The 123,696-nt window shown below is 42.6% G+C and overlaps 1 protein-coding gene and 1 non-coding gene across 2 annotated transcripts; both read right to left on the bottom strand.

The window, feature by feature from the left end:
- Nucleotides 1-5,534: 5,534 nt before the first annotated feature.
- SPRED2 (sprouty-related, EVH1 domain containing 2) lies at nucleotides 5,535-69,541 on the bottom strand. Its single transcript, XM_006862950.1, has 6 exons — nucleotides 69,481-69,541; nucleotides 39,482-39,659; nucleotides 34,577-34,745; nucleotides 32,395-32,459; nucleotides 9,784-9,918; nucleotides 5,535-6,718 (listed from the first exon to the last, which is right to left on the bottom strand). The coding sequence occupies exons 1-6, from the start codon at nucleotides 69,495-69,497 to the stop codon at nucleotides 6,053-6,055; spliced, it is 1,230 nt and encodes a 409-aa protein (XP_006863012.1). The 5' UTR covers nucleotides 69,498-69,541; the 3' UTR covers nucleotides 5,535-6,052.
- Nucleotides 69,542-100,370: 30,829 nt separating this feature from the next.
- TRNAG-UCC lies at nucleotides 100,371-100,441 on the bottom strand. The gene has a single exon. It is a non-coding gene; the product is annotated as a tRNA-Gly (tRNA).
- Between the last annotated feature and the right edge of the window lie 23,255 nt (nucleotides 100,442-123,696).

The raw sequence follows: 123,696 nt of genomic DNA, 5'->3' as shown, positions 1-123,696 counted from the left end.
AAAAAAAAAAAAAAAAAAAAAAGCTGTTACCCAGGGTCATCTGTGGTTCACATTCCACACATCTGGTTCAGACCTAAACAAGCAAACAAGAAGTGGTATTTATTTCTACCCTGCTGGCCACACAACATCTCACCCCACAAATCAGAAAGCCCTACAGGCCAGCAATAAGAACACCTGTTAAGTGGCAGGCCCCTTTCTTTACAAGCTCTGACCTGAATTTACATTGAAGACCCTGCAATTGATTGCCTGCTCTGATGGCAGGTTGTTGAAATAACAAATAGCCTTGTGAGTTCCTGTAAAACAGAACTCTTCTAGAAAACTTCTTCCCCTGGGAAGATGTTTTTTGATTTTCTAGGGAGTGTTCATCTTTGGGGAGACTGCTGGCAGCCAGCAGTGGGGAAGCAGAGGGCAGTGACTTGCAAGGGGTGCCCTCAAGGCCCCAGATGGGGCCCCCTGAAGTCTCCAAGCCTCTAGCTTGCATTTCTTGGCTCCAAAGAACCCAGCCAGCCTAATTCACTTCTGAAGCTGCCACTTGGGCTGCTAACATGAGGGGACTTCAGAAAGTTCATGGGAAAATTTCATTGTCTTTTAATTCCAGTTTTCCATGAATTTTTTGAAGCTTCCTTGTCTAATCTGGGAGGTCCAGAAAGGAATCAAAGCGAAATTTAGAATTGCTGAGAGGTGTGGTGTTGTAGGATAAGCACTAGACTGCGAATCACAAAGTCAGTGGTTTTAATCGACCAGCTGTTCCTCGGAAATCCTGTACAGGATCACTATAGGCTGGAATAGACTTGACAGCACTTAACAATAGGCGTAGAAAACAAAACTCAACATACAGGTTGTAGGTCTGAATACTTACAAAACACCCCCAATGTGCTTCAGCCTTCTATGCTTCGAAAAAGGTTGTCCTCTCCAGTTCTTGATGTTTGCTGTGAGTCCGGGATAAAGGAGGAAATGAGCAAGAAACGAGCATTTATGGAGCGCCTGTTTACTGCACCTTAATGACAGCACATCCCTTCCCTTCCCAATAGGGTGAAAGTAGGTATTATTCCAGAGGCTCACTTGCCACAGATGGTAGCCATGGGCATGTTCCAGTGACCACAGTTTGTTTTCTGTAAAGTGGAAATGTACCAACTCTGCAGAGGATGACACCTCATGGTACAGTGGTTTAAGTGCTCTCCTATTAACTGAAACGTCGGCAGTTCAAGCTCACCCGCTGCTCCGAGGGAGAAAGATTTAGTGCCTCAGAAATCCTTATGGTGCAGGAGTATTTTCCCCAATAGGCCAGGTAAGCATGAGTGAACTTGTGCTTACTTCTATGTGGTGAAAAACATGAAACTGTTCACTACAGATGAATGAGTACATATAAACCCTTGCTTAATGGGTCTGCCATTCCACGTCAGGGATCATACATTTATTTACAGAGGCTTTGATTCTGTAGGAAGGTGCTGTGGAAACAGATACCAGTCACACATAGAATCTATGATGTGATGAAAAACATGAAATTGTTCACTACAGATTAGTAAGCAAGCTAAAGTAAGCCCACGTTGACCTTGTTTATTGGGTAATCCGACAGTGCCTATGGGGAAGTTCTACTCTATGCTGTAGTCACTGTGAGTTGGGATTTTCACTCTAAAGGAGAGGAAGTATGTGGTGTTCCCAGCTTCTGACCTGGCACACAGCCATTCCTGAGGTGGCCTGAGTGGGGCAGACATGATGATGGTGGAGGCAGGCAGGGTCTTGACTGGCCCTCACACCCCTCAGGTGCTTGGCAGTTTCAGCCGCAACAGGAGGCAGGAGAGCAGAGCAGTCCTGGTCTGGCCTTGCAGGTGGTGGCTGCAGGTCACGCTGGTGTCCGGAGCTTTCTAAGCGTTAGTTGCTGTTGTTGTTACGTGCTGTCGTCCTGACTCATAGCAACCCTGTACAGAGTTTCCGAGAAGCAGCTGGTGAGCTTGAGCCACCAACCTTGTGGTTCACACTGACCTTGCAGTCTTGTGCATTAAGCCACAGTGCCTTGTTTAACTGTAAATCAGGGACAATGGTTGTGAGGTCGTGTTAAAAGTGAGATCTTGGGTCTCCTTATGGGTTAATGCGCTGGACTGCAGAGTTGGTTTGAACTACAAGGTCAGCAGTTCAAGCTCACCAGCCGCTCCTTAAAAACCCTATACAAGATTGCTATGAGTCAGAACCGACTTGACAACACTTAACCACCACTACAACCTGGCCCCAAGCTTGAGTTGCTCTCCAAGCTCGCCTCATACTTCCTAGCTTCTGGCTTCTCTCCTTGCTTTTCACCTTTGCCAGAGGCATGGAAAAGTCATCCTTTTCAAAGAGTCCTAATCTAAAATAATGGGACTCCTCTATACATCTCTTTAAAGGACTCTCATCAGGTCTTGAGAGTCTCTGTGCAGTGCAGCTGGCTAACCCTGTTGACTACAAGATAAGGTGATGGTTCGATTCCATGCAGAGGCATGTCTTGAAAGAAAGCTTTGGCAATTTAGTTCCAAAAACATCAGCTATTGACACACATTGGGTTACCTTGAGTCCAGCTACTTGGCAAACAGTTGATTTACTTGGTTCTCAAATGAAGGAGTTGAAATTTTTAATCTCTGTGGCCCTTAAAAAGTCCCACATTTTATTTCCTCTAAGAGACTGTGACTACAACTCTTAAGTGTCCACAGAACCCATTGGAAGAGGAAGTGGGTCAAATTTCTCTGAAACAGAGATGCTTTTAGAAGACCTTTTAGAAGACCAACGGTCTTTTAATTTAACAATTGTTTCTTGCAAGAAATCTTCCAAATGCAATACCCACCCACCCACTCCTGAGGGTCAACAGGAATCCATGGAAAACAACTCAGAGGAAGTACAGCTGTTCCCTCTGAGGAGCACACGTGGGGGAAGCCAGGCTTAGGAAGAGGGGGTGTTCCCGGAGCTTTGACATAGAGCATTCCTTTCGCTTGAAGCATCCTAGACCAAGGAGCTGCAGTGTCTCCTTGGGAATATGACCTAACCAGAGGCAGGAGGGGCCTCCTCACAAAAACAGCCCCGTGTGTACATGTCGCTTTCCAAAGGAAAGCCCTCTTCCCATTCTGTGTGCAAGAAGCAAGAACGCCCGTATCTACGAGAATCAATGCCTACCCTGTGTCCAACCTGACAAACAAAACAGCCCAAAGACAGCAATCTGGTAGGATGTGTTTATATTTACATGGTACATTTTAAAGCAATGGCTACATTGGTCATACATATTAGAAACCATAAAAAAAAGTTAAGAACTAAAATGTACATCATACACTGTATATATATTTTTTACACAGAGGTAAAAAGGCTCATTATAAAAAAATCAATACAACAGGGTTTTTTTTTTTTTTTTTTCTTTCCATTTTTCCTTTTTAGTATACAGGTAAAGAATGAATTATGCTTCAGGCACTTTAATTTGTTAATGTGAGCAAATAGCTTGGGGGTCAGGGGGAGCTTCCAAACAGAAAATCTTTTGGTTAATGTTTTGTTACCACAGATACAAAAATAAAATCTGAATAATTTCTCTCAAATGATTGACGTCAGTATGGCAAAGCTGACTGGGAAAATACTACACACTGTTCAGCTGCAGTGTGGTGATTGGAGAGACTTATTTACATAAATGTCCCCATGTCTGTCCTTTGTGCCCTTAACCGCTGCCTTCACAAAGCAAAAAAGTGTATGCAGAGTAAGATTCACTAGCATAACTCTTAAGAGGGGTGGAAAAGGACAAGGAGGAAAAGAAGAGAGACATAACAATGACAAACAGTAAGCGGCTAGGTATGTGTACTGGATTCTTACTGAAATAAATAGGGGCACTTGAACTGAGATCTAACAAAACATACATTAGTGTTGTGCTTTGTAAAGAGGAGACCTTAGAGAATACCTCAAGGGGGAAAGCTGGTCTCTCAACAACTTCTGGAGGCTGGATGAAGGTTTTCTAGATGTTCTCCAGGCATGGAAGATGTTCTCTTTTGTTCCATCAATCCAGATCGACAGCTTTCTGTACCTTTTTTTCTAAACTGAAAGACCCAAACCAGTAACTCCAACCAATGAAAACATCTACCAACTTAACTCATAAGCACATTGGGTGTATACACCGTTGAATGACTAAGGAGCTGGAATGGGCTCTCAGGTGAGCTGAAAACATTCCCATGAAACCAAGGATGGCTCGCACTTTCCCAATACAATCGGCAGACTGGAAAAAGTCCCTTTCCTTGAAGACTGATGGATGACCTGTGTGCAATGAAGAAGGGGCAGGGGAAGGGGAGAGAGGGCGGGCAGGCCATGCCCTCATCTGGCATTGAATCACCACAGGAAGATCATGGTGGGAAGAACAGCCAGCCTCGGCAAGCCTGTCCCCGTGGTCTCCACAAGATTCTGATTGTACTATGCTACGTATAGGTAACCACGTTTCATTTTTTGTCTTTCTTCGATAAGAAGGTTTGGCTTTTCCTTGCAATATATTAGAAAAATACTCTTTCCAGTTAATTAGAAGCCTCCTACACGGCAAGGCCACAGGTAGAGCCAGTCTGCTGACCTGACCATCTGTGCACCCAACTGTGGCAAGTCTGGGTCTGGAGCTGCAGGAGAAAGACACTTAGGTATTGGAAGGGTTTTTACATATGGCCTTGTTTTTTCCCAAGTATAAATGAAGAATTTGGTGACATGAAATTGAGTCCAAAACAAAAACCCACAAACAAAATGCAACTCACTACTCTTCAAATTTATGACATTTAAAAATCTTACCATTAATAGTATAAAATAGCCATGGTGGGGGAGGGGGGGAGCGCCTTATAATTTTATTCACCACAAACTTAGTGTTTCTTAACTGGAACTTTTTTGGGGTACGGTACACTGATTGGCTTGTGTGTGAGTTGAGTAGTGATTTGGCTTGCGAAACAATATGCAACATTTCTCATATCATTAGTGTTTTATTTGAATATTGCTGCATTTTTAGAAGTGGTAGCAACACGATTTTAAAAAGTTGTATTTTAGAGATAACTAGGGAGGCTCATAAATGTCTCTGGTGGCACAGTGGTTAAGCACTTGGCTGATGTGGTTTTGAACCCACCAGTGGCTCTGCAGGAGAAAGACCTAGTAATCTGCTCCCATAGAGAATAAAGCCCAGGAACAGGGACATTTTATTGTTGTTGATTTTTAAGGGAGGCTCATAGAAACCTTAGATCCCTTTCTAGCCCTGGTCCAAGAGGATGCAATGCAGTTAAAAGTTATTTTCCTGATTCTCACAAGTTAATCCGAAGTTAAGGCTCAATTCTCAGTCATTTTACGGGCTAATGTTTTGCATTAGTGAATCATTTCAACAGAGTTCTATTTTGTTTCTGTTTTTTGTTTTTGAGATGTGGGCAGAAGATGACGATGGACTAAAGACAGAAACTGTAGCTTACGTGGGAAATTTGGCTTTAGAACGGTTTAAAGCGCTATTCTTTTGTGGTACAAAATTGTTAACTAGCTCACCTCCTATACATGATAACTGACTGCAGGTTAAAATACTTCTGGTAGGTTTTCATCATTCTGACATCACATTTCCGCAGGAAAGGATGCTTGCTAGGAACAGGTAAGCTGAACAAAGAGAAAGAGAGTCTTGTGATGCTCTTTGAAAACTCAACTACAAAAACTCACCCCAAATCAGCAGTTCAGACTGCAGGCTGTTTTGAACTGGAAGAGGTGGGTAGAAAACACAGGAAATAAACACATGTAGAACACACGTAGCTTGATTACAGATCGTTAATAATACATGAGAGTCTATGCCAAAGGTTCCTTTCCTTAGAACACTATGTGTGTGTGTGTGCATGGGTGTGTGACTGATGCAGTGTGGATGGCTGGGGACGAGTGGAGGAAAGTCTACCAGGCAGGTTCCCCAGGCTGGAATGGAGACTCGAGGGACCAGGGAGCTGGGAGGCCTTTTGTTCTCTCTGCTCCTTTGGGTGGAAAGGAGCAGGGGAAAGGTGAGCGTACAGAAGAGACAAATTCTCTTGTGGTTGTGGATGGAGGAGCGGGGAGGAAGGAAACGCAGTCATACGGCCGCTTTGTGCTTCCCTCCGCAGCACCTGCACATCACGCCACAGCGGTAGCAGGCCCGGAGGGGCAGGTAACAGCACATACAGGGGGCCAAGAAAGACAAGGCAATAAGAGCCATCCACCGGAGGCAAAACTTCTCGTCGCTAGTATCGCACGAGCAAGGGTCTGTATAGTCTCCCTCGGGGTCCGACATACAGTGATAGAGCATGCTGTCCGCACACCACATACAGCTCACCCGGCGGATGCAAGTTCTCACAGAGTCGGGCGCATCCTGACAGCGGCCCCTCCGGTTCTCCTCGTGGTTGAACATGTCCCTGCAGTACACGCACCGGGACCGCTCGCCGTCCTCCTTCCGCCGACGGGACTTGCCCCGGGAAGGTTGTGTCTTGATCACACTGCCCCCGCGGCCCTTGGGGTCCTCACCGAGGCCATAGTCCGAGGAGTCCACATAGGGGTAGTTGTAGTCGTGTCTGGGCACCTCGCCCTTGGCGAAGCGCACATAGGAGTCCGCGTCCTCAGAGGGGTCGAGGTACTTGGACCTGACAGGAGCGTGCCGGTAATCCTCATATCCCGTCATCCAGATCTTCTCCCTGGGGTTGATGCGCACAATCTCCTCATCATCGTCTGGGAAGCTCACCTGGCGGTAGGACCTTTGCATTGGCTGCCCCATCCAGGAAAAAAAGGAGACAGTATTTTACAGCCGTGACCAAAAGCACATCCTGGCCACCAGTAAAGGTGTACCTTTACCCCTGACCAAGGCATTTCTAGGATAAGTCCATTTCTTATATTTAAGGGCAAAGATGTATTTCACATTGAGTCTCAATCCACGATTGCTTTAAGAAATTAATTTAATGGTTTGAGACCAACGTTTTCCTGCAAAGCAGGTACAGAGGAAAGTACATGAATACAGCTTGATGAATTTCTACAAGCTGAATACGAACAGCTGATTAGTTCTGTCTGTTTTTATATCTGGTATGTTCTGTTTTGTAAGACTGGCCTGTTTTAGAAAACTGAAATAGAGTAGTAAAATGTATTGACTGCATATGAAAAGGATAAGTATTGTTTCATGAAACTTATCAATGTGTGCACACTATGTGGGAGTCCTGATGTGGCACTGTAGGATCAATACTGGACTGTTAACAGCAGGGTCAGCGGTTCAAACCCACCAGCTGCTCCTTGGAAATCTTATGCCTATTTGCTCTGAGTTGGAACCGACTCGACAGCACATAACAACAGGAAACACCCTGTTTATATATAAAAGGTATTTCTTACTGTGGGTCATGTTTGAAAAAGCAGTAAGGTATCCTGGGAAATAAATTCCACAGGTTCCTTGGAATCTGTTTTGGAAGACAGGATGCATGGATACGAAAAGGATAAAAATGCAGGCTCTGGAGGCGAACTGCCAAAGTGCAAATCCTACCAGGATCTCATAGGCAGTGGGTGGTGGAGCTGCAAACTGAGCACTGCAAGCCAGATCCAGTGCCACACCCTCTAGCTTTCAAAGCCAAACTGCATTTGCCCTTGTTGTTGTAAACATGTTGTCGAGTTGGTTCTGAATCCTAGTGACCCTGTATAGGGTTTCCAAGGGTGGGCTGGTAAGTTTGAACCGCTGATCTTTCGGTCCACTGCTTTATACTACAGTGCCATTCTCCCTTAGGATGAAGGAAGACTCTTCACTGTAGTGACTTCCGTCACAGTGGCAACAATGCCTTGTCCAGAGAAGCAAGTGCTGAATTGATAGTCATTGAAAAAACTGTGGATGCCTATTCTACAGAGGACATTTTACTTGTGGCAGGAGAGTGTATCTTCCACCTTTGAAGTCCTTTAGATTTTTATGGGGTGAGGAGCATGATTCTGGTGTGAACCCAAATCCTGATAAAAAAACTCTACTAGCAAGTTGCTAAGACCCAAGTTTCTCTGCCGACAAAACTGCACATGACTGTTGTGAGAATCAACAGAAATCTAGGTGGAGTGTTGGGAATCCTTGGGTGGGTGGCATAAATAGTCAAGTGCTAGGCAACTAGCTGAATGATGAAACTAGTTGGCAGTTCAAACCCACTCAGAGGCACCTTGGAAGACGCAGCTGGCACAGCCTCGAAAGCCCTATGGAGCAGCTGTAGTCTGTACATACGGGGCCTGCAAGTGCTTGACACCTGTTTCTGTGACAGTCACTATACAGCTATGAACTTTTACTCACTGCTTCCTGCCAGTATGTGAGCTCTTTGAGCGTGGGGACCATGTCTGACTCGCTTTGCTCCATTTCCTACTCAGATTCTTGACATCAGAGTTACCTGGACTTTGAAAAAATTAAAATCCAGTAGGCTTTCAAAACGCACATCAAGGGAGCATATATGTATGGGTTTTGCTAACATTCTACTTTTTAAAGCAAAGAGTCAGAAAATGATTACCCATCTGCTGCATGCCGTTGAGTCAGTTCCAACTCACAGTGACCCTGTATAGGTTTTTTTTTTTGAGGCTGCAGATCTTTGTTGTTGTTGTTGTTATGTGCTGTCGAGTCGGTTCTGACCCATAGCGACCCTGTACAGGGTTTCCGAGGGTGTAAATCTTTACGGTAGTAGAAAGCCTCATCTTTCTCCCGCGGAGCAGCTGGTAGTTTCGAACCGCTGACCTTAAGGTTCGCAGCCCGATTCGTAACCACTACGCTACCAGATCTTTATGGGAACAGAAAAAGCCTCATTTTTCTCCCACAGAGCGGCTGGTGGATTTGAACTACTGACATTTCTGTTAGCAGCCCAACATATAACCCACTACTCTACCAGGGCTTCATAATTCCCATCTGTTGTTGGTTAAATGTCGTCGAGTCGGTCCTGACTCATAGCAACCCTATGTGAGGTTTTCAAGGAGCGGCTAGTGGGTTTGAACTGTGGACCTGTGGTTAACAGTCCAGAGATTATTCTACAGTGCCATACCAAGACTCTAGACCATAATATTATTTTAACAAAAGACACTGTAATATCAAAATACTAGGAAGCACACACACACACACACACACACACACACACACACACACACACAAAGTATGTAACAGAACCAGATCAATCTAGCTTACGTTAAAAACCTCACTGCCCTGAGTTCCTCTGCTCTCACTTCAAAGCAAACTGGTGGGCAATGCCCCCGTTCCCTGTCACGGCTCCATCCCTGTTGGTTTGGGGACTTGCTCCAGAGAGCAGCCGCTTGGTCGATATTTGTCGAACCAGGGAATTTCAGACTCTGACTACATACATACCTCTAAGCAAAACTGGGCCTGCGTCCCTCCATCAGGGGGATTGAGTTAAGGGTGTGGAGCTGTGAGCTTGTGCTTCCATGCAAAAGCAGGGGGCCCTGAAGAGGTCCTCTTCTGGGATACAGTCAGCAGTACAACACCCGGGCTGAGGACAAACTTGCACTTGAGCCTTGCTCTACCTCTTTAAGCCTCAGTTTCCTCATCTATAAGCTGAAAATGCTAAGCACAAGCCTTGAGGGGGAATTTGTGTGGGTGAAACAAGATAAAGACTATAAAGGGCTTAGTGAGGCACCTGGCACACAGAAAACTGAGTAAGGGGAGTTGCCACCACCCCACCCCTTCAATATGGGGTGGAGGGACAAAGTAGACAAGTGGAAGAGGCCTGGGTGGGGGATGTGAAGTTGAGCAGGAGAGAAAGGAGGTCGGTTCAGTCTGGGAGCCGTCCATTCTCATGACCTCAGAGGAAGGAGAGGGCTGCTCACCTGTTCGAGGTGATAGTGGTCATGGAAATGGTCCACGGTATAAATTCTCCGGTGCTCACAGGATGTAGGTGAGGAGATGGTCCGAGTAGGCTGTTCCCTCTTCTGAGAGGAATTAGAAGAACTGTCTGTAGCTGTCTATTTGGAGGAAGGACACTAACAGTTAATAAAAATAAACCCCCCACTCATCAAACCTTAACATGTACTATTCAAATACCATCTATTCCCCAGTTCGTGACATCTTGCTACACTTCCCAAAATCTTAAGTTTATCCTGGCTTCAGTAGGCAAGAGGATCCCTGAAGGGCCAGATTGTCAACAAATGATATGGCTGGCCAGAGGGCTGGAGAAAGGTCCTTGGGAAGTCAGGTATGTGTTCTTAAACGTGGAAGCAGCAACCAGGCTTGGGGAAGGGCGCTCTACACCAGGGCTCCCGCTCCAGTTCATCAAAAATGGGAACCTCACCTATGGCCCTGCAAAGTTAAGCCCTGACGTTTCTATGTGGGGTAATCCCAGACTAGGAAGAGCGCAGCGCTCAGAACGCCTTTGGGGGCAGTATGGCACTGGCTTTCCAGGAAGAAATGCTGTCATCCTGGGGTTGGAAGCCAGCCTAGGAGGTCATTTAAGTCAGATCCAGGTGCACAGAGGAAAAAGGCACTGTCTGGAGAGGGTGAATGTGGAGCTGCTTTCCCTGTAGAGGCAACAGATGAAGACTGGTACCTCTGTGCCTGTGGATTAGGAAGACGACCAGATAATGGCAGGGATGGTGGTTCTGGGCATAGATGCCTTACCCTCATCTATAAACAACCCACAGCGTCTCCTCCTCCCACCTGAGGCCTGGTGACGCAGGCCAATCGCAAACCACACACGCCAGGGCCATGCACTCATAAAGGGCTCGATGAAATGCAGCTACCCCTCCACCCCCGTTGCTAAGTGTCGTGGAGTTGATTCTGACTCAGCAACCCTGTATAGGATTTCCAAGGAGCAGCAGGTGAACTTGGACCGCAGACCTTGTGGCTCAAACCAACTTTGCAGTCCATCGCATGTTAACCTGTAATGCCACACCAGCACTCCTTAGAGGGATGGATATTTTTGTCTCCAAACAGATGAAAAGAAAAGGTTTCTCTTGACATTACTTCTACCAAGTACAAGGGACTTTCAAAATGTTTGTGGAAAAATTCCATTCTCTTTTCATTCTACTTTCCACGTATTTGTGAAGCCCCCTCATATAAGCCAGCTACTGTCAAGATTTCAACTCATGTGTGTCAGAGTCGAACTGCGCTCCAGAGGGCTTTCAATGGCTAACCTTTTTCCAGAAGCACATCGCCAGGCCTTGTTTTGGAGGTGCTTCTGGGTAGAGTCACACCTCCAACCTTTTTGTTAGCCGTCTAGTGCTTCGCCATTCTCAACACTCGGACTCCTCTAGCAAGTACAGAGGTAGTCACTCCTGCCTCTTACTCTTAATGTTCCTTCTCTTTCATTTGTTGATCTATATGCATTTTTGTTAACTGCCTTAAATCATTGTGGTCAAGGCAGGGTTAAAACCAGTTACAAAAAATTCCTTGTAACTTCCTCTCCCCATCCCACATTTATAAAGTTAACAAATGCTCAGAAACTTGGAATTTCAAGAAATCAAGGTATAGAAAAAAGACCCATATTTTCAGTGTTGTTTTTAAGTACTGGTGAGTTGGTTCCAACGTCTAGCAACCCTGTATAGGGTTTCCGAAGAGCAGCTGGTTGAGTTTGAATTGCCAACCCTGTGGTTAGCAGTCTAGTGCTTATCCTACAGCGTCATACCAGGACTTCATATTTCTATTACACAACTTTTAAAACTTGGTGTGTGATGGGGTGTAGGGCAGCAGCATCCCCACCCCTTTATCTTCCCTGATTCTGTTTGTTCCATGTGATTGTGAGGCTGTTTTCAATCTCTCAATGAGTACACAGAGACTGATTCAAACACAGTCACACAGTCCTCTGAGCTAACACAGAGATTCTTTTTCCTGTGTTTTAATATTTCCATTTACTTTCGGTGGCAGCAGACACATCCAAGCAAATATCCATTCACCATCTCTACCTGTGCATTTCGATGGCATTGTGACATCAGTCTCTCTCTACCCATTTTGTTACGCCACCATCCATTTAAAGGGCTCATCTGAACAGAGCTTGTTGTCAGAAAGGGCAGAAGACGCGCTGCCTCTGTGTCTGGAATCTAGACCTAAGGGCCCCGTGAGCCTGCCCAAGAATAAAGTGAAGCAGATGGGAGTGAGACAGGGCCTCACAGATACTACCACCTAACCTGTCCCAATGGTGTCAGCCCATTCCCTTCTGTAACCTGAGCTAAGGTGACCTGGGTTTGTCACTTGGGTACACTTTTCCTGAGTCCTTCTCTGTGGCCACAGTCCTGTCTGAGTAATACTGGCCTCTCTTCCTTTGCTCATTCCTCTCCATGGATAGTGGCGTGGGAATGGGTCTTCTTCCTTTGGGAGCCACCCCTGGCTGGAAGACAGACAGACAGCCATTCTTCAAACCATGTGGTCCAACTGGAGGTGGAAGCTGCTTAGTGTGGGAAGGCTGTGGGTGGGCAGGTCTGTCTCATTCTGGGGTTCAGTCTGGGTTCTCCACTCGCCCACAGATATTAAGTCAGTAACAGGGTACCTCCCATCTCTGCCTTACTGTTTCTTCTTAATTGGTTCAGAACTTAGATACGAAAGATGGCTATTCACTGGGTCCCCTCGAACCCTAGGAACTGAAAGAGCTCCAGCTGATACATAAGAATATTAACTTTCTTTCAAATTCCTGCCTCCCTACCAACTTTCATCCCATTCTTTATATTCAGAAGAAATTGCACTCCCTCTTTTAATACATAATGGTTGGTGATCCGACAAAACCATGGCTCCTAATAATATCACATGGCACGAGTGCTTACTACATGCCAGGCCACAATTCCTCACCATGATATCATAGGGATTGCTGTGACTCTAAATAGATTCAATGGCCATGGATTTGGCTTTGGTTTCTAGAAGGAGCCTTGGTGGGGCAATGGTTAAGCATTTGGTTGCTACCTGAAAGGTCAGTGGTTGAAACCAATCAGCCACTCCTTGGGAGAGAGATATGAAACTCTGCTTCTATAAAGATGACAATTATGGAAACCTTATGAGACTACTCTGACAGGGTCACTATGAATCAGAATCAACTTAATGACAATGAAATTTTTGTTTGATCATACATAGGAAACCAAGACTCAGTTACAGGCAGCATCTGACTCCTATTATATACATTGTCACTGGCAGAACTGGGAATGAAATGCTGGCTCCCCAACCACAGAGAATGATGCCATTTCCAATACACCACGTGTCTACTTCCAAATCCCACTCTGAAAGGAAGTTTGTTGAGATGATCACAACTTCTCTAAGTAAGAGGAAAGTGTATTACGTTAATACACATTTAGGAGGTAAAGGGGTTAACATCTCACAATACAAAACTTTTAGTAAATGCCTTCTACGTGACTGGATAAGCGTCCTTCAGTGTGATTCGAACCTCGAGAGTTCAATTTTTACTCAACATTCACATTATAGTCATCTATGAGGTTACGAGTCACTCCTGGACGGAACTTGGTAAAATGCTGTCAGCTACTTCGTTCTCAGAAAGCCAGTTAACACATCAGTTACCTCTGAGTTAGTCATTGATTTCCCTAGTCCACCCTGTTTTCTGTGACCCATGTCCAGGTTAACAGTGTGTGGAAAGTCATTCTGAGAAATGAGGCACACCCATTTTTCCTGGTATTAATGAGCCAATCAGAAACGTCACCTTCTCATGCGGCCATCCAACTCCCTTGTTGCCCAATGGCCTCTTCTCCCCAAGAGTTAAGCGCAAAGACCTCTGGACACTTATCAGAGGATGTCAGACCCAGAAAGGGCTTCCAGTATCTCCCAAATGAACAATTACTTTGTACAAAGGAACAAGAAAGTCCAGAAAACTTTTAAAGGAGTGTCCATAGCTCACCCCCATCCCCGAGAGCTAAGCTCTGAATGTCAGCTCCCTTCTCACACAGTGATTTGGGGAGGCCTGAGACTTGGTTTCTGTTCATCCTATCAGGCATATCTTGCAAATGGTGAGGATGACTTACTAAGTAAAGGAATGAATATATAGGCAGCATCTCTCACCTCTGCACACAGCCCACCCAGACACACTGGATTCCAATTTCTGAGCTGGCACTAACCCATTATGCTACAAGGGCCCCTTTCTATGTAAACTGCACTTTTTTTCTCTGATACTTTCGATGGTGGTTGGTTGAATCGAACGGCTGGAGATACAGTATGTCCTTTTTCTCATCATGTTACATTTTTTGCAATGGCCTCTGGCAAGACATAGAGTAAAAGGTAAGAACAGTCTTGTTTGTCTTGAACCCGACATTAATGGGACAACATCAGTGATTAAATATGATGCTTCAAGGTAACTGGAATGAAGTTGTGAAGTTCCTTCTATTCTAGTTTGCTAAATTTCCATCAGGAAATGTTGTACGTCCCCAGATGCTCTCCCGGCATCTACTGAGATGATTAGGAGTCATGGGCTACAAATGGTTAAACTGTTTGGCTACTAATGGCTACTAATGGAAAGGAAGAGGTTTGAGCCCACCTAGAAGAGGGCATGCTGATCTCTTCAGAGAAACCAGCCATTGAAAACCTTGTGGAGGATATTCTACTTTGCCATATGTGGAGTTACTGTGTTGTTGTGTGCTGTCGAATTGGTTCTGACTCTTTAATGACCCAGTGAAGGGTTTCTGAGAGTGGCTGGTTTTCAACTGCCAACCTTGCAGTTAGCAGTCCAGAGCTTATCATACAGCGCTACACCTGTATGATAGGGGTCATCATAAATTGGGGTCAACTTGCTGGCAAGTGGTCTTATTGACATGATTAAACAACTTTTCATCCTAGTTTATTAATGAATGAACAGCATTTTGAATCTAAACCAGCTTTGTATCTCTAGGATCTACTCTACCGGGCTTTCCCTAGATTTGTTTTACTAAAGGCCATCTTCTTGGACTATGGCTAGAGCTCAGGAATGGGGGAAAAGTGCCCAACCAAGAGACCACATCAGATGAGAAGACATTTGTTAAAATTACACATTTTAGGATTGAATCCTGGCTGTTAACCAAAGGCTTTTGGGTCATTCAGGGTGGATCTGCCTGAATTTCAAAGTTAACAAGTATTTTTACAAATAGTTGTAACCCTTCACTCCCTTCAGTTTGAGTGTGGACTCCCAGGGTTCTCCAGCTAAATGTGTTTCTTCAAAAGGGGGTGGGTGTAGAGAACAAAGGTGTCATCAGCTGGCAAACAGTGCTTGCCTGAAGCTGTTTGTTCAAGGACACTTGGAACTATTAAGGGCTCCTGGTTTACAGCTTCCAGGGGTAGATACCTCTATTGAACATACTAGTGAGATCACAAGAAGGTTGGTTACTGGCAATTTTCTTCTCCCTCTGGGTACAGAAACAAATGAGACAGTCCCCATCTCCAGAAGGGCGAGCATCATGCCAGTGTCCCCAGGAACATGAAGGCTGGTAGAAGACAGCACACAGTGCAAGGAGGCAAGCTCTCTGAGCAGCCATTTCCAGCACTCAACAGGTCTGTTATCTTTTGACTATGGTACAGAAAATGAAGTTACAAAGTTGCTAAAGGAGCCAGACCACATCACCCAGGTGTTACACAGCACTACACTAAGCAAAAATGCCACAGAGAAAACCAGAAAGTCTCCGTGCTGTTTAACTTGTTTGGGTCTCTGTTTCCTTATGAGTAATACAATGGGGTTGTACTGCTGTTTGAACTCTAACAATTTTAAGTCTTACCCTCCCTCCCCTTCCCCACCAAGAATATTACAAGCCAGAGGGGTTGGACTAAGAAGAGCGAGCCACGGGATTAATTCGGTTTGATTAAGTCGTATTTTTGCCCTGTCTGCAGACACTGTTGACACTTTGTCATGAGTTAAAACGGATTCCACGACAACTGCTTTGTTTTCTAAGTGGTAGTTACGAAGGCAATCTAAATTATGTTTGCTGCAGTCCACCAAAATAAATCTTAACAACAGATGCAAGCAAAGCAGCAGTCTTCTTATGACAAGAATCTTGTGTTATCAAAATAAAAAGTACAAATGTATATATAGACACATAATTATGAAAGGGTTTCAAAAAGTTTGTGGGAAAATAGAATGAGCAGTTAATGGATTCTTTTCCAGGAACCAGGCTCAGGCTCTGCAGCTGATGACCAGGGAACAGTCCCCCTATTGCTGGCTGAGACCCAGCGCTATGGAGAGCCAGGTAAGGTCTCAGAGGATGGATAGAGATGCCACCATCTTAGAAATGACAGCAATTATTAGGCATCTGTTACGAAGTAAGAGGAGGATCTTATTATTTTTAAAACATGTAATACTTACAGTAGCCAAATTAAAGCAATTACATTTCAGGAATTTCAGGAAGCCCTAAGGCATTTTGCTAAGCCCTCCCACTTATATCTCTCATTTACACGCCTCTCTCTCATCTTTTTCAGCTGTGGGTAGTAAGATGCTGTCTTTCCATTTTACTAATCTACATAGAGTACAGACCTTAACTAGCAGGGTTACCTGAAGCCCAGCCTTCCTGCTCCCAATCTATTGCAGTTCAAACTGACCTTGTGGTCTGTCCAGTGCATTATCCCGCAATGCCACAAGGGACTCCTCACAGACCCAAACTACCTTCTTGCTGGGGTCAAAACACAGCGTGGGGCTGGCCTTTCCAGCTTTGCTTGCTTCTCTGAAAGAGACGGTTGGAACCAGGACAACTGAACTAGAGCTACCTGTTCACAAAGTCCTGCTGACAGAATGCCTGACAACTTCTAGTTTACCGTTTAAGAAAGGGCTGGCGATGGTCAGGCAGTCCTGGTTGCTACTGAGAGGACAGACTTGCTTTGCTTTGCCTAGGAGTTTGAACCAATAGCTCATCCAAACACTCTTGAGCCAGGGGCCTTCTGCGGCTCAATCCCATAGATTTAATATCTTCTGAGAAGTCAGTGGTGGTCTTGTACTTGTGGCTTTTGACTATCTCTCTGGTACAAGGGAGATAATTCCATTATTTTTAATTCCATTTCCCCATGAACTTTTTAAGTCCCTTCATATATACAATCAGATGGGTTCCAAATATCTGACTTATGGTCATTAGTCCTTGCTGTGTAGTGTTATGTAAATTTGTCCTAATTTTTGAACAGCTGAACCAACCACGAGTAATAAAATATTGTCCATTGCAATCACTTTTACTTGCTCCACGTTCAGCTTTTAAATCATGGAAAAGGTTTCTAGTATTTTCTTGCATTAAAACTAACACCAAACCCACTGCCACTGCATCGGTTCTGACTCACAGTGACCCTGTATATGGTTTCCGAGGCTGTACATCATTGTTCTCCTGAGGAGCTGTGGATGGATTTGAGCTACCAACCTTGAGGTTAGCAGTCCACTGCTTATCCTACAGTGCCACTAGCGTTTCTTATACTAAAGTAACGTTAAATAAGAACTGCAGACATTGGTTTTGACTTACCTATAATTTCAACTAAAAGACACAGTCAGGAAATGATTTTGTTTGTAACTCAGGGAACTATCTGTATATATGAGGAGGCTTCAAAAAGTTAGTGGAAAATTTCCATAATCTTTTATCTCCATTTTTCCATGAACTTTCTGAAGCCCTCTCTTTCTGAAATACCTACCATTTGTTCCTCAGAACTGACTCAACAGCACTTAACACCAACTATATACCAAAAAGACCCAAACCCATTGTTGTTAATTTGATGCCAACCCATAGTGACAGAGGAGAACTACCCCAGAGGATTTCCAAGGCTGTAATCTCCTGGTGTGGCACTGTGGGATAAAGCCTGGATCACAAGGCCCGTTTGAATCACAAGGTTGACAACTTACTCACCAGTCGCTCCTTGGGAACCCTATACAGAGTCAGTATGAGTCAGAACTGACCCAACAACAATCTCTACAGAAGCAGACTATCACATTTTTCCAACTCACAGCGACCCTCTACAGGGTTTCCGAAGCTGTAAATCTTTACAGGAGCAGAAAGCCTCATCTTTCTCCCGCGGAACAGCTGGTAGTTTCCAACTGCTGACCTTAAGGTTCGCAGCCCAATTCATAACCACTCACTACCAGAGCTTCATATATATATATTTAGGTAAGCCTCAGGTCTCCACTACAGAGATGGCTGAGGCTTTAGCTCCATCACACTAGCTGAAAAGACTAACATTTAGAAGCCTCTTTTCCAAGGAGAAGAATCTGGCATATTTAACATGTTAAAATTTACTGAATAAATATATCTGGTTTTAAAACCTTCTCTGAAAGGTAGCAAACCAATTTGGTGTTTGCTTTCTGCGTGGCTAAGTGAGGAGCCTACCACAAGTTGCTCTATTTCTCTGAGACCTGGGGGCTTTATCGGCACCATGAACTCTCAAATCTGTACCCCACATGTTGTTTATGAGGACAAGTATAGTTACATATTAGACAAGAGATTCAAAGGAAATAGGTTCACCTTGAAAAGGTTTTGAGTCCAAAGACCAGAGTTAAGTGAAAGCAGAGCCAAGTTCAGAATCTAGGCCTCTCTCTAGACACCAAACTTCTTAAACACAGGGTTCACACATCATTTCATCATAAAACAACCACAACAAAAAACCCCTCTCATTTAGAAAATCAGTCAATTAACCCCATTTCTTACAAAACTGGTAAATTCATCTACAGCTTTGGTTTTTGTGGGGGAGGGAAAACCCCTCAAGGATAGGGGGAAAAAAATGTGTTGTCCTATATACTCTTCCGCTTCCATAAAAGAAACTTTGACAATTATAAAAAATTCAGTGAACTAATTTTTTCCCATTTAACTGGGGGGGGGGGAGAGAGGGGGGATTGCAAATATTCAAAAACCAACAGGACATAACAAATTGCTCTTCATACTTCGGTATGAATTCCTTGATCTTAGCCAGGCTTTAAAAAAAATACCTGGGAAGGATCAGGGGTGTGTGTGGTGTCATCAGGGACAATGGCTCTGAATAGCCAGAAAGCAGTAAAATGCAGCTTGCCATAAACAGGATGTCAAGGTTTCAAGCATAGGGCATGAGGAAAGACCAAGTTTTTCAGTCTGGGTGAAACATGGCTAGAAGTTGTTGTTGTTGCTGCAAATGACATGGAATTTTTCTTGCCTGAAGGAACAAGGTGCGATGATAGCACACCAAAACAGAAGTCAAATACCAGTCCTTTGAAACTGGGTCCCATCAGAGAACTAAGCCCCTCACAAAATGAAGTAAAAGGCTCTTTTCTCAATTCTCCAAAGGATGGTACACAGTGCTATTCCAGATAGACACATACGAGAGGAGCTAATTCATTATATAAACAGTCTATGTCTTAGGATTTAGGGCTTAGTTCTCTTGAGGAATTCCAGTTGAGAAGAGCTACCCAAATCTAAAACAAATCAAAATATCTGGGGATAGTTAAAAACATTAGGCGCCCTGGTGGCACAATGGCTAAGTACTCAGCTGCTAACCAGAAAAGACCTGGTGATGTGCTCTTATACTTATTGTTGTTGTTGTTAAGTGCCGTTGAGTCGATTCCGACCCATAGTGACCCTGTATAGGGTGGGTTTCCAAGGAGCAGCTGGTGAGCTTGAACCACCGAGTTTGCAGTTCAACCGACTTTGCAGTCTGATGCATTAGCCCACAGCGCCACACCAGGACTCCTTATACAAATTACAGCCTAGGAAACCCTATGGGCCAGTCGTATAGGGTCGCTCTGAGTCGGAATCAACTCTGCAGTCAATGACAACAACAAAGTTTAAACCTAGATGGGAGGAAAAAACATTCATGTGCTAGAGGGAAAAAAAATTCATGTGCTTAGAAAAACAAACTAATCTTATATGGGCCATCCCTTCCTATGATCAAGTTGCTTTTCAAGGGGCAATTTTGGTACATTGTTCACATATTTATACTTAGATTTCTCACTTTTCTAACCTGGATCCAGGAGAACCCTAAAAGTCACTCTTGTATTTTGACATTTATTTTAATAAACAGAATAGCTGGAATATAAAATGTAATTATTCAACAGAGGAAGGAAAAACCAGTAATGGCAAATGGGAAAGTTTGGAAGACAGTGTTTATAGCTCTTCAACCATGAGCCAAGTGCATGATCTTATCCAAGTCACCCATCTGACTCTATAGGCTGCTTCTACACCTGCGTCTACAGAACGAGGCAAATTCTACTTTATTTGCTAGAAGGAAATAGAGGCCACTAGAGCAGATGAACTCAAAATCCCTACAACTCTTAAGTATTTGGCATGTAGGCCTACATCTATCCTTGTCTCTCTGGTAAGCCAAATATTTCCAGTTAACGTCTGTCAGTCATTCCAAGTCCATATAAACTAGTGTTATTTACATGATAGACACGTTGTTGTGATTTGCTGTCATCGAGTAGGCTTGTAACCCCATGTACACTGGAACTAAACACTGCATGGTCCTTCTATACAAGCTCCGTAAGATTTTCATTGGACCAGTCTCGGAAGTAGATCCTGAGGTCTTTTTTTTTGCATAGCTCATCTTACTCTGCAAAGTTCTGCTGAAACGTGTTCATCATCGTAGCAACATACAAGCTTCCATGGGTGGCAGCTGTGTGTAGTGTACACTGGTTGGGAACTGAACCAGGATCTCCCACAGGGAAGGCAAGAATTTTACTTCCTAACGCCATGCGGAGAAAACAGTGGGCCACTACTGAGTGCCCAGCTATAGACAGAACGCACCCTACATTCACCTCTTTAAAGCTCCAGATGGGGGAGAGGTTCTCAACATTGCCACAGGCAAAGTGTGTCTCTGGAGCCCTCCTCAAGCTTCCCTTCTCAGAACCCCTCCTTCCCCTCATCATTCTTTCTTTTTTTAAAAATCAAAGCAAAACACATATAAAGTTCGAAATACCAAATGGCCGCCCATTTCAGCTTCTCATTGCCTTTAGAAATTCACTTTAAATTCTTGTGATTCTTTCTTCTGGTATTTGTCTCCATTTAAAAAATGATATGATTTGTCAGACCATATACAGATAACAGAAATACCATACATAAGTGGGTGGCTGCAACACACAGAAATTTTATTTTTTCAGTTTAGGAGACCAGAGGTCCAAGTTTGGGACGCCAGCTCAAGGCTTTATCTGGAGGACGGTTCTGGTCTCTTTGAGTTTCTGTTCCTGGATCTTCATGTGTCTTGTCATCTCTCTTTCCCCATCTCTGCTTCTCTCACGTGCTTATTTAATCTCTTTGTGGTGCTGCAGGATAACACATTAGACTGAAAGGTTGGTTTGAACTACAAGGTCGGTGGGTCACACTCACCAGTCACTCCTCAGAAACCCCATACAGGGTCACTATGAGTTAAACCCACTGGGGTTCACTTAACAACAACACTATGATTGACTCAAGCCACACCCTACTTGAATCCCTTTTGTTAAGGTAACACAGACAACCCATTTACAAATGGAATTATAATCCCAGGCACAGAAATTTGGATTTACAACATATACTTTTAGGGAACACAATTCAATCTACAACATGGTTATAGTACTATTTCTTGGTTTTCAGAATTAGGAGCTTTTTAAGGAGCTCTGGTAGCGTAGTGGTTATGAATCGGGCTGCTAACCTCAAGGTCGGCAGTTCGAAATTACCAGCTGTTCCATGGGAGAAAGATGAGGCTTTGTGCTCCCGTAAAGATTTACATCCTTGGAAACCACGCCGTACAGGGTCACTATGAGTCGGAATCAACTCCATGGCAGCACAAAACCAAACAACCAAGGGTTTATTACGGAAAACTTAGTGAGTTTATACCACCCACCTAGCATCCCCCACAAGAGTTTGGTCAGCAGTTTGAACCCACCAGAGAGAAAGAGGAGGCAGTCTACTCCCATAAAGATTCATAGCCTTGGAAACCCTATGGAGCAATTCTACTGTGTCCTAACGCGTTGCTATGAGGCGGAATTAGCTTGATGGCAATGGGGTGGTGGGCCCAAGTATCTTTCTATGTTGTTGTCGCTAAGTAATGTTGAGTCAGTTCCGAATCATAGCAACTCTACATAGGGTTTCCAAAGAGCAGCTGGTGAGCTTGAACTGCCGACCCTGCCATTCAAACCAGCCTTGCAGTCCAGCACATTAACCCAAGTATTGCCCTAATCCCTCAGCTTTAGAGCCAGAATCCAGCCACCCATCAAAACGAAGTACAGAGAACAAACACGATGGCAGAGAGGGTGGATGTGCAGTGAGGAGCTCTGTCAGCAACAACACAGAATACCGGACCAAGCAGGCTCAGGGGATGGTGCCAGGACTCTGAACCACATATAAAGGAATATTTAGAAGATTGGAGGGTTTACAGCTAGAGGATGTTGTAGCAAAAGCAAGAAATCCATTGCTTTCTAATCCAAGATGCTCAGCTGCTCCCAAACCACCATCTTGTGCAAGACCAAGTGGGGGAAGGAAAAGAACAGCTACGGATACTCGACAGAACCATGGATATAAAGGTGTGGACACTCTTTTTTCTGTATCTGTTCATTGGTCTCTTGCTTGCTGGCTGTGCACCTCCATTTTGGTGACTAGAGGCGGTGCCTGAGTGAGTGGACACCACACCCACAAGCCCGGAGGACTCTACTATGCATGCGCACAGTTCTCCTTGAAATTTAAAGTGAAAGTTTCCACTTCAAACCAAACTGCAGTGAAAAACGATCATAGCCGGCCCTGAACTGTTTATGACTAGGAAAAATGCCTGAACCAGAATTGTGGAGCAGGACAGGCAAACTAAAAAGGATATAGACCAAAAATTAAATCCTGAGTTACGTCACATGGACCAACAGTGGCATCTTGAAATTTCTCAGGAAGAAGAGTGAAAAGGGAAGCCCATCTCCTGATCACATTTACCTGGAAGCAATCAGAAAGCAAAAAAAAAAAAAAAAACCCAAAATTCACACACATCTAAATATTAAGGCCACAGATAACTTCTGACTATGCCAAAAAAAAAAAAAACCCCAGAAACAAATGACCATATCAGCAAAGGTCCAGACATGAGATAAAGTGACTGAGGCAAATGAGCTGGAAGTAGACCTACACTCCATACTGGAAGATGGGCAGGCTTTGGAAATGCCTGAGAAGGAATTCACACACAAAAAATAATGTATCAAAACACTGTACAATGGAGTTGAGAAAAATAAGGAAGAACTCAGGAAAGCGCTACAAGAACAATCAAATAAGATAGATACAGCATTGAAAACAATTCAAAACCCACAGAAAGAGGGCCAAACGATTAATAATAGAATATCAGAAATGGACAATACACTGAAAGGGCAAAGGAGTAGAACTGAAGAGACAGAAGCCAGAACTAGTGAGCTAGAAGATAAATCTCTCAACACTACTAAGAAAGAAGAGAAAGCACAAGAAAGGATTTAAAAAAATCTGAAGAAGGTCTAAGATTCATGTTGGACAACATGAAGAGGAATAAATTAAGTATTATTGGCATACCAGAAGAGGAAGAATCACACAAGTCTCCAGAGGAGATAGTTGAAGAAGTTCTGGAAGAAAATTTCCCTAAACATCCTGACAAGTAAAAAGAAAAGCATTCAAGAAGCTCAACAAACCCCAGGAAAGAGAGCCCCTAAGAGACAATCACCAAGACAAATAATAATCAAGCTCTCCAAATTCAAAGACAAGGACAGAATCTTGAAAGCGCTAGGGAAAAGAGAAGTGTAACATACAAAAAGGCAAGCAAATCAGATTAAGCTCAGATTTCTTAACAGAAACCATGCAGGCAAGAAGGCAATGGGGAGACATATATAAAACCCTGAAAGGAAAAAAAACCGTCACCCAAGATTCCTCTACGCAACAAAGCTGTCAATCAAATATGATGGTGTAATCAAAACTTTCCAGGATAAACAGAAGCTAAGGGATTCTGCCAAAGCCAACCCTGCTATGAAAAACATCCTAAAGGAAGTTCTGTGGACTGAGAACCAAAAAGAACAGACAACAACCCGAGAATGACGTACGTGGCAGCATCACCCTGAACCCAATTGACAAATGAAGAGTCAACAACAGAATAAAATTAGAACAGAGGATCTGGAGGTCAATGATCAAACAAATTACAATGTGAAAGAAGGTAAACAAAGAACAACAGATATCCAGGTGGTGAGAAGGTCAGGTAGATTACAGGATAAAATAGACTGCCTTAAAAGGTGGGAAAAGTTAATGGAGTATAAGGTAACCACAACAGTGGGGGTTGGGGGTTTAGTTTGGGTGTTGGGGAGGGCAATACAAGAAGGTGGAGGAGGTAGAAGAACAAGATAGATAGGGGAACACTGACACAGGCTCGTATAGCCTAAGTGGGACAGAGGTAAATTGTGATGCATACTCAACCTTGGAACAACAGGGCTCTGGGATACAGGGATCTAGGCATAGTTTGAAGAGGGGAAATAATACTAAAATTCTTTACTGTCTTATGAATATTGGTTTCCCTTACCTACTACTGGAAAGTAGATACTTGAGTGGGATAGAAAGGAATGTTGGGAAGCATGATTACAAAAAACTTGTAAGCCTGTCTTCAGCTTATAACTGACTGGAGAACCTAAAAGGGGTTCTAGAACCTGCCTAGTGAAACAGGCCTCGTGCAAAGCCTTTAAAGAGTATAGGACCTTAGGTGGAATCTTGAGTACCATCCAGAACCTTCAGAGGTAGGACATTCTCACTAGCAAGGACAAGCAGACCAGCCTGGAACAGCTAGAGCAACAGAAGATACATCTTCAAAGAAAGATCATCAGGAAAAACCCAAAACACAAATGTCAGCATGACTGGCTACTACAAGAATAAGAAAGACATTTGTTGGGAAGCCATCAAGGCAAGCAATCAAGTTCCTTCAAGACAAACTCCTCTCCAAGACTGAAACTCAAAGGGAACACATGAACAGGCATGTAAGCTTGCTGGTGACTACATTGGTCTACTGGTAAGTGGAAGAGATAGCACGAAGAAATGGGCTGAGTTCAACCACAGTCCATTGACTCCGTTGACCTGGAGATGAGAGAGACAAGAGGAAGGGCTGATTGGTCTAAAGTGTGGTGAGACCTGGGGACACTTGAGCTCATGGACAAGGACAAAGCCACAGAGGGCTAGAACTGAGAGCGAAGCATCCAGCTGATATGAAGTGAAGGGAGATGCAGAAAACCCAAATTTGCAGACAATACCCATTTGACCTAGCCTCGATGGCTTGATAATCAGAACTGGACTAGAGGAAGATAACAAACAAACAAAATTTTTTTTCATAAAGGAAACACGGGAAATTGCTACAATTTGATGAACCTGACCTATACTCAGAGCAGTAGTTACTCTAAATATCAACAGGGAGGGAAGGAGTCTTCATATCAAGTGCCATTGCTATCCCCTCTGTACACAGGGTAGATAGGGACGGAAACTTAGACACTGGATACCTAAAATAAGGGGGCTATAAAGGCATGAAGTGACTGGCTTACAAGGTTTCAACAGCGAGTTTAGTTTAAGAGTATGTGGGAGAGGGGGAAGAGAAAGAGTCCCACTGAATAGTTTTCATCTTGTCTAGATGGGTCTGGTGAAAAGAGATAGGGATAAGAGTCATATGATTCAATAGTGAATAATTGTTATTGTGACTAATTGCGACTGTTACAACTGTAAAGGTAGAAGTTTTATAATAAAAACAGGGGCGTGGTTAATGTTACAGTCCAGAAACAGAGGACCTAGGTCCATTAAAGGAGAAGTGCACAAGCAGAATGTGGGATCTTACCCAGAGAACAGCGATGCCAGAGATGGAGGCTGAGATGGGGACATGGAGAGAGGGAGTAGCTGAGGACTCTAGATTCATGGGAACAGAGGGACTAAGAGATAGAGGCCAGGAGGCAGACTTGCAGAATGTGCCTTTTGGAGATGTGAATTATTATATATGCCTGAGTGTTGTTTTTTTTTTTTTTTAAAAAAAGCTAAAGTGAATTGAGAGATGGTACATGGAGGGGATTATAATCATTGTAATGAAACAAGGTGTATGATTTGTTTAATGTAAAACTGATGATCTGCCCTGTAAACTTTCACTAATCCACAATGAAAACCTTAAAAAGAGAAAATAAAAGAAGTACAGATGGATGGCAGCCAGACTCTAGAGCGGAGTGCTCTAGAAGTATGGACATACTCTAGACCATTATTGTCTCTCTACGAAGATGCCAATAACATGTTAAAAGATACTAGAATGCTGCAGCAGTAAACAAACGGCCAGGTCCTCAAGGGTTAAATTCCACAAAACAAGAATTTGGAAATTGTTCATCGAATGACCATAAAACCTGGAGCAGCTCCATTTTCTCCACTCCCACCCCACACTGACAGTCATGTCCTTCCTTAAAGGCTCCAAACCCGCACCTCAAAGCTCTGGACTGCAGGAATCTCGGAAGACGTCAGTGTGAAGCTGGGGAGCAAACCAGCCCCTCATCCAGAGAGTCAGACACTTTGTAGCTCAAATTCATCAAAAGGAAAAGATCTGAGGCTCTTTCAACTCTGGCTCGCTCAAGTCTTCCTAGTTCTGAGGTAAAGAAATGGGAAGCTACCCGCTGGAGGCACCATCAATAGTGTGCTTACAGCCATGTTAAAACCTCCCCTGTTACCAAATGCTAACCTTTTTTTGTTGTTTTATGTTCTTTGCATTATTCAGCTTACAGATTTATACTGTATGGTTCAGGCATTGGCAATTCCTCCTGCAATGCTATTTAATAGTGGCTACATCGTGGTGCTTTAGGATAAGCACTGGACTGCTCATCTCAGGGTTGGCAGTTCAAACCCTTTGAAAGATTATTATGAGCCAGAACCAACTCAACAGCACTTAACAACAACATCCTTACCACCTGGTACTGCTGCTCAACTGATTTAATCAGTATAAATGAAGTCCGCTGTGGAGTAGAAGGAGCTTCCAGGCGGGACGCTGAAGAGAGGGCCAGAAAAAGTGTACGTAGTCAAAAGCTGATAGTAGAGCACACTGCTGGGATTGAGTGCCACTGAGTGGAAAACACAGCTTGAAAAATGTTTCCTGAACCTACTGTGAATCTCTCAAAAGTCACTTACTTAAAGGTATTTAAATGGTTCCTCCAGCATAAGCAACAATGCACATGGATAAGCTGTGAAGCTCCATGATTGTCACACACTTGCTCTGGGGTTCAGATCACACATTCACTGAAAAGCAGGTAACACTAGTATAACTGTATCATTTAAAAAATGGTGAGAAATATGGGGTGGAGGGGGAGGGGGCAAAAGAGTCACAAGAACTTCAAGTGAGCACCTAAAAAGCACACATAGAGTTGTAGGGAATACACTGATGAATAACTTGCCTGTGAATTTAACTAGGTGAGGATTCATCCATCCATTCCTTCATTCATTCGGCAAATAAAATATGAAAAGAAAAGGGCAGGCTTTTAAGTGACAAGAGAGAAATAAAGAAGAAAGTGCTATGGAATTTATCAAGGAGAGAGACAGAGAACAACCCATTTGGTCGAAGGAGAAATATTCGGAAACATGAAAGGAATAAACAGCTGAAAACTCAGAAAAGCAGAGTAGTCACTTGTCAGGAGTGTCTGGCAATGGCTTTGGCAGGAAGGATGTGGACACAACACCAGGCTGGAGGCAGGGAAATGGGGAGGAGAGGCCTCGGAAGACTGCAGGGGAGTGTGCGTGTTTGTGTGCGTGTGTGTGTGCAGTATGGTGGGTGGGGTAAACAGGAGGACAAGCTGACTTGGGGAATCAAACTGAGAACTGACGCAATGTACAGCAGACACCTTGTGAACACTCAAGTCCAATTACTCCAGTGGGTGCTACAGATCCCACCTGCCTTTGAGCTCTTGTTCCCAACTTGTTGTTGTTGTTGTTGTTGTTATGTGCTGTGGAGTCGGTTCCGACTCATAGCGACCCTGTACAGGGTTTCCGAGGCTGTAAATCTTTACGGGAGCAGAAAGCCTCATCTTTCTCCTGCGGAGCAGCTGGTAGTTTCAAACTGCTGACCTTGCGGTTCGCAGCCCGATTCGTAATCACTACACTACCTTGTTCTCAACTTAGAGCACCTAAACTATGCATATGCTCTTGTGCACCAAGATACTGGCCACACTGTTCTAAGCATTCTCCTCCTACCTCCAAGATATCTCCAGAAACACAGGGAAATACGAGGGGGCTTCAAAGAAGTTCTCAGAAATTTGTCTTACTATCTTTAAATTCCATTTCCCCATGAACTTTCTGAAGCCCCTTCCTGCAGGCCTCTTACTTCTCACATCAGGACTTTGAAGGTTTTTCCAAGAGGATCTTGTCATCATTTATAGTCTGCTTATGACACATGAAGTCCAGGTTCTAAACAACTGTCTCACCAACAGAAGTCTGGGTCACTGCAGACTACAGCAGAGTGAAAGCAGTTGCTCGCCTCCTTGGCTCTAGGTTTCGGACACCTCATTTACTGTCTCTAGGATGGAAAGTGTAAGGGCCGGGAGCTTGAGAGTGGATGAGAACCAAACGACCTTCGTCTCATATTTCATCACAGGCCCTTGTTTGTAAACAAATGGAACGAAGGTGACCAATCATAGATATACACATATATACACTGGGGCCTACAGAGACTCCAAGGAATTAAGCAGAGCTCCTCCTCTAATGAGTTTCTGAGGGTTTGGAAGAAGCAGCAGGACTGTTATTGAATTTCCGGTTAGTTCCATGCATTCAGCCTTCCCCTGGAACAGCATGCCGATCCCCTGCAGGTCTGAGGACAAACCCAGGCAGGATTCTGGCTCCTATCACCCCTTTCCTGCTCTCCCTCTCCCGATTCAATAAATCACTCCTGGCAGGTAGCTGGGAAGCAAGCAGCTGCGAGTGACAGTTTTGCTCTGGAGCACAGGAAGCCACCTTTTAACCCGCCTGCTGTTGTTTGTCTCTTGAAACGTGACAAAGGGACAGATGTAAGCAACATGCCAACTGTTGAGAGGATCTGCCTGGAGCACCAGAGGAAGCCTGTGCGGAGCTGCATCACACCAGCCACTCCATGGAGGAACGAGTGAGTTCATTTCCTGACACTCCTACGCACGCTCTGCTCAGGCCAGGGTGAGCTCCTCCACACCCAAGTGTCTTGCCACACACTGGAAGCCCCTTCCTCAACCCTGCTCAAGGGCCACTGAGCTTCAGGCCAGTTTCACCTCCTTGTGAGAACGTTTTTGACCCCCATATCTCTACCTCCCCTCTGGATCAGACTACTTTACACAGCTGGTGCTAACCTCCAAGCCTGTCATAGGCCAACCCCATCTCTGTCCAAACCATCCTGTCATCTCCTGGCGGGTTGGAGCCCTTGTTGGCTTACACATCTTTGTAAACCTAGAGTAGTGGTTTTCAAACCAGTGCTTACAAACCATCAGTGGACTGGCAAACAAATTAATTTAGGTTACAACGGGCATTTGTTAGGAGTCCTTGTGATACAATGGTTAAGTACCTGGCTGCTAACCAAAGGATTGGCAGTTCAAACTCACCAGCTGCCCCATGGGAGAAACGGTGGCAGTGGGTTTCTGTAAAGATTACAACCTTGGAAACTACAGGGCAGCTTCTACTCTGTCATATCAGGACTTGGAGGCAACAGGTTTGATTTTCAGTTGAACCGATATTTAAAATATGAACTAAAAACCAGCTTACAAAAGTCATTCCTATGTACAATTAGAGAAATATGATTGGATTTCAGATGATACGATAAAATTTGTATTAATTTTCCTAGATATGATGATGGTATTGTGGCTACGTTAAAGGATGCCACTTTCTTTCTAAAAGATTCATGTGGAAGTACTTAGAGATGATTATTCTTAATGGATAGGAGCCCTAGTAGCACGTCCAAACCTACAGGGTGCTCTGAAGGAGACATATGAGGCTTTCCGTTTCCTGAAAGATACGCTGTTGTTGTTAGGTGTTGTTGAGTTGGTTCTGACTCACAGGGACCCTGTATGGGTTTCTGAGGCTGTATACCACCTTTGTGAGAGCGGAAAGCCTCATCTTTCTCCTGTGGAGAGGATAATTGGCTCGAACCACTGACCATGTACTTCACAGGATCCCTTGTGATGCACCAGACTAAGTGTTGGGTGCTAACCACAAGGTCAGTGGTTCAAATCCACCAGATGCTCTACGTGAGAAAGATGAAGCTGTCTTCTTCCGTAAGATTGACAGTTTTAGAAACCCTAAGGTAGCATTAGTGGTTATGAATCGGGCTGCAAACCTTAAGGTCAGCAGTTCAAAACTACCAGCAGTTCCATGGGAGAAAGATGAGGCTTTCTGCTCCTGTAAAGATTTACAGCCTCGGAAACCCTGTGCAGGGTCACTATGGGTCAGAACTGACTCCACAGCACATAACCACCACCATCACCAAGGAGCAGATGTACTCTACCCAACAGGGTCACTATGGTTGGAATGCACTCAACAGTAATGACTTGGTTTTGTCCTTTCAGGATGGAATTCCTGGGTTGTGAAAACAGTTAACGTGCTTGGCTGCTAAACTGAAAGGCTGAAGGTTTGGGTCCACTTGGAAGTATTTTGGAAGAAGGGGCCTGGTAATCTCCTTCTGAAAAATCAGTCACTGAAAACCAAAAGAGCCCAGTTCTAGTCTGACACACAGGTCTAGTCTGACTCAAATGGCAATTGGTGGTATTTTCAAATGGCTTAGCAAAAGTCAAAAACGACGACAGACACAACGACTGTGTGTATATGAGTGTGCACAAACATGTATGTACATTCGGGCTGCGAACCGTGAGGTCAGCAGTTCGAAACTACCAGCTGCTCCGCGGGAGAAAGATGAGGCTTTCCACTCCCGTAAAGATTTACAGCCTCGGAAACCCTGTTCAGGATCGCTATGGGTCGGAACCGACTCGATGGCACTTAACAACAACAACATATAAAGCAAATGTGGCAAAATGTTACAACTGTTGAGTGTAGGTGGAGGGCATACCATTAGTTTAATTTTACGGTTTGAAGTTTTTCATAAGAAAAAGGAAAAAAATGAAACAGAAGAGAAAAACAACAGAATGCAGAACACCATGTCTTGCTTGGTTTCTCTCTCTCTCTCTATATATATGTATACACACACACACACACACATATACATACATACATGTATGTGTCAGGCTGGGTGTCCGGGTTTCAGTATATATGTTGTTGTTGTTATTGTGCCGTGGAGTCAGTTCTGACTCATAGTGACCATACAGCGTTTTTGAGGCTGTAAATGTTTACGGGAGTATAAAGCCTCATCTTTCTCCCACGAACAGCTGGTAGTTTTGAACTGCTGACCTTGAGGTCCGCAGCCCGATTTGTAACCACTATGCTACCAGAGCTCCATATATATATATATATATACACACACACACACACACACACACATACATATACACACACATATATATATATACATACACACACGTATGTGTGTGCCAGGCTAGGTGTCTGGGTCACCAGTAAGTTTGTGAGTCTGGAGTCCTGGTGTGGAGCTATATGATCAACATTGGACTGCTAAACCAAAAGGTCAGCAGTTCAAGCCCACCAGCCACTCTGTGGGAGAAACAAGGTTTTCTGCTCCTATGATTTAAAGTCTTGGAAACACTATGCAGGGTCGCTATGAGTTGGAACCGACTTAACTGTTCCTTGCTGCTCCATGCACACAGCAGGCATGTGATGAACTATTTGTTAATTAACATCTAGAAACACAGGAATTAAATGAAGAAACATGCTGAGAAATCATTTGGTCTCCAGTAACATGCCATTAACTCAAACTGTGTCAAAACAGCCCATTCCTTTTCTGCCATAGCGTACTTGGGCCTAACCTCAAGTCAGTGTATAAGCCTTGCTTAGCAGGTGTCTTAATTACTTAGCATGAAAGGTTACACTTTTACTGTTTTTTTTGTGTGTGTTTTTTTCCCCCGAAGGCCAGAGAGAGACATGCATTAACAGGAAACTCCAATACGGTGGGGTCAACTGTCCAGGATGGGATCTGTCACTGCTAAAAAAAAAAACCCCAAACAGTTCTAGGCAAACCAGAGTGGTTGGTCAGTCTCAAGTTAGAAGAAAGACTCAGAGAACCTAGATGGACCCAGGAGAACAGACCCTGTGGGCTCGGTGGCAGACAGTACTATGCAGCATCAGTACTATGGCCAAACCCTAAAACCACAAAACCCACTGCTGCTGAGTTGATTCTGATCCACAACAGCCCTACAGCACATAGGAGAACTGTTCCTTAAGTGTTTCTGACGCTGTAAATCTTTACGGGAGCAAATAGCCTCTTCTTTCGCTTGTGGAGCAGTTGGTAGTTTTGAACCACTGACCTTGTGGTTAATCCACTTCCAGACTCAAACCTACAACCCAGGCCAATGCTTAACCCACTATATGCCACCAGGGGAAGGAAAACTGCAAAAAAGACAGAATCTCTCTGGTGGCAGCAAATAGCACCAGCAAATGTCAAATGGCAAAGTGTCTCTCATGGCCTTAAATAGAACCACTCTCTGACTGCCCATCAGGTCATCTGGAAAGCAAAGCATAAAGGAAACTTACTGTAAAAACGTCGTCATCACCAAGCTCAGCTTCATTATGGATGGTGGAAGATGATGTGGTTGAGCCTAAAACAGACAAAAACGTAACAAAAAACTGTTTCCAAAGAGGATACATCAAATCCAATCATTTGAAGAATATGTTTTAATAAAACCTCATTCCATTCCTTGCGAATGTGATTCACCAGCAGTATGTTACCTGGGAATTAAATGCTTTTAAATGACTTCTTTAATTGATTCTTACCAAGATGCTCTCTAAATTAACTTGGCTTACTGTTGTTCCCAGTTAATCATTCAGACGTCTATGCTGTCTACTAAGGAAAAAGCTAATAGACGTCACCAAAGAGCAGTCTTGCATGAGAGCCTTCCTGGTACTCTGTCAGGACACACTGCAAGATCAGACTTCAGCTGGAGACCCCAAGGCCCCCATGGTGTCCGGAGTAAAGCACTGGGCTGAAAAACCCCAAGTCACATGTGCCACCTTATTGGGTAAACATGACTTTGCTTCTCTCTGGTCTTTTCATCTACCAATGAAGGTGGTCTGATTAAATAGCTTGAATTCAAATATTAGAGTCTAAAAGCCAGACTGTCTGTGGGAGTCGCTTTCTAAGTGGAGCCAGGGCAAAGAGATTTCCTTCAGTAATACTAGGGCATCAGTGAATTTATTCTGCTTTTCCAGGTCAAGATTTAGGCTCATGTTAGAAAACCCAGCTAATTGCATTATGCAACAAATTGGTTGTTTAGAATTCAATTTATTTACTTTTTCACATCTTTCCCCATCTTGTTATGCAAGAGCCCAAACAAACATTTGTATTTATATGCAATCACTGCCGGCCCTACTTTCCCCCTTCTAACATCACCCAAATGTGCATATCGAGCTAATTGACACTGTTTAATGATCTAAAGGCAAAAAAACAAACACACAATTTGCCTATGTAACAAATATACCAAAAGGGAAATTTATTGTCTATCTTCTCCTTTTCTTGGCTAGATCTTTTTTAAAAAGATTTTGCTATCAGAAAGGGATAAGAAATAACTCATAGTTAACAAGGAAGGATTGATGAAGAAAAAAAAAAAAAAAGAATAAGACAGTTCTAAAATTCCTCTGTGGAATTTCCTGTTAGAATTACTCCAACTGATCAATGTTTAAGGCAAGTTTGACAGAAATCAGCTAGGGTGAGTTGTACATATAGGAAAGATTTTTAGAGAATCAAATTTTGGTGTGGCTTCACTGATTACATATTATTACATATCACAAGATGCAAATTTGTACAAATAATGTAGGAACTATTTTCTCTCTGGAATGTAAAAAGGTATGTTTAATAACACCTTTGAAAGATTTGTGACTTATGTCAAATCTATGATGTGAACACAAACTGAATTTTAAGTTCTCTTTTTGGCTATCGCATGTTTGCAGTTAATGGATTCAACGTTCCAGTTAGAATTCCTATTGATTGTAATGTTAAGGGTTTCTTTTAAGACTTACCCCGGAATCACAATAAAGAAAATTACTTCAATAAATGAAACACACATCCTTTTAGGATTCATTTCCCTAAATTCTGAATTTAATATTAATGTGCCTTGCTTGATATTTCTTACTCCAGGGAACCTTGGTTATGGAGAAACTCTGATTTGGTAACTGGATGGGTTGAAGTGGAGACTGTTCCAGGCCAATGTAACACAGTACCTACCTCTAATTCATCTATAGGTTTCGAGGCTCCAGGAGTCATGGCTCCCTTTTCCTTCTCAGTATAGGTGGCAGAGCGCCCTGACATCTGATAATGGGACAGTGCGGAGGCCTGGAGGCTCCAGGGCCCACCAGAATTCACTGTCCATTTCAGAGCCAAGTCAAGCTAAACCCCAACAGTTTCAAAAGTTAGGGTCAAGTGAAATCAGTAAACATTCATACACAGAGAAGTCCAGAAAATGATCTGCTTTTTTTTTTTTTTTCAGAGTTGAGCCAAAAAACCAGCTGAGACCACTCCTTATTCTAACATCCACTTCCCTCCTCCTAGACAAAGGCACTTTTAATTGTTTTCCTTGGATCCTCCCAAAGATTTGGCATCTACTGACCTGACCTCCAAACCTACTGCAAATAAACCACAAATATATGATAGCATAATATTGGGATTTAGAAGAACTTGGGAAGTGGCCATGGTCCCATACAGATGGGATAACTGTAATACCTTCGATAAGGTCCTCGATTGCTTTCCTTACTCCCCTGTCAAAGGCTCGAGCATCAGCAGGGCTTTGGAAAGTCAGTCCAAACTTCCTATTATCGACCTTCCAATGATGAAATGTTGGGTTGGCTTTGGTGTAGACCAAGTCCTTTCTTACATAGCATTCCAATACCACCTGAAGGATTGAAACACACACACTGGTTACTTGTGGTATCGCCATGATGAAGTCTGGGAACAGGAGTCTACTTAGGAACCATCACTGGTGGACTAAGGAAAGCCCTCTAACTGCTGCTTTTCCCTTATCTCAGAAGAAACCTTTGCTTGCCTCTGCTTACCATCCTTTTTTTTTTTTTTCCTTTCTAAGGTTTTTATTGTGTATTCAGTGCAACTTTACAGGGCAGATCATCAGTTTTACATTCAACAAATCACAGAACTTGTTTCATTACAATGATTATAATCCCCTCCATGTACCATCAGTTAACAGTATTTCTCTCTATTCACTTTAGCTTTTAAAAAAACACAACAAAACAACAAAAAAACCACTCAGGCATACATAATAATTTACACCTCCAAAGGGCACATTCTGCAAGTCTGCCTCCTGGCCACCAGCTCTTAGTCCCTCTCTTTCCATGAATCTAGAGTTCTCAGCCGCTCCCCCTCTCCATGTCCCCATCTCTGCCTCGGTCTCTGGTATCACTGCTTCTCTGGGTAAGGTCCCTCATTCTGCTTGTGTTCTTCTCCCTTGATGGTCCTAGGTCCTCTGTTTCTGGACTGTAAGATTAACCACTCCCTTGTTTTTTTGTTATAAAACTGTTACCTTTATAATTGTAACAGTTGTAATTAGTCATGATAACAATTATTCACTATTGAATTATAAGAATCTTATCCCTATCTGTTTTCACTAGACCCATCTAGACAAGATGAAAACTATTCAGTGGGGACTTTTTCTTCCCCCTGCACACTCTAAAACTAAACTCCCCCTTGAAACCTTGTAACCCAGTCATTTTGTGATTTTATTGCCCCCTCATTTGAGGTAGCCAGTGTCTAAGTTGCCTGTCCCTATCTACCCTGTGTACAGAGGGGACAGCATTGATACTCCTTCCCTCTCTGTTGGTATTTAGAGTTACTACCTCCATGAGTGTAAGTCAGGTTTACCACCCAATTTTGATCCCCTCCCCTGTGTCTCTAGTGGCCCCTCACTGCACTGATCCTTCACCATGCTTTTCCTCACTTCAACCATTCCTTTTCCTCCTACCTCTGACTGTGGTTGACTGTGGTACACTAAACTTGGGGCCCTGGTCATGGGTCCTTGCTCTGTTCCAGGTTTGTCAGTTTGCTGTATTGATGACCTCCGACCTCTCCCGTGTCCTCACTAATGGTGTATGCTTGTGAGCCCAAATCCAACAAGTTGAAAATGCATCTATTTGGAAATTTTGGCTGCTAGCTTCTTCTTTTACATTCCCCATCACTAGCAGCATCAACTTCTCTCTGCTTATTCTCTTGGGCTCAAAATTCTCTCGGTTTCCTCTGCTTTCTCTAGCCCCATTTTTCCTTCAGCATCTTCTTTTTTTTTTTACAATCTCAATTCCATTTTGGGCCTCTAAGAACCTTATATGAGTATCTTGATTATCACAACAATCTGTTTTTAGCAATCTAGTCTCAGACCTGACTTATTAAGCTGTAACTCTGTGTAGCCTGTCTCCGACAAAATCATTTTATCTCTAGAATGGAAAAACCACCAAAGTTATCAATGAGAACGTATATATGAACAGGTTCTAAAACCACTGAATAAATTAGAAGCTTACCCCCTAAATACCCCCTTCAAAATACTGACAATATTTATTCCTATGGCTTCATGATGCATATTCTAATGGTTGTGCTGTATTTCAACAGCCTTGATTTTGTTCTGGCAAAGTTTTGCGTTTAACACAATGAGCTCTTATTAGTTAAGATTAATTGAAGAGAAGGAGTGAAGGCCTGCTTAAATAAGTAAGAAATTTAAATTACAGGATATGTTTAAATTAGTATAAATTTCAAGACTACATCTAGCAAGCAGAAATTAAGTGCTACCTAATAATGTTCCCTAACTTAATTAAACAGATGAGAATAATCTAATTGGCATATCAAATAGCAGTCTCAAGCAGTTAACTTTATTACACTGCATCAAAAGAGGACAACAGTAACCTCACACATTCTATTTATAATCAAATTCCTTATTATGGCCATTTTCCCCTAAGAATAGTGCAGTGATTAACTGCCAGCCCAGCCCCATTCCAAATTGGGGAAATACAAATAACAAGGCTCTAACTAACAAATGCTATCTATTTTAGAATTTATTAGTCTCACAATTCAGAGTCTCAAAATAAACATTTGATAAAAACGAAGACTTTGAATTTCTCCACATATTAAGGATGGAAAAAAAGTAAGTCTTTGATGGACATTTTCCAAGTATAAGATTATTTCAAAGGAATATTTTTTAAGGAAATTTTAAGCTAAAATAACTTCAGTCACCTAAAATTTGTGAAGAAGGAAATTTGGATACTACCTCTTAAGCAGGAGTCTTGGTATGGCACTATAGGATAAGAACTGGACTGCCAACCTCAAGGTCAGTAACGCACCAGCCACTCCTTGGAAACCCTATACAGGGTTGCTATGACTCGGCACCGATTTGATGGCACATAACAAGAAGTAGCTCTCAAACAAAACAACAGCATTATATATCTAAGTTTAATGACAAAATGAAAAAAAAAAAGTGTTTTTAAGCTTCACAGCAGGTATAAAGCTTGCAGTGAAGTTCTGGAACACATGTAATTTAGGCATTGACTTAAAACTTGAGAGAAAATTCTTAAAAAAGTGTATTTTTAAGACGAAATGGACAGGAAGGAAATAAACAAAAAAACCCCAAACACTCCAGGTGATTATATTAGTTTTGGAGGCTTAACAATTTCTAAACAAGAAATATGTACTATGTAAGATTTAAGTAGTTTAGATGAATATTTTAAAGACCCCATTCTTACTCATGCCTCCAAACCCTGAGTTTCTTTTCATTTCCAGAGTTATCAATTGTTAGAGTGGGGAACACAGTTCAAGTTCCTTCTCTGTGTTGTTGTTGTGGTTGAGTATGGTTGAGTTAGTTCTGACTCAGTCACCTTGTATAGGGTTTCTGAGGAGTGGCTGGGTTTGAACTGCCGACCTTGTGGTTATCCTATAGCACCACACCAGGACTCTTCTTCGGTGACTTCTTTATATATAATCACATGAGAGAGCTTCAAAAGTTCAAGAAAAAATTCCATTATCTTTTCATCCCATTTTTCCATGAACTTTTTTAAGTCCCCTAAAGCGTGGTGCACCAGACTACAAAGCCATTTGAACTGAAAGGTCGGCAGTTCAAGCTCAGTGGCAGCTTCTCCTCGGAAACTCTATACAGGGTTGCTATGGGTCGAAATAGACTCAACAGCACTTAACAACAACAACAAAGTACAAATTATTTCACTAAATCTTGACTTTTAAGTGTATGTGTTTTATTTTGTGTGGGAAAGTGGGAAACACATACTTGGCTTCTCCTATCTACTCCTGCATTCAACCCTAGTAATATGTTGCTTTGGTTGACATCTATGAAGAATAATTATAATAGAAGAAATGGTAGTTATTTTATATCTCATGGGTAGTATGGTTGCACTACCTTTCACTGTGAATTTTATACACAAAAACGATTTAATCATAAAACTATCTGTAGGAAATTTCCAGAATAGACTCAACATCAGCATTGTATGCTGCGCTTTATATTTCCAGAAATTAATCAAATGTAAAAACAGCATTTCTGCCAACCCATATATAATAACAGTTAAAAATGGTTCTCGTCGATTCTGTAAAATGTTTAAACTATAAAAAAGTGGTTTTAAAAAGACAATCTGCACATTTAACACAGAAAACCACTGCTAAGGTTCTCACAGATAGGACAAGCCTATTGCTGTGCCGTGTTTGCATTTTCTTAGTGAGATTCTACACTGTCCTACACACACTGAGCTAATATACTGCCTTTTGAGCAGACACACCATGATCAAGTCAGCTCTTTCAGATAATAGTCTTTCAGGTTTATGGTCACTAATTTAAAACAGAATTTAGGGCATTCAATTTTCCTTCCTATCATGAATTCCTTTACAACAAAAAACTAGACACCCAAATTCCCTTTATAAGGTAATATATTAGGAACTATCAGCCTCTACTACCACTCATGTGGAGTAATGATTACTCTTCAAAATACTGATTCATGGGCATGTACGACCACTACTTTTTGTTGATTACCTTTTTTCAAAACTATTTTATTCTCTAGCTTAAGAGATAAAAGCTTAAGGGTCTTTTAGACAAACAGTTATTTAGAAGGAATCTAGTGTCAGATGACACATTCTTTGCATTTTACCTTTCCCCAGCCCAACCCTCCCTAGCATGCTCTGTGAGCCAACAGCACATTTGAAAAACACTGACTTCATAGCTCAGTACAATGAGATTTGGAATACAGAACACACTTATGTTGAGTACCCTGTGCATCTTAATTAATCAAAGCAGCAAACAAGACAGTCACATATACTACTTCTGAGCTTCTGAGTCATATAACGGGGCTTCAAAAATTTTGTGGAAAAACTACTGAATGAAAAGACATTGGGTTTTTTTAGACAAACTAATCGAACACCCCTTGTATGATGTGTGGTAAAAAAAAGACTTCATTGCAAAGCAGGGATTGTGTTTTGGTATTTGACACTAACTCCAGCTGGCTAACTTTTGAAGCTTTTCAAAGAGTTTGAAAGGCAAAGAAAGAGGGAAAAACAAACACACAAAACCTCAGGGATGAAAACGTACAAAAATCAGCTGTTGCTATTCTGTTCTATCATATGTACGGTGTTGGGCCATTACCAGTTTGTCTTTCTGTCGTTCGCCATGGATGAGAAAGCCGCTTCGTCCATTGCCTTCGGGGTGCAAGACCTTACAGACCCCAACTCGACTGATCCCGCCTCCTTCTTGTGGGAACCATCCCCCGCTGGAGTCATCTCTGGTCATAACCACAGCCTTGACACGCACAATATAGCTGTCACTAAAACGACAAGAAGAAGAACTGGGCATGACAATGGTCTGGGAGCTGCAAAACGTTTTTCACAGTGCAAGGTGACAACTAGCCAGCACTCTTCTGGATTCAGCAAAAGAAACTCTGTGCCTGGCAGTAACCTTAAAAGGAAGACCCACCACTTCTTTGTGGGGGAGGGGGAATCCCAATTTAAAATCAATATAACCTATACTATTTTGTGAATCTTTGAAGATGGAGGCAAATTTTCCTTGTTGATACCCATATCTGCAGGCATAATGTTTTTCAGTTTCTAGGCATGTTGTTGTTGTTAGGTGCCATCGAGTCAGTACCAACTCAATAGCGACCTTACGCACAGCAGAACGAAACACTGCCCAATCCTGGGCCAACCTCACTACTGTTGCCACACTTGAGCCCACGGATGCTGCCACTTTGCTAATCCATCTCTCTAGGGGTCTTCTTCTTTTTCTCTGCCCCTCCACCCTACCAAACATGATATCCCTCTCCAGCAATATCATAAATATTATACATATATATGTAAATATTAATAATAAATTAGCTGATCTCTGACATCTATAATTTAGGAAAGACAAATCTATTAAGTGGGTATTATGACTTCAAACCCTTCATTCACAATGAATGACCAAGGCTTAACATTTTATAGGGTAGTAATCTTTTCATTTAGCAAAAGAATATGATAATCCATTTCCAAATTACAAATTGATCGTGCAGTTGTTTATACAAGTTGGAACTTATACTTATTTCAATTCAAATATCCTTTGCACACTGTGCCCCTTTATTTATGATTTTATTTTGTCTAGTCCAAACTTCAATTTCACAAGTTCTTTCCCACATTTGCCAAAATTTGTTTTCTCCTCCAGAGACCAACTTAAGCCTTTTTTCAATGTTCATCACATTTCAGGAAACTTATTTAGATTTTTAGCAAGGTCATTATACTCTCTCTTGATGCTTTCTTTCTTTGGATTCAATTCATGTTTTTTCTCATTCAAACATAAGCTAGGCATTGTGCTAGATTCTAGGGAAATACAGATGTAGACAGGCAACCCCAGTGCTCAGAGCCTGATCACATGGCACCACACCCCTCCTCACCTCACTCCTCACAAGAAGCCACACAGAATATCCATTCCCCTGACAGTTCACCACCCACTCAGCTCAAGGGGCTACAGCACCCTCCCGAACTTCCTCCTCCTCTCTGAAAACCATGCCTTTCACTTTCTTAGTCTAAATGACGACTCGCTCTTCCTGAGCCTCTGTAGGCCAGTCACATGGGACTGATTTCCTTCTCCCCTATTCTTTCCATGGAGCCTTGATGTGGGATACGGTACTCACCTTGCTACAGTCCTACAGTGCACCCTCCCTCCACGTCCCCTGATGCTTACACACCCAACATGCCACCTACTACCCCATTTTGTGCTTTGTCCTTCCTACAGACTTCATTCTGTGAAGAAGTTATCAGGTCGTCTCTCCAGGCATACTGTCTTTCCAGCTCTCCACCATTAGCCCATCAGTCAAGATTCTTGGTAATTTCACTCTTCACATAAAGGACCATTCCTTGGCCTCTCAGTTCATAGAACTCCTCTACTTCCACATGACCTTAGCCACACAAGCCCAGTCACACACTTAAAATTGTCAATAACAACATCTACACCACCTCTTTAAAATGCTAAAAGATGTCACTTTGAGAGCAAAGGTGCAACTGACACAAGCCATGGTCTTTTCAATCATCTCATATGCATTTGAAAGTTGAACCATTAATAAAGACTGAAGAAGAATTAATGCATTTGAATTATGGTATTGGCAACAAATACTGAATCTGTTGCCAGTACCATGAACTGCCAGAATGAACCAATCTGTCTTGGAAGAAGTACAGTCAGAATGCTCTAGAGAAAACGCAAAGACTCATCATGTACTTTGGACAAGTTATTAGGAGGGACCAGTCCCCGGTCCATGTTTCAGAGTGAAAAAGTAGAAGACCCTCATTGAGATGGGTTGACATAGTGGCTGCAACAATGGGCTTAAACCTAGCAAGGACTGTAAAGATGGCTTAGACCTAGGCAACAGTTCATTCTGTTACACATGTGTTGCTATGAGTCAGAAGTGACTCAACGGCACCTAACAACCACCACCACCACCCCTACAACCTCAATTTTAAGCATGCTCGTCTCTAACCTCCACCTCCAAACTTCTGCAGCTCACTCCCTCCAAACCCCAATAGATTTCAACTAACTTTTTCCCCATTCCCCACCCCCTTTATGTTCTCACTTGATCTGCTCATCTTAAAACCATGGTCTGCTGCAACATTCCTTTGCATACAACCTCAATTTCTTTGCTCTCTGCTTGGCAAAACCTCAGTCCCAGTTAAATCCAAACACTGGCCCACTCTGTCCCTACCCAGGTAGTTGGACATGGTTGAGAGCAGGTCCCCAATACTCTGAGAATAGGTCTCACTCCAGAGTCACAACCACTAACCTGGAGTGTCACCTGGAAGCCTGTTCTATTTCCCTGATCCATCCCCAAGAGGATGATGTCACATGTCCTCCTCCATCCTCCCTCTCAAGATGATGGGTAAGTATACCTTAGTTTCCCTGAGAAAAATAGACAAAATCAGAAAAGAACTTGCACCATCTCTCCTCACCACACCCACTAATATGTACTTTGCCATTCCTCCTGTAACTGGAGCGAAACAATTCATAATCCAAATGAGACTCAACTCCTCCACGTAAACATCTATGTGCTAACAGACTCCTAATTTACATTCCAACCCAGACTTCTTTCCTAAGTTTCAGATCAGTAAAACCATCTGCTGATGTGATTTTTTTTGCTTAGGTGTCTATTATGCACTTCAGTCAACATGTTCCAGATACAGCTCTTAATTTTGATCCCTTCCCATCCTATTGGTTCTCCCTTTGAAATAAATAATCCAGGATTCATTTTTCACGCCCTCCACGGACACTGCCCTAATCCCCAGCTGCTATCATTCTCATTTATATAATTCCAACAGCCTCCTAATTGGCTTCATTCTTTCCATGCTTGCCCTACTTTTCAAGAAAGCAGAGAGGTAGGTCAGACCATGACTCGCTACTCAAACCAACCCTTCAATAAGGGTTGTAAATGCAAAGTCTGGCAGAGCTAGTATTTTTCTCCTCACTTGTTCCACTTCAGTTCCATCAAAGCTCCTTGATGATCTTCTGTTCTAAGCTCACTCCTACCACAGACCTTTCCACTTGCTATTTCTTCTACTTAGAATGCCATTCCCTGGTCATCTCCCATACCCATTAGGCCCATTCTCTGATTTCATTTAGGTCCCTGTCTATATAAAACAACACCCTCCACTTGCTAGTATAGTGCTGTAGGATAAGCACTGGCCCACAAGGTCGGTTTGAAAGGCAAGGTTGGCAGTTCAAATCCACCAGCTGCTCCTCAGAAACCCTATAAAGGGTCGCTATGAGTGGTAATTTAAGTTGCGGCACTAAACAACAACAAAAATCCACAGTTCTTAAATGTTTCTCCTCCATTGGTAATGCGCCAGACTGCAAAGCCATTTGAACTGCAAGGTTGGCGGTTCCTGCTCACCAGCTGCTCCTCAGAAACCCTATACAGGGTTGCTATAGGTCAAACCGATTCAACGGCACTTAATAACTTAACAACAACAACATGCTATTAAATCAACACCTGTCTGTTTGTTTGCCTACTGTCCCCAACTGGAATGCAAACTCCACTAAGTGATTTGGACTTTTTTGTTCACTGTTGCATCTTTAGAGTCTTTTATGTTGTGGAATGAGTGAGTTAGATAAACAATGTGAAGAGGTTTACAAAATGATATGTAGTTAACAGAATCCCTGAGAAAATATAGTATTCAATAGTCATTTGCTTATGAACCACAATAGTTTAACTGGGGTAAAGGCAAAGACCTTTTCATTAATGAAAATTGAATAAAATTACAGGCTGCCAGTGTAGATGGTTTCTATTGCTAATCATCTCAGGATTCATACATGCATATTCCTTCAGATCTTAGAGATTAATTAAAAATATTTGATAATATTTGTTTAGATTAGTTGCAAACAGGCAATTCTGAAGACTATTCATGCTTTTTTTTTTACTGTTGTTATTGCTATCATGTGCCATCAAATCAATTTTGACACAGAGCGACCCTATATGACAGAAGAGAATGGCCTCATATTCTAGGTTCTAATCTTCTGGGAGCAAATTGTCAGGTCTGTTATCTGGTGGAGTGGCTAGTGGTTTTGAACTGTTGACCTTTTGGTTAGCAGAGTGCTTAGATAATATGTGACCAGTGCTCCTACATTTTCTAGAAAAGTTCAGAGTCGTTAGGATATGTAGTTCCCCCCAGTGTGAAACCCAGCTTTCCCAAATCTTCCACGAGCGTACTCTGGGTTCATCCCAACAGGAAAACATCAAGATACAGCGCTGCAATGCTACACACCTCCTGTGAAAACAGGATTTTACTTTTTGTGTGTTGCAGCTGTGTGCTGTTTTCCCTTCCTTTGAGACAGTTAAGTAAACACAAAATAGAGAAGTGTACATTACTTATGCTAGTGCTGTAGACTTATTTCCAAAAATTACTTATTGACTAAAGATTGGGAACAAAAAAACAAAAACAAAATCCTACCGCCTGGCCTTCAGATTACAAGTGCTGTTTTAACTCTGTCCTTTGCTTGTGGTCTGCAGCCCACTTCTTCCTGCCTTGGGTCCTCCTCCAACCCTTTTCAGAGAGCACATACTTGTCTGTGATGGGGTGTGTATGTGTTTCTGTGTGTGTGTGTGTGTGTATTGGGCAGAAACTCCCTCCCTCTCCTCTGGCAACAACCCCACCAGGCAGCACTAACCCAGGCATCTGGCTATTTAAAACCAGGCAGGCGGATAAAGTGTTGCACTAAAAGTTGAGAAGGCTGTCTGGATAATCCAGCTGCAATGGCCGGGTGCCAACTGCTTCCTATCTGTAGTGTATTTACATTACTCGGCATTTAACCCCACCCAGAAGACAAATGACAATGAACTCGACCTCTAAATAGGTATAAAGGAGGAATCTCCCTTCTCACCTTCCCTCCCCCACTTTCTGGAAAGAATTAAACAACATCTGTTTAACACAGATGTGAGGCTTGTTTTTTTTTTTTTTTTTTTTTTTTGTAGTGGGGATAGGGAGTAGGGGAGACGGACGGGCAAGGCAGATTAGTTTTTTTTTTAATTTGCACAAGGAAAATGCTGCTGGTATGCTTCAAAAACATTAAAAAAAAAAAAAAAATCACTGTTAAAAAACACAACACAACAAAATGCTTCTGAAAGTGACAACTGCTGTACCACTGTTAACAGATCATCAAAACAACAATCTAACCCGTCACCATCAGGTAGGTTCTGACTCATAGTGCTGCACTGAGTGTTGTTAAGTTTATTGCTGTTAAGTGCCGTTGAGTTGGTTCCAACCCATAGCGACCCTGTATAGGGTTTCCAAGGAGCAGCTGGTGGGCTTCAACTGTAGACGTTGCAGCTCAGACTACTTTGCAGTCTGATGCATTAACCCACAGCACCACACCAGGACTCCGCGAGTGTAGCTGATTAAGGCCAGGTAAAATTCCAGCCCTGGATCCAAACAAATGGCGCTTTCAGCATCTGAATTTGAGCTAAACTGCCCTGAAGAATCAATGTCAGTACTATTGGTGTTCGACTACCCCAATACTGTATTCTTAAAGAGCTTTATGAATTAAATATAGGCTTTTGTGAATTTCACTGGGGACCTGTCCTTTAAATGAACTTTCTTTAGGAAAACACTGTAAAAGCAGGGCTCATTCAGTGATCACTGAACATGCAAACAACATAGGGACCCCCTTCCATAGGACCCAACAACAAACAACATACTACCATCCAGTCATTTCTGGCTTGTTTCCCAGACTTTAAATCTTTCTTTAGTCATCAGCCAGTCTCATCTTTCTCCCAAAGAGCAAATGGTGAGTTCGAACCATCAATCTTGCCGCCAGCGGCCCAGTGCCTAACCGCTGTGCCACCATGCCTCCTTGATCTAAGCCAGTGGGGGTAGTGAGTCCCAGAGGACATAGCAAGAGTTAGGGCTCAGACATTTATGTCCTCTCCACTTTTACACAAGTAAGCAGAGGACTTGTATGAAGCGATGGGAGCAAGCATCATGACGTGTAAACAATGTGTGTCTCAGAGCCACCCAGGTCAGAAAAGTCCTGAGCTGTTCAGTAGCTGAAGAGATCTTCCTGAGTTGCAGTTTCCTTGTTTACGAAAAAACAAAACAAAACAAAAAACCTGACATGTCTTGATCTACCTTGATGGGCTGTTCTGAGGGTTAAAAGCTTGTCTTGAGGGTTAAGAGGTCAAGTGCCTGGTAGACACAGAGAAGTCTGAGAAACTGCAGCTATCATTTTATTTTTGCTGGCCATTCAAAAGTGGATTTCCAGAGTGCCCGCCCTTCTTTGTGGTCAGAGCATGGAACTGTCAGACCCCTGCCAAGAGGGGAAAATCCCAGACGGACCTCCGGCAATTATCAATAGAAGTCAGATTTTTAAAGGCCAGGTTTGGATTGCTACATTTCAGGCACACCTGTAGGAAAAAGAATTCCATCTGTCATCTGAGAACTGGTCCTCCTCGGCCGGAAATTCCTGCCTCTCCCACCTCATTTTCTTTCAAGGATGTAGCCTGGGACCCTTACATCCCCCATTAAAACATCCTCATTCCCTTCTTGGACAGCCCTTATCTGATTACAGGACTCTTTTATCTCTCCAGTATCCTAAGCATTAGATCCCCTTCCTCCCAGTCCTCTTATCCACCCTTCTCCCCTTCACCAGACCTTGAGCGGGATTAGCCAAGAGTCCAGCGTCTCCTGCTCCCCCTTCCATCCAGCACATCGTCCAGACGCCAGCTGAGCCAAATATAACAACACCAAGTCCTCTAGGGGAGCCAGGCACAGGCACTTTATTTTAATCAACTCCCCCGGAAAATCTTCCTTGCGCCTATAGACTTTTTATAAAAGGCTCTTTGATTTCATCAACTTTTTATTTATGTATAAAATATCATGTGTGTGTTATGTCTAAGTCATCTTTCAAAACAGAATCAACGACATATCTCAGCAGAATCAAATGTGTTGAGAACCAAAAGTATTTACTGGTCACGTTCTGTTATGTTGGGTGGTGTTTTCTGTGAGCGTTCATTCACTTTATTACGTAGCAAAACTTGAGAAGTTTTTCAAAAAGTGTACTGCCCTGCCCTGGTTTTAGAAATGTACAGATACCGAACTTTATGAGCAAGCAAAGTCACACATAAAGTAGTTTTATGCATGGTGGTAAAAGTGAATTTTGCTCTTTATGTATCAATAAAGGTGGAACACATGCTCTCACTGCTTAATGTCACAGGAAAAAAGGCCTCTATATAAACTATCAAAATGTGCACTATTTGTACCATGATGCTACTATAGAAAACAGTGGTGAGACAAATCTAATTCCTACTGTAGAAAGATTTGATTGCACAGATACAAGATCTGGAGATAGCAAATTTAGTCTAAGGCCCTAACTCTCCCCTCAATGAATGAAGTCTCAATTGATGATCTTGCACTGTGCACCAGAGAAGAAAGAAGTTTTCAGAACATTCAACATTTGCTCCATACAGAGGACTGGGTTTGGGCATCAGATCTGGGAAAGCTGGGAAGTAAGCACAAATCATGTAAGAAAAGGTTTCCCTACACTTATTTAAGGAGTTCTGGTGTATGGAGCTGTAGGATAAGCACAAGGTTGGTTTGAACCTCAAGGTCGGAAGTTCAAATTCACCATCTGCTCCTCGGAAACCCCATACAGGGTTGCTATGAGTCGGAACAACGCCACAGCACTTAACAACAACACTTAATTAAGGAGTCCTGGTATGGTGCTGTGGGTTAATGCGCTGGACGGCAAAGTCGGTTTGAACCAGTGTCGGTGGTTCAAGCTTAACCAGTCTCTCCTCGGAAACCCTATACAGGGTCACTATTAATCAGAACCAGCTCGACAGTACTTAACATCAACACGAATCGAAAAGCTTCCGTACACTGATCAGTGAAATCAGTTATAAAGTATGCGTGAAGTAACCTTCAAAACAGCCTTATCCCAATACTGGCAAAATAACTGATAAACTGTAAGAGGTGGCTAGTAACTAGAAGCCATTCAGTTGCTTTTTGACTCTTGGAGACCCCACTGTGCTCCACAGGGTTTTCAGTGGCTGACTTTTTTAGAAGTAGATTGTAAGGAGCTTCTGGGCGGACTCAAATGTCAACCTTTTGGTTATCAATCAAGTGTGTTACCAGTTTACACCATTCAGGGACTTCAAGAGCACCATGTTAGTGACTACATTTACCAAGAGAGATCCGTCAGCAGACTATTCACTCCAATCTTTTTGTTTCGGTTCTATTTATTTAATATCAAAAGATATATTTATATATAAATATACATTGTTAAGTGCTGTTAAGTCAGTTCTGACTCACAGTGACCCTGTACAGGACTGTACAGGATTTCCAAGGAGTGGCTGGTGAGTTTGAACCGCTAACCTTGTGGTTCAAACCGACCTTGCGGAGTCCAGTGCTGTATTATCCTATAGTGTCAGAACTCCTAAATGTACATTATATACTTATTTACTTGTGTTTTATTGACTATAGCAAAGGCATTTTGACTACATGAATTATAACAAACTGTGGATACTACTGCAAAGAATGGAATGTCCCGAACACTAAACTGTGTACATGCACAACCTGAATTTAGACCAAGCAGCACTCACTAAACAGAACAAGGGGATACTGCATGGTTCAGAATCAGGATAGGGGTATGTCAGGGGTGCAACCTTTCACCATACTTATTCAATCTGTACGCTGAGCAAATCATCTGAGAAACTGGATGATTGTTAGGACTGGAGGAAAGCTCACTAACAATCTACGATATGCAGATGACACAACCATGTTTGCTGAATGTGAAGAGGATTTGAAGCATTTACTGATGAAGACAAAAGAATATAGCCTTCAGTATGGATAACACTTTAATATAAAGAAAACAAAAATCCACAAAACCAATTCAATAAGTAATATCATGATGAGAGCAGATAATACTGAAGTTGTCAAAGGATTTCTTTTTACTTGGGTCTACAATCAACGCTGATGGAAGCAGGAGTCAAGAAATCAAACCACATATTGCACTGGACAAATACACTGAAAAATATCTCTTTAAAGTGTTTTTTTTTTTTTTTAAAAAGGCAAATATATCACTTTGAGGATTCAGGTGCACCTGACTCAAGCCATGATATTTTCGACTGCCTCATATGCATTTGAAAACTGGACAATGAATAAAGAAGACTGAATTGGTACAGATGTCTCTGAATTATAGTGGTAGTGAAGGGTATTAAATATAGGATGGGCTGCCAGAGAATGAATCAACTTGGTAGCACCTAACAACCAAATACTCATATGCAAATGAGGGCAAGTCAAAAAGTACTGCCACAAAATAAGACCAGTCTTTATTAGACAAAACTATCAAAATAGGAAGCTATAATTTTATTTTTCAAAATACCTTCCATCTTTTGAAGGCGGTGCTTCACACCTCTCTAACCCATCCCTCCATGTGATGCTGTAGGATACGCACCAGATTGCTAACTACAAGTTTGATGGTACTTAACAACAACAGTCTATCCCAAAGAATTCTGTACTGAATTACACCATGTCACATCCTCAGGAGTCTCAAATCATGCTCCTGTTTAATGCTCTTTGAGTTTTGGAAACCAAAACAAATCTGATGGTGCAAGATCAGTGCTGCAGGTTAAACAGGGTAAGCGTTCCCAATGAAATTCCTATAGAATAATCCTTGCTACCTTCAAAGAATGCCAGGTACCTTGTCATGATGGGGGAGGAATTCCTCAGTGCAACTTTTCTGGCTTTTTTCTCACCAATGAAGTTTCCATTTTTCTTGAAAAATTTTCTTAATAAGCCCCTGCAATCATTCTTTGTTCCAAAGAAAAATCTACCAAGATTTTCCCTTTAGAATCCAGACAAACAGTGTCTATAACCTTGTGAGCTGACCTCTCTGCATGGAGTTTAACTAGTCCAGCAGATTCCCTGAGAAGCCACTTTTGTGAATGGATCTTTCTTTTGGAGGCCCCCAAACTACATTACTGAGAGCACTTGGCTACGGCCATCCACAGACTGTAGAGACATATTAAATCTGCACGTTCATGAATTGGGACCCTAGTAGCAATAATTTTTGACTCACGTGTGTGTATACATTATATGAGGGGACTTCAAAAAGTTTGTGGAAAAATTCCATTTGCCCACAAGCTTTCTGAAACCCCTTTATATATATATATATATATATATATATATACGTAAAATATACATAAAAAATAGACCTATTTAACAATTTTCACATGGACAATTCAATGACAATGGTTTCATACCTTATATTGTGTCACCTTTTTCCCTGGCACATTTTTCCTCTTTTTGATCAAGATCTACTAACTGGGTGTTTGATCAGCAATGGTAACGGTAGCCAGGTACCATCCATTTCCTCTGGTCTCACAGTAAAGGAAGCAGTAGTTTATGGCGGCAATTAAACCTACAGATCATTTCCTTCTCTGGCTCCTGGGCTTCCTTCTGTTGCTCCAGGTGAAGAGACCTATTGTTGAACCTTGTGTGACTGTTGGTAAGCTTTTTTTTTAAGTTTTTATTGTGAATTATGTGTTAGTTTAAATGGGTGATTTTTTTCTTTACATTCATCCTATCGTATTTTGTTTCATTGCAATGATCACAATCCCCTGCATGCATCATCAAACACCCAAAGGGTACACATCACATGCCTGCCCTCAGGCTGCCAGCATACAGCCCCTCTTCATCCCTGAGTCCAGAGTCCCCAGCCGCTCCTTTTGTCCACATCATCGTCTCTGTCTCCATCCCTAGTGTCACTGCCTCTCCGGACAAGGGTCTCCCACTTTGCTTTTATCCCTTGATGGTTCCAGGGATCTCTGCTCCTGGACTGCAAAATCAGCCACTCCCCTCTTTTGTTACCAAACATTTACATTTACCTTTCCAACACTCACTGTCAGATCTGGCAGCAATCATTCCCTATTGAACCACAGGAGTCATTTTCCCCTCACCTTTTATCAACCCCATCCAGACAGGTTGGAAACAATTCAGTGGAGATTCTACCTTTCCCTGTATTCTCTGGAGCTAGGTTCCCTACTGAAAGCTTGTAAGCCAGTCACTTCTTGCCTTTGTAGTCCCCCCATTTTGGGTAGCCAATGTCTAAGTTCCTTCCCCCTCACTGTCAACCCTGTGTACCAAGGGGGTGGGAATGATCCTCACTGTAGAGATTTGTCCCCTCCTTTGTCATACTGCATCCACAAGCATAGGTCAAGTTCACCCACTTATAGTGGGTTACTTTCTTTTTTTTTCCTTCTTCTTTCTTCCTCTAGTCATGTTCTGATCATCCAGCCATTGATGCCAGGTCAAATGGGTACAATCTGCAAGTGTGGGTGTTCCTGTGCATCTCCTCTCACTTCATAACTGTTGGTAAGCTTTTAAAACCACAAGCACTACACATCTACAGTCCAATCTTCGCGGTGTCAATTGCTTTCCTGAGATGACTAAGCTAATCTTTCCATGCAGAAAAAAATTGCCACCAGAGCATTACAACATAGCTTCCACTATTAAGTGTACCTTTTTCTAACATACTGAGTTAAGCGTTTGGTAAAGGTATGTATTTTAATTTATTTATTTTAGGTAGATACTTTTAATGATATGCAATGAGTTTCCAGGAATGGAGCCCCATTTTTAAACAGAATACTTAAAGGGGGGGATGGGAGTGCTTGCCTTGCAATGATTAGAAATGTGACCTTCATCTAAGAGCCAGTGACACACTTAACATGGTGGTGGTGGTGGTGGTGGTGGTACTGTGGAACCTATTCTGACTCAGAGTGACACTGTGTAGGGCTTCCAAGGAGCAGATGGTGAGTATGAACCCCTGGCCTTGTGGTTCAAACAGACCTTGTAGTCCATTGCTTTATTCTATATATAGTGCCATACCAAGACTCCTACAACATTGTGATTTTTAGGGGATGTAATATTTGTTGGGCTCAGAATCTGTGAATGAAGCCACTAGAAAATGTTGTAGGAATCCCCACCTTAATTTTAACTTTTACCACAATTCTGTTGTGCTACATACAAAGGCCACGAGAGCCCTCTGTGTCCAAGTTCCACCCTCGCCCTAGAAGAGGTAGCACGGAGCATGCCCATTCTCATCCTCACATGCCACCGCATCTTTGTTGATGCCGCCCAGCTTCGCTGAAGTATGTAAATCTCCTCACCCATACACCTTTCCTTCATACTTACCACAAAAGGGGTGGGACCATGTTCTCAGTATCATGAAAGACACTGCTTAGGAATGATTTGATATTTGAAATATGATTATTGAATTTGATAATTTGTAAGCCATTCTTCAAAACCAATCCTAGCAAGTAAAAGTTTATTAGAGATGGGCTTCTAGTTTATGTTGTGTGTGGTTTTTTTTTTTAATTTCCCTACTGACATTTTAATATTAAAATATTTCTTTAGTGTAACTACTGCAGACTCCTATTTTTATAAAGTTAATGAGTCTATCATTCAACATATAAGCCGATACGTTGTTCAAATACGGCGCTGACTTAGCAAGCTAGATGCTTCTAAAATGTTGTCAATGTTGTTGTTAAGTACCGATCCTGTGTAGGGTTTCTGAAGAGCAGCTGGTGAGTCTGAACCACCAGTCTTGGCAGTTCAAACTAATTTTGCAGTACAGGACATGAACCCACAGCGCCACACCAGGATTCCGTACTTCTAAAATATTGGCCTTTAAATTATTATGCACTATAAATATACATTATATATACACACATACATATATGGGGTCCTGGTGTGGCGCTGTGGGTTAATGCACCACACTGCAAAGCCATTTGAACTGCAAGGTCAGCGGTTCAAGCTCACCAGCTGCTCCTCGGAAACCCTACACAGGGTTGCTATGGGTGGGAATCGACTTGCTGGCACTTGACAACAACATAAATATACTTATTTTTCAATTTCCTAAGAGCTACTTTATACACTTTCAGGCAACAAGGCAATGTGCCCTGCACATTCTTGCCAGCCGCTCTACAAAGATCCTTGGGAATAGTTACTCTGTTGGGCGGTCCCAAGTCCTGGTGTTGGGCAGTGTGTTGTTCACCACACTCTGAACTCTTCCTCTTTCTTTGTTTCATAACCCATAATAGTCAACAAAGGGAAATGTACCAAAGACACAAAGGAACAAAGATGAAGGCTGGAAGGTGACACATATGTTTCACAGAGGCTTATGAGGTCTCTAAGGAAATATTAAGTGCTGCCGAGTTGGTCCTAACTCATAGTTACCCTGTATAGGATCCAATGAGTGGCTGGTATGTTTTGAACCACCGATCGGCTGTTAGCCATCCAGTACCGGTCCTACAGTGCCATACCAAAACTCTGAGGGAATAGCTGAGGAAATATCAACAGGCAACTAAGGATCCTGTACCATTCCTGTTACTTGGGAGGAGAGACAGTTCTAGTTAGCTAGAAAAACCTCGGTTAGTGGTGGTGTTGCTAAGTGCCCTCGAGTCGGTTCCAACTCATAGTGACCCTAAACTACTGACCTTGTGGTTCAAACTGACCTTTTGGTCCAGTGCTTATCCTACAGCAAGCCACATGAGGACTCCAAAAATACCTAGGGCAGCAGCAAATCAGAGCTTCTGGTAGTCTCCCCTCCCATCCAGTCCCCATCTGCCCCCCTCACCAGTGAAAACCCCAATTCTTCACTCTCCACATACTGTGACCAGCCCCTGGGTGAGGTCCATCACAATACCTGGCCAAGCTGGAAATTACTTTATCAACAAGTGGTTTTCTGGTTTCCTTTTCAGTGAGGTTTACCAATTTGTGTGAGATTCATTCCATTGTGCTGTGCTTAAAATGCAATTTTTAATTTAGCCTCTAAGTTTTTATCTCCTGTAGTTTCAACAAGAATAAATCCTTCCTGGGAGATGAGTGTTTAATTGGATTCTACTTATACTGTGCTCTTTTTTTTTTTTACCCCCCTTGGGTAAAAAAAGGGCGTTTGTTTCGTTTTACTTGTTTAATAGCTGTCTTAAAGACTGAGTTATACTTACATTAAAAACAAAAAACTCTTATCAGCATTTTCCAGAAACCACCAAGAACATATAATATTTACGATGCTGATGACAGATCGCTCATAATTAGGGCAAAATCAAGACAAAGGCATTAGGGCTGCACTGTTAATGCATACCCTAAAACCAGAACATGGGGTAGTTTTCAACCCAGACAGTGAAGTGCCCACTGAAGTAAATTTTAACTTCAGCACCTGAAAAGGCAATTTTAGAAGTTGTGTCTAAAGCAGGTTTTTAAAAATGCTCCTTGGCAACTCTCCACTTGCCAATACAACTTTCCTGAGCAAGTGTCTCATGAAGTGAGTAATGTACCCAGCCAGGGGAAGAAGAGTCCAACTGAGGGCTGAGGTCAAGCCTGAAGAGGCCTAACAGAGCAGGCCCGACCACTTGTTTATGGTGTGAAGTGTAAAATTAACAAGAAAGTTAACTATCTTTTCTTGAAAATTGAAAACAATTTGCTCTAATCTCTACTGATCTCAGAAATAATCATTTTCCCTCCTTGGCACCCAGAGAACTGGAGGTCTCTAGACAGTTACGTCTTAAGTCCTGGGTGAGTTAGCTGATCAATCACTTTGTGGTTGTTAGTTGCCAGTAGGTCTGCTCTACCTTGTGGTGGGAGTACTGACTGCTGTGGTACTGTAGGATAAGCACTGAACTGCAGCAGTTCAAACCCACCAGCTGTTCCTTTAAAACCCTTATACAGGGTTGCTGAGTCAGAACTGACGTGACAGTACTTAACAACTTGTGGCAATGCTATATACAACGTAACAAGTTGACTGCAGCCAACTGTGTATTTTTAGTGGCTTCCAACCTAGGATCTCACCTTCCAGTACTATATTGGACAGTATTCTGTGGTGATCCACAAGGTTTTCATTGGCTGATTTTCAGAAGCAGATCCATCAGACACTCATTTCTTGTCTGGAAGAATTTCTGAAACCTACCTATTATGGACAGCCCTGTTGATATTTAGAATACTGGCAGTGTAGCTTCCAGTATTATAGTAACAAATTGACAGATGAATGGTGGGCAATCACTCAGGACCCCAGTATCTTTGGTAAAACATTTGATACACATTGTTTCATCTCATTGACTACAATCCATTCAAAGAAACATTACTTATCCCCTTGTGCTTCTTTCCCTATTTCCATTTGCCCTGTCTTTTCTAAACTCTCTGAACTTGTTCTTGAGTGAATGCTGCTCTTTTGATTTCAAATGGCTGATTATTCTAAAGTGTGCAGATCTCCCTACTGTTACTGTTTTATTTATGTTGTTGTTGTTAAGTGCTGTCAAATCGGTTCCGACTCATAGTGACCCTGCATAGGGTTTCCTAGGATCAGCTGGCAAGCTTCAACTGCCAACCTTGCCGTTCAAACTGACTTTGTAGTCCAGGGTATTAACGCACAGCACCACACCAGACACTTATCGACCTAGCTATTGACTGCTTGACTGAAAACTGAGTCACACAGGTGAATTCAGTTCCAGAAAAGAAGCGTGGCTAAGGGTTATAGTTCCAGGAGTTCTATTAGTCTCTGTCTGACCACTAAACCTAGTGTCCTTATGATTTTGAGTTTTACTCCAAAATTTCTCCCACTCTATCCAGGACCTTCTACTGTGATCCCTTTCAGAGGTAGTGGTAGCTAGTTTTTCTGGTCTCAGGGTCATGGAGACTGAAGCTCAATCTCAAGTGGTCCAACTACACCATTACAAGGAATATTTTTCAGACATAGGCTCTCCCTTCCAAGGCAAATAAATACCCTTACACCTGACAATGTTTCCAAGCCCAGCTGGCCGTGTCTCCAGTACAAGTGTGCCTACTCTCCTCTTCCATTTTACCTATAACATCCAGGAATCATATAGATGAGCCATTGAAGTAGCGTGATACATTTGTATGTGTGTTCAGGGAGCATGGTAGCTCTGTAGGATAAATACTAACTGGACTGTGAACCACATGGACAGTGTTTCTAGCTCACCAGCTGCTCTGCAAGATAAAGATGAGGCTTTCTGCTCCCACAAAGATTTACAGCCGCAGAAACCCCATTCAGGGTCACTATGAGTTGGAATTGACCAGCTGGCACTTAACAACACTGCGTTTTGTTTTAACGTTAAATCTGTTGCAGGAGTATACAGAGCTTCTCGGAGCACTAACATGGATATTTTAAGATCAGTTCAATTGTTCTAGGAAACGAAGGTAAGATTTTTATTCCAACAGTTCATTAAGCATTCAGGGAATCTACTGGAGATTTCTGAGTTTTTGTCAAAAATTGACAAAACTTAGATACAAACAAATGATTTTTTAAAATGATGACTTATCAAATCAAAGTAGAATAAATTTATACCTAAAATACAATTGTTGTTCTTGTTAAGTACTGCGGAGTTGGTTCCGACTCACAGTGACCCTCCAAAGGGTTTCCGAGGCTGTAAATCTTTACGGGAGGAGAAAGCCTCATCTTTCTCCTGCAGAGCCGCTGGTAGTTTTGAACTGCCAACCTTGAGGTTAGCAGCCCGATTCGTAACCACTACGCTACCAGAGAAAGAGAAGGCAAGAAAAAAAAAAGAAAAAGAAAAAGAATCTACTTCATACAGAGTGAAGAGTTCTACTCTAAAGGGGTGGAGTTGCCGAGTGATTAGACAGTCTGATGTGGGGATGAGAGAGAAGTCCTGAGAGGCAGGAGGCCAAAGTCTGAATGGAGGGATAGAAGACTTTGCTTTTATTGTCTGCTTTACCGCTTATGTGATGCAGCCTGAGTTCAGTGGAGTTCATAATTAATCAGGATCAAAGGATTAGCAACTGAAAACAAAATAACCCACCCCTGAGGAACCCTTTCTTCTTTTGTACCTTTTATTCCCAAAGCAATAATTTTCTTTGACTTTCTCTGTTTTATACACCCTTCCAAAAATGGCATTTACAATCCATATTTAAACCCCAAAGGCCAGTGAATGGAAACGTTGCATTACTACACAAAATTAACTCAACCACATTAAAGTGTACATGTAATAGAAAAATTGGTACTTCAGAACACAAATGCCAAAAGAGTTGTTCAAAGTTAAAAATCTCCAATTTAGGTTTTTAAATGGTAGTCCTTGAACTTCTGTGTCTGACTTTTTCAAAAAGTCTTTTCTTTCTCATTAAATTGGAGGAAATAAGGAAGAGGGTGCTTAATGATCTACATACTGAAATGTTTAGGAGGAAGCACACAGATAATCTGTAACTTACTTTGCAATGTATGAAAAAATGGTTATGTATATGATAAAATAATTACTTTTGTTAACTCTTATTGACTTAGTCCTGACTCATAGTCCTGTAGTGTTTCTCTGCTATTCATAAGGTTTTCAGTGACTAAATCTGTTCGTCACTCCTTCTTCCTAGTCTGTCTTCATCTGTTTTCTTATGTGAAACCTGTCCACCATGGGTGACCCTATTGGTATTTAAAATACCAGTGGCATAAACTTCCAGAATGACAGATACAAAGGCACCACACACAATACGACAAACTGACATGGCCAAACTTCATCTCTCACACTTCAGACATATTATTAGGAGAGACTAGTCGCTGGAGAAGGATATCATGTTTGGTAAGGTGGAGGGTCAGAGAAAAGAGGAAAACCCCCAGCAAGATGGATTCACAAAGTGGCAGTATCAATGGACTCAAGCGTGGCAACAATTGTGAGGTTGGCCCAGGACTGGGCAGTGTTTTGTTCTGTTGTACATAAGGTTGCTATGAGTCGGTACCGACTTGATGAAACCTAACAGCAGCAACATGGAGTCCTGGTGTGGCACTGTAGGTAAGCACTGGACTGCCAACCACAAGGCTGGCAGATCAAACCCATCAGTCACTCCCTGGAAACCCCATACAGAGCCATCATGAATATGAACTGACTCAACAGCACTTAACTAATGTGGCGGCCTTATGTATAACGGTTGTTGGAATGTGCTATTGTGCCAATCAATCACACTGAGGGTTTCCCATGTTTTTCCTGACCTTCCATTTTGTCAAAAAGATGTCCTTTTCTAGCGGCGGGTTTTTCCTGAGGATGAGTTCAACGCAAGCAAGTCCAAGTATCACCATCCTTATATGTCTAAGCAACATTCTGGCGGTATTATAGCAAAATGGTAATTTCAAACTCCAGGTGCAGGTGATGTGGGTGTGGACTATGCAATCTTTCAACTTTCTGAATGTTTGAAAAATTTCAACAATGTTGGAGGAGAAAATTTGTAGTGTTAGATTCATAATTGAGATCAACACTAAACCCCGAAGATGCTGACAGTGTTTCTGGAAAGTCTAGCTGCTTTATCACAGGATCCACAGGATACAGTTCTCATTTTTTAACTTGCCACTTGTCCCCTAAAAGCAAATCATGGTCAAAGGCAGGTCATTACTTCATCAAACTATGTTCATACCAAATTCTATGCCTATAAAATCCTTTCAAACAAAACCAAACCAAGTCCACTGTTACTAAGTCGACTTTGACTCACAGTAACCCTAAAGGACACAGAAGAACTGCTTCTTACAGTTTCCCAGGCTGCAAATCGTTCTCCCTCAGAGTGGCTAGTGGGTTTGGACACTAACCTTGAGGTAAGCAGCCCCACGCTTAATCTGTTTCACCACCAGTGTACTTTTCAAATAAAAGGAGGTGACAACTTGGCTCACAGTGAGGAGGAAAATTCAGCCTGTCATGTTAGCAGTAGGTTAACAGGATTCAAAAAGTCTTGTTGCTTATATTCCAGACAAAGTCATGGATCCCCTTTTAGGTGGCAAGAATTATTGATTCAATGAATTCTTCCTTTTCTAGGTTTCGGTCAACCTCCCCCCCCCCCCCCCCCCCCCACCCCCTCCCCCCCCCCCCCCCCATTAGAGATGGAAAACTAAACACACACATAAGAGCATATTCAGGAGTTTGTTCTCCCTGCAGAAATCTGGATTGCTTCATTATTTTCCAAGGAGAGACACTAATGGAGGTGAGCTTGCAAGTAGGGTTTGTTGTTGTTAAGTGCCATCGAGTTGGCACCTTGTATAGGGGTTCCAAGGAGAGGTTGACGAGCTTGAACCACTGACCTTAAGGATCAACCCGATTTTGCAGTTCAGGTCATTAGTCCACCAGCGCCACACCAGGATTCATTAAAAAAAAAAAAAAAATAGTGTGGAGGCCACATCTTGCCTTCTCCACTTCACAAGGGGAAGGAAGAGAATCACCTGCATCAGCCCAGGGCTGATTCTTACAAGGTGGAGGTCAGATAGGACCCTCTGACTGTTGTTATCCTATTCTGGCACTAACCATCCCTTCCCATGGCACTGTACACCTCTCTACTGGATTCAATGACCCATCAATGCAATGGCTACACAAAACTCAGACTGTACTCTCATGACCATGAGGTTTACTAGGAAAGTTCACAGGATACCATTCAGGCTCAGAAACAACTCTGGTCAGGAGTGCCTCTCCTCAGCATCACTGGACACATGCCGCTCTAGTTTTTGGCCTCGCAGCCACATGGTGCCTTGGCCTCTGCCCAGCTTGGGCGAGTGTTACAAGCACCTTTAGCACTGTCAATAAATGCCCAAAGAGCACACGACTGCAAGTCAACCTGCTGCCCTAAAACACTCAGCTTCACTTGCTCCACAGACCAGGAAGTCCCCCAATCTGTTTCTCTCTGTGGCCACCTCGGTGTTCTGCTTATGTCTCTTCTTCCTTGATGTTGTGAGAGGCCCCACCACTGCTGAATCTGAGATGGCTTATTTTAAACCCAGCTGAATGGCAAAACCAACCAATCTCTGCATTCAAGTTCCAAACAACCTATTTGTATGGTCCCACCAATAACTGGAGTCCTAGTGTGGCGCTACTGTGGGATAAACACAAGGCTGGTGGTTCAAACCCACAAACTGCTACTTGGAAACCCTATACAGGGTCGAAATAGACTCAACGGCACTTAACAACAACAATGAAGACTGTGGAGGATATAAGTGACTTGCAAGTAAATTCACTGTGCCAGTCTTCTATTATGACTACTGAAGAGCCATATAAACAAGTGAGCTATGCACTTCTCAAGCTTGAAAGAATCAGAGAAAACATCTACTCGAGACCCTTTATTCATACAGAAATTTAGAATCCAGATTGGAGAAGGGATTTGTTCAAGGTCACTGGCACTAGGGGAGAACTAAGAGTCAGTGTCTGCTCTGCCCCCGTTTCTTTTCCCACCTGTGCCATACTTTAGAAACATTTCTCATTGTTTACTGAAATGTTTCACAACACCTTTCTAAAGTGAGAGTGTGTTCAAATTTTACGTACATATACTTTTTTTTAGAAGTTTGGTGATTTTTTTGTGTGTTTGTGTGTACGAGATAGTGACTCTCCATAGGGTTTCTAGGCTGTGGTCTTTATAGAAACAGATGGCCAGCTCCTTCTGGGAGCCAACCTTGCAGGTAGCAGGTGAGTGAGTGACCGCTGTGTTGCCAGGACTCTTGTGCTGTTTCATGGTGCTTAACAAGCTTAAACCACCAAAATGTTCTACAAAAGCACATCAGAAAACTTTCAGATGTAAAATGCAACCGAAAACATCTTTCGACTGGGGAAAAAAACCCTTGAAACCACAAAGACCTGAAACCACGACAAACCAGTTTGTCTCTCAGTGCAACAGTCATTATGAAATTATACAGTTCCCAGGAGTGGAACTGGCTTATCAATATATTTTGAAAAAGCAAAAATATGATTGTTGTTGTTGTTGTTCAGTGCCGCCGAGCTGGTTGTAACCCATAGTGATGCTGTATAGGGTAAATGTGAAGATTCTCTTTGGCCACATGAAAGGAAATAAATCCAGTCATATTAATGGAACAATTAACCAAACGAAACCAAACCCAACCCACTGCGTACAGTCGATTCTGACTCACGGGGACCCTATAGGCTATAGTACAGCTGCTCCATAGGATTTCGAGACTAGATCTTTACAATTACACACTTTTCACCAGTGGAGTGGATGGTGGGTTTGAACCACCGACCTTGCAGTTAGCAGCCCAATACTTAGCCCACAGTGCTACTAGGGCTCCAAAGAAAAAGGGATGAGAGATCTGCTCCTTGTCTTCCAAACAGTTCATCCTACATCTTTATCAACAGATTCAGACATCAAGATGGACTCTCTAATATAATACTCACTACATTCTAGCTATGGACAACATTGCGAAGTATGAGTATTCCTGAACACCTAATTGTGCTCATGAGGAATCTATACATGGACCAAGAGGCAGTTGTTCCAACAGAACATGGGAACACTGAATGGTTGAAAATTAAGAAAGGTGTGCGACAGGGTTTTAATCTTTTACCATACTTAATCAACCTGTATGCTGAGCAAATAATGAGAGAAGCTGGGTTATGTGAAGAAAATGTGGCATCAGGATTGGAGGAAGACTCATTAACAACCTGCGATATGCCTACAATACAATTTTGCTGGCTGAAAGTGAAGAGGACTTAAAATATGTACTGGTTAAAGACCACAGCCTTCGGTATGGATTGCATCTCAAGGTAAAGAAAACAAAAATCCTCATCACTGGACCAATAAACAACATTCTTATCAATGGAGAAAAGATTGAAGTTGTCAAGGACTTCATTCTTCTTGGACCAACTATCAACACTCATGGAAGCATCAGTCAAGAAATCAAACTATGTATTGCATTAGGCGAATCTTCTGCACAAGACCACTTTAAGATGTTGAAGAGCAAAGATGTCAGCTTGAGGACTAAGGTGCTCCTGACCCAAGCCATGGTATTTTCAATAACCTCATCATATGCATGTGAGAGCTGGACAGTGAATAAGGAAGACTGTAGAAGAATTGATGCTTTTGAGTTAATGGTGTTGGAGAAGAATATTGAAAGTACCATGGGATGCCAAAAGAGCTAACAGATCTGTGTTGGAAGAAGTGCAGCCAGAGTGCTCCTTGGAGGCCAGGATGGCCAAACTTCGTCTCTCATACTTTGGGGACAGTATTGTCAGGAGGGACCGGTCGCTGGAGAAAGATATCATGTTTGGTAAGGTGGAGGATCAGAGAAAAAGAGGAAGACCCCAACGAGATGGTTTGGTCAAGTGGCGGGATCAATGGGCTCAAGTGTGGCAACACTTGTGAGGTTGGCCCATGACCGTTCTGTTGTGCATAGGGTTTCGTTCTGTTGTGCACAGGGTCGCTATGAGTCGGTACTGACTCAATGGCACCTAACAACAACAAGAACACATTCTAGGAAAAAGAATGTCAGACAGGGAAAGAAGCAACTGCTAAACTTAAAAATGGGGAGAAGTGTTTATTGTAGACCTTTGAAAAAGTAACTTGATGTACTATAAGTTGTATGTTAGGTTTAGGGGTCCCAGATGCCTCAATGAGACAAATGAGTCCTGGTCCAAAAGTTCTCTTGTAAAACCAATTGCCTGAAAGTAGAATGTATCTTCCCTGCAGACAAATTAAAATGGTGAGTCAGCAGGGCTCCAAATCGCTCCTATGAAAAGCTTAATCTATCCTTAAAATACTTAAATTAGTTATCTTCCCAATTGTTTTCATGGCTTTTCACAGTCTCTTCAACAAAAGCCTCTTTCCCTGCCTTCCAGGGAGAACCCTCAGTTCTAGGCAGCTGTTGTTGGGTTTTCACCTAGAGTTTCCTATCTGGGTGTGGGGTCAAGGAGAAAAAGTAAGCAAGGAAGAATTTTCCAAATCACAATTTGGCTTCATCTTGGAGTGTCTGGAATTTGGCACTACTGGATCTTGACTGGAGTCTCTGGATGGTGCAAATGGTTAAGCATATAGCTACTAACCAAAAGGCTGGCTCTAATCCACCCAGAAGCATCTCAGACAAGACTTCTATGGAGCACAGTCGTCCTCTGATACAGACAGAATTGCCATGATCAGAATCAATGTGATTGCAACTGGTTTGGTTTGGGGTCTAGGTTTTGAATAGCTCCCAAAAGCCAATCTAATGATTTGGTAATAAGAATGAGAAATCTTTACCCCTGATCCTAATTACAAAGACAATCTGAGAAATACAGAGGTGCTACTGGTATGGCACTATAGAGTTAGGACTGGACTACAAACCACAAGGTTGGCAGTTCAAGCCCACCAACGGCTCCTCGGAAAAACCCTATACAGGCTTACTGAGAGTCAAAACTGACTTGTTGGCACTTAACAACAACACCTGGAACAGCTATCCACTCTCACCCCCAACCCCCAAAACTAAAACAAAAGCCCACCGCCATCCAAGAGATTCGGATTCATAGTAAACCTACACTGGGTTTACAAGACTGTAAATCTTTACAGGGGCAGACAGCCTTGTCTTTCTTCAGAGAAGTGGATGGTGGGAGTTTTGAACCACTGACTTTGCAGTTAGCAGTCCAATGCTTAGCCTACAGCACCACTAAGTTTCCTTAGGTGTACCCCTGACAACTTGAAATTCAGAAATTTGAGCTTTGACAAAGGAACATTTCTGGAGTCCTTATGAAGGAAACAGCCCTGTTATTACTTGTAAATTCTCATCTAATTATAAAGGTAACATATGCCTATTGTACAAACTACATAAGTAAATCACAACCATCTGTTAATCTAAGAAATATTCTACACTATGAGAAACAACAAATTTGCAAAGCCTTATCAAGGTATTAAAAGAAAGACTTGTCATTAGAACATAAATGTATGTGTTGCAGAAACTCTGGTCCTTGACGTATAAGGAAAATCACATAAGTGAAAAGCACAAACATTTCTTTGGTAATGTTTATTCTACTACCAAAACAGCTGTTTCTTTAAAAATTATCTTGTTGTTAAGTGCTGTCAAGATGGTTCTGACTCACAGCAACCCTTTATAAGGTTTCCAAGGAGCACCTGGTGGGTTTGAACTGCCAATCTTGTGGTTGTCAAGTCTAGTGCTGATCCTACAGCACCACACTGGGAGTCTTAAAGAACAGAAAAAATCACAACAGATTTCCCCTAATTGTTAGCTCCAACCTCTTAGCCAATTATATTTTGAGAGATTATCCTATTTATGACACAAGTTACAGAATCCCTAAAAATATTTTCGATGATTGTTCCTATGGTTGTGCGCCAGTAAACTGATTTTGACTTGGAGTGACGCCATGTGACATAGTAGAACTGCCCTAAGGGGTTCCTAGACTGAAATCTTTATGGAAGCAGATTATCAAGTCTTTTCTCCTGCTGAGTCACTGATGGGTTCAAACTCTAACCTTTTGGTTAGCAGCTCAGTGTTTTAACCAGTGAGCACACAGGGCTCCTTTTTATGACTGCATTGTTAAGTGCCATTGAGTTGGTTCCGACTCACAGCAACCCTGTATAGGGTTTTCGAGGAATGGCTAGTGAGTTTGAACCGCTGACCTTGTGGTTCAAACTGACATTGCAGTCTAGTGCATTAACCCAAAGCCCCTTTTTATTTCTGTCTTTCTGTCTTCAGGATTGGAGGAAGACTCATCATCAACCTGTAGCTGACACAAAATTGTGTGTACTTGCTGATTATGAATTACACTTCAATGTTAAGAAATAAAATTCCCCACAACTGGACCAATAAGCAACATCATGATAAATGGGGAAAAGATTGAAGTTGTCAAGGATTTCATCTTACTTGGATCCACAACTGATGAGCATGGACGCAGCAATCAGGAAACCAAAGGACAGACTGCATTGAGCAAATCTGCTGCCAAAAATGACTTCCTTAAAGTGCTAAAAAGCAAAGATGTCACTCTGAGAGCTAAGGTGTGCCTGACCCAAGCCATGGTATTTTCAATCACCCCTTATGCATGTGAAAGCTAGACTATGAATAAGGAAGACTGAAGAAGAACTGATGTATTTAAATTGTAGTGTTGGCAAGAAATACTGAATATACCATGGACTGAAGAACAATTTTTTTTTCTAACAGTTCCAATTCTTCTGGGGGGTAGGGGAGCAGCAGAGGTGTGGTTAATAATGATTTTTTTAATTACTCAAAGCAGAAAAGGGACTGCTTGATTTTCTCTGGAACATGTTCCTGCCAGATTATGCACACTGCAGTTCTTTGGCGATGTGATGAGAACACATACCCACCCACAGACACGAATTTTGCTCTTCAGCCTTCCTAAGCAGCCTTCATGACACATGCTGTCTGCACACCACTGAATGGAATTCAAGAGGCCCAGTCAAGCAGTGGGGGTCCCAGAGGCCAGAGCAAAGGCAGGTGGGGACAAGGCATATCTGCTTAAAAGAAAACCACAAAAAACCAAACACAGCCTGGACATCTCCAATCTGGAAATCTTCATCCCTGCATGAGTTGCCACAGGGTGAAACCTGGGAAGGGGTGATATCTTGCGTGGTTTCTAGCAAGCTGACTTCTGTGAAGATGATGCCGCCCCCACTTGCTGCATTGCTCTTAGAACGTGCAACAAACAAGCAAGGTGCCAAGAAGCCAAGAGCTCTTTCGAAGAGGGCTCAAGCACCAGCCAGTTCTGAAGCAGTTGCTTTTTCTCCAATGATCGTTAGTCATGAAGAAGCAGTCCCAAGACTCCAACTGGGAATGCACATGGCGTCCACCATACTGTCCAGCACAAGATCTATCTAGGTACAAATGTCAACACAAACTAGCTGCCAGCCAACATATATGAGCAAGAGCCCATGTTGGCAAAAAAAAAGACCAGACTTGCTGGTCAGAAAGAGGCTGGAGGAACCCCAGACTACAGGCCTTGGCCTTTCTTCTCGTCTGGAATGGAACTCACCCTCGTGGCTCAATTTTCAGTTAGGCAATAGACAGGCATATGAGGGGGTAGGGGGACCAACATCACTAGAGAGATATGTATACCATAGAATGGTCAACCATTCAAGAACAAAAGGGCAGCATTTACTTGAAGGCAAAACTCAGAAGCGTTGGAAAATAAGTAGGAAGGGGAATGAGAAACACAGGGAGGAAGTAGGATAAATGATGTTATAAAGATAGGATTGCAATCACTGAGGTGAAATGAAGTGTATGATTTGCTGAATGTAAAACTGATGATCTGCTCTGTAAACCTACACTCTTAGTCACAATAAAATATAAAAATGTACATACATGTACTATGTATGTATATACACACACACACATATATACAAGTCCATGTTGATTTGATAAGAGAGTTGAATCCACCCCTCCCTTCAAAGTGAGATTTGTGCCCTATAAAGACTTTCATGTACCTCTCTCTGGCTTTTCTAAGCTACACAGGAAAGTAACTATTTCCAGACAATGATGTAAGATTTATCTGCAAGTGTTATCAATCCCGTCCACTATGTAGGCAGAGTGATCCCAAACTTCAAATGTGGGGAGGACAATCAAATAGCAGAACAGTGGGCAATGGACAACAGGCAATAGACAGCTCCAGCCCGCCTTCTATAATTATTCCAACTAAGTGACCCATAAATCATCTCTGTGCACACTAAGCACAGACGGTACACTCAATAAACAGGTTTCTCTAAATACATGTATTTTAAAATGTTGATAGATGACCTGTACTGGTTTTAAATAACCTGTTTTTATTAAATGGTAATAAAATTAATAATAACCAGTAATAACTGGAGGCCTGGTGGTGCCGAGTTTAAGTGCCCAGCTGCTAACCTAAAGGTCGCTGGTTCAAACCTGCTAGGCACTCCATGGGAGAAGATAAGGTAGTCTGCTTTGGTAAAGATGTGCAGCCTTGGAAACCCCATGGGGCAGTTCTACACTACAGTACAGGGTTGCTACGGGTTGGAGCGGACTTGGTGACAATGTGTTTGGTGCGTCATTTGAAATTCTTGGTGTGGTGCTGTCGGACAAGTATTGAACTGCTAACTACATACAAGGTCAGTGGCTCAAACCCACCAGTCACTCCTTGGAAACCCTGTACAGGGTCATGATGAGTTGGAACCAACTAGACGGCACTAAACAACAACAACAAAAGGGTAGATGGCACTAAACAACCACAAAAGGGGGGATTTTCACATGAGCAAAGATGGTGAAAAGTAAGCCTTCAACGTCACCATTCTGTTCCTGGTGTCTCTAACCTCCCTCTTCCTGATTGTCACTCCCCCAAGAAGAGGAGAATAAAATGCTTTACCCAAAGCTGTGCCAATCTTCTTGGCTTAGATAACACGGCCACCAAACTAATCAAATGAATTTTGGAGTAGGGCAGCTATTTCTTGATTTCCATCTAAGAAGGTGACAGACCCTGAAGAACTAAAAGGGGAAGAGCTAAAAGTTGCTTATACACATAGCAATTACTGGCTCTGGATTAGAGACTTCAGTAAATCTATGGATAAGAGAAAACCCAGAAAAAAAATCTATTGCCAATAACCATGAATCCCCAACTAGAGAGGGAATTAGTGGAGGACAGGGTTGAGCTGCTATCACAAGACTTTTTAAATTTAACAGAACGCAGCACATTGCTCTGAACATAGGTAGTATCTCACTCAGTATCGATCAATCACTTGCAGGTTGAATGGTAAGAGACCTTTGGCCATGGTTCTGTATTCTTTTTTCCTTCAAAACAGAAAAGAGCAACCATGCAGTTGCTCTAGACTGGTAGCTCACAGTACTAAACAGCAAAAGGCCTCCAAGTGTCTGCCACAACCTTAGCAATGACTATCATTGATGAATCTGGACGATCAATAAGCCCGACGTGTGTAACACAACTAAAGCTAAAAGAAATCTATGCTGCCCTGAATTAATGTGAATGGGGTCTGAGTTCATCTCAACCACACTAATCATCGGAAAACAAGACAGTTTCACTGAAAACACCAATAAATCAAGATTTTTTTTTTTCCTTAAAATTTTATACCTCCCTGTAATCTTTTTCTGTAGGCAAGGAAAAATTATAAAATTGAACCTAATGTTTCAGTGAAATCAGCGAAAATGAGCTATTCTGCTTTCAAGATAAAACAAATTACTTCACAATATTTCTCTGATGAGTCTTGACAAAATGAACCCTAAACTGAGTGCTTTGTGAGAGACTCATACTCGCTGTAAGATCACCAAATAGGGGGCTTTAGTTAAGCTAACAGTTCTATTAGCTTTTCCCCCATAACTCGTTACAAAACAACAACAAACTGCTAATGAGAGGAATAGAAAGGGCCCTCACTTAGAATCTGAACTATTTTTTAATATCACCAAATGCTATTATTAAATGTGCAGTATAAAATATTAAATATACACACACACGAAAATAAGCACTACAGATGTGGGCAGGAAAATTCTTAGCAAAACCCCCACATATTTCAAATACTGTTCTTCCTCATTACTGTCCTCTACCATAATTAGCATGTTACAGCATAACAGGTGGCTTTCATTTATAGAATGCAAAATTAATGAAATTTGGAGATGGTCCTGTCTCCAGAAACTAACTGGCCATCCTAAAGAAAAGTGAACCCCATGATCTATGAAGCAAACATAAACACCTGACATAAACTCCCTTCATGCTGGTTTTCTACACTATTTGAATTTCTAAATGCATTTAGATAAATAAATTGAACGCATTTACTGACAGTTTAAAATTCATATACCTCAAGGAAATCAAGACGAAGGCGAGAAGGAAAACAAAGCCTGCCAATTTTTTCATCTTGGTAATCCCAGATCTGTTTCATGTTCTCTGAGTAATATTGGATTTACCACCCTAGATGGGGCTGCTCCACAAATGCTCAATCTTAGGGAAATTCGTGGGCAGTTGTGTTATAGGTCCTGACCCAGCCATTCTGTACAGACCAGAAAAGCATAAATAGTACTGCTATAAACTAACTATAGCATCTGTCCCTAACAACTAAGACTCAAAAAGATATTTTTTAAAAATATGAGGAGACACTGAATAGACTGTCAACACACACATAGGAATGTTTAATATACTCAAATAAACAAGCTATGTGCCTTAAACCAGTCAGTCAGGCATTGCTTAAATATAGTGAGTGAAGAGAGAGGGTCAGACAGGCAGACACAACCTTCCAATTATGCAGAACAATCCTTCAGATCATGTGATAGTTAAGAATTAAATGTTGCTTCCAAATCCCCACTGCACTTTCGCCCACCAAGAAAAAGTGAATGCATGAATTCGGTAAAGGCAAGTTGTAATTTGCAAAAGTAACTAGATTCTTTCAATAAGGAGAATAAAGGCTTCTTGTATTAAGACATGCATCTTGAGGGTAAGAAAACAGCACAATATTAAAAAATTAATAAAATACAATCCAGTAGTTATCATTAGACCACCTCCTCTTCAGCTCACCTCTGCTTATTCATTTTTTAAAAAAATCTACCCACCCAAAAGGTATACCACCTCTGCAAGCTGTTTCCTAGGCAGCATATCTTTTTAAATCAAGACATAATCAGAGGGATTTAAAAACCCATTTATATCTGTATATCGCAAGACAAACATGTTTTCAGAAAAGAGGATGGATGGACAAGAGTTTTGTGTTTGTCCATCTAAAGACCAGTAAGGAACCCATCTGTCCTTGCACGTGGACACACACACATTTACATACAACACATTTCAGTTCTTTATAATCACAACATTTTCCCTCCCGTTTAAAAAAAAAAAAAAAAAACTGGTAAAAGGAAACACTGGAAAGGTTAGGTAGAAAAGAATAAGGAAAAAAATCAAGTTCATATAAACAGCAAGCACATACCTGCCAGGAGATGCCATTTCCTCTACATTGTAGAGCCCAAGTGCTGGGTATTAGCATTATTGCTACTATACAGCTTCGGGTAAAAATGGAGCGTCTCTTGCTGACCTGAGAACCAGCTGGCTGCTTGAAAAGTGGTTTCCCCCATATATGATTCAGTCTCCTTGACAAATATACTGCATTGTACTGGATGAGTCATCCGAGGGTTAGTCCGCATTTTATAGGCCTGTTGTGTCATTACTCACATTCAACATCCTGCTTCTCAAAAGTGGAAGCTGGAAGCCTGGCAGCTGACGGATGCTTTTTCCAATTAAAATATTGTTTTAAAAAATTCCTGTAAGTTATGGTTATCAATCATTGATGATATTCTGAATTGCTCAGGGAGCCAATGGCACCGGTCAATACCTGAGATTGCAGGCTGTGAACTGTCCAGTCGCTCCCACCCATAAGCCAAGTCATTCTGCCCACAGTTGAAGCAAAAATCCCCTTTTTTGAGGTCTCAGGTGAATTAGTGTCACCAGAAACCTTGTTGATTCTTATGGTTACCTAGTTACAGTGCTATGTAAAACCTACACACCAAAATTTTGGTCCCTGAGTATCAGAAGACACTAAGGAACATTTTCCTTATTATGTGTTAATAATTAATTTTGATACGTGGGATAACAGCACTGTGCATATAAAATATCTACTCCGTAGAGAGACATACCGAAGGAAGCATGGCATTTCACCTCTAACATACTAAAGTTTACTTTAGTATGTTAGAGGTGAAATGATACGGTATCTGGGATTGGTTGTAAAATCTTTCAGCCCAAAGAAAAAAAGGAGCAAACTGTGGTCAAATATCACTAACTGTTGCATTTGTGTGGCGAGTGTACACGGGACTTACAGTGCCCACTCTCTTTTCTTTATAATTTTTCAAAATAAATCATTTTTAAAAATTAAAAAAAAATTTTTTTCCCTCTTCTTCCTATGACCTAATTTATACTCAAGCAAGCCACTTTTTAAGTTAGGCATGAACCTCCCTGAAAATAGATGGATGGGGGACACAGGGCTTTTATACCACACAGCTGAGGGGGCTTGTCAAAGTGGCCCAGTGGGCGTGGTAGCTGGACCTGCGGTTGTTTCTGCCATGGGGTAAGACACCACTGTGGGGGCTCTGTCAACCCCCTGAACAAATACCTGGGTCCCTTGCTCCTAGACAGTCGGGTAGTTGTTTCCTATGCTTTCTTTGAAAACACAAACCCTGCCTAATTCATGAGCTCAGTGTTGACATTATGAAGGAGAGGTGAGTATTTCCAGTTTCCTTATATGGTTTTGGAAACACTCCATGAGAGGTTATGTAAGTCACCACCCAGAGTCCCCTTACACCAGTCTCTTTGTAAGGTGGCCCAGTGTTTACTTGACTCAATGCTTAAATACGGCTACTTAAATCATCAAGAGCTCTGGTAGTGTAGTGGTTACGAGTCCGGGTGCTAACCTCAAGGTCAGCAGTATGAAACTACCAGCTGTTCCGCGGGAGAAAGATGAGGCTTTCTGCTCCTATAAAGATTTACAGCCTCGGAAACCCTGCACAGGGTCGCTATGAGTCGAAACAGACTCCATGGCACACAGCCACCACCACCAAACCATCAGAAGAGGGAAGAGGGTTTTGATTTCAGGCCTAAAAAAGACATTCAGATAAGGAAACTCCAATATATGTTAAATGAAATCACTGTTTAAGCTAGATGCAATTTTAACTACCATCCCCACCTGACACACTATGAAAGCGTGATGGTCACCACAGGAATGAGAAAATACAGAGGTCCTACTAAAGCCAAGACCTGCTGTATTGCTCCCTTCACTCTGAAACTAAAGGACGCATATGTGTCAGGCTGAGGGACCCACCTCAACCAGCACCTATTTCCAGAGGACACCATCCAACATGACTGACATCCAGCTTCAAATGGTTGCAAGTCTCCACGTAACATAAATTACACCTCACCAATCCAAACTCATTTGGATTATGTGTGCGTGTGAACTGAAACCTTCTTGGCTCTGACAAATTCTTTCCTCATAAGGATTGCAAGCTACAGACGTATCAAAACATTCCCCCTCAAGTTAATGATAACCTTTTACATACTTTCAAAGCATAATTTTCCTTAATGTAACAGAAATGGGGAAGTTAATACACTTGTAAGTCCTGATAAGGCGCTGTAGGATAAGCACTAGACTAGTGGTTCAAACCCACCAGTCGGTCCTAGGAAACCCTTAAGAGGATCGCTATTAGTCAAACCCAACTTTATGGCACTTAACAACAAAGGCTAATTTGACTTTCCATAACTATTTTCGAGAAATGAATTCATAGTTCCTTAAAAAATTTTTAAATTGAAACCTCATTAAGTAGAAACACAAAAAATAATACTTCCATCTACATGCAGAGGAGAACTGATGATGCTGTAAGGGTAAGCACTGTACAGGTAATCACAAGGTCAGCAGTTCAAACCTACCAGCCACTCCACAGGATAAAGACGAGGCTGCTCTTGCAAGGATTTACAGTCTCGGAAACCCTACACAGAGTTGCTAAGTTGGACAGATCTGACTCAATGGCACCTAACAACAACTATATACAGAAAGAAAGAGTGACAATGAGACCATATATGTAATCAAATGACAGCAACTAATAACTGCATAAGCTAGGTGAACAAAATAGAGTCCTATGTACTATTATTGCCATGTTTCTGTAAGTATGAAACATTTCAAGGTAAGTATAAACACGTCCACACACATCTGAAAGAAAATAGGTATCATCAATGCTACTTTAAATAATTTTTATGGATTTAATTAAAATTTAATAAAAAGCCACAGGGTGCTCTGGTGGCATAGTAGGCAGCTGTGAGTTGGGTTGCTAACCACAAGGTCAGCAGTTCGAAACCACCAGCTCTGCAGGAGAAAGATGAGACTTTCTGCTCCTGTAAAGATTCATAGCCTTGGAGACCCTACACAGGGTTGTTATGAGTCAGAACCTACTCCATGGCACATAACTACCACCACCACCACAAAAAGCCCTGATAGCGAGCGTAGTGGATTATGAGCTGGGTGGGTAACTGCAAGCAAGGTCAGTAGTTCGATTCTACCAGTCGTTCCACGGGACATAGATACGGCTTTCTGCTCCCGTAAAGACAACAGCCTATGCTGTTGTTAAGTGCCGTCGAGTTGGTTCCAACTCGTAGCAACCCTTTATAAGGTTTCCAATGTTGTTATGAGTCAGAACCAACTCAACAGTATAGAAGAACAAAAACAACCATCTATATGGAAGCAAACTGCTCTTTCTCCCACAGAACAGCTGGTATGTTCAAACCTCTGACCTTTCTATAAGCAGCAGAGCACTTAACCACTGTGCCACCAGGGTTCCTTACATCAACTATGCTGCTACTGTGTATGCTGCAACTAAGCCAGTTCTGACTCACAGGGACGCTGTATAGGGTTTCCAAGGCTGTAAAGATTTACAGGAGCAGAAAGCCTTATTTTTCTCCCCTGGAGAACCTGGTAGATTCAAACTACTGACCCTGAGGTTAGCAGCCCACCATCTAACTAATCACACACCAGGGCTCGGAAACCCCACGGGGAAGTTTTACTCTGTTCTATGGGTTGGCTACGAACCGGAACCAACTTCACGGCAACAGGGATATTTTGTTTATGTGAGTGGTCAGTTGCTGTTAGAGGCCTGGTGGATCCAAATGTCAAAATGTTTAGTTGCTAATCAAAAGGTCAGCAGTTCAAACCCACGAGTTGCTCTATGGTCCGTGAAGATTGGCAGCCTGGGAAAACTTTAGGGGCAGTTGTACTCCATCCTACAGGATCAGTCTGAGTCAGACCCCATATCCAAAAATCTGTGACCACAAAGTTGTTCACTAAAATGGTTTAACATTAGGAAATGCCTCTGGGTTACGATTTCTCAGAGGGTATTCCTTACAAACAATCTTAGAAGAGGCTCCACAAAGAAGTGAAAGAAGCATTTTGGGGAAATGACATACGATATCCGCAAGACTAGAGTTATCTAGTCTTGCATTCCTCACATGTACTGACCATACAACGCCCCTCTCCCCAATGACCTATTACTATTTACCATCCTGAGAGCCCAAAGAAAGCACTTTGGGAAACATTGCTGTAGTTAATGGAACATGGAACCATTTTTTCCTGAATTCGTACTGCAAGTTTTCTTCACAACACTTAATATGATGATGATATAGGCAAATTTGGTTTCTGTTGTGATTTCTATTTGGTAGAGCTGTATGTTTTTTGGATCTGTGGATCTTCAGAAAAGGCTCTGATATGGGATTATCCTGTCTCTGACTCCTGACCACACTGGAGTGGCCGACATCACCATCAATGGCAGCTAAGGAGCCTATGGAACAACAACAGTAGCCAAACAAAGGTTAATAAGGGGGACAGAAACACTAGGGAGATATGGTCACCTTAGAGTAATTAATCATATGCAATGAAAAGGGCAGCATTTACTCAAGGACAAAGTTCAGAAGGGTTAGGCAAAGAGGACGGGGAACAGGAGGAAACACAGGGAGAAGTGGGATACATGATGTTATATTGAGGGGATTGTAACCAGTGACACCAAAGAAAATGTGTAGGAGTTGTTGAATGGAAAATTGATCTACTCTGTAAACCTTTACCCAATTCACAATAAAAAGTTAAAAGCAAACAAACCAAAGACTAAACAGGTGCTGTTGAGTAGATTCTGACTCAGGACAACTCTGTGTGTCAGAGGAGAACTGCTCCACAGAGTTTGCAAGGGTTGATTTTTCTAAGGAGATGACCAGGTCTTTTTCCGTGACACCACTGGGTGGGTTTGAACTGCCAATCTTTTGATTGGCAGTTGAGCACCAACTGCTTGCAGGGACCTTTACCTATGTACATAATGGGATTGGCAGTTTATATCATTGCTCCCAGTCCTTGGTAAGCACCAATTTGTTCTGGGTAGTACCTTACTGCAGGCGTTCACCTGACCATTTTCAGAGCAAATATTGTGGGTCTTGGAACCTGGAAACCAGCTGGAGTCTTCAGTCTCTGAGCTCCGCACTTAGCATACTAATCTCCAAGCACTGCTTCTGGGATAGTAAGACGCAAACAAGGCTGAGAAGCATGGTTTCTGATTCCAATAAACTTGGAACTTACAAATAGACTCTTGATTTAAAAATCCTTGCCATGTATTCATTTGTTGAAGGGTTTTAGAAATGATTTGTTTGTATAGATGCTTCTTGGCTAAAGTCTAAATCCTGGCTAGAGTCGAGACCTAAAAAGCAAATATGGATTATTAATGATGCACTGCAGGCGTAGCGTAGTGTAGTGGTGAAAGGCAGGAGACTGCTGCACTCAAGCTGTCTTGGCTCAAAAAATCAAGCTTTGTCTTTACTTAAACTATGTATCACCTCTAAACCTCTGTTTCCTCACCTGTAAAATGGGTATAACCACTATTAACCTCACAGAGTTGTTTTGAATACGGTATGATCACAAGTATGCAGCATAAGGCCTGGGCTCCGGCACAGCATTCATTAATCTACACAAACAACATGGATAAGGATGTTTGTAAATCTTATGAATGACGACTCTTAAGAGGTAGGCAAACTGTGGCCAACCACAAGCACCCATCAGTTTACGTACTACCTATGGCTGTTTTAAGGAAATCTGGTGGAGCAATGCTTATAGCACACGGCTGCTAAAAGAAATGTGGGTGGTCTGAACCTACTAGTCACTCTTCGGGAACAAGAGTGTTGTTGTTAAATGCTGTTGAGTTGGTTCTGACTCGTTGTGACCCTCTATAGGGTTTCTGAGGAGTGGCTGGTGAGTTTGAACCGCTAACCTTTCGGTTCAAACCAATTTTGCAACTGAGTGCTTATCCTACAGCGCCCAACAACACTAACAATGGCTGATGTAGAGCTACAACGGCAACACTGATGTTTTAATAGAAACTAGAAAAAGTGAGCCATAAAGAATCAGGTTTTTCCTCTACGTAAGCTCTTTGGTCCTTGATCCCTTGTTCTACTTAAGGTCCCAATTCGATGCTGGCAAGTTTTGTTGTTGGTGTTAAGTGCTGTTGAGTCAGTTCTGACTCATAGCGATCCCGTACTGGATCTCCAAGGAGAGGCTGGTGAGTTTGAATTATCGACCCTGCAGTCCAGTGCTTTATCCTACAGCAGCATACCAGGACTTAGAACCAGGCAAATATGGGCAACTGTTCACACGTGGGGAATCTGAATGAATGGCATAGAGGAGTCCTTGTACTCTTCCTGCAACTTTTCTGTAGGTCTGAAATATTTCAGAGCAAAGTTATGCACACACCAGACACATAAGAAAGAAAACACATACTGCTGCTACTTCAAATGATTGTAGTAACCACCACAGTGGATATACAAGTGTTAGTTAGGGTTGATTTGGTCCACTTGAGCTGTAGTTCATGCTTTCTTTACAATGTAAAACGCAGTCCCAGTTCTTCCTCTTGAGAATTGGGAAAATTTACAGAGTCTGAAGTGGTTGTTAAGGTGTTGGTCTTTCCGTCTCCCTTCCTTCCTGACTTCTCTCTCAAAGAGGACCTCCCCTATTTCAGAGTTCAGTGACTCCAGCTGATGTGTGTTCATCCACAGTCTTTCCTCCCCTTCCCTAGGTCACATCTGTGCGTTATGGAGAAACCACATGCGTCCTGAGTTTGAAGCATGGGGTGAAAGACAATCTGGAAGAGACATTCAGGAAACTGAGCAAACAGAAGTGAAGGGAGCTTCCAAAAGGGTTGGACAGTCACATGCAGGATTAATAAAGCAGTGAAACTTGCAGAAACTTGGGCTGCAGCAACATCATCACTGCCGACCAGAGCCCAGGAAGGAAACCGAGGGCCAACCCCAAAAATGAAGAACCCATTGCCAAAGCAGGTCCCAAGACACCCTCACTTCCAATTGTACCGCACAGTTTCTTTGGCAGGAAAGCTTGTTTATTTGGAGAAAATGAATCCACAGCATTAATGGATAATACAGGTGAAAGGACTCACGGGACTGGTCTTTGGGAGAGGAAATGTGAACAAAAGAAACCATTCTAACTGCCTTCAGTTAGGTTCTCTTAAAAAAAAAAAAGCCTCAGCCAGCTGTTCAGACAGAGATGAAATCTGGGGTATGCTTAGATACACACAGTGTCTTTCTGGTCTTCGCTTGTTGCCTTGCTGGCAGCATCATTGAGAAGTCAATCCTATAGAGAAATGCATGAGTTGAATACTGAAGTGAATGGTGAAGAATGGTAAAGGAAGGGCTGCAGGAAAGCAGATGATTTCCATTGTTACCTACCGTAGGAGCAGGATTTCAAAGATAGTAGGCAGAATGACAAATCTCACTTGAAGCCAAGTCCATTTTCAGCCGTTTCTTGAAGTGTAACTGGCTGGCACAAGTGGTTAAGTAAGGCTCTCTCCAAGATTCATGGTTAATTTGGGGGGTGGTTCAGTTTGGCCAAAGCCTGGAGGTTTGCACTGATTAAATGCAGAAGGAATATTATTCTAAGCAGAGTTTTAAAAATAAAGAAAGCCCATGCAGTAAAGTCTTCTCAGGGCTGGGATTGTGGATTCAACACAGATTGCGCTTTAAGGGAGAGAGAAGGGAGCTCACACACTGTGCAGGGTGCTCAGGATGGTTATAGCACCTACAAATGCTGTTTCTGGCCAAGGCTGCACTCACTAGTAGGTTTAGTCTAGACAGTTTGTGTTTCTGCAGCATGGGATGGATGAGTAGGGATAGATGGAGAATAACCATCACAGAATACCACACAAACCGGGCAGGACTGAGAAGAAAGAAAGAATGAACCTGGAACAGATCAGAAATATAGAAAAGTCATTCTGGGAAATTATGGGAGGTAGAGGCTACACCATTTGAGGTGCTAGGTAGATGACCAAAAATAGAGGACAGATGGCTTTTAGACCAGTTTCTTGCTCAAGTCTAGAAAAGAGGTGTTGAAGACCAGATAGGACAAGTTGTGACTTCTCAAGAAACCTTGGCTGCAGAGAGAAAACCAAACTGGATATAGGAGTGGAAGACCTGGAAAAGGGTATGGGGGTGTCTGGTGCGTGAGCATTTAATGTATTTAACATCTGAACACTGTGGCTCGTGCTTGAAATCTGTTCAAGGTGAGACGGCGTATTCCTCCCTCGTAAGCTCATAGGACAATGACCACTGCAGAGTGCATCGTTCCACCTTGCTCACCTGCTACTCTGTCTCCCTAATTACAAGCTAGAATCAGAGTTGTCTCTGCACAAAGGCTGTATAATTCCAGGAGCACTCTTTAGAAGAGCAATCTATCACCTTGTTGCTGGCCACCAAAAGCTTATCAAGACAACAGTTGCTTCTCAGCTAAGATAATCTTCCACGGGATGTCATCTTTGTGGAAATGGATGATGTCTTCTGAGAACTCTCAATCACACTCTTGAATCATTCACCTATGTAAATACCACACATTAAGAGTTATGAAACCCTGCAAATTCATTCTACTGAAAGACAGTAGCATGAAAGGCAGAGCCACTTAATTTCTTTGTGCCTCAATTTCCTTGTCTAGAATATGTAGTGCTTAAAAAACGAGCTCAAGTTTTAAAGCTCCAATATTTCACAAGGAAAGGATTGGTAATGACTCAATACAAAACCTATTTAATAATACAAATCATCAGAGAAGAAGATGTTGGAAAAGGAACCAAACTACTCAGTGGTATTTACAATGACAAGAGAGGTATGGAGACCACACACTCCTGATGAGAATTCTAAACTCATCAACTCATCTCCCCAATCAACCAGATTCCAAGGAGGGAGAGCAAGAAGAAAGGAGTGGACAGAAAGCTGGCAGCACTGGTGGCCCAAGACCAAAGTATAAGCAGGGAAAGCTATATACCTGACTTTGGGTCTAAGAGACCAGCGTAAACACACCAGTCTACAATATGTTACTCGATGCGGATCTCATCCCAAAGCTAGAACTGATTTTTCCTTACAAATAAATATTAGTCAACAACAATCAAGTAATGTCAACATTAGCTAAGGTTGTATGTCATGCAAACACCACGTCTTAAAGAGTTTCGTAGGGCTTTTAATCCCGAAAGAGCTGGACTGGGGAAATGGATCTTAGCATATCCTCTATTTCCTCATGGCAATTAGTACCACGATTGTGGCATTCTGTAAGGATTTGCATGTCATCTTTGCCAATGGACTGGCAAAGTTTTTATTTACTTTACAGCTTAACATCTAGCACAGCAAACCCTTGGTAGACAGACCAGGTTTCTTCCTTTCATTCAACAAACATTGATTAACCTTTATTGATTTAAACAGGGGGTAGAGATAAATATTATCTGTAGGAAGAAATGACAGGTGTTTTATGTTGTTTTTTTCCCCCTCCCTTCATTACAAAAAGTAGTAAATTCATGGCAGAAAACTAAGAAATGCAAAGAAAAGCATACGCCTGAAATGACAGCTAAGTAGTAGAATTTAAGAGCATTATAATCATCTCTCATTCTACTCCTGTAAAGATTTACAACCTCGGAAACCCTGTACAGGGTCACTAAGAGTTGGAACTGACTCCACAGCACACAGCTGCAGCATAATCATGTCTGGTAGCACAAATGGCTATTAACCTATAGGTTGATGGTTCGAACTCACCCCATAGCACTGTTAAAGAAAGACCTAGCGATCTGTTGCTATAAAGATTGCAGCTTGTGGTGTATGTAGACTCTAGTCTCTAACAGGGGGTTGCTAAGAGGCACAACAGACTCCAGAACAATGGGTTGTGTTTTTAAAAGAAATAACAAATAAATAGCTAATACATTTGTTAATTCAGCTTATTCTTACCACTGTCTGAATCCAGTTAAAAAAAAAAAAAAAAGATTGGGAAATAGTATTCCTGTTTTTCTACTTATTCATTCCTGATAAACACAAAAGGTGTTATGGGCAGGACTTAACATTTTACCCTGCTTTAGTCCAGCCCTCGGAAGGGGCAAACAGATAATTTATGGGTTTCAAACCTTATGTACCTTAGATATGAGTGAAAAAAAATTAATAGACAGCAGCCTAAATTCTAAAATGTACCTTAGAGTCATGTAGTTCTAGACCATCCACACTACAGATGATGAAACGAAGGCCAACACTCAAGTTCTTTGTTCAAGTTCAGTTCTAAGAGTCAGAATTGGGCCCCAAACTTTCAAGTCCATTGTTCCTTACTAAGAATTAGGTACCTAGCTAAAACCAAAATCATCCCTAAATTCTGTCACATTACTCACTTTTAAAGTTGATTCTAAAACAAGAAAAGTAGATGATCATGTCTTGAATATTTATTGGAGTCCTTGTGTGGTGTTGTAGGACAAGCACTTGATTACAAAGTCAGTTTGAACCGTAAGGTTGGCAGTTCAAGCTCACCAGCTGCTCCTGGGAAACCCTATATAGGGTTGCTATGGGTCGGAACTGACTAGACGGCACTTAACAACAACAAGTAAAGAGAGTGGTTAAGGTCTCCTCAGACCTTTACCTTTCTCGAAAGAGTACTACAGTAAGGACTGTTTATGGAGTAAGTACTCATCAGGTTGAAGCTTGATCAAGGCCTTGATATCTCTGTGTCTTGTCTCTAGAACTGATCACACAATGTAAATGGGATCATAATTACCTTTGAGGATTCTGTAGGAGCCTAACGTAGTTTTTCACCTCTCCCTCCATTGGTGGGAAGGATCATTGTTTTTGTGATGGAATAGCAGATGAACTAATTGGTTGTCATCTCGGGGCCATGTCTAAAGATAAGTATGCAACATTTTGTCTTTAAATGGTAAAATCACATCCAGAGTCACAAGGCAGATGTAGCAGGAAAAGCATATATATGGACAGTGTGTCCCCAAATCTCGACCAGCTCCAGGCTACATGTCCATTAAGAAGAAAGGCCTCTGCTTTCTTTGTGTGCTCTCAGCCTCTTGCTTCCTTTCTCTCTCTGATTGGGTGGTGTTCAATTGGGATGGTTAACTGTATATATGACCATCCCCTGTAACACACTCCTCTCAACTACTATACAGAACAAGGTCCTTGGGGGAGGTGCTTTGGACACTCCTTTTCCCCTAACAAATCTTGTTATGATCACTCTGGACGATGCCTGAGAGGAGGGGAGTATTGAGTAACTTTGGTTACTCTACTGGTGATTTCTTTAATCTGGAGTCTGAGGACTCAGGTAAATAGCCTCTGTTGTTATTAAGTGCTGTCAGATCAGTTCAAAGACTCCATAGACAAAATCCTGGTCAGAGGGGGCACAATACAGAACAGAACTAAATTCTCATGAACTCAAGACTTTCTGGAGCCAGTAAGGTTGAATGAACCACTGACATTACTGCCCCAAGATAATCTTGAAAAATTTTTTAAAAATTACCTTCTTAAAACCAAATAAAAGTTTAGCTCAACAAGTAAAAAAATGTATGCCTTGAGCATTATGCTTTTTAAAGATTATGGAATCAGAGTGACAACTACAAGACAAAAGTTTACATAGGAACTTAGAGGGCAGTGAGTTTACGTTAATGAGGTGGGAACAACTCAGCAAAGGAGAGTGAATATATATAATCAACTGCACAGGAGAAACTGCCAAAATGATGCTGCTTTGCGGTATATATTCTCAATAACAACAAAATTAAATTGAAAAAAAAATACACGTATATACAGCCCCAAGTTTCATTAAAATAAGATTAGATAAGGGGGAACAAAGGCAGCATGGACAATGGATGCAGGCTGCACTTCTTTTATGGACTAAAAACCAAATAAATGCCCTGCCATCGAGTTGATTCAGACTCACAGTGACCTTGTGTGGGATTTCCTATGCTGTAAATCTCTACGGGAGCAGACAGTCTCATCTTTCTCCTGCTGAGCATTTAGTGGGTTTGAACTGCCAACCTGTGGTTAGCAGTCCAATGTTTATCCTAATACACAAACCGGAATATAAAAACTATACCTGTGGAAGAGCCAAGAACAGATTCTGAAATGCCCCTGGAATTTCACCTCTAAAAAAAAAATTTTTTAAATTAAAAAAACAACAACAACAAAGGTTTGTTCCCATATATACTTTGTTTCAAGTTTCCCCCAAATATTCTCTCAGGCCTACTTTGTCTGCTTAAGAGGGAGAAAAGAGTTGCAGGGATTTTACTCTGACAGCCAGGAAAACAATTTCGCAGATACTCTGAATGTGCCCATGATCTTAACATTTGCACACTCCAGGCTATCAAAGTGGGACCAATTCAGTTCACAGGGAAAACAAATACAAACACAGGGACAAAATGGCATACATGATGCCAAGAGAGAAGCAACAGATCTCATGGGTCCTCCCCCCTCCTCTCAGCCTTCTTCTAAGATACTTGTAATTGTGCAGGCAGGCCAGAGGCCAGCACTGCCTCCCTGTTCCCTTACAGTTAACACTTTAGAGGTTAGGCAGCTCTCTATGTCACGGGGAGGAAGGGGAAAGGCTCATGGACTACTGAATAGAACCAAGTCTTTGTAGTCTGCTGCTGGATAAGGCATCATGGGAAGAGTATGGCACACACTGTAGGGGTAGTTATTGCCTCACTGGACCATCTTGAAGCAGATTCTGGGATGCACAAATGCTGTAAAGCAGGGGTCAGAAGCTTATTAAACAGATTACCTAGGGAATGAGCAAGTCAGTTTATCTGCACAATTAAAGTAAAATGTCTTTTTTCTTTTAAATTTAGTTAATTGTTCTGCATAGGTAATATATTCATATGATTCATAAATTGAAATATCAAAAGGTATACTCCCACCACAATCCCATCTGTCTTGTTCCTTCCCCTACCCAACAACCCAATAGTAATTACTTTTAAAAGTTTCTTGTGAGTCCTTCTAGGGCTTATGCAAATATACTGTTTGTTAGCAGACATATCTGCTACAAAGGAGTTTCAAGAAACAAATTACAAATCTGTCTTCTGAGGTACCTCTGGGTAGGTTCAAACCACCAGCCTTTTGGTTAACAGTTAAGTGCTTAACCAATTGTGCCACCCACCCACCAATACAATATTTTTCCCCCTTTTGATCAGGATATTTTTATATCAAAATGTTTGCCTTTGCAAACAAAGGCAAATATAAACATATATCCCTCCTCCCACACACTTCCTCACAAAGAAGGTCGTATATTTTGGGGCAATCTTTCCATATAAGAACACAGACAACGAATTCATTCTCTTTTTGTATCTACGTGATAATCATTGGTGGTGGTGGTAGTAGGTTCCCTTTCTCTTCTCTCTCCTTTTCTTTCTTATAAGATAAAAGGTGTTGCACAATACACCCTTGGGAAGCTGTGTATGTACATCAGATCAGGGTCTTGGTGGGACTAAATTTCTTATTGGTTTATCAGATCAGATGACATCGTCAAGGATCATAACTGCCAAACCACTGAGGATCATGGTCCAGCCAAGCTGACACCTGTTTTGGGAGGGACAAAATTCAAAACATGACAGATGTACTATGATTTACTCAATGGGCAAGCTCTCTGGATGGTACAAATAGTTTATGCCATCGAGTCGGTACCAACTCACAGTGACCCCATGTACAACAGAATGAAATACTGCCCAGTCCTGTACCAATCTCGTAATCGTTGCTACCTGAGCCCACTGCTGTCACCACTGTGCAAATACATCTTGTTGGGGGACTTCCTCTTTTTCTCTAACCCTCCACTTTACCAAACATGATATTCTGCTACAGATAAATAATGAAGGATTTACTGATGACATGTCTAGGATTTGTTTTCCAATACCCTAGTCCAAAATATGTTTGACACAGGGATGGAGCAGATGAAATGAAGAAGACAGTTGGGTGATAAATACATGGGGTGCATTATACTCGTTAGGGCCACCTGCCCATTGAGTAGATTCCAACCCCATGTGTGCGTAGGGTTATCAAGACCCTTTCAGAAGCAGGTCATGAGGCCTTTGCTCCTCTTCTGAGGAGCCTTTGGGTGGGTTCAAACCTCCAATCTTTCAGCTGTCAGTCAAGCAATTGACTGTTTGCTCCACCCAGGGGCTCAGACATTAAACTAGTCTCTTTAAGTGAATGTTTAAAATCTTCATAATAAGGGGGGAGTGACCACACTATTGACCAAAACTGGCACAAGGGGTGATACTTCTGCCCCAGAAGATCTGCAGCGGCTAGTTAGTGACCACATAGCTCAGTAAGTCACAACACCAGAAGACGCATTCCATCACTAACACTCTGGTTCTCAAAATGGCTGAGCACTAGAATCATCTAGGGAGCTGCTTCTTGTTGTTTGCATTTTAATGGACGCTTGACTTGGGAGGCAGTCAGAACATCCAGAGTTTTTAAAATTCCGTGTGGTAATCTGAATGTGCTGCAAAGCATGAAACACTGCTCCAAGAGCCTAGAGGGGCAGCTCAGGAAGAAGTCTGCATTATCGGGAGAGGACAGTGGCTCCTGGAGTTGTTGTTGCTGTTAAGTGCCATCGAGTAGATTCCGACCCATAGCGACCCTGTATAGGGTTTCCAAGGAGCAGCTGGTGAGCTTGAACCGCTGACCTTGTAGTTCAAACAGCTTTGCAGTCTGGCGCATTAACCCACAGCGCTGCACCAGGACTCCTGGAGTGGGGATCCTTTCTTTGCTGCCCAAATTTATAGTATCATTCACAGGCCATACAAAATTATCAACTTAAGAATCTGCCTGCTGCATTTGGTCAAATATTTAAATAATTCACCCCTAATATTATAGCGTAGTGTTTACAAATCAGGCTGCAAACCACAAGGTCAGCAGTTCGAAACTACCAGATGTTCCACGGGAGAAAGATGAGGCTTTCTGCTCCCGTTAAGATTTACAGTCTCGGAAACCCTGTACAGGGGCCCTATGAGTCAGAACCAACTCCACAGCACATAACCACCACCACCACCACCACCACCACCATCTGGTGTGGCGATGTTGGTTAATGCATTGGATTGCAAAGTCGGCTAGAGCTGCAAAGCCGGCGGTTCAAGCGTCCCCAACTCGTAACCACTACGCTACCAGAGCTCCTTGCCACACCGGGTGGGAGATGCCAATTATCAATATCAGGACTGCGATTCCTATTGGCATTCTATTGATTGACCTTTTCTTCTTATCCACCTCAGTGATAAGAGATCATGTGCACCTTGCTGAATGAGACCAGCCTGGGCTGGCTACAAAAAAGGTTCCTATGTTAAGAAGCTGAAGGGTCTTAGGCAGTTGAATTGGTGGTAGCTGTTGAATGTCAGAGCCTTAACACCTCACTTTTCAAAGCAGAGGGTAAGTGGCTCTTGGGAATACAAACATCACCTTATAAAGGAACCTAGAAAACTATTCTGCAGAAAGTGGCATTTGTAATGCCTCTTACCCTCCCTAACAACAACCCTTAGGTATAATTATGTTCCCATTTGACAGACCAGAGAAATGAGACCCAAGCAAATTAGTTATTACACGCCAGTCATCACAGCCATAGAGAGCTGGAATTTGACCTATTCAAACACTAAAGCCCTGTGCTCTTTGTACAATCATATCCTCCAAGATACCATTTTTAGAGCTTACTTTGGACACATTATCAGGAAGGGCCAATCCCTGGAGAATGACATCATCCTGATAAATTACAAGGTCAGTGAAAAATAGAAAACCATCAATGAGATGGGTTGACACAGTAGTTGGAACAATAGGCTCAAGCATACCTACTCCTAGGATGGCATGAAACATGATATATTACATTCTGTCATGTTATACACAGGATGCTATGAGCGAGGAGTCAAATCAATGGCAGTTAACAATATTGAACACAGTACCTCTCATTTTCATCTGTATGAAATAGGAATCCAAAGGTTATTTGTTGATCACCCAGCCCTCCTGGGTGAACTTATTAGTCATCATGAGCCTGAAGATAGAAAACCCTTGAGCTTTCTTGCATCATCTTTCACAGGGACATCCACCCCAGGTGAGCCCCAGCTGGGTGTAGCTTTCTAGCCACGCAAGCTGCTCAGTCCAGCATGTGAGAAGGACGGATGTTTCTTACACACCCAACTTTTACACACACCCAGCTTTTAAAGTCCTTGTGTGGACACCACCCTGATGGTCCTTCCCCCTTGCTACATACCTACATTTTAAGATTTAACTGCTTACTATCACAAGGCATAAGGAGCTCTGGTGGCGTCGGGGTTACAAATCGGGCTACAAACCTTAAGGTCAGGGAGGCTTTCTGCTCCTGTAAAGATTTACAGCCTCGGAAACCCTGTACAGGGTTGTACTCGACAGCACTTACAAACAACATCACAAGGTATAAACAGACAGCTAAGGACAGAGTTAGCTTTTGACCTCTACTCCCTGGATGTCAGGAATCTCTGCTACTGGCCCCAACAGCAGCTCCACAAACCTCAAATACAAAGACAGTTCAGCTACCAGTGTTTCTTAATACTCATGGCCTGCCCCATAGGATCCCAAAGAGTTTCTTTATGGAAGCAAGAGCCACATCTTTCTCCCTGGGAGTAGCTTATGAAGTCAAATCACTGTCCTTTTGGTTAGTGTCCAGCCGCTTTAACCATGGCTCCTTTTACTTAATACACAACTAATTTCTAGCACTGTGGGTTAATGCATGCTATGGGATAATACGCAAGACTGCAAAGTCATTTGAACCAGAAAGTCAGCAGTTCAAGCTCACCAGTTGCTCCTCAGAAACCCTATACAGGGTTGCTATGGGTCAGAACTGACTCAACGACACTTAACAACAATTCCTGCTAAAAACAAACAAACCCTAACCTTATAGATCTTTATATTACCCATTCAGCCCCAAACCTCTGCCCTTAAATTTGCCTTTGGTCCTTCCAAAGATGCTTTCTCATGTCCAAAGCTATTTGCGAACCCTACCTTTTAGAATTTGCCTTCACAGCTAGTCTTATAAAAATGAGCCATTCATTCAAAAAAAACACTACTTTTTAGTCAATCACCTATTTTTAACTTATAGTGGATTCAATGTTTGTTCTTACCTTAGTCACCAAACTTTGCACTAATTAATTTAAGACCATAACCAAAATTAAAATCTATATCTACAAAACAAATACACAATATCACCAAGTGTGTCCCTACCCACCATTCTTTCTGCTTCAGAAAAGGCTTCTAAAAATGTTTTAAGCAAACAGCTGTGAGATCAGGATGACTTCTGAAGTCATGGCTTGAGAAGAGACAAGATTCATCTGAACATATACAACCATGTTCTGGTGTGTTCACCTTAAACAGGAAAAACTCAATCCACATGATCAGCAGCTCTCTTCTATTATATTTTATATGGCTATGGGTCATCAAGGAGTCCTGATGTGGCACTATGGGATAAAGTACTGGACCTCAAGGTCAATCTAACTATGAGGCTGGTATTCAAACTCACCAGCCAATTCTTGGAAACCCTATTAACAGGGTGGCTATGAGTCGGAACTGACTCATCAACACTTAACAACAACCAGGTTCATCATGCAGCATTAAACGGCATGAAGGATAATCAAAATGAAACGTCAGTTAGCATTTATCTGATGCTAACTATGTGCTTAGTATACTGCACCTTTGTATCCTCTTTTATGCTCACAATAATATTTTAAGGAATTAAAGAATCGGCCCCATGTGTTGCTTCAAGCTGCCCTGGTGAGACCACATCAAACACCTTTCGAGACGGGATAGGACCCTCCAGAGCGGACACAGCAGCCACACAGGGAAAAGCTTCTGTCATACCAGAAGGTTTCTTCCCAGCAAAGTTCAGAGGTGCCTGAGTGCTCCTCAACTCTTAGTTGGGCTGGTTCAGCAACACAGAATTGAACCCCTCCCCTGGTGTCTTGTCCCAGCCTGTACCAACAGACAGCTTAATAATAAACACATGCTTGTGCAGTATGGAACAATAAATACACGGTGCAGATTTGGCATGGTGGAGGCGTCTGACCTCCTCTAAACTTCACGGGGGGGGGAAGAAGAATCATTATCAGTACCAACAGCCCAAAGCTGATCTCTATGAGAGGAGGTCAGACCTGCTGCCTCTGTCCAACAATTTCACCAACTCTGACCCCAGCCATCCCTCCCCCATCCCTCTCCACTTCTCTCACATGTCATCGGTCTGCATCTAGTCAGTTCTTCAGCACAGGGATCCTAGGCCCCACTTTTAATGGTAGTGGCTCCCCACAGACCTTCCACCACTAGGATACCTTGCTTTTAAGACTAGCAGGAAGACAGAACTGACCAATCCCATTACTAGGATTCCACTGCACCTTATTTGCATGGTCCCACTCCCCATAAGGAGTCCTGATGTGGTGCTGTGGGTTAATGCACCAGACTGCAAAGCTGTTTGAACTGCAAGGTAGGTGGTTCACGCTCACCAACTGCTCCTTGGAAACCCTATACAGGATACAGGATCGCTATGGGTCGGAATTGACTCGATGGCAGTTCAACAACAACAACAACAACAACCCCCCATAAAGAGCACTGTGGCTCAATATGCTTACCACTGGACTTTGAACCCTAAGGTCTGTGGTTCCAGCCCACCAGCCACTCTATGGGAGAAAGATGAGGCTTTCTGCTCCCAAAAGATTGAAAGCCTCAGAAACCCTGTAAATTGCAACTGACAACACTTAACAACAACAACCCCCCCCCAATTAAATTGCTATGCACTTTTTTACATTATCAGCAAGCTATCCAATCCTCTTGGTAAGTCGCCAACATTTTATTTATACAGGATAAGCACTGGACCTGTAACCACAAGGTTGGCAGTTCAAACCAGCTAGCAACTCTTGGAAATCCTATAAAGCGTGGTCACTTTGAGTCAGAAGCAACTCAACAGCACACACAACATTTAGCCACTTAGTGGGAGCTACAAAAACTAGGGCTGGCACGTGGGTTGGTCAAGGCACCATAATGATGAACGCTTGGCTCTGGAGTCCCACAGTCCTACCCCTCTGGCTTCTAGCTATGAGATCTCAGACAACATACTTCAGCTTTCTAAAAGGCAGCGACTCTCTCAACAATAAAACCTATCCTAGGTATTTCAGAGTTAGCTATGCCAATTAATTGCTATATACCGTGTTTGAGAAAACAACAAAATATAACAAAAAACACTTCACACAGTCACCTACATACAGCAAGCACTTAATGAAAGTTAGTTAAATCCATCAGCCTTTCCTGCAGAGCAGAAAAAAAGACCTGGCCATCTGCTCCCTTTGATTACCTGTTGCCGCCAAATCGATTCTGTCACAGCAACCCTATGGGACAGAATAGAACTGCCCCACAGGATCTGCAAGGCCGTCTCTGGAAACCCTACACAGGGTCAGAATCTGAAAAAATGTTGACTTGGAACTAACTCAACAGCACTTAACAACAACAAATCTTTATGGAAGCAGACTGCCACATCTTTCTTCCTTGGAGCAGTTGGTGGGTTCAAACCACTTCTGCTTAGCAGCTGAGTACTTGAGCCACTGCACCACTTCTTACAAAAATGACAGCCTAGGAAATCCTATGGGGCAGTTCCATTCTGTCCCGTCTGGAGAGTACGCAACCACCACCACCCTGTTGATGGTCCAAAATGACAATAGACATCAAGAGGGACATAGTGTGGCACAAGCATACCGAGACACAATGTCTCAGTGCAGAACTGCTGGTTGGTGAGAGAGCCCCTTGACAAAGAAGCGTTTGTTTCAGGCCAATATCCCTAATGTCAGCTCCTTTAGGAAAGGAGAACTATACAATTCAACAGGTTCTTCCTGGACCTCTGAAATGGATGTGAAACTCCTCCTTGCAACAGGGAATTATTTGGGGTTTTCAATACCAGTGGAATTTCCCCCCTATTTCCTGAACTGCTAACCTGGCATTCAGAGGTTAGCTGTGGCTTGGTACTTCTCAAAGCAGGAGTTTCCTAAGATTCACATCCACCTCGTGTTTCCCCAAAGTATGTTTACACTCCAAAGCAAGGAAAGAGGAAAAGCAGGTCTGCAATAGTGGCTGGACTACTCACCACAAGGTCAGCGGTTCAAACCCACCAGCAGGTCCTTGGAAACCCTATACAGGGTCGCTATGAGTTGGACAGACTGGAAGTCACTTACAACAAACAACAAGTGTCATCTGGGTAGTTGTGCACTGGCCCTGCAGGGAAGGATGAAAAGCTGCTATGGGTGAACCTGACCTGAGGGCAGAAGAACACAGGAAATAATAAAACCTTCCCTCCAGATAACAGCAGGCCCCTAGGCCCCACGCTGATAGAAGGGAAGAGTTTTGAATTTGAAGGCTTCCAGGAAGGAGGCTGGTCTGCAAAACTGGCTCAGAAAAAAAATGAAGCTAGGAGGGGTGCTTTTGAAAGGATTTAAAAAAATGTTCCTGCTGCTGCTTATTAAGTTATTAACTCTTTTGTAGATGCAGACAGCATTACCCGAAGCCCCAGGCAGTCTAGGTTCAGGATGCACCAGGGAGAGGAGGGCATTCTCCGTCCCTCCCAGCCTCTGGGAATGTACTGGCTTCAAAGCCACCAACTGGAAGCTCAATTTACTCTCAGTACAGACTAGCAGCACCACCCTACAGAAATCTTAACAGGAGTCAGGTACGTAATTTAAAACTTTCTAGTTGCTATTAGATGTTTTCTAGTAGCTTCTGACTCATAATGACCCCATGTGGCAGGGCAGAACTGTTGTATAGGGGTTTCCAGGCCATCATTTTTCTGGGAGCAGATCACCAGGTCTTTCTCCTGCAGAGCTGAAGGGTGGGTTCAAAACTGCCACTCTTTTGGTTAGCAGGCTGAGCTTGGTTCAAGCTTAACCACTGCCACGAGGGCTCCTTAAACTTTCTAGTAGTCACGTTAAAGAAGTAATTAAAAGAGGAGGTGAAGTTAATTATAATATATATTATGCAGCCATAACATCTAAAATATTTTTGTTTCAACAAGTAGTCAAAATAAAATAATTATTCATAAGCTATGTTTCACTCTTTTTCTTCTGAAGTCTTGAAAATCTGGCGTGTACATTACACTTAAAGCACATCTCAGTTCACAATCACCTGCCTGCAATGCTCACAAGCCCTGGTGGCTAGTGGCTACCGTACTGGACAGTTCAGGTCCACCGTAAGGGGGCTGTGGTCTGCTGCAGTCATTCCCAATTATGTTACCTGAATCTCGGAGGGGGTAGGATGACAGGAGTGGTGCCTTGTGGTGGTGCTTTTTTAAGAATGTGGCATCCCAGCCCCACCTTGGACGGCCTCAGCAAGGCCTCGGTAAAAGGCATCTGGCCTCCCTCCAAGTTCCGCTGCGGCACAAGCCACCACCCACGCAGCCTGGTCGCCAAGGCCTCTGCAAGAATCATGCAAGGCGGTTCACATTTTTAAAATACCCACTAGCTTGCTTGTTTCAGACTTGGAAGCACATAAGGTAGGAGAAGGAAAGGCTCCCAAAGCAGGTGGACCCCCGCCTACTGAACCAAGCTTGTCTGTTATCTATGGGATCTGAGCTTGGCAGCTTTCTCTTCCTTTGTGCAGTCATGAGCACCAAGTACACTCCAGCTAATTTTCTCCCTCCTCTGTGAAAGGGGGGGTGAGGGCAGGGCCCCTGTCTAGTTGGAAGGTGTTACAAATTACAGACCAATTGGATGTACTTAGAACTCTTCAAAGGAACAGAGGCGTTGGCTGTTCAGTAGGGAATGCAAGATTGCCTCAAATTGGCCCTCTGCAGCCATCACTATCTCCCAAAGACTAGATGAGTTGGGCTAAGACAGTCCATTAAAACCCACTGGTGCACAAGGGGTGCTATAAAATAAAGCACTGGACTGCTAACCCACTAGCCACTTTGTGGGAGAAAGGTGAGGTTTTCTGCTCCTGTGAAGATTTGCAGTTTTAGAAACCCTATACAGGATCACTATGAGTCAGAATCAACTTGATGGAAATGTGTTTGGGGTTTTAGGAAGGCTGTCTGTCTCCCATAATCACCTGCGCTTCTTATGCTCTAGTTTTTTTTTGAAGATGGATGGAGAGGGGGTAGTTTTACTCACTGGGGTGCCTAATAGAAATCTCTCAAAGGGAAAAGCCTGACAAACTAGTATGGAAAAGTTCTCTTATCATTTGGAGAAAATAATTTAGGGCTGGGTAGACAAACATGTACAGGAAATACTTCTATAGAGGTCTTGATCCTCTGAAGATTAATAACCCACGGAACTAGAGACCAGTCTGAAACTCAGAGGAAACAGGCAAGTTATAAAAACAGGAAGAACGGGAAGTTTATTTTTGGATGAATATTTGTTCTAGTGAAGCTCTTGATACTGACAAAAACCTTGATCTGCAGGTCATTTGCTGCAGCTGAGCAGCTGTAGAGCATGTTTCCACAAGCTGTCCCATCAGAGATTTCCGGGTCTTTTGGGGAAGGGCCTCGCCCGACTCCTGCAAAACATCTGCTCCATTGCCATGGGCCTCGGGACTCCTTTTTGCCAGCATTCCTGTTTGTGAGCAGACTCTCCAGCCTAGCTGAGGTTTCTACCTCCGCCATCTTCAAACACTTTCTCTATACCTCTGTGCTCCAACCTCAAAGTCTGTCCATCAGGCCTGTGAGCATGAGTTATAGTTCTTAGACCTGCCAGGTCTGCTCTAGCAGGATGTTCTTAGCCTCTCTCCCTGGCTGCAGCCTGCTGGCTTCACCAGTTCTCCTTCCATAGTCCTCTGCCACCATGGCTCCCCACTGCTTATAGGATAAAGCCAAGGGTTCTCATAGTTGACAAATAAAGCTTTTCACAAGCTAGCTCAACCCACCTTTATATCCTCGTATGCAAGATACTGTATTCGTCATTTGTGAGGCCCAATGAAAACAACAACAACAAAAAAAAACCCAGTTCACACGGCTCTTTATTCAAAAATTATTTTAAAAAATTCAAGATGGCGGCAACACAGCATTAAGTCAAGTGTGGGGCCTTTCTAATAAGCACAGGACCCTGTGTCGCTGTGAGTCCATGAAGCCAACCCTTTCCATACACCTCCTTCAGACCAACCCAAAGCATGAGCAGAAGATACCAACACTGAGAACCACTCTCCCGGTCTCCACTATCACCAAAACTCATCCCTTCCCTCAAGGAAGATTTCCTTCCTTTCAGGGAAACTGGTTTCCATCCTCTCACAGTCAGACCTTCATTCCACTAATCTCCCAGTCTCCGCTTTGCAGTTGAGTTTATTTACCTGGCTCTCCATCTTAACACTTGAACTAGACCAAAAGCCCTAGGTCTCCAGGTTCACTGCCTGGTCATTCCTAGGTCCCCATTACCACCTTTCCAGGTCAGGTCTGCTATAAAGTGCTACTGAGTGTTCAGTAGTGGCATTCACAGATGGACACTCACAAAGCCTCTATGACCTTGCCAAGTGACCGGTTGAAGGAAAAATACGATTCCCTGAAGATCTTCCCATCACATAAGAGGAGATGCCCTATGTCTTCTGGAGACAGAATTACACAACTGTGAGGGCATCTGAACAGGAACTTCTACTAACCACCATTATGAAACCTGCTGCCCCACCACCACCAGAGGCTGCACATGTTGACTTTGGCAGTGGCTCCCCAGGTGGCAGAAATCTCCCCATCTTCCTGCCAGCACTGTGGGGAGCTTGGGAGGAGGAGAAACACAGGAGAATCAGTGCTGCCTTCTTTCCCATTACTCCATCTGACGCAGAGTGGGTATCAATTAGGGAGGAAGAAGGTGATCTAATCCTTTTCCTTCTCCCTGATGTACAGCCACTAAGAAGTAGGACAAGGACAAGAATCATGGGCTTCCTTTCCTGAAAACTTTAAATCTCATTTCCTTTGAAATGACTACTAGGCTTTCAGGGCAAATGTCTATGGTCCTTAAGGTCCTTTTGAGCAAAGAAAGCAGCATGAGGTTGGGAGCAGAAGAAATGAATAATTATCACTGGTAGCGTAGTGGTTACGAATCGGGCTGCAAACCGTAAGGTCAGCAGTTTGAAACTACCAGCTGTTCTGTGGGAGAAAGATGAGGCTTTCTGGTCCCGTAAATATTTACAGCCTCAGAAACCCTGTACAGGGTCACTATGAGTTGGAACCAAGTCCACCGCACATAACAACAACAATAACAACCCTTTAAATGGAGCCCTGGTGTGGCATTGCAAGTTACTGCATGGTTGGTGGTTCAAGCTCACCAGACGCTCCTCGGAATCCTTATACAGGGTCACTGTGAGTTGGAACCAACTCGACAGCACTTAACAACAACAACCCTTTAAATGCTGACCTGCTTATTACTTTTTTTTTTTTTTTCAGGTAGAAGAAAAACATTGGAAATACCAAATAGCTTCCTAAATGTTCAGGTAAAGTTGATTTTTCCAGCAATTGTCAACTGACAAGTTGGGGGAGATGCTATTGTTCAGAAAAGCAAGGCATTAGAGCTTTGCCTGCCTTCTTGTATTAGAAGACTTTTACTAAAACTTAATTTAGGTACCTTCCTAACCAAAAGGCCCTTAAGGAACAACCACACACCAAATAACAAGCAGCCAACATTGAGTCAGGTATTCATTAACTAAGGTTATTCTCTATCATATCCTGGCTGGCACTGGGTGCAATCTGTTCTCTTCTTGTTTTAGCTCTTCAGCCATCATTGTGATGATGTTTGGTCCGCTTTGTTGTTTCAGAGGTCGCAGGTATAAAACAGCATCTTTTACAAAATCCACTTCAGAGACCTCACTTTCCCTGCCACGTGTCACAAATATGCTGACGAAAAGTTTTCTACATAGAGCTCTTTCAGAGCTACATTTTTATTTAAAAGAAAAAGGTTAAAGTTGGCTTTTTAAAAAAACATTTTATTGTGTATTATGTGAGAGTTTAACATGGGAGAACATTAGCTTTACATTCGTCCTATCGTATATCGTTTCATTGCCATGGTTACAATCCCCTCCATGCATCATCAACCAACCAAAGGTTATACCCTGCAAACCTGCCTCCCAGTCGTCAGCACACAGCCCCTCCTCCCCCTCTCTGAGTCTAGCTAGAGTCCCCAACCGCTCCATCTCTCCACATCATCCTCCACATCATCGTCTCTGCCTCCATCTCTGGCATCACTGTTTCACTTGGTAGGGTCCCACACTCCATTCTTCTCCCTTGATGGTCCCAGGGAACCCCGTTCCTGGCCTGCAAAGTCAACCACTCCTCTCTTTTTGCTACAAAACGTCCCTTTACATTTCCAGCCCTCACAGTCAGTACTGATAACTATTATTCACTACTGTATCACAAGAGATCCAAACCCATCTCCTTTCAACAGCCCCGCCCAGACAGATTGGATACTACTCAGTGGAGATTCTACCTTCCTCCACGCCCTCTGGATCTAGGCTCCCTCTTGAAAGCTTGTAAGCCAGTCACTTCTTACCTTTGTAGCTCCCGCATTTTGGGTAGCCAATGTTCAAGTTGCCCATGCCTGTCTATCCTGTGTATCAAGGGGGTGGGAATGATCCTTGCTGTAAAGATTTGTTCCCTCTTTTGTTGAAGTTGGTTTAAATATTACATAAAAATACTACTTCTATAATGAAGAGACAAATCCTTGTATTAAGAGTCTGAACATATAAAACTCAATGTGTAATGTGTGGTAGTTGGGGGGATGGGAGAGAACAGACCCTACCCAAGGTGACAGAGGGATTTTATGAGGATTATTCTCAATGCCTTGCTCAATCAATGTTAGCTCCTTAGGGACAGTCACTGGATAAGGAAATCCTAAATGGCTATAAAAACAATCACCTCAACAAAGTCCTCTTAGTCTGTGCATTTAAGGAATATAGTAAGTTTTCTCCAACTACAAGAAGAGAGGTAGCATCAACTCTCTACCTACCATAAACAAAGTATGACCACTTTCATATAAATGTTCTAATTTACATGTCTATATATGCAGTCCTGACCAGTTCATCTAGCACAAAATAATGGTATTCTGAATTTTTCACCAACAGCAACAGCTAAATACCATATTCAATGTTGATACCAAAAAGTGAGAAATAACACAAAACTTTGAAAACATTCCTGTAAATGCTTCAAAATTATTTTTAAGTGGAACTTTTACTGTAAAAATTAGGAAACTGTGTTGTTATGTGCCATCAAGTCAGTTCTGACTCATAATGACCTATATAGTGTGTTTTCTAAGGTGCAGCTGGTAGGTTTGAACTGCCAACCTTGTGGTTAGCAGTCCGGTAATGATCCTGCAGCACATCAGGACATTTGGTTAAAATAAAATTGGAAATAGTAAAGTAACAGCAGAATGCAACAAAAGATTTAAATTTGTTTCCAATTTACATCTATGTTGTTGTTGTTAAGTGTTGTTGGGTTGGTTGGGCTCATAAAGACCCTGTATAGGATTTCCAGGCTTTTAAAATCTTTCCTGAAGCAGAAAGCCTCATCTTTCTTCCAAGGAGCAACTGGTAGGTTTGAATTACTGATCTTTTGGTTTGCAGCCCTGTGCTTATCATACAGGGGCACTGTGCTCCCAGGACTCTGAAAATGCAAACTTATCATAAACATACACATATAAGCTTATATGACATTGTATAATGAAAGGCGACTTATTCTGAAAAACCGGGATATGAAAATATCTAAAAGTCAAAAGAACCGCTCGGGTCTTCATGATCGCTCGGGGCTTAAATCATTGATTTACCACAAAAAAACAACGCCAATTGCTCACTAAGTTCCATTTTAATACAACATGTTTGGGGGAGAAGGCAAGTTCAACCTGAGTGAATCCAGAGCTTTGAAAGTTTAAATATGAGCCCTCAGGGTAAAGACGGTGGGTGGGTATATTAGGGGCAGGGATACACAGACTATCAAGGCCCAACAAATGCAGGCAGGTGGGCAGCATGTGCGTAGGTAGGACTGAGGTCCTGCAGATGCTGGGTCCTGGGTCTTGTTCTGCAGCTGCACAGCTTGTAGCTTGGATTCTGGTGATTTGTTGAATCATAAAGGTGCATCGAGGACACTCATGAACAGCGGTACTATTCACCTCCTTAGGGGTGCCTGGGGAGAAGGTCTGATCTCCACTCGGGGGTTAACGTGACTCTTAGGGTCTATTATCATCAATGGGGCAGAAAACCCCTGGGTTCTCTGGCCAAACTACCAGCAGACAGATGCCAACACCAGGGACAGAAAAATTTTTTTTATCCCCCCAAAAAGGCAAAACAAAAACAAACAAGAAAACACACTCCTGCTATGTTCGTGATCATTTCCGAGGGACCCCAAAGCATAGCCCAAAGCCCTGACCACCATATAAAGATCCTATTATTTAATTAAAATGGTCTTTATCAGCCTTGCTCCTAGTCCACCCTCCTCCCATTCTCCTTGACTCAGGGCAGAAATGGCTCTCCTGGGTAACAACACAAGCCTTGGATTGAGCCAATATTCACAGGGTACTGCAGATGAATCACCGGGGGATACCTTATGAAGGTTCAGGAGGTCTGGGGGCGGGGGTCGCTGTGGAGGGAGGGAGCAGGCAGCTCCAGGGCTCTAGGAATCCAGACTGGTCCCCCCTCCAAGCTCTGAGCTTCTCCCATCCCAGCCTCTGAAGGATGAAAGGGGGCTCTGTGCTTTACAGCTAGCTCTGTCCAGTGTTAGAAACCACCTGGCCAAGGCTTAAATTCCACTCTCCTGTTCTACCCCATACATGCTTCCTTTTCCCTCTAGCAGCAACACAAAGCGATATGAGTAGTTAGTTTATTGTTTTGCTTTCTGAGGGAGTATTTTGCCTTGGGACGCAGTTTTTCCTTTCAACTCTAAAAATTCTGAAGACACCTTACTTTTTCAATTGAGAAAGAATAATTTACTACATGACTTCTCTTCCTTACTGCCCCACCCCCGAAGTGTGCTGGTGAGGGGGCATCTGCTCATACTTTTGAGAGGAAGAAGTGATACACACAGATTCCCTGAAACTGTAACACAAAAGTTTCCAATTTAAACTTTGTTTAAGCTTAAATAGTACCCTACCGATAAAAAAGTACTCGGACCTTTATCAAATAACAGATTTTTAGGATTTATAAGCAACCCCCCCCGAATTACATCTGAAAAGAAATGTAATTTTTGAGCGGCTACATCATGCATGAGGAATGTCAGTCCCCTCTCATTGTTCAGTTAATATGACAAAACAAACAATTAACCAGAAACTCGGGCATAGATCTCAGCAAGGTACAAGTTCAGACAATAGCTGAAGGTATTTCTTTTTGATACAGAAACAGAGTTGCTCTAACTTGAATGATCTCTACCATGCACAGATTTTGAAGGAGCTGGAAGTTTGGCAATAGGGGTAGGACTGCATTATAAGTAAGACATTGAAATACACTTTTTAATTCTGGAAAGTAAACCAATTTGTTGAAGAAATGTTCCAAGCAGGTAGACAGAAAGAAAAAATAAACACAACCTGTAGTTTTACTACCCAGAGATAAACACTGTTAACATTGCAAGTGCACTGGAGAAGGGACGGGGGTGGGGGGTGGGGTAGGGTGGGGTGTCTCAGTTGAACCAAGCTGAAGGCTGGATATGTTCATATACACCACCCCCTTTCCTATGTTAAGACTGAACCTGAAATTTAAGGGAACCCAAAACAACCCTCATGGAAGCTTCTAACATAACAAACAAGTCTGATGATCTGCCAAAATCACCTTTAAAGAATGAAAAAAATAAAGACTGATGACCCAGACTCAGCAAAATAAAGGAGAAGAAGTGTTTCCAGAAATAACCAAGGCTGCACCTGGACCCAGCTCTGTTCCTGGTAGACAAAGCATGTGGGAAAACTGAAAGAACTCTTTCGACCAGGAGCCAGCAACTGTGCTATGGAAATCCCCACCCAAAGGGGGAAGGTGTTTTCCTCTGTAGAAGGTCAAGGACAGTCCTGGGCCATGACACTGAGATGGAGTGAAGCAGTAGTAGTCAAGTGTAGACAACTCAGTAGCCTGGCAAGGGCAGTAATGATTTTTGAGGGGTGCAGCAAAAGAAATAACTGGCACAGGAGCTCTGTAGAGGTGTAGGCGGTAAACAGGCCCGACTCTGGATCCAAACTGCCTTGGTTCAAATGGTTCAAATCCAACCTCTGTTCTGAACTGTGTGACCCTGGGCAAATTACTCAATCTCTCTGGGCCTCTGAATGGGGATTCAATAACAACAGCAACAAGAAGTCCAAAGCCACTGTCATGGAGTCAATCCCAACTCAGAGAGTGATCCTGTCTGGGGTTTCCAAGTCTGTAAACCTTTATGGGAGCAGAAAGACTCCTCTTTTATCTGTGAAACGGCTGGTGGATTTCAACTACTGACCAACATGTAACCCACTATGGCACAGAGCTCCTTATAAGGTGGTGAATATGAAAGAATGTTAACTACCAAAAGCACTTAGAACAGTACCAGCCATCGATAACTGTTCATTGTTAAAATGTTGTCTGTTGTTTAGTGCCATTGAGTTGGTTCTTACTCATAGTGGCCCTGTATAGGTTTCCGAGGAGTGGCTGGTGAGCTTGAACCGCCAACCTGGCAGTTCAAACCGACTTAGCAGTCATGCGCATTGACCCACAGCACAACAAAATAATCCATATTAATTTATCAACAGAAAATCTATTCCCTCATCCAACCCATCCCATCAGCTTGCCATTTGTCACTTTCTCTTTGACCTTTCCTGTTAAATAACAAAACTTCATCTCAACATATATCCATGCCTTTAAGTGCAAAAACCAGGATTTGTTGGTAAGGTAAGTGCCGACGGATCCGTTCCAACCCATAGTGACCCTGTGTAGTGTTTCCAAGGAGTGGCTGGTGAGCTTGAACCACTGACCTTGGGGTTCAAACCAACTTTGCAGTCCTGTGAATTAACCCACAATGCCACACCTGAACTCTAAAACCAGGAGTTCCAGGCAAACCACGACAAGTGGTTACCCTAATATAAACAAAAAAGAATCAAGAAGAAAACAAGAATCTTGACTATACCACAACAGAGATATCCAGTATTGACACTCTGACGTCATTCCTGACCATTGCTTTGCTATGCAAAGTTTAGGAAAAAATTGGATGTTATGTAGGTATTAGTTTAGGAAAAAATTGGATGTTATGTAGGTACAGAGTTCTCCATACTAGCAATTCCTTAAAAAATGTTGCCTTCCAATGCCGTATACTATCTCGTCATACGGGTTTCCATGTGGTTTAAATAATAACTTTTCTGGATTCTCCTATCACATTTTCACTCACATACCTTTAAACACCATTGCCCATTAATATGTTTTAATTTGATTACTTTCTTTAAGTTTCTACAAAATGAATTTTGTGTCAAAGATAATAAACTTGAAAAAGATAAAGTATTATCAAATTACTCTCCAGAAATGGGGCATAAATGCTATTCCCAACAGTGTGTGAAAAATGCCCCCTCATCAAAGCTACAACAGCAATTTAAAATAATTATCTATTTCATATTATGGAATCCTGGTGTGGCTCTGTAGCATAAGCACTGGACTGCTAACCAAAAGGTCAGCATTTCAAACCCACCAGCCACTCCTTGGAAACCTAATACAGGTTGCTCTGAGTTGGAACCGACTCAAAGGCACTAAACAACAACATTTGATAATACGTTGAGAAATTGCTATTATGTTTTTATTTGCATTACTTCAATAACCTGTCGGGTTAACGATTTTGTCCCATGTTTGTTGTTATTAGCTGTTGCTGCGTCTGCACTGACTCATGACAACCTCCCACACAAAGAACTGAAACACTGACCAATCCTGTATCCTCCCATGACTGTTTGCAGATGAGACTGTTGTGAGCGCTAAGTCTGCACTGACTGAGTCTATCTTAGTATTGAAGCTCTGCTGAAACAGGTTCAGCATCATTAGTAACACCCAAGTCTCCACTCACTGGTGGGTGGTAGCTGCATATTAAGTTGCACTGGCCAGGAATTGAACCTGGGTCTCCTGCTTGGAAGGCAAAAATTCTACCACTGAGCCACCAGTGCCCTTGGTTATCTCATGTTTAGCCAACTGCATATTTCAACTGCATGTCTCTTTTTTGCCTGGATATTTTAGCATTCAAAAAAAAAAAAAAGACTGTTTTTCTACTAGTTGCCTTAATATTTCTCTTCCATAGTTTCCCAAACTCTTCCTTGTTGTTGTTAAGTGCCGTCGAGTCGGTTCCGACCCATAGCGACCCTGTACAGGGTTTCCGAGGGTGTAAATCCTTACGGGAGTAGAAAGCCTCATCTTTCTCCCGCGGAGCGGCTGGTAGTTTCGAACCGCTGACCTTTAGGTTCGCAGCCCGATTCGTAACCACTACGCTACCAGAGCTCCTTCCTAGTTCTCTATTAATTCTTTATATGTCATAATCAAGGCTATCTTTTTAAATATAGGTCTGATAAATCCATATGTGATATCACACAAACAGAAGTTTTGAAAATCATTTAATGATTTCCTCTATAATATTTTCTAATACTTTCAGAGATGAGGTATTTGCCTGCTTGCTCTTCTATTGTTTTCAAATGGTTGTCAATTTTTTCCCCCTTTTATATTTACCTCTTAGTTTTGAAATATGATATGAGGTGAAGCTCTACATTAGAAGGAAATCATAAGACCCGTGGTACAATAGGTGGTGGTGTGCTGTGGAGTCGGTTCCGATTCATAGTGACCATGTAGAGGGTTTCCAAGGCTGTAATTCTTTATGGGAGCAAAAAGCCTCATCTTCTTCCCGCGGAACTGCTGGTAGTTTCGAACTGCTGACCATGAGGTTAGCAGTCTGAGTTGTAACCACTGCACAACCAGAGTTTTCTTTTGGTACAATAGAGTTGTATTAAAATGAGGAAACTGTTAGAAATTAAGTCTGTAGGAGATAAGCTGACTATTTGCTTAAGACCTACTCTCAGTAATCAATCAGCTCATTAAAAAACTGTACTTGACAATGAACAGGATTCATCAGAATGTGCCAGGGTCACTCAGTCCTCCTCCTTTCCCAGACCCTTGTCTACCTAATGCTGTTTTTGTGGACTGTTGAGAGCTAAGTGGAAAGGTCCAGGGACCAAAGCAGAGGCAGCACAAAATAAGAAGAGTCCAGCCCTAGAGATTCTACGTGCTACTTATTAACAGGAAAAAGTAACTTTGAGGAATCTGTTGAGTTTAAACCAGATTTTCTCTCCCATCTCCTTTTTAAAAAGGAAAAAAATAATACACCTAGCTATTTTTAATGGAATGCTATGATACAGATAAGAAAGCAGTATTTTATTCAAAATAATCCTAAGTGCACCAGTCAGAAGTCTTTTAGACACTACCACACAGATACAGTTGTTGTTGTTAAGTGCCGATGAGTCGGTTTCAAACCATAGCGACCCTGTACAGGGTTTCCAAAGAGTAGCTGCTGAGCTTGAACCACTGACGATGCAGTTCAAATGGCTTTGCAGTTTTTTAAATAGTCATAAAAAAAAAAGATTTACTAGAAATAGGAAGACTGGTGCCTTCTGGTCCATGCTCTCCACACACTGTCCTCAACAACTATATGTCCACTCATATAAGGAATGCTTGAACTAGTCTTTCTGTAGCATCTATTCATTCAATAATCGTTTTTGCCAATTACTTGGTTATTCCTGATGATGGAAGCAGAAAGCTATGGTGGAGTCAGAGACCTAGATTCCTACTTCAGCTCTGACACTACGACTTGGTGTATCTTAAACAAGTTAATTAACCTACCAAACCTTGGTTCCTCATCTCTAAAATGGTGATAAAACTATACAAGAGAAGACTGTTTAATATACATGAAAGAAAGGCCCAGGCAAGAAAATGATAAAATATCAATAAATAGTGCTAGGCTGCTAACCACAAGGTCAGCAGTTCGAATCCACCAGTTGCTCTGCAGAAGACAGTTGAGGCTTTCTGCTCCTGTAAAGATTCATAGTCTCAGAAACCCTATTAACGGTGGCTACAAGTCAGAACCAACTCGATGATAGTAGTCAGTTTCTTTTTAAATACTTTTAATAAGTCATATGCATATATATGGATGAGTCCCTCATATGTAAAAAATGTTTAAGTCCAGCGGACAATTTAAATCCTCATTTCCTCTCAGATAGCTACTCTGCTAGAAATAGATCAGCCACAGTTCCACAACTAAGCAATTATACATCATTAGGTTCAGAACTAAGATGCTGCAGACAGACGAATCTCTGCTTTTAAAATCCACAGGTGTCTGGCAAAGGGTGCTGTTTTTAGGAGGCCTACCACAGCTGGGGGTGGTTGCTGGTGTCCTGCAGACTACTTGTCTGATGGCAACCGGGAGGCAGTTGTGAATGGACAGGAACAAGGGCTTAATGGACCTTCTATTTCAAAGTAGATTCCATAAACAAAAATGCTGACAAGTATCTTCTAACCTGGTATTAAAATATGACTAGCTTTGAGCATGAAGTCCTGGTATGATGTTGTAGGATGAACACTGGACTGCTAACCGTGAGATTGGTGGTTCAAGCCCACCAACTGCTTCTCAGAAACCCTATATAGAATTGATATGAGTCAGAACAACTCGAAGACACTTAACAACAACTACCGCTGAGCAAAATCTCAAGATTGATTTCTTATCCCGGTATGTTTCATCAACACCCCCATAGTGCAGTGGGGTTGGTAATGGAAAGGTCAGTGGTTGGAACCCTTCAGCTGCTCTGAAGAAGAAAGCTGTAGCAGTTTGCTTTGTGATGATTCAAGATTTGTAAAGTGCTGAAAACTCTACGGGGCAGCACTATTCTGTCCTATAGAGAGAGGGTCACTCTGCGTCAGAAGTGACTCAGTAGCAATGAGTTCGGCATTTTGAATTTTTTATGTTTCATGGACACTTGAACATTTGAATGTAAAGAGAACACCTCTGCTGTCCCTTCTCTTGGGGTTTTCTAAACACCAGTGGAGATTGGGATTCGTCCTACATATACTCTGTACCACATTTCTGTGTGTTTCTTTCTATTTTGTTATGCTCAGATTGCACGAAGCTGTGATGGGTCTTTGCTTATTTCCAAACTCAGTTCAGATTGAGCACTCAAAAAAGGTAGATTGTGAAGAACTAACCAACTAGCTCTTTCCTTCTTACTTACAGAAGGGGGTGGGAGAAATTTTTTAAAAATTTCAGAACATTTTATATGTGGCTTGAGTGAAAGTGTACAGAGCAAATTAGTTTTCCATTCAACAATTCATACACATTTTGTTTTGTGACATTGGATGCAATCCCCTCAATATAATTGCATTCTCCCTACTTCTTCCATGGTTACCTCCACTTCTACCTGTCCTTTCCAGCCCATTCCTTTCTTCTGACCTTTGTTGTTAGGCAAACGCTGCCCTTCTGTTTCCTATGGTTGGTTATTGTAAGAAGTACCTCACGAATCTTACTGTTCACTTTATAGACTTCCTGTTTGGCTGAAAGGTGACCTTTGGGGGCAGGAGGGAGTCAGTTCCAGGTTTGAAGAGTGTTTACATCTACAGACCTCTGTTTGGTGGTGGTGGTTATGTTCCGTGGAGTCGGTTCTGACTCACAGTGACCCTGTATAGGGTTTTCCAAGGCTGTATGTAAATCTTTACTGGAGCAGATTTCTCCTGTTGAGCGGATGGTTGATTCAAACTACTGACCTGGTTAGCAGCTCAGCTTGTAATCCACTACGCTACCAAAGGGAGTTCTTTTTTTTTTAATGTGGATTTTCATATAATAATATTTTGTGTCGTTTTAGACATGAAGTAGATGAACTCATGCCAATTACATGGATTTTTTTTCTGAGCAAGTAAAATAAAATGGGAGACAGCCTCAGGACAGGGTGACACCAGCAGCAATGGTAACAATACAAAAGCTGCTCAGTGATCAGGAATGATCATATGGAGTCATTTTTCTCCATTAGGCGGCTCCTCCAAGTGTCCATCCACACATCCATTCCAGGTTCTTCTGCCTCAGACCCCTCCCACACACAAATGTTCCAGGCTTCCCTTTGCTCTGTCCTTGGTCCCTGCCTCCTACCTCCACACCCTCTTCCCTTAGCCTCCAAGGAGTCTATCACTAAATGACACCTGCCATGAGCTCAAGTCTTCAAACACTTCCACGGGCAGAACACCCTGGCGCTTCAAGTCTGTTTGTGTGATTAAAAAGGACAACTTCCCCCACTTCCACTTCTATTCCCCAAGTCCAGCCCCAGCTCCTGCACTCTACAAGGTAGAAACGCCAGAGACTCTGCCATCTTGACTCTCTCTCACATCCATTCCTCGTCTCATCCCACATCCCCACTATCTTTCAAAGACTCTTGCAGCGACCTGACTAATGTCTACTTCTAACCTCAAATTCATCTTGCATGCTGATACTAAATTCCACTTGCAGCAAGTCACTTAACCACACCGAAGTCAAGTTTCCTCATCGGTAAAATGGGACTTCAATAGTATGTAGCTCTTAGAGCTGTTATGAGCATGAAATGAACTGAGGGATGTCAGACACCTGGCCTAGTGTCTGTCATATGATGATGAACTTAGCTGGATGGCCTGCTGTGGTCACATCACCTTCAGTGGTGCCCTACTATTTACAAAATAATGAACTTAGCACTCAAGGTCCTTTTACCACTGCCCTACTTACTTTCTTCTAAACTTTACCTTAAAACCATTCCTCACCCCCTTTAAATATACTCTGCTCTGGTGTGGCCTGTAGGATAAGAACTGGACTGCTAACCACAAGGTCGTTGGTTCAAACCACTACGCCATTCCTTGGAAACCCTATTCAGGGTGGCTATGGGTCGGAACTGACTTGATAGCACTAACACCAAGATCAACTGGTTTACAGGCTAATAGTTTGAGTGAGGCATGTCATCAGACTGTGCCAAGTCAAATCCCCTCTGTAGCATCTATGGGCATACTTGAGTAAGTTTCTCAAATTCTCCATGCCTCGGTTTTTTTTAACAGGAAAAAGGCTGCCATGAGAATTAAACAGGATCATGTGGGTGAAACCTCAGCCTATGGCACATTATAAGAATGCAATGAACAGTGGTTATTCTTTCTTCCTCTTCTCCATGCGTCTCCTGGCTTTGTCGCCCCTGTTCAGGCAGCTCCCTCTTTGCACAACTAAACCTGTCCTTCACGTTCAAGGTTTAATGAGAGTTTACCTGAAGTCCACACATGGAACTAATCTCCTTCCCCTTCGAAATACCTACTCCATGTTAGCACATGATAATCAGCTCGACAGAAGCTGGTATATTCTTGGGCACTTGGGAGTTAAAAATGTGTCGTCTCGACAGACAACATTTGTGATGAGGCCCCACATCTAATTCAGCCTCCGTGTCTGCACAGGTTCTTGCATATGGCGAAAACTTGGTAAATATTAGGAGAAGGAAAGAACACCTTTTTGGAGGAAAGGCAAGAGGGAGTTCCAAGTTCTGAAGACTAAGGAACAAGTACCTAGACTCATGGAGTACCTACACAGAAGTGAATCTGTCCCAGGACACACTGGAGGAGTAAAGAATTTTTTTTTTTTTTTTCAAATAAGCCTTCAAGCCTAACTATACAAAGTAAAGTGAAGTCACCAGCCTCCTCCTGTCTACTTCAAATGAAGCATGGCCGCAGCTCTAAGACCAAAGAAATCCACCATTTTAAACAAACAAGTCATGCCGTGCCTCTGGGTACAAAAGGCCCTCAAAACTTCTTCAGTCCAGAGGGGAGGGACTCTTGTGTACCATGCACTTGAAAAATTAGATCTTTGATCCCATAAGGCTATTCTAAACTTCTAACTAGGCCTGTCTGCTGAGCAGTTCACCCCTTAAAAGCATGTGCTGGTAGCAAGTACAGCTGCACTCTTACTCACTTACACCCCACAACCAACTAAAGATAGCTTGAGGAGGTCTGCCATATGCCAAACTCTTCTTTTAAATAAGAACACAAAGAGCGTTCATGCAAGGAAAATTCAGCTGAAGCCAGCAGAAAAAGAAAAGGAACGACGATTTGACTTTTCTATGTTTTGAATGAAATACTAGAGCTGAACATTTTTGATAGAGAAATAGACAGCTTTAATGTCTGGGCACTCCTTCCATCAGGCTACCTGGCCTGGCAAATGTGACCTGCCACCAATATTTACTCATGAAGAACCTGAAAATGACCTAGGCCTGTCAGAAAACAGCCAATGAATAATCACCCCAGCCATCACTTCCACCAGCTTGGGCTGCAGCCTAGGGCAACATTCTCATTCCCTTTTGACTTCAATCCTGCCATTCTCAGGGCAAAACTCAATTCCTCTCTCTTTTGTAAAGTTTTCCTCTAGCACTAAACAAGATGACCCCCACTCTTCTTGCTGCATCAAATTCCTAAAATCCATATTTGGTGCTGTTTCTTTTGGGGGAGGGGGGCTTCAATTGCAACACAAGGTAACATAAGATGATGTTGTATTCACAAATTCTGTCCTTTTAAATTCATTTATTACAGCTTCCTTTTTTAAAAAAAATTGTGAACTGAGTGAAGGTTTCTTGTTGTTGTTAAGTGCCATCGAGTCGGTTCCAACCCATAGCAACCCTGTATAGGGTTACCAAGGAGTGGCTGGTGAGCTTGAACCACCAACCTTGCAGTTCAAATGGCTTTGCCAGTCTGGTACATTAACCCACAACGCCCCACCAGGACCTACAGAGCAGAGAATCAGTTTTACATTCAACAAATCATATACTTTGTTTCATTACATAACTGCAAGCCCCTCTATCAACTAACAGTATTTCCTCTATTCACTGACTCTTACTTTCCTCCCTGTGTCCTCTGCTACCTTCATCTTTCCATTGTTTCTCTGTCAACCACCTTCTTGTTGTATATTGCCTTCTTCATCACCCAAGTTAACATGTGTCTACTCTAGACCATGAATAATCCCCCCACACCTCTGATAAATATCACAAAATGTTTCATTTATCAAGAAATCCTTTTCCTAACTTTTTACAAGCGTGGTCTCATACAAGATTTGTCCTTTGTGGCTGACTAATTTCACTCAGCATAATGTCCTCCAAATTTATCCATGTTAAGAGGTGTTTCACAGATTCATAGTTATTGTTCAATGTTGCATACTACTCCATTGCACTTCCAAGATTCTTGAAGACAGGAACCCTCCACACAATGGACTGGACTATGCTCAGCATTGTTGTTAAAGTGCTGTAGAGTCCGTTCTGACTCATAGCAACCCTATATAGGGCTTTCTAGGAGAGGTTGGTGGGTCTGAACTGCTGACATTGGAGTCCAGTGTTTATCCTACAGCGCCACACCAGTACTCCTCTCAGCATTGTATATATGTGTGAATACTCCCTCCATGAAATCAGTGATGCACAGCCCTTTTGACTTCAATGTCCTGGATTTTCTATGGCTTTTCTGATCTTTAGCTCTCTCTCACACATCACTCTGTTGTGCGTTGTTGAGTTGGTTCCAGCTCATGTTTTTTCCCAAATTGAAAACTACTTCTTTTTGTTTGTACTTTGCTGTTGTTAGTAGATGTCAAGTTGGTTACGACTCATAGCGACCTCATGTGCAACAGAACAAAATGCTGCCCATCCTCACAATTGTTGCTACACTTGAGCTCATTGCTGTTGCCACTGTGCCAATCCATCTTGTTGGGTGGGGGTCTTCTCGTTTTTTGCAGACCCTCCACTTTACCAAGCATTAGATCCTTTTCCAGGAATTGGTTCTTCCTGATAACATGTCTGAAGTATGAGAGACGGCGAACTCTGGCCATCCTGGCTTCTAAGGAAGATTCTGGCAGTACTTTTTCTAACACAGATTTGTTTGTTTTTCTAGCAGTCCACAGTACCTTCAATATTCTCCAACACCATAACTCCAATGCATCAATTTTTCTAAGATCTTCCTTATTCATTACCCACCTTTCACATGTATATGAGCTACTGAAAATACCATGGCTCGGTCAGGCACACCTTAGCCCTCAAACTGACATCTTTGCTCTTGAACACTTCAAAGTGATCTTGTACAGCAGATTTGCCTAACGCAATGTAATCATCTGAGTTCTTGACTACTACCTTCCAGGAGTGTTGATGGTAGATCCAAGCAAAACGAAGTCTTTGACAACCTCAATCTTTTCTCCATGTATCATGGTGTTCTTTATTGGTCCAACTATGAGGATTTTTGTTTTCTTTATGTTGAGGTGAAACCTACACCAAAGATCTTCATCAGGATTTTAAGTTATCACCTTCATGTCGCAGTTGTTAATGAGTGTTTCCCCAAGTGATGCCATGTTCTTCTTCATACAATCCAGTTATTTGAATTATTTGCTTAGCATACATATAGAACGAGTATGGTAAACATCTTTCCTGATTTTACATCATTCAGTATCCCCTTATTCTGTATGAATGACTGCCTTTTATATAGGTTCCTCATGAGCACAATCAAGTGTTCTAGAATGCCCATGTTTCACAATGTTATCCAAAGCCTGTCCAGATTCACACCGTCAAAAGCCTTTAATAAAGTACAGGTAAACATCTCTCTGGTATTCTCTGCTTTCAGCCGAGATCTATTTGACGTCAGCAATGGTAACCCTCGTTCCACGTCCTCGTCTGAATCAGTCTGAACCTCTGGCAGTTCCCTGCCCATGTACTTCAACAGTACATGTTTTTTACTTAGTTTCTATAAATTCTTATTGACAAACTGTTCACAATATGATCAAAATTATTAGTGCCATCACTCTGGGACCCCTGTCCGCCACACCCCTTGACTCCCCATGTAGACCAGCTGCTCTGGAAACCTGACAGGGAGTCATGATGCTGGGGCTCCCTTTGCCCCCTCACCTGTTGGATCCCATTTCCTGAATGCTGTTCTCACTCCCTGGTTTTGATTTAGTGCTGTTCTTGGGACTCCAAAGTTCAGGACTCTGTAGTAAAAGCCTCCACCTTCCTCACCCACAAGAGTCTTGGTGTGGAGCTGTAGGATCAGCATATGTATATGCATGGTCAGCAGTTCAAACCCACCAGGCTCCTCGGAAACTATATACAGGGTCTCTATGAGTTGGAACTGATTTGTCGGCACTCAACACCACCACCTCACCTTCAACTTTGCACTACCTACCACAGCAAGTAATTCAGGTTTAGCTTTCTATACTCTGCTCAGTTAGCATCCAAACAATGGCATCCAAACACCTTCCAAAATGTGGTTGATATTTCTCTGGGAGGTTCCAGCGTTGATACCTTTTTTATTCCTTTATTGCCAATTTATCAGAGTTTTGGGAGAAAGCAAAGATAAATATACTTGTTCAGTTTACTATGTTTAACCAGAAGTGGAGGACTGACTGCTCATAAACAGATTACTGAGTCGGTTGCCATGTCTTCCCCACCACCCCTAGCATCAAATATTGCTGCTGTTGTTAAGTGCAGTCAAGTTGGTTCCAACTCATAGCGACCGAGTGTAGGGTTTTTCCAAGGAGAGGTTTGTTGAGCCTGAATCGCTGACCTTGCAGTCCAGCACATTAACCCACAGCACCATACCAGGACTCCCTAAAGTGGTGAAAATTCAACAAGTATTGGAAAATTTAACAGTTGATCAGTATTTTATTTAATCAAATGCTAACAAGTCAGGCCACTCAGACTGAAAATTGTACCGCAGTGAGAAAGGAATCCTGGAAGCGCTGTGGGTTAGGCATTGGGTTGCAAACTGCAAGGTCAGTGATTCAAACCCACCAGTCACTCTACATGAGAAAGATGAAGCTGTCTGTTCCTATAAAGATTCACAATCTCGGAAACCCTACACAGGGTTGCTATGTGTTGGAACTGATGTTGGAAAAACCAAATTTGTTTTTTGGTATTGCAATCAGAAGATTAAAACATGTATCTGTTTAGTTTTCTTCGGTAATTTCAAAGCACATGGGTTTCACAGCTCCTCTAGAACATCCGAAATTCAGGTAGCAAAGTGGGCTAAGCATTGGGATGTTAACTGAAAGGTTGGTGGGTCAAACCTACCAGCTGTTCCATGGGAGGAAGATGAAGTAGCGTGTTTCCGTGAAGACTGTTGTTGTGGTCAGGTGCCACTGAGTCAGAACCGACTCATAGCAACCCCATGCACAGCAGAACGAAACAATGTCCAATCCTGGGCCAACCTCACTACCGCTGCCACACTTGACGCCATCAATGATGCCACCTGGCCAATCCATCTCGTTAGGGGTCTTCCTCTTTTTCTCTGACCCTCCACCTTACCCAGCATGACATCCTTCTCCAGCGACTGTTTCCTCTGGACAATATGTCCAAAGTATGAGAGATGAAGTTTAGCCATCTTGGCCTCCAAGGAGCACTCTGGCTGCACTTCTTCCAAAACAGATCTATTGGTTCTTTTGGCAGTCCATGGCACTTTTAGTATTCTCCTCCAACACCACAACTCAAAGGCATCGATTCTTCTATGATCTTCCTTATTCACTGTCCAGCTTTCGCATCCATATGAGGCTATTGAAAACACCATGGCCTGGGTCAGGCGCACCTCAGTCCTCAAGCTGACATCTCTGCTCTTCAACACTTTAAAAAGGTCTTGTGCAGCAGTTTGCCTAATGCAATACATCGTTCGATTAGGAGTAGGGATCCTTTTTCTGCCAAAATTTATAACAGAATTCGTGGGCCATACAAAATTAGCAGCTTAAAAATTAGCCTATTGCACAAGGATCATCCCCATCCCCTCTGTACAGAGGGTTGATAGGGATGGGCAACTTAGACATCAGCTACCTAAAATGGGGGGGTGGGGGGATATAAAGGCACGAAGTTTTCAAGAGGGAGTTTAGATTTAGTGTGCAGGGGAAGGTAGAATAAAAAAACAACAACAACAAACAAATTAGCCTGTTGATATGGGTAGGAACCAACTTGACGACACTTACCAACAACAATAAATGTGATAGCCAGAACCAGTTGCCTTGGAAGGGCTGAATGTTCCCAATCCCTGAGCTAAGACATCTCCAGAAGACCAGATGCATTGCAAGACTATAGCTGCTAAGCCTCACCTTCTGTCATACCTTAGAAATTGCTTCTTTAGAATATAAAACTAACAACAATGTCTCTAAGAGCAATGTATTTCTTTATTTTATTTCTCCCTCAAACAGTAGATAATAAAAACCAAAGCTGGTAGAATTCTGAAGTTCTTTGCTTCCCTGATGAAGTCATTAGTTTATTTGATAAATACCTATTTTCTAGGTACTGAATATATACCAGTGAAAATATTAACAAGGTTTCCACTCATGTAGAGGGAAACAGGCCATGAATGCACATCTGTGTATGACTGATAAGTACTACATAGACAATAAAAGACAGATTATGTAATGGGGAGGTTCAGTGGGGTCAGGGAAGGTGTCTCTGAGGAGCTGATATTTAAACTCAGATACAATTATCAAGAAGGAGCCAGCAGTGGAGAGAGCAGGAGGAACAGCATTCCAGTCAGATGGAATAGCCAACACAAAGCTCCAAAACAAGAAAGAGCTTGCCTGGATCACAGGAGAATGTACAAGAGGAGAGAGTGAAAGGTTCAGGTCACCACCAAGGATCCAGGGGTCGGTAAATCAGGGGCAGGAGTTTGCATTCCATTCTAAGCTCAATGGTAAACTACTGGAAGGTCTTAAGCAGGGAGAAACATGAAGCAATGCAGTTTCTGTATTGATTATTTCATTTCTGTACAAAAACGTATTATTAAAAAAAAAAAAAAAAGTATTATACAGGGGCAAGGTCCATGGTTCAGACCCATCTAGTGGCTTCACAGAAGGAAGATCTAGTGATGTACTTCTGTAACTACAGCCAAGAACACCCTACGGGGTAGTTCTACTCTTTAACCTATCATAGAGCTTCAAAAAGCTCATGAAAAAATCAAATGAAAAGAAAATGGAATTTTCCCACAAACTTTTGAAGCTCCGTTGTATGTATGAGTCTACATCAACTCAATAGCACCCAAACAGCAACAAAGAATGAGGCAATGTGTCATGGGACTCTAGCAATGATTCAGATAAGAAATGCTGCCTGTTTACTTAGCCACAGGGAGTAGATGCAGAGAAAAAAAGGACAAGTTGGGTTGTGTGGTAGAGCCTTGCTGAGGGAACAGATGGGGGCAGGTGGTACAGGAAAGCAAGATCAAAGATACCACAAGAATTGGGATGCAGACCAATTAGCAAATGATGGTACCACTTGCCAAAGCATAGAAGGTCAGGCAAGTTGAGGGTGCTAGAAATTCTATCTTGGCCATTGAAGTTTAGATGTCTATTAGACATCCATATGGCAATACTGATTCACATCTGAAGTTCTGGGTAAGGCTGAAGAAATCTGGGTCACAGATTTTATTTGAAGTCATGGGAATGGATGGGGTCACCCAGGCGGGCTTGTAGAAAGAGGTGAGGGGGCAGGCTCGAGCCCTGGGGTACTCCAGTACGTAAGAGCAGAAGCCTTTGTGAGCTTATGGTGATTCTTATGAGAGTTCACTATGGAATCTCAGCATCTTGAACCATTTTACCATCTTTGAAACACATGAGAAGTTAAACCCACACTAATATTACTGCCTGAATTAACCTAATGTAATTACATAAGTCAGATGCATCTGAAGACAATTCTGACACAATCCAGAAATTACGAACATCACAGGCATAGTACAGATACTCGAGGAATCATAATTAGGATTCCTATTTTGCAAGACTACATAAGATTTGCTTCAGTATTAACTGGAAAAGGGTGAAGCCAACAATGAGCACAGTTGGTCAAATTGAGAAATAGCAATGAATCCACTTTTCTAAAATGGAGTATTTTATACTTCTGCCAACAATTCACTGGCATATTATGTACTTTGGGCCAACAACTGTACCCAAAAATATTTGCTTTACACCCATAAAAGCCAAACATACAGCTTCAGACTTCACTCAAGGTCCACAGTTGTTGTTAAGTGCCGTCGAGTTGGTTCCAACTCACAGTGATCCTGTCTAGGGTTTCCAAAAAGCGGTTGGTGGATTTGAACCACCAACCTTGCCCTGCAGTGCCATACCAGGACTCTAAGGTCCACAGTCTACCCTGCAACGAACGTCCAAACTCCAGACGCTGCTTTAGAGAAGCTTGGCAGCACTGAATGAGTAACATGCAAATGAAACAATGGCTCAGCAGAGGAAATAATCATTTCCAGAGCCATCACATTTAGAAAGGCCAACATTTAGAATAAGATACGGTAGACATCTTTAGAACAAAAAGAAAAAAAAACGAAAATACTAAGGGGTAAATTGCAGTCTTGCTCCTCAAACGTGGCCAACAGCAGCAGCAGCACGTGCCAGCTTATGGGAGATACAGAGTCTCTGACCCAATCCTATTGCTGTTGTTCAGTGCTGCTGAGTCAGTTCTGACTCATGGTGACCCTGTAATAGTGTTTCCAAGGAAAGACTGCTGGGTTTGAACCACCGACCTCGTGGTTAGCAATCCAGCACTGATCCTACAGTGCCAGGACTCCCAGCCCCTATACTAGACCTGCTGAATAAGAATCTTCATCATAGCAAGAGCTCCCAGTGACTTACATGCAACACAAGCTCCATCTAGACTTCATTTGTTTGGCTGGTACTGTGCTGGTCAGAGTGTACAGTAATTGAAATTCAATGAACAGAACATTTTACGCCAGAGAAAGTCGAATCACCAGTTTCCCCAATAATCATTAAAAAGGAACATTCATGCTAGTCATGCTCTTTTTAATTGTTCTAAGAATTGTGTTTAGCCAGGCAACCAAATTAAATAAAGTTTAAATCTGTAATCAAATATACTCACCAACTTAATCACATGTATATTAGTGAACTATATGGTAATCAGGTGTAAATGAAAACATATACTACTTGTGTACAATCAAATCACACTGTTTTTAACAATTTCTCTCTTTACTAGACGGCTAAACAGTCTCAGTAATGAACATTTCCTGGGGGGAGTTCTCTCTGGAGTCTATGTAATTTAATATAGGCATTCATTCATACTCTACTCTTACCCATTCATTCTGCAGATACTTACTGAGCACTTACTATGCCAGGCACTAAACACAAAGCAATGGACAAAACAGGCAGAAAGCTCTGTCCTCTAGGAACTCAAGGGCCTGGAGTCTCTAAAGCCTGGGGAGTCAACAGATGCATAGGTTTGGGACCCAGGCTCAGGGAGAAGCCCCTTAGCAAGTATAAAGGTACAGGCTGGAGGTATATATAAACGATACGACCATAACTCTACTCTCCACATGCACCCCTTCCACAGCTTAGCCAGGTCACCCTTGTCCTTCTGCCAAACAAGTCCCTCCCTCCCGACAAGCACACTCTGGTAGCCCGGAAAACCAGATTTTTTGGATTGGCCTCACTTAGCTCCCAGCACCTGTTAAGAGACCTTTCACTCCCTGCTTTGCTCCCAATCCTGTGGTTGTATCTGATGTGTGTTCTTCAGTTGTTACTGTTCTTAGCTCCTGCTGAGTCAGCCCCTGACTCACGGCAACCCCATGTACAACTATGTGAAAATGCTGCCTGATCCCCATGATCAGTTGCAGATTGTAGTGTTGTGATTCAGAGGGTTCTCGTTGGCTGATTTTCTGAAGTAAACCACCAGGCCTTTCTTCCTAGTCTGTTTTAGTTCAGCATCATAGTAACACACAAGCCTCTACTAGTAGAAGGGTGGTAGCTGAGCAGGAGGTACACTGGTCAGGAATCGAACCCAGGTCTCCTGCATGGAAGACTCAAGACTTCTACAACTGAAGTACCACATGTGCCACAAACACGACTGGAAATGGTACCTGAGATGACGGCAGCATGCTGATATTCACTGCGTGCTTTCTTATGTGCGAGGCATTATATAGTTGTACAATACTTAACTGCAGCTACTATTGGCTATTTTTTCAGAAGAGAAAAATAGTAAGGCTTAGGAGTGAAGTAACTGCCCTAGGTTACAGAACTAACAAATTAGGACCCAAACCACCTTCTTACAGCACCTTTCAGTGGACAAAAAGAATGATGTTGTTGTTGTGAAGCACCGTCGAGTCGGTTCCGACCCATAGCGACCCTGTATAGGGTTTCCAAGGAGCAGCTGGTGAGCTTGAACCGCCGACCTTGCAGTTCAAACGGCCTTGCAGTCTGGTGCATTACCCACAGTGCCATTTTCCTGGGAGTTAATGAAATGTCCTTTCCTTAGTTTCATCAGTGAAATGGCAGTTGACTCTCCAACTCAGATCTTATTTCACGCAGGCCCCAAATATTCCCATCTATGTTTAATGATGAGTCCACTTTTGTGCTCTCATCACGGACTTCATAGGGATGCAAAGCGACTGAACGATTGTCCAAATGAGGATGAAAACTCCCCGAATTAAATTCAATACACACAGCCGAACTTCGTGGGACTTCGACCCCCACCCCCTTTGGAGATTAATCAGCACCGTGGGGCTTCTGAGAACACAAAGCTATTTTGTGGGAGTGCTGCTGCGCTGCAGCCTTCTTTTCTGTGAGTACACCTCATTTTATAACAATGTTCAGACATTTGGTTGGAGCAAGTATAGTAATCACATTTCTCACTTTGAACTAATTTAAGCAGCTACATCTGAAGGCTCCTCCACAAGTCCTCAGGCGGATCCCGCCCTCCTCCTCCCACCTAAGAGCACTCTTGTTTGAGAAGGCCCAAGGTCTCTTATCTAAGTGACTGTTCCCCTTTCCTCCAAGCACTCTTAATTCGTAATAGTTTGCATTCTCCAAACTGACCCCTTCTGCATACAGCCCACCCTTTCCTCCTCACATTCATTTGGATGGGCCCAGAGAGAAGAAGAAGAAAACAACCAGGTCAACCATTGTCCCACTATTTAACTGGGTGACCTCGGGTTTAACATCTCAGGCCTTGATGTCCTCATCTGTAAAATGGCACTATACTTTGTTCACAAACACTTCTCCGGGCTGATAATGTTACTCTGTCGTTAGTCGAGCAAGCCATCTCAAGGTGGCAGGTCTTCCAGAATCAGGGCAAAATGCGAGAACCCCAAAGACCATTTCAGAGTCAGAAAGTCTTGCTTCCCAGGCCCCACAGAGAAAATATGGAGAAACCAGGATTTCCTAATAGTCTACACCCAAACTTACCATCCACAAACTCATCAATTCTCCAATCCACTTACTAAAATGCACTCTTCATGGTAGTTAAGAATAAAGAATCCAAATGTTAAAAACAGAAAGTACCACTAGTTCCTAATGCAAACAAAAAACAAAAACCCAATAAACCTATATTTTGCTAGGTGTGACTCAGTATTTTATCTACTTATGTCTGGGCACCTAAAGTTTGTCTCCAAATTTGCTAGGAGCTGTTAGAAAAGCAATGAGTGAGAAGGGAACTAACTGGTCACGGTAATAAAGTTGGGAATTAGACTCTTAGTGGACTTGTTCCTGAGATGTCCTGACATTCTTCTCTCTTTGAAGAGGGTTTCTGGTTTTGTTTTGGGGTTTTTTTTCAGGGGACTAAGGTGGAGGGTTGGGATCGTGTAGTAATGCACATTTCAGAATGCATTATTGCCTGCATTTCTTCTGCTTGGGCAATCAGCTTACCTTGCTGCACGCACATCAAGTTTCCCGCTCTAATCTTGCTGGGAGCTAACCTGTTCCAAAAGAATGGCCTGATAAAGCTAGTAGCCGCTTCCGCAGAGATAAAAGCCACCTTTTCCTGAAAGAGCTGAAACCCAGATATGAGGCAGGGCTCTGCACCAATGGGCACAAGCAAGCATGTGTTCTGAGTTACTAAATGCAACTCAGGGCAGTGAAAAGTTTAGTCTCTTTCTGGAACAGGGCATTCAGCTCCTTTATTTTTGGCTGAACGGCCCCACGACAGTCTCTGAACTCTTAGCTGATACTAACTAAATTGAAATGACTCCCAAGTCACAACAATGTCTTAAGAAGGGCTTGAAACAGTGATACATCTTTGCAAGAATGGGGAGTTCTGAAGGGGCTAGGATGACTAATAGCTACATCTGAATTCAAGGAAAACAACATAGGCAGTGAAAATCTATCAAATGACGATTATTGCTGTTATTGTTAAGTGCTATGGAGTTGGCTCTGACTCAAAGTAACCGTTTCCAAAGAGCAGCTGGTGGGTTTGAACCGCGAACCTGGAAGTCAGCAGTCCAGTGCTGACCCTAGTGCCACAACCAGAACTCTGTGAAAGCCTATAAAATGACAATTTTTAGGACCATTTAAATTGCCCTCATGTAGATTTAGCTTGAGGGGGCTTTAAACTCTTGCTCTGCAGCCACAGATGTGGTAGAGGTACTGGTGAAGCAAAGACAAATGCCTGGCAAGCAAATGTTTCTCTCTGCACCAGCTGTGGTGGGGGTGGGGTTGCCTACTAAAAGCCATTTTATGGCGAGTCTGAAGGCAGTCAGTAACTGTCACACTCCCCACAAACACATGCTTTGCAAGCCTAGATCTTGGTGTCTGGCTTGCTTCAATCAAAGGATCACCTGTATTTATTCTCTCTGGCTAGATCACGGCCTTTTACCTGTGAGGACATTGTATTCACTCATGCTTCACTTTGCCTTGAACACAAGGGAGACAGAAAAAACAGAAAAACAAAAAACAAAAAACAAAAAAACAACTCCACAAAACTCCACTTTGAGAATAATTTTCCCTTTGGTTCTTGGGAGTGTCTTAAACTACTACTTGCAAGAGAAATGTTGTAGGGATCATTTTACTTTTCAGAGCAAACAGTAGTTAAGTAGATCAACACATGCACATTAAGGCTGGGCGAGGAAGCTTAAGGGCCAAGAAGGCAAGAAAAAATTATGATCTGACTTATACGTGGACAATTTCCTAAAAGACACCAGCGTGGGCCACGCTCTCAGCTCTGTTGTGTTATTTCTTTCCTGGAGCACAGTCTGATGCCCTGCACCACCACAAATCCTGTGCAGCCCAAAAGAATCTTTGTATTCAATGAACCAAATAGGGAAGTAGATCTAGAGCCTCATCGTGCATTCACTTGGTTACACAGCATTTATCAGTGTGCTTCCAGCTCGAGAGATAGTGTCTTGAAAAATCAGTCTTTTGGGCCCCTTTCCTTTCTTGCTGGTTCCATCTTTGAAGCTGCTTATCAGAGGGGCAAGATCCTTCCTTTCTGTCTAGACATCCGGCCCCACCATAAGCTGAAATTGCTTTCCCTGAGGTCAGTTACACTCACCCGGCATGTACTGTTGTGTGTTAGCTACCTTCAAGTCAGCCCCTTGATTCATGGTGACCACAAGCACAAGGGAACAAAATAGGGAGCGCTTCCTTGCTTTGCCTTCCTGACACTTTTCTGTCTTGCTTGTGTTCAACGTACGGTATAGATTAATTAGATACAATGTCGTCCTCCCAGGTAAAAGGACAATGTGATCCAGCCAGAGAGATTAAATACAGGTGATCTTTTGATTGAAGCAAACCAGACACCAATGATTAAAAGCTACCCGTTCCTACTCCATCCCCATGATCAGTTGCATTGTGGTTCATAAAGGTTTCCATTGACTGAGTTTTGGATGCAGGTCAATCATCAAACCTTTCTTCCTAATTTATATTAGTCTGGAAGCTCTGTTGAACCTACTCAGCATCACGTTGTCAAGTGCAGTCGAGTCAGTTCCGACCCATAGCGACCCTGTATAGGTTTCTGAGGAGCGGTTGGTCCAGTTAATTGCAGTTCAGTGCATTAACTCACAGCACCACACCAGGACTCCATTCAGTAAAACAGCAACACATAAATGTCCACCAACAGATAGGTAGTGGCTGAATGTGAGGTGCATTGGCCAGGAACTGAACCGGGGTCTCCCACATGGAAGATGAGACTTGAGCCACCCACTGACTGCCCTCTGGCACATGGCAGCCACAGTGAACATGCCAGGAGCTACACAGCAGGCACTTTCATGTGCCTAACTTTATGTTCAGACGTCTCGTGTTATCAGTCCCACTTGACATATGAGAAACCCAAAGAACAATATAAAAGGCCGAATGAAAGAAACTGGCTTTCCGGTTTCCAAAACGGCAGCTCATTTTATGGGGCCAGTTGTGCCTCGAGAACTTCCTAACAACCTCTTCTTCAAATTGGGCAGACCAGAAACGAATGCTGTGACCAAGAAGTACCTTCGCAGATGTACATTAATTTTTCTCCTCCAGAGCCTTTCTCCAGTATTGGACTATAAGACCCCGGTCCTCAACCCCAGGAAGTGGTCAGGCATGTCAAAGAATTTTTAAAGTCCTTCTTCAGCTCATAAAGAGCCCTGGTGCCACAATGGTTAAGCACTCCACAGTTGGATCCTACCGGTGGTTCCACAGGAGAAAGATGTGGGGTGTTTTTTCTTTTCCTTCAACCCATAAATATTACCGTAATTTAAAACTTGCATCATAATCCCGATCTGTAATCCATATCCAATCTATATATAGAACCACAATTAACAGTGGAGTTCTCCAAAATCAAGGAGCCCCAATAGTTTTGCAGGATAAGCACTGGACTGCTAACCTCAAGATTGGCAGTTCAAGCCCACTATGAGACTTTCTACTCCTGTAAAGATTGTCAGCATGAGTTAGAACCGACTCAATCGCAGTGGATTTTGGGGTTTCTCACAAACTACAGGTGCTTTAAAAAAATACATATATATATACATATATATATATCTTCCTACCTCCTTTGTCTAACTATTGTATTTCATTCTTTAGGTCACTGTTTTGTTTGTAGTTCCCCCCTTCCCTTAATTTGAATTTGTCTTCCCCTTCACCCAAGTTAATATGTCTCTATCCTCTAGTTAGTGATTTACTTCCCTCCCCCTCCCAACCCTGGTAATCATCTAAGAATCTTTTAATGTAAAAACCTTTCCTTGACTTTTTACAACAGTGGTCTCATATAGTAATTGTTCTTTTATGGGTAATTTCACTCAGCATAATATCCTCCAGGTTCATCCATGTTATGAGGTGTTTCACAGATTCCTCATTATCCAGATGCCATATTTATAGATCATCTCCTCACTGACCCAGGCCACTATCTGCTAACTTAATACAACAGTCCTGAAAATAAGGACTCATGGTCCTTGTTTCTAAGGACACCAAGTCTTTGATAAACCTGAAACAGCAAATTCACTGTCATCAAGTTGGTTCTGACTGATGGTGACCCCTGTGTACAGTACGAGAACTGTGCTCCACTGAGTTTTCAATGGTTGACTTTTCTGGGAGATTGCCAGGTCTTTCTTTCACGGTGCCTCTGGGTCGACTTCCAACCTATCAATTGGCAGTTATGCTCACTAATCACTTGTGGTATCCAGGGACTCCTATAACACACCTCTCAGCAATTTACACCTTGTACTCTATTTTTAAAAGATTAAAGCTACCGTGACTTCTAGTAACAAGAATTGTGTTTTCTGGTGAAGACTTTCACTATTTTAAATACAAAAGGAAAAAAAATGTAACTTCATGTGCAGGTGCCAAAGAGCCTGTAAGAAGCCTCTACCCAGCTGCCCATCTCTGCTGCCAGTCCTGGGATAGTCTGTACTGCTCGTGGCAGTTAATTGCATCTTCTCAGAGTCTTTGTGGTGTATCCCTACTGCTGCTCACTACCCCAGTTTGTAATCTCGCTGGGTAGAAATGGTTTCCAAATCAAACTGAAAGAGAGCCATGCTTTTCACCATGTATGAGTCTTTTAAAGGTAAATTTGTTTGAAAGCTGCAATGGATTACAGTGAGACCACTCAGTCTACAGTGAAAACACAGGAGCCTTTCATATTTGCATGACTGGCTCTAGGTAGCCATTCTTGGTGCAGAGGCCTGGACGGCAGAACAGGACCTGAGATAGTCTGACCACGGAAAGCTTATCACAGAGGCTAAACCCTCAAGCGTGATTCTCTTTCAGTTTTCTGTCTTTGTGTTATAGTAATAATCCATTGCAGCAGTCACCTTTTTTAATTGGTTGTTTCCCATGGGCCAGGCACTGAGCATTTGACCTACACCACCTCATTGAACCCTCCAGCCATCCTTTGAGGAACTGCTTTCTGCAACATAGAACTCACAGCTCTGGGCTAAAGTCAGGTTCTGAAAACAACACTAAAGGAAACCAGGTCTCCTTCACTTTCCTCTCTAGCAGTCCTATGACATCCCAGCAGCTTGTTCATAGTGGGAGGGAGATTCAGTCAGTTGTATATGGTGATGGTGGTGGTGGTAGTGTGCCATGGAGTCGGTTCCTACTCATGACGACCTGTAACAGGGTTTCCAAGGCTGTAAATCTTTACAGGAGCAGAAAGCCTCATCTTTCTCCCACGGAACAGCTGGTAATTTCCAACTGCTGACATTGAGGTTAGCAGCCTGACTCGCAATCACCACACTACCAGAGCTCCTTTCAGTAGTATATGGCAAAATTTAATAGTTAAATTACATGCTTTAAAACTGCACGCCCACACAATGACATGACAAATGGTACTTTTACATATATGCTTGTATTGGGCCACACATGCATGGCTCCTGTGAAGTAACTAGCTAGAAGGGACTTGTAAAATTGAGTTACAACAGGGGACAAAGTTAAGGACAGAATGTCAGTCTGAATAGCTCACTTCCTTGCCTTAATTGGCTTCCATCTTAGTGTTAATTGACTTTGAGTTAAGTACCTTCATAGGAATCGAGGAAAGCTGACCTTTGGAGTGCTTGTGACTTGCTGGGTAAATATGTCTTTATGGACTTCATAAAATGCAGATTATGTAAACACATACCCAAGAACTATTAAAAGCATTGGGTGGCTGTAGTAATGCACACAGGTGGCCTTTACAATTCTTGAATACTCAGTCTTACATATTTAAAAAAAGGAACATCCAGGATGCAATTACAATTTAGGAAGCAGATTTCAAATTCTGGTTTGCAGGCTTTGCGAAAATGCAGACGTCCTGGGTCCCAAATCAGAGAGGCTGATTCAGGGGGTCTGGGTGGGCCGTGGGCATCTACATTTTAACAACAATTCTGAGTAGGTGGCCCAGGAACACATTTCAAGAAACCATAATTTCAGTGCTATAAACAGCTCAACCACCTTCTCACTTAGCCTTCCCCACCCCCCACCAAAACACACCAGCTAGGAACCAAAGGCTGGGGGCCTGTACCTGGAAGTGAAGAACACCAACCCATTTTACACCAGCAGCCAGGGGGAGGATTAGCAGTGCTCATGCTGGCAAAAAGAGCCCCTTTCTTTTTGCCCACTTCTCTCAGGGGGGGCGATGTCGGCTCCTTTGAATTCCATAGAAGCTAATGGTGACCAATGTATTCCTCTGGAGGTTCAGGTTCAGCATGAGGACTCCTGGCTGCAACATTTTCCATACATACAGTCTATGGATGACGATGGCCTCAATGCTGTCTTAAGACAGCAGGAAGAGAGGCAAGATCCAGAGTGTACTAGTCTATGGCATCTGGAAATGCATCTCTAGTTGTAGACCCGGAGGGGCATGATCCACTGGTAGAGAGACCAGGATGGTGTCTGGTCAGCAGTAGAGGGAAGAGAAGAATACCTTTATGTTTCTGAAGGACAGTCAGGACAAGAGAGGTGACTGTTGGCAGTGGGTCCGTATAAGACTCACTGACAATGAGAGCTGCACACCTAAGATGCTTGCAGGCTGGCCACACCTACCTCAGATCAGACACTGAAGGGCCACTGGTGTGGCTCAACAGGTCATACTTCTCAACTCCCTTAATTTGTAAGCTATTCAGATCCTGCTTGCGCTTCAACTCCAGGGGGGATTGTGTGCTTAAACAAATGTGTCCTTGAGCACAAATAATCCTGTCCTCAAGGCTTATCAGAATAGCCCTCAAATTCCAGAGATTAGATTTTTTTTTAAAAAAACTAGACATGGAGATCACCAAATTAAGTATCAAATGTAGTGCTTTAAGTATTCCCAAAGCCAGAACTACCAATCTATAAACTGTTCACGAATGACTATAAATGTTCAACAACAAAAAACACTCAGTACTTGTTGGTAAGAGTTGGCATATAGGTTTCTTGAAAATAAGTCACAAAATCCAAAAACTCTTAATATTACTACTCTATGGGTAGGCCACCTCAGAAACTCAAAATGCCAGTGTATACCAACTTGTCATAAGTAAAGTTCCTTAAAGAGAAAAGCATCAGGTCTGAGGAGTCCTGGTGTGGTGCTGTGGGTTAATGCACTGGACTGCTAAATTGGGTGAACAGCAAGGTCGATGACTGTTCTTGTTAAGTGCCATCGAGTTAGTTCTAACCTGCAGCGACCCAGCATAGGGTTTCCAAGAAGCAGCTGTTGAGTTTGAACCACCAACCTGAAGTTCA

This window comes from Chrysochloris asiatica, unplaced genomic scaffold, assembly GCF_000296735.1.
Source record: "Chrysochloris asiatica unplaced genomic scaffold, ChrAsi1.0 scaffold00052, whole genome shotgun sequence".
NCBI lineage: Eukaryota > Metazoa > Chordata > Mammalia > Afrosoricida > Chrysochloridae > Chrysochloris > Chrysochloris asiatica.
The sequence above is the reverse complement of the archived record's forward strand: the minus strand, read 5'-3'. Positions and strand labels throughout refer to the sequence as shown.

What these genes read in the sequence shown, in the direction of transcription:
- SPRED2 (XM_006862950.1), bottom strand. An exon ending in AACGACAGAAAGACAAACTG is followed by an intron (nt 34,746 to 39,481) that starts GTAATGGCCCAA and finishes TCAATCCTTCAG; the next exon opens with GTGGTATTGGAATGCTATGT. An exon ending in GTGATGACGACGTTTTTACA is followed by an intron (nt 9,919 to 32,394) that starts GTAAGTTTCCTT and finishes TCCTCCAAATAG; the next exon opens with ACAGCTACAGACAGTTCTTC.